At 51.1% G+C, this 122,644-nt stretch overlaps 2 protein-coding genes and 1 non-coding gene across 4 annotated transcripts; all 3 read left to right on the top strand.

Moving 5' to 3' along the window:
- Nucleotides 1-13,149: 13,149 nt before the first annotated feature.
- Acsf3 (acyl-CoA synthetase family member 3) lies at nucleotides 13,150-59,410 on the top strand. Of its 2 annotated transcripts, XM_008840529.3 has the most exons (10): nucleotides 13,151-13,240; nucleotides 18,651-19,340; nucleotides 20,518-20,673; nucleotides 22,689-22,843; nucleotides 23,565-23,710; nucleotides 28,893-29,002; nucleotides 44,616-44,742; nucleotides 54,182-54,316; nucleotides 54,741-54,852; nucleotides 58,106-59,410. In XM_008840529.3, exons 2-10 carry the CDS (start codon nucleotides 18,675-18,677, stop codon nucleotides 58,221-58,223), a joined length of 1,725 nt encoding a protein of 574 aa, XP_008838751.1. In that variant the 5' UTR covers nucleotides 13,151-13,240; nucleotides 18,651-18,674; the 3' UTR covers nucleotides 58,224-59,410. The 2 variants fall into 2 exon arrangements, with proteins under 2 accessions (XP_029422981.1, XP_008838751.1); XM_029567121.1 differs by lacking the exons at nucleotides 23,565-23,710; nucleotides 44,616-44,742 and having other exon boundaries at nucleotides 13,150-13,240.
- Nucleotides 37,072-37,196, top strand: LOC115071621. The gene has a single exon (XR_003850732.1). It is a non-coding gene; the product is annotated as a small nucleolar RNA SNORA40 (small nucleolar RNA).
- A 31,728-nt stretch (nucleotides 59,411-91,138) lies between the features above and the next one.
- Nucleotides 91,139-111,416, top strand: Cdh15 (cadherin 15). The gene is made up of 14 exons (XM_008840528.1): nucleotides 91,139-91,283; nucleotides 99,062-99,217; nucleotides 99,700-99,855; nucleotides 101,266-101,410; nucleotides 104,776-104,936; nucleotides 105,365-105,493; nucleotides 105,904-106,089; nucleotides 106,939-107,192; nucleotides 108,180-108,322; nucleotides 108,476-108,715; nucleotides 108,918-109,157; nucleotides 109,625-109,761; nucleotides 109,902-110,066; nucleotides 110,871-111,416. Exons 1-14 carry the CDS (start codon nucleotides 91,233-91,235, stop codon nucleotides 111,069-111,071), a joined length of 2,364 nt encoding a protein of 787 aa, XP_008838750.1. The 5' UTR covers nucleotides 91,139-91,232; the 3' UTR covers nucleotides 111,072-111,416.
- The last annotated feature ends 11,228 nt before the right edge of the window (nucleotides 111,417-122,644 follow it).

The raw sequence follows: 122,644 nt of genomic DNA, 5'->3' as shown, positions 1-122,644 counted from the left end.
AGCAGTTAAGAACACTGGTTGTTCTTGAAGAAGACCTGGGTTCAAATCCCAGCACCCTCATGTCAGCTAACAACTGTCTGTAACTCCAGTTCTAGGGGATCCGACAGCCTGTTCTGTCCTCCGTGGGCATTGCACGACACGGGTGCACTTACCTACATGCAGGCAATACACGCATACACATAAAATAGAAATTTTTAAAAACTATGAAAAAAGACAAATAAATAAATAATTTTTAAAATGTGGTTGCCCTGGGCTTGATCCTTAGCTACTTAAAGATAAATAGCTGCAGAGGGCACATTTACATATTTATAGACCTCAAAATACATCATCAAATATTACAGGTAAATGACAGTACAAGGTACTAGTCTATGAGCCAACCTATGTTTATAAAAGGTATCTGTGGGCTGGTGAGATAGCCCAGTGGGTAAAGGTACTTGCTGCCATGCCCAAGAACCTGAGTTCAATCCCCAGGACCCTCATGATGGAAGGAAAGAACTCACTCCCTTGGTTGTCCTCTGACCTCTACGTACATGCTATAGCATGTGTGAGTGCACACGTACATGTACACACTCATACAAATAAATAAATTCTTTAAAAGAGTATTTGTGTCTTTAGAAAACACAGCACAGACACATATCAAAATGTTAACACAGTCCACTCAAATTTGAGGATAGATGTAATTTTTTTGAGACAGAGTCTCATGTAGATCAGAGTGTCTTTGAACATGCTATGTAGCCAAGGATGACCCTGAACTTCTGATCCTCCTGCCTCCACCTATCCAGTGCTGGGATTGCAAGTCTGCATCAATATGCTGGATTTTGCAATGTTATGGATGGAACCCAGGGCTTTATGCATCCTAGGTAAGCACCCTACCAACTAAACTATACCCCCAGCCCAAAGATATTTTTTAAGTGCTTTTCTTCAGCAAACATAAATTAATTTGGTAACATGGAGGAATTTTGTTGGAAAAAGTGAAATCAGCTTCTAAGAGACATGGCTTCCACCACAGGGCCCTGAAAAGCATCCAGCCTGGTCAATCCTCTTTCCTTAAAGGGTCCAGGGGTCTGTAGCCAAAGTTTCCCTAGAGAAGCCCTCCCTTTTAATGTCATTCCCTGGAGAACTCGGGTAAGTAGCCCTCCCAGCATTATGCCCCCCGGAGCCTCAGCAGGTGACCTTGTCTGCAGAGATCAAGTTATGATGAGCCCATACTGGTGCAGGCTGACCCTGATCCCATGAGTGGTGTCCTCAGAAGAGGAGAGAGGTGGAGACATCTCACATCCTTTGAGGCTTACCACCATGAGCTAGCCTAGCCTCGTGTGACAGACGGGTCACCAAGGGAACCTCATTCCTGCTCTCACTGGTGTGTACAGCTGCGACATTCAGATATCAACTGTGTAAGCGTGCAGCAGGAAAGCCTGATGAACAAGGAGGCTCTGACCCAGCATGGCTGGCAAGAGGACAAGTGTGAGCATCTTGGTCCCTAGGGTCCTGCTCAGCCCCCTGTGGGTCACAGACATGCTGAGCCTGGAAGAGCAGAAGCAGGCACAGCTCTGACCGAGATGGCACGTCTGTGGCGGAGTAGCCTAACTGCAGCACAGCCTGGCCCCAGAGCTCCCACTGAGCTAACCTTTTGTGTTTCCAGCAGCCTGGAAGGTGAATGTGCCCGTTTGTAAATGTGCGTAAGGATGTGTGCACTGTGAACATGCATGCACATGGATGTGTATGAATGAGTGCATGTGTCCATGCAGGTGCATGCATGAGTGTGTGAGTCCACAGATTAGTTTACACGCCATTATCCATTGTAAGTGTTGTTTACATGTGTCAGTGTGTCTATATATGTGTAGGCCTGTACGCACCCATGTGGACATGTGTCTGCCCATGTGTCTGTGTATGAGTGTCAACATGCATGTGTTTATGAGCCATAGTACAAAAGATAAAGAGGACCGTCAGCTCTCAGCTCCCTTGAGACACCCATAGCTCTCAGCTCCTGAGATTCCTGTTGCTGTCTGCCAGCCGTCATCCCCTCCAAGCAGAGTCCGATCTGGCGCTGAGAACATGAGATCCAATGTGGCTTTTTCAGGACTTAGGGCACAGGACAGAAGGGCCAGGAAACCAGGAGGCCCCACAAGTATACCAGCCTCCTGTGGGAGAAGGCTCTGTAGGAGTGCCAGTCTATAGCCCCCCCAGGCCACTGTCACTGATAATAACGTCCTCAAAGTGGCAAATAAATAGCTTATAAAGCAGTAAGAGTCAAGACTGTCCTCATGTGATGTCACCCCCAACCTAGCTATCCTGGAAAATAAAGCAGCTGGCCTTGATGACAGCCAAGGCTGGTGCAAGCAGTTGGCCTGTGCATGTCCTACTGGGTACCAGCACTGCCATTCCAGCCTCTCACTCATGGAGTCAGGCCTAGACCTCAGGCAAGACTCTTAGACGTGGCCCTGAAAGTAGCTGGGCAGGGACAAGGAAGCCATGAGCCTAATCCCAGTGACTCTTCACTACTGTGTAATCTCACTTCTTGGGCTCCTCTAGAGATCAGGGTTAGGAACCCAGCAGGGTGCAGCCCCCGGCCAGCCCAGCCAGAGGTCCTGTGGGTGGCACCTAGCAAACACAAGTCTATCTTAGGCTGTATGCCACACCTTCCCTGTTAGTTACTGTTTTCATTGCTGTGACAACCTACCTTTCAAAAGCAACTTAAGGGAAGGTTTATTTTAGCTCACAGTTCCAGGGTTCAGGCCATCATGGTGGGGAAGGTGGTGGCTGGAGCTTGGGGCAGTTGGTCACATTGTACCTGCAGTCAGGAAGTGGAGAGAGATGAACGGTGGTGTTCGGCTGCCTTCTCCTTTCTTCCCCAGCCTGTGGAATGGTGCCCACTCACATTTAGGGTGGGTCATCCCATCTCAGTTAACCTAACCTTGATAGTCCCTCACAGACATGCCCAGAAATAGGTTTCCATGATGATTCTAAATCTTATCAAACTGACATCACAGGTTAATATTGGGGTCTTGACTCTCCAACATTTCCAGATGCCCCAGAACCTGCACTAAGGAAACATCAGGCCCTTAGGACCCCCGTCTTCCATCCCAGTCAGACCAAAGGCTTGGTCCCTCCTGAAGGCCCCATTCACTGACCTCCTGAAGCTCTTGGCCATCCACAGTGGTCATTGGTATGTCAGAGTGAAGGTCTGAAGGACTCAGGAGATGTGGGGTCTCCCCCTCCTGCATCTTTCTATTTTTTAAACACTTGCCCATTTCTTTTCAAGGCTTTGCTCCCCTCTGACCCCCCTGCCCATCCGCCCATCCTGTGCTGCTTTTTTCTATAGCCACGCAACTGCCTCATCTGGGCTTTGACCTCAGGGACCTGGATCTGCCAGGCCACTCTCAAGAGCTTGTCTCCTCCCAGTGTGGGCACCGGCCTCTCCTGACTCTTGGCCATGGGCACCCTGACAGTCTTCTCAGAGGAGGTTTCCAAGGCCCCACCCCTCCACAGGACCCCGTCTCCCTCCGACTCCATCTTAATCTCCCTTCTCCCTACCGGCTCTAGAATGTAAGAGTGAAGGAATAACCCCACCTCATCCCAACACGAAAACCCAGGTCAGGCCGGAGCCCAGACCCTGGATGATAAGATGCCAACTCTGGAAAGATCACATCCCTGGAGGTTTCTACAGAGACAGGTGAGTCTGGATGCTGGTAAGAACAATTTCAAATAGCAATGCACCTGGGAAATGTCATAATTGTAAAGTGCCAAGTTGGGATGTGTTCCAGCTTCTTCCTCAGGCTGAGGGGCCCATCTGGTTCACACACATGGCACGCTTGGCGGGAGCTTCCCTTCAGTCAGCAGCCTTGGGGGTTTCCCCATTTGTGTCCAAGTTTCCTTTGGTTCATAAGGAGCCTTGACACTTTGTCAGGCTCCCTTTCATGGACTCAGTGCAGCCCAAACTCCGGTCCCCACTTCTGGAATTCTCTGAGTTTTGAGGTCCCTCTATGGCTGATAGGAGCTCCACTCTCTGGGGGTCAGCTCAAGGACCCCAGAACCTCAGCTCATGGCACTGACAGTACCGCATGTGCACCAACTTGGCACAAGCGACAGGAAGACACTACTGCTCAGATGGTGCAGGTGGTGCCTCCCGCCTGGCTCCAGTGAAGAGAGGCACATGGATTGTGGTGGGAATGGTGGGGGCTGGGCTGCTGGTGAAGACAGAGGAAGGAGAGGGACCCAGGAGGAGCGTGGCGGGAGGAAGGACAGGTGGGAAGCGGATGCAGGATTTGGAAACAAATCAAATTTCCAGTTGTCGGGAAACGTATCCCCAGCCACAGGTAGTCGGTGGAAGAGAGGCGGCTGCCTCCCAACTGGCACTTTGAAGGGAGGGTGGGGGCGCCTCTTGCAGCTGCTTTGCAAAGCTGGCAGCTGCACCATGTGCAAGGAGCCAGGCCCCAGGAGCATCCGTGCCAAGCTGGCATCAGCTGCCAGAACCCACGTGCTTGGCACTTGGACAATTTTGCCCTGCAAGGCCTTGCGTTCATGGTGCTGTGGAGCAAGGCGTTCTGGCAAGGTTGGGGGTCACCGCGTGCCCATGCCAAAGACTGTACTCCTAGGCTGGCCCCGCACAGCACCCTGTCTGCCACATGGCCCTGTTGGTCATCTTTACTTACTTACACTTCTCAAAGGAGGCCAGCCGCGGGATCTAACCAGGAGCTGTGTGCTGTAGGTGCTGGAGCAAATGTAGGCTCAAGCTCTCTACGGGCCTGGAACTTTGAGGGCATGCCTAGAACCTTCTCCAAGCCCAGGCAGAACAAACACTTCCTGGCCAAATAACCAAATTTCTGTCCCCTGACAGTACAGGAAGAGGCTGGAGCAGGAAAAAAGTCACAAATACCTCTGCTACCTTCACAAAAGTGAGTTATGTGCACAAGTACAGGTGACCATGGAACGGGGTTGGGGGCGCTGGTGCTGCCCACGGCTCAAGGGAGTCACAGATAGTGTGTCATGTTTATCTGGGGCTTTCCATATGTCTTTTTTTCCCCCAGTGAATACATTATTTTATAATTCCTTTTTATTTTCCTTTTTTCTTCCCAGATAGGGTCTCCTTATATTGTCAAGGCTGACCTTGAGAAGCTGGACTCAAGCAAACCTCTTGATTCAGCCATAGTTTGGACTATATTTACATATCTCCAGTGCCCAGCTTACTCATCACAACCCAAAGCTATAAAAATGCAAAATGAGGAGAGAGCCAAGAGACTGATCTGCTTGTATGTGAAGACTGGGTCAGTATCTGGCCTCAAGAGTGAGGAAAAGTGGAGTTACGGCATTGACCTGGGCTCTGATAGATCAGCAGCTGTTGCTTAGACCCATGAGGCATGGATGTGGTCAGAGGGGCTGTGTGGGCAGGGCATGGACATGGACACAGGGGCCATGTAAAGGAGGTGTGGACATGAACAGAGGGACCATGTGGGCGAGGCATGGATACGGGCAGAGCAGCTGTGCAGGAGAGGTGTGGACAAGATGCAGACATGGTCAGAGAGAACATGCAGCTGGTTGTGGTCTATACTTCTGACTATTTAACTCTGGGGTACCCATAGTTGAGTTAGTTGGCTAGAGCATCTCATAGAACTTGGGGAACTAGCCACTGGTTTGCTAAGGAGTCAATAAAGACTACGATGCCCAGCCAGATAAGTGGCACACAGGGGGTGGACTAGCAGTACAGGAGCTTTTGATCTGGTATTGGAATATGCTTGCCTCTGGGGTGTTCAGCTGCCCACAGGCTCCCTCTACCTCCTCCTGAGCTTCTCCTCTTCAGAGGAGACCTCATGATCTGGATGTGATGGAAGCATGGACACATATAGAGGTGTGATTGAGAAGAGGGAGTGCTCTGACACCTGTGGCCAGGTGAGGAGACACAGCAAGCCCTGTCAGGTCCATGCTATGACCTGCTTGGGGAAGAGAAATTCTAATCTAACTTCTGTGGCCTGCCTTAGGGAGGTGGTCATGAGTCAGGAACCATGGACAAATAAAAAATATATGCATCATCCTATCTGAGCTCCTGTTTCTTAGGACACTGACAGAGTTGGGGAGCTCTACACCAAAGTCCTCAGCCTCATGATAGTGTGAATATGATCTGTGTTCAGTAGTAGCTGCTGTGAGTTTTGAATGCTGATCTTTCTGGAGCAGCAGCTCACACCACGATGTTCCCAGGATATGGGAGATGACAATAAGCCATAGCTCCTGTCAGCCCTGCAGTCACGAAGGACAATGGCTGGTACACCAGCGTCGTGATGCTAAGCAGTCCTAAGTGAGTTTTTTTTGTTAGTTTTTTCTGTTTTTGAGACAAGGGGTCGTAGCCTAGGATGGCCTGTGTGGTAGTTCTTGTTGTGTTTTTTATTTATTTTTATCTTATGCATATTAGTGTTTGCCTATATGTATGTAAGCACACCCATGTCATACAATACCTATGGAGGCCAGAAGAGGGCGTAAGATCCCCTGTAACTGGAGGTACAGACAGCTGTGAGCTTCCATGTGGGTGCAGGGAACTGAACCTGAATCCTCTGCAAGAGCAGCCATTGCTCTTAACTGCTAAGCCATCTCTGCACCCCTGTGTGGTGGTTTGAATGAGAATACTATAGGCTCAAGTATTTGAACATTTGGTTCCTATTTGCTGACTGGGGGAGGCCATGGAACCTTGAGAAGCTGTAACCTTGCTGGAGGAAGCCTGCTCCCTCTGCTTCCTGCTTGCAGTTGAAGATTGAGCTCTTAGTTTCTAGCTCCTGCTCCCACTTGCTGCCATGCCTCCCCGCCATGATGGACTCTTATCTCTCTGAAACCATGAGCCAAAATAAACTTTTCCTTCCATAAGTTGCTTTGGTCATGGTGTTTATCGCAGCAACAGAAAAGTAACTAATACAGCCTAGAGTTCATGGTCATTTTGCCTCAGTTTCTCAAATGCTGAGATTACAAGTGTGTACCACTATGCCCAATTTGTGTGTGTATGTGATTGTGTGTGTGTGTGTCCATACACATATGCAGAAGCCAGAGGAGGTAGTCAGGTGTTCTCCACTGATCTCCAGCATATTCCCTTCAGACGGGGTCTCTCATTGGACCTGGAGCACTCAGAATTTTTGGCTAGCATGGTAGCCATCTTACTAGGGTTTCAGAAGCACATGGCCAAGGCCAGGTTTTATGTGGGGGCTGGGGATCAGAACTCAAGTCTTCATGCAGTAAGCACGCTTATCCTCTAAGCATCTCCCCAGCCCCCTACCACCATGCCCAACTTAAATGCTTTTTGGACTTACAAGAGGTTCATCAAGACATAATCCTATCCTAAGACCCCCATTGGGAGCCCTGAGCAAGGACCAGGGACTCGGATCAAGGTATATGTTACAACTTATGGCACAATAGGAACAGGTGGACAGGTGACAGTTGCCTTTTGAGTCCTGTGATTTCTTTTTTTTTTTCTTTTTTGGTCTTTTTGAGACAGGGTCTCCCTGTAGCCCCAGCTGTCCTGGAACTCACTATGTAGACCAGGCTGGCCTCGAACTCACAGAGATCTGCCTGCCTCTGCCTCCCGAGTGCTGGGATTAAAGGCGTGTGCCACCACGCCCCGAAAGTCCTGTTATTTCTTATGTCCTCATCTCTTACCCCCATCTACCATTTCCCTCTTGAACCTGCTTCTCTGACAGAGCTACCAATGGCCTCTGGATGACCCCCACAGCACCAGTTCCTGAGACTGACATCCTCATGAGCCACGACATCATCCGAAGCTCTACTCCACAACTCACAGCCAAGTCCACTTGCTCCTCCATTTCCTCAGCGAACCCCACATGCCTTCCACATGGACTCAAGGTAGCCTCGCCATGACGGGCCATGGCCTCAGGGCTCCTGCTCCAGCCCCATGCAGTGATTCAGTGATCTCCAGAAGCCCTGATTCCCTCCATTTAGTCTCTAGTCCCTTTAGTGCTAGCACATCCTTCTAACTACAACCAACTTCACAGCTTCACCTCCTGTGCCCAATCTGGGCTCCCTCAGCTGAGGGTCCTGGCCGCCTGCCATCCTGCCTTTGCCATTCCCTTTGCCAAGCATGAGGCTCCTCCTGAGTCCCAGGTCCCATGGTGCTGACCCTTCGAAGACCAACCCTAACATCACTTTTTGCACTCAGTCTCTCCCTGAAGCCAGTTGCTCAAAGCAGACTTTATGAGTCCTTGCAGCTCTGTGAGCCACTTTGTGACCAAATGGCAGCTGTGTTCAGTATTTGCTGTGTTCCTGACACTGTGTTCTACATGGAATTTCTTACTTGATTTTTAAATTTTTTTGTGAATGAGTATTTGCCTGCATGTATGTATGTGTACCATGTATGTGACTGGTACCTGTGGAAGCCAGAAGGGGGCACTGGATCCCCTGGAACTGGAGTTATAGATGGTTGTGAGCCACCATGAAGATACTGGGAACTGAACCCCAGCCCTCTGCAACAATAGCAAGTGCTCTTACCTGCTGAGCCATCTCTCCAGCCCCCGACCCTTTTTTAAAACAGGGTCTCACTATGTAGCCCTGGGTGGCCTGGAACTTGTCATAAAGACCAAACTGGCCTTGAACTCACGGAGCTCGCTCTGCCCCTGCCCCTGCCCCTGCCTCTGGAATTAAAGGTTCAAGCCCTGGCACCACATAAACTGGATGCATTCTGGCAGCAGAGGCAGGAAGCTCAGGGTTCAAGGTCATCTTCACCCTCAGCTACACCGTAAATGTGAGACTACCTGGAATATTTGAGACCTTGTTATTCTGCAGTTCTGAACATCAGGAATTCAGAAGTGTTACAGCGGGGCCCTGACTGGCCTCCCACAAAGTTTCAGGTATCCTGGAGACTCCACTAGGGTTACAGGATTTGCTGGCCAGGAGGCTTCTCATGGGGTGGTATGCAGAAGCCTCAGTTCCTTACCAGACAGACCCTCCACAAACTTCTCCTGAGTCCTCACTCTATGGCAACTAGTCTTCCCTGAGCACACAATGGATCAAGGGACTGAGGAGGCTGTGGTGTCAGTAACCTCCCTGGAAATGTGTCCAGCTATGGATCCAGGTCAGCCCTGTTCAATGTGGGCACCAGTCTGGCTACAGAAAACCAGTAGCTGGTGGCATTGGCTGATAGGACTGTCATGACCTCTTCTCTGAGTTGCCAGCGAGGAGTAAAGCATTCTCAGTGTTCTGGGGCTAGGGCCAGGTGGGTTACCAGTGCACAACCTCCCAGCGGAACAGGCAAAAGACATTCCCAGAGCTGGCTGCAGAAGGTAATGTGTTCACAGCTTGTGGAAGTTCCCCTCATAAGCAAACTGCTGCCAGCCTGATCCGTGCTGTATTGCAATCAAGTGAGAAGGTATGGCCCAGGCGCCCCCAGCAGCTTGGGCTCATTAAGCTGGAAGTGCAAAGGACTGAGGGGGAGGAGCTGAGTCCCCTTCTATGATGCTCCATCTGGGAAAGTTTCCTCTGGGAAAGGCAGGTGTATGTGTGGGGTGGCAAGTGTCTAGTATGTAATATGGGGGAATGCTGGGAGATGTCTCATGTCTGGTCTCTGGTTTGTGAGGTGTGATAGTGAGTGTGCGGAGTGATCTTAAACACCTGAGCCCAAGGTAAAGACAGAGGCTGCTCCCTAATTTGAAATAAAATTGTCAGGTGGGCAGCTCAGCTGCCTCCTAGAGGGCAGGTGGGAGCTTCCCTCCTGCCCAAGGCTACAGGTACTGCTGTTTGGATACCTCATCTGTTTATGGGCCCCCAGGTTGTGGAAGGTAATAACAGTGAGTTCATACCGCTCACAGCAGTGAGTGACCCGGCTCCTCAGCTTCACAGCTTCCTTCTGAGAAGGCAATTGCTACATCCCCCACTCTCAACGTTTGCTAAGTTAACATAGGCACTTAGCGCACCCTGTCTGGCCCTGTCTTGGTTCTGCTGACTCAGGAATTTCTTTTGTGATTTTCCATGCTTTGTTGTCTCCCTTGACGCCACGTTGGGCTTCTCACAGGCCCACTGAATTTCTCTTTCCTGTTTTCCATCTTGGCATTTTTGTTCTGTTTTGAAGATTCTCTCAACTGTTCTCCAGCTCTTCAACTGAGGATTGCACTTGGCCACTGGTAGTCCCCACCCCAGCCCCCCTGAGGCCTTCTTTCCCACTTAGTCTGCTGAGTTTCAGAAGAAAACAGGGAATTCTGATACTAGGCTAAGTCTGTGCCATGGCAGAGTTCTGGACACCAGTGTTCTGGACATCAGACTTTTCTGGATAACGCCTAACCAGGGTAGTTTGGGTAGGGGCATGCTCAATGTTATAACATCCTCCAGACCAAATTTCTCCTCCCAGAAGGATCATCCCAGGGCTCATGAGATGTAGTCTCATGTGGTACTACATGAGACTGAACTGGCCCTCAGCAGTCACCACTGAGGGAGGAAGACAAAAAGCATGATGATGGCAGAATGCGTGTACAAGGTTCCAGGGGAATTTGTGCTTACAGTGTGCCAGCATGTGTTTGTGCATAGCTGTTTTTATTTTAGAAAAAAAGCACATACTTCAGCTAATTGAGCACAAGGCAGGATAAAAAGACAGGGAGAATTAAGAGGAGGTAGGGAAGGGAAGGGATCGATTCACTCGAGTCTTGTTGAAGATTCTTACTACTTAGTAGTCAAGAATCCCAGCAGTGGTGCTGGAGAGATGGATCAGCAGTTAGGAGCCTTGCTGCTCTTGCAATGGGCTAGAGTTTGGTTCACAACGCTCACTTTGGAAGGCTCATAACCACCTGTAACTCTAGCTCCAGGGGTTCAGATGCCTTCTTCTGGCCTCCGAAACACACCCCCCCCAACTCATATACCCATAAGTAAAAATAAAATAAATATTCTTTAAAGAATTTAGCACAATTTTAGAATTTTCTGTTAAGTTTGCCTGCATGGAGATAATGTTCCTTTTATGTAGAAATATTTCAAATAAAAATATTAAAATAACAATGAACTGGGCTTGAGAGATGGCACGAACTGCATTTGCAGAGGACCTGGGTTTGATTCCCAGCACCTACATGGTGGCTAACAACCTTTGGTAACTCCAGTTCCAGGGGAATCCAGTGCTCTCTTCTGACTTCTCTGAGCACTGCATGACATGGGTGCACTTACATACATGCAGGCAATACACTCTTACACATAAAATTAAAAAACTAATAAAATATTTAAAAAATAACAGTGAATCATGCTCAAGGTCTCAGTTTGCATGACCTTTGAGTTTAACCTTATACCTCTCTTAGCTATAAACTTTTAACTTTTTGAGCGTCTCACAAACAAGATTATAAACTCTGATTGTGTGAAAAACTTATGTCGTGGTGCTGGAGAGATAGTTCAGTGGTTAAGAACCATGGCTACCCTTGCAGAGGACCAAGGTTCAATTCCCAGCACCTACATGGCATCTAACAACTTCTGTCTTCCTCAGGCATTGCACAACACTGGTGCACCTACCTACATGCAGGCAATACACTTATACACATAAAATAAAAATAATAAAATTTAAAAAATAAAAGGTCTTAACTCTCCTTGACCTAGTATAGTAAGGATCCCCTTGACCCTTGTGACCCCTGAAAACAGCCTATGATCTAATTTACCAAAAAAAAAAAAAAAAAAAGGTTGGATGATGCGATGGTTCATGCCTTTAATCCCACTTAGGAGGCAGAGGCAGGCCAATCTCTGAGAGTTCGAGGCCAACCCAGTCTACATAGTGAAGCCCTGTCTAGAAAAAAAGAAAAGAAAAAAAGAGAAATGGAAACAAAAAAGTTCCTTAGAAACTCCTTAACCAATATAACTTCAGAAACCACAAAAATTGTGTCTATGGCTATTGCAAATGCACTGAAATAACCCTTTCTTGAGAATCCCTCATCCACACTTAGGTTGAGTGCGTATCATGCTTCTCCTAATTTTTTTCCTATTTACAGTTTCTCTCTCTCTCTCTCTCTCTCTCTCTCTCTCTCTCTCTCTCTCTCTCTCTCTCTCTCTCCTGTGTCTATCTTTCTGTCCACGCTTAAAATACATTAAGGAGCTGGAGAGATCTGGGTTCAGCACTCACATGGCTGCTAACAACCATCCATAACTCCAGTTGCAGGGGATCCGACACCTTCTCTGACCTCCTCGGGCATTGCATGACACAGGTGCACTACACACATGCAGGGTATACACTCATACATATCAAATAAAAAAACAATAAATAAAATGTATTTTTAAAAGAACCCCAGCTTCACCTGAGTGGAGTCTGTGAAGCGCCTTGGCTGCTGCAGGTGGTGCAGCTGTGTCTCTTTCTCAACTGCCATTGATAAATGGACTTTGGTATTTAGCTTTCAGTGCTCTCCTTTACTGTACAGGAAGTGCTTAAGATCCTACCTTACAAGCCTGTAATCTCAACACTCAAGAAGCTGAGGCAGGAGGATCACCATCAGTTTGAGATAGGTCTGGACTACAGAGTAGAGCTCCTGCCTCAAAACAAATAAAACAAACCAAAAAGCAAGGAAAAATACGAAGGAAAAGGTCCTAACCTAGTTTCTGAGTCCCTCTGAGGAGAGATTTTCACACCTCATAGATTTAAAAATCGCCTGGGGAGCCTAACATGCATACCCCTCAGCTACAAGCCAGGGAATCCCTCCTCAGAGACCAGAGGAGCCCCAAATTTGCACTCTGCTTTGGAGAAGCTGTAGTCCACAGCTGCACAGTCCCTTCCAGTCAGGGTGTTCATGACACTAGAATGAACACTGGGGATGGAAGATGTAGCTCAGTTGGTAGAATGCTTGCATGAAGCTCTAGGTTTAATCAGCACTGCATAAACCAGATATGGTGACGCAGACTGTAATCTCAGCACCCAGGAGTTGGAGGCAGGAGGACTTGACATTCAAGGTCATTCCCGGCAACATGGCGAGTCCAAGGTCAATATGGGATATATGAAACCCTATCTCAACAACATAAGTTAGAGTGACACAGCACGAGTTCACAGCACCTCTTCTATCAAGACAAGGCACTGAGAGGTATGGTGGCAGCTGTCAAGCACCTAAAGGCGGCTGGGTGAAGACACCTTGGGGGAGACAAGTTCTGGTCCCAGAACAACAGCGCTGGAGTCCGGAACCACTGTGCACACTTCGCGCAAGGGGGACGTATTAGAGCGACGGACGCGTCGTGTCTGCGGACACTTTTCGGTATCGGACCCATTTCCGGTCTGACCCACCTACCCCGGCCCCCCAGTGACCCCGGCCAGGTGAGCGCGTGGCGGGGACCTGAGAGGGGCGCCTGGAGGGCTGGGCGGCGGCGGCTGCGGATTCGGGGGGTCGTGGGGGATGGAGGGGGGCGCCGCGGGCCAGGTCGGCCATCGCCGGGAAATTGTGCCGTTCGATGAACTCTGGCCGTCCTCCCGCTCTGCACCTCTGCTTCCGCAGCATCTGGTCCTCCCCTAGGTCTCAGAGATCTGCCCCAAACTAGTCCCCACTTGGGAGTCCCCTGCTGGGCTGTCCTAATGGCCCCGCCCCCTCGGTGTGCTTTCGGGCCCACCTGCCCCCCCTCCCCCGGAGACAGGTGCCTGGGAACCTGCACCCCACAGCGTGCGAGGAGCAAACCCTGGGGGAGGGCTCCGGTGGCTTCTGCAGAGCGGGAGGACGGCCGGCAAGAGTCACCGTGGGAACTGTGAATGCTCAGTGACTGTTGGGCTCCCTGCTGTCCTCCTGCTCAGGATACCCTTCAAGATGGCTTTTTTTTTCTTTTTAAAATATTTTATTTATTATTTTATGTCTGTGAGTGTATTGCCTACCTGTATGTAAGTGCATCTGTGTTGTACAATGCTCATGGAGGTCCAAAGAGGGCTTCCGATCTCTGGAGCTGGAGTTAGGGATGGTTGTTAGCCGCCATGTGGGTGCTGGGATTCAAACTCTCTGCAAGAGCTGTCAGTGCTCTCAATTGCTGGGCCATCTCTCCAGCCCCTCAGGTATCTTAAAAAACTTGAGGCAGTGTCTTATGTATCCCAGGCTGCCTTCAGACTTGCTGTGGAGCCAAGAATGACCTTGAACCTCTGATCCTCCTGCCTAGGACATGCCGGATTTAGGTGGTGCTGGGGCTCAAACCAGGACTTCCTTTGTGCTAGGTAGGCAGTCTAACAACTGAGTTACATCCCCAGCCCCAGATAGCTTTTATAAGCGGTAGTTTACTTTCTAAAACAGATAATAGATTTCGGCATGTCCCCCCACCTTTTTTTTTCTTGTTGGTTGGTTGATTGGCTTTGGTCTTTTTTGAGATAGGGTCTCCCTGTAGCCCCAGCTGACCTGGAACTTGTTTTGTAGACCAGGCTGGCCTTGAACTCCCAGAAATCCAACTGCCTCTGCCTCCTGAGTGCTGGGATTAAAGGTGTGTGCCACCATGCCCAACTACTAAAATGTATTTTGACAGTTCCTGAACCACAGATATCATGTGGGGTTCTCTGCAGTGTGCTGGTCTCCCTGGACCTGCAGAGGTCAGCAAACAGTGCTTAACCATCTGCCCTGAGTAGACAGACTTTGTTTTGCTCTGCAGAGCGGGCTGTGGTGGGATGAGCTGGGTCAGCACCTATAGGATGCATGAGTGCATGGACCAGACTCGTGCCTGAGGACCAGAACACTTTGGGAGGGGGTCAGAGGTGGGCTTATTTTCATACATGAGAGGGAAAATGAGGCAGTGCCTTAGGAGGGGCATGGTAGAACTTACCAGAATTGAAGGTGGCCCAGCAATGCCACCCTCCATGGGTACAGCTGTCCAAATGGGACTCAGCCTGCCCTTACCCTCTATAATCCTCCCTGATTTCTTATTTCAGCCCCCAGGGGGCTCTTGTTCCTCCTGGCATGGGTACCTTCTCACAAAATGTTGGCCCCTTGGGGACCAGGACTGTGTCTGTCCTACAAGGAATCTGTCTTGCCACCTCATGATGCTCCATGGCAGGGATGCTTAGGACTCTGCCCAACACGGCAGTGATGTCTCTCCTCCAGTGGTGTCCAGGCTGGCCCTGTGACAGCACCACCACCTCTGCCCACTCTGAATCTTGTGGCCACCCACAGTGTTGGTACTGCCTGGTTAGCTATGCTGACCCTAACCCCTACCACCTCTAAGGACGTGGAGGTGCCAAAAGGAGGATATTCTCTACAGATGGAGGTGGACCCCCTGTTCTGGGCGTGCGTGTGTGAGTGTGTGATCTCCTTAAGCTTCTGGGCCATTTGGTCCAGAATGAGCACCTTGCTGTACATCTTTTCACATCCCTAGGAACACACTGTTAACATACAACATGGAACATGGGTTTCTACTTGTGCTGCTATTGTGAGGGGGTCACATGGATAAGGCCTTTGGCCTCCCCAAGACTAAAGGCCTATGTCAGGGCTGCTTTCCTGTGGCCTGTGTGTGCTGTCCATGTGCCATGGTCTCAGGGTAGTTCCTTATCAGGGGCCAAGCATTCTGGGATTAGCACTGTCTGAGCTGAGCCCTTTATACAGCTGGGATCCAGGCTCTGTTCTTCCTTATTCTGGTGAGGTCCCACTCCTGGGTGAGGAGCAGGAGGCACTGCTATTCTAATATTCAGCCCTCTGGATACTCTGAAGGAGAGTTATGCCATTTTGGAGGCTGAAATTGTGGCATTGTGTTGGATGTTGGGGTCTTTCACACAGTGGGTCTCCAGTTGGAGTTCCTGCTTTCCGTTCCCATGTGCAGAGCAAAGAGTGGAGTGTTGGATGTCTTCTTCCCCTCATCCACTTTTCCCCAGAGCATTCTAGGTCATCTCACCCCTCACCAGCAGGAATCTGGCCACAGGTTATAGCCCAGAAGTACCACACAGCAGGTGTCCTCTGAGTTGCTCTGGTTTTAGACTCCCCCGCCCACCCACAAAGCAAATAGAGAAGAAATTATTGGAATGAGAATTAAGCCACCCTCCTTTACGCCAGAAGCCTGCATATGTCACTGTCAAGTTCTTGGCTTCTCTAGCCTAGCCCTGCTGTTTCCTTGCATTTTTCAACTTCTTTATAGAAGTAAAATTCCAGCTTGTGAGTAGACCAGAATCTGCGTGGAGCAGAGCTCGAAGCAGCCATGGGACCCTCACTGGCTCTTAGATCTAGAAGTTATGTGGCCTCCAGGGGCTAGTGTGTTTGAGAACTGACATGTGCAGTGCAGAGGCACTGTACACAGAACCTGCAAGCAGCCGGGAGCACAGGGGAGCACAGTGGGGTTTTCTGCTATCTGGACTTGTCTAGAGGAGAAAGCAGCCGTTCCCAGCAAGGAGGTGTGCACGCAGAGCCATGCCTATCATGAAGGAGCCTGTACACAGAACAAAATTTAGTTCTAGAAGTTATTGTTGTAGAACTTGCTTTGTTAGACAAATAAGTATTACAAATAATACTCCATTTCTTTTTTTTTTTTTTTGGTCTTTTTGAGACAGGGTCTCCCTGTAGCCCCAGCTGTCCTGGAACTCACTATGTAGACCAGGCTGGTCTTGAACTCACAGAGATCCACCTGCCTCTGCCTCCCGAGTCCTGGGATTAAAGGCGTGTGCCACCATGCCTGGCTAATACTCCATTTCTCAATGGAGTATTAATCCATTTTTAAGAGATCAAAGCTGTTTAGAACCTGCAGCAGAAGATGACGTATTACTGGCTTTCCCCTGGCAAGTTAGCGACAGAAAAGTTGACATGTGTCAGAGAGCATGCTAATGTGGAGAGACAGACCTCAAAGACGGAATGTTGCACATGCTGGAACCATAGGAGTATTGAGGGGAGATGAGGCAGGGTACTGCCTACTTGGTCATTCCTGCCCTTGTCCTTCTAGACCTTCTTGGACAATCAAGGCTCACTGGTTCCACCAGGGAATGCTAGTTGTTGTGTCTGTGTGAGAATGTTCAACACATGACTTGAGATGGTGCTCATCAACAGGTGTTTTATTGGCCCCAGGTACTGAGTGATGTCTGAGGTCCCAATGCTTGGGTCTCTCTTTGCAACAGGTAGCAATGCCTTGAGTGCACAGTGGCCTCAGCTTTGAGTCATCTCCTCCAGTTCAGTTGTGCCTGCCAAGGCAGGTGTGGCCTTTGGTTTGTAGTTGGTGACACTGCTCTGATAAGAACCACAAGTAATTGCTGGATGGGTATGGCAGAGACAGAAGCCAGCAGTGATCTGTTCTCACTACTGGAGGCCAGAGGGGCTGGAGTATGTGGGGGCTGTATTCTCACTTCCTGGAGGCCAAGGCATTGAGTGAAGGCTGTAAAAGTAGAGGAAGGGTTGTTGCTAACTAGCACTAGGAAACAGAGCCAGGATAGCAGCTTGGCCTCTGGGCCTATTAGGTACCCTGCACAGAACCGCTGTGGAAGTGTGCTGGCCCCTCTGTGTTGCTCTGGAATGGACTTGTGGGTCCCCAGAGGTGATGGCTGGTGAACATATTATTGGCTTTCCCCTGGCAAGTTAGTGACAGAAAAGTTGACGTAGAAATGGGGAGTGGCAGCTCTTCCCTTCCCCTGAGCACTCTTGCTCTGATTATCAGAGTTTTTATTTGGTAGTTGAATTTGGGAGGACAGGAAAGAGTTCCTGTTCAACTAGAGAAACAGACTCTGCAGCCATGATATTTGTGTTGTTTAAGCAATCAGTGCTTGGTTGCAGTTGTAAAAAACCAGTAGCCCTCAGCTGCTGGAGTCTCAGGCAAGGCCCGAGGTGCGCGGTCCTATGTTCTAATGCTTTTCCAGGCACAGAGTTCCAAAGTCTGTCATGAAGAATTTATCTTAAATAAATTTTATTTGCTTTTCCTTGGTTTTACTTAGCTGCTTTCCTTGTTTGGGTTTTTGCATGGTTTTGAAATCTTTAAAGAAACTAAATAAAAAGCTTGGATGCTGGATACTTACTTTCCAAAGATACTGAAGATACTGTGCTATCAGAGTGTTGGCCTCTCTGATTAGGGGATGCTATGTTGAGGTCGGAATTGCAACACAGCCTTCTGTGGGTATTTGGAGGGTGGTTTTGTGTGTGTGTGTATGTCTGTGTGTCTGTCTGTGTGTGTGTGTGTCTGTATGTCTGTATGTCTGTGTGTCTGTGTCTGAGTGTGTGTCTGTGTGTGTGAGTGTCTGTGTGTGTGGTGTGTGTCTGTCTGTGTCTGTGTCTGAGTGTGTGTCTGTGTGTGTGCATCTGTGTGTGTGTGCGTCTGTGTGTGTGTGCGTATGTGTGTGTGTGTCTGTGTGTCTGTCTGTGTCTGTGTCTGTGTGTGTGTCTGTGTGTCTGTCTGTGTCTGTGTGTGTGTGTGTCTGTGTGTGTGTGTGTCTGTCTGTGTCTGTGTCTGAGTGTGTGTCTGTGTGTGTGTCTGTGTGTGTGCATCTGTGTGTGTGTGTCTGTCTGTGTCTGTGTCTGTGTGTCTGTGTGTCTGTCTGTGTGTCTGTCTGTGTCTGTGTGTGTGTGTATCTGTGTGTGTGTGTGTCTGTGTGTCTGTGTGTGTGTGTTTTTTGTAGCCCTAGCTGGCCTGGAACTCTCTATGGAGACCAGGCTGGCCTGAAACTCACAGAGATCCGCCTGCCTCTGCCTCCCAAGTGCTAGGACTAAAGGCATGTGCCACCATGCCCAGCTTGGAGGGTGTTTTAAACCTTGCTTTGGATGGGCCAGGCAAATACTCATACACTGTACCCTCCTCCCCAGTGTGGCCTATGATTTGTTGGTGTGATGGCACTCCACATGACACTGCCAGTCCGGCACCTTATCTGGTCCTTGGCCTCTGGCCAGTTGACTCCCAGGAGACACAGAGGATGTGGCCTCCTGCATACAGGCCTTGAAGCCCTCACAGATGGGACTGTACCAGTGTTCATCCGAGCCCTGGCCTTTGGGGACAGGATCGCCCTCATTGACCGACATGGCCGTCACACCTACAGGGAGCTCTTCAACCGCAGCCTTCACCTGTCCCAGGAGATCTGCAAACTCCGGGGCTGTGAGAGTGGGGACCTCCAGGAAGAGAGAGTCTCCTTCCTGTGCTCCAATGATGTCTCCTATGTTGTGGCCCAGTGGGCCTCCTGGATGAGTGGTGGTGTCGCTGTCCCACTCTACTGGAAGCACCCCAAGGCCCAGCTGGAGTACTTCATCCAGGACTCCCGGAGCTCTGTGGTCATGGCTGGCCAGGAGTATGTGGAGCTACTGAGTCCAGTGGCCCAGAGGCTGGGGGTCCCACTTCTGCCTCTCACACCTGCTGTCTACCATGGAGCAGCAGAGCAGCCCACAGAGAAATCTGTTCCAGAGAGAGAATGGCGTGACCGGGGCGCCATGATCTTCTACACCAGCGGGACTACGGGGAGACCCAAGGGTGCACTGAGTACCCATCGGAACATTGCAGCTGTGGTGAGTGCCTGGAGTACTGAGTAGGGTCGTGAGATGCTTCCTTGGGACGGCCTGTTGTTCTACAGAGTCATTCACAGCTGTCACTGCCTTGCAAACTCTGAAGTGCTTGGTGACAAAGGGTAGTGGGATCATGTGACCTGAAAGCCTTGTGCATTATATGATGGTAGGGGTCCAGTGAGTGACCAGGAACATGGGCATGTGGAGGACAGACAGACAGCAGCTGCACAGTCAGGATAAGATTGGGATTTGAGAGCCCCTAGAAGCAGGAAACTGCTGCACTGACCCTGCCTTGTGCGTCAGCTTTGTGTTCAGTCGCTCCAGGGTCATCTTGGCAAAACCCGTCAATCACTCACTTTGTGTCTCACTTATACCCTTCTCACTTCCAGAAAGTATTTTTATGGGCAGTGAAATCCCTTGTACAGTAGGAGCAATAAATTTAAAATGAAAGCTGATGCCCAGCGGAAGGCAGGAAGTGAACCTCTTATCAGGTAGCACGGCTGTTAAGTCCACCAGGTACACAGGTATGATAGGTTGAGTTGCAGATTCACTCCTGGAGGAGACACTCACTGGGAGGCCATCTCCTTCCCCAGTGGAGATGCAAAGTCTGTGGCTACTACAGGAGTCTATATCCTCCATGATGGTCCAGGGAACACAAAGGGGCCTCGTCCTCACTGGGAGCTGAGGGTTTGCCTTGTGGCTCCTTATGCAGCTGAGTGGGCAACCATGGTGCAGGGACCACAAACAGCTCAGCACTCACAGGCAGCAGCGCTGGGCTGGGCCAGATTCACACCTGAACTCCGCTGCAGTCTGCACCCTCTGTGCTGTGGGCGCATTGCCAGAATCTCCCCTCTGCCTTCCATGGTGTTCCAGAGCCTGTTCCCATGCTCCCTGGGATCTTCAGAACCCCTGAGTGTGTGGCTGTGCTCTTTATCACCCAGTAAGTGGGAGCACCCGCAGTCCCTCGGTCGTATGTGGCTGTGCTCTCCATCGCCCAGTAAGTGGGAGCACCCGCAGTCCCTCGGTCGCTGTGTTCTTGTTCCTCCTTCAGGAGCCACTAGAGGAGAGGAGCCAGGAGCCCGCTTTCTCCTTCCTTCTCTTTCTCAGGACCCCTGGACTCCTTGTCCACCAGTGCCTGCGCCCTCTCACCTCTGATCTCAGGTCTTGCTGTTTCCCACAGGTAACTGGCCTCATCCGCACATGGGCATGGACGAAAAACGATGTGATTCTGCATGTCCTCCCACTGCACCACATGCACGGTGTGGTCAACAAGCTGCTCTGTCCACTCTGGGTAGGAGCCACCTGTGTGATGCTGCCTGAATTCAATGCTCAGCAGGTAAGCCAGGAGCGGGGATCTCTGCAGGCCCTCTGACTCCTGTCTCCCGTGACCCGTTACCTTAAATGTGGAGAGTTAAAGCAGCATGCATTTGTTCTCGTGCCCCCCTGGAGGACAGCTGAAATGAGTCTGATAGAGTCAAAATCAGCACGTGTGAGAGGGTTCCATCCGGAGGTCCCTCAGTCTCCTCCTTCCTACAGCTCTTACGGTGCCTGTGCTCCTGGACCTGCAGTTGTACCTCCCCTCACCTCAGCATTCCAGCGTCTTCCGTGCAGCCAGCTCTCACTGTTATCCCTCCCTCTGTCTCCTCTCCTAAAGCCCACGTTTTATTGAGGTCATCTCCCTATGTTTAGACCCACAACTTAATCCATCTGCAGCCTCAGGTAGGGGACTTGAGCAGCAGGCTCTCAGCTGCCACATCCACTCCAGTTCCTTTGCAGGAGCCCCAGCCAGAGGCTCCACTGAACTCACTGAATTCTCCCATCTTCAGCAGACAGGAAGCAGGGACATGGTATTGACTCGGAGAGAGGGTAGCCATGGGGCCAGCGTCACGGAGCTGTGTGGCATCACCTGTGTAGAGCATTGTCTCCAAGATGGCAGCTCAGGGATGCTGCATTGAAAAGAGCTGGGCTCACACTGAGCCCTGTTGGTGACTTCCACCTTAGCAGCCCTGGAAACCGGAAGCAGCAGGGCTTCCTGCGTTGTCCTTGCTGACTCTTCTGAGACCTTTGCTTGTCCATGTGAAATGTCAGATCCTGTCAAGTCTCACAGAGTTTGCTGGGAGTGTGAGGAAGATGATGTTGAAGCTCATTTTGACAGTCTCTGAACCCACACTCTCTGTGTGTTTAGCTCTGCCTTGCCTGTGTGACATAGACTGCTCCATGCCGCTGTGCATGCCTTCTGTTGTTCATTCGTGTCCTTCCTCTCCATCTGGAATTGTGCTCACATCTCGTGCTGCCCCCCCCCCCCCCCCCGCCGTTCCTCTTCTGTTGTCCTTTCTTCTGCCTGTGATCTGTTACTAAGTCTACCCAGTGTGTCCGTTTCAGGCCTTGTGTATTCTGACTTTCCAATGGCTCTTCATGTGATGCTGCAGTCCTTGTTCCCCATTTCCTGTTGTTATGTTATCTTCTGAGCTCCCCAGTCCAGTGCTGAGTGCCTTCGTGTCCTGCTCTGACAGCCCAGCGCCTGACTCACCTGAGCTCGGCCTCCATCGTCTCCTCTCACGCTCCTCTGTAGTTAGGAGGACCCCAGGCTCTGTTGTTCCCCCCAGAGCTATGCATTACCTCTGTTGGCAGCTGAGGTAGAGTTTGTTGCTGCAGCTCAGTGGCAGGTGAGCTGGCACAGGCTTGATCAGATTCATCTATTGCCTGGCAGGTGAGTTCTGCCATTTGTGTGGCCCCAGTGTGTGATGTGGCCCCAGGAACCCGGACCACTGCACTTGGAGCTCGTCTGTCTCGCATCCAGCCTTTGGGAGTCACGGGGTTACCAAATGAGTATCTGAATGTCTTTTTTGAAAGATGTTCATAGTGAAACAAAAACCTAAGTGATGGAAAACCTAAACGTCTTTAAACTGAGGCTTATTATAAGGTTATTATAGAATAAAATGCAAAGCTTATGAGCTTTTTGGATAGGACAGCAGACTTACCGTCTACCTGACCTGAGCACCGTGATAACTGCATGTGAGGTGCTGGGATGCTGTCCAGTGTCCCTGAGGCTGCCTACCCTTCCCTCTGTAGCTGCAGATGAGGCTGAGGTTGTTCCTCAGTCTGCCACAGTCGCTTCTAGATTGTTCCTCCTCACAAGCCAAACATAAATGTCCCCAGTACAGAGTGACCTCTGTGGGAATGTTTCAGACGCTTGGGAACCCTCTGTGCTGGAACCACTGATGGGCTCATTCACCTTGCCCAGGAAACAGCTTCTGTCAGGAGCAGAAACATGGAGCTGAAGCAGGAGCAGCATGTGGCTGGCAGTTGTGCTGTCTTCTAACCAAGTGCTGCATCCTTTCCTCCCTCTAGGTTTGGGAAAAGTTCTTAAGTTCTGAAGCTCCGAGGATTAACTTGTTTATGGCAGTGCCCACAATCTACAGCAAACTGCTAGATTACTACGACAGACATTATACCCAGCCTCATGTCCAGGACTTTGTGCGTGCGGTTTGTGAAGAAAAAATTAGGTGAGTGGAAAAAACCCACATCCATCCCATGAGGCTTAACCATCAGGAGGCGCAGCTCATTCCTAGTGAATCCTCTCAGCACTCTTTAAATGATGGCTCTGCACATCTGTTGACCTTTGTATACATCTGTGTCTTGTCCTGTACCTTAGTTCTCGTTCTCTCTCTCTCTCTCTCTCTCTCTCTCTCTCTCTCTCTCTCTCGTCTACACCACATATCCTCCCACTTTTGGTACTTCTGTCTCTCTACCTCCCTCTATCTTCTGAATGTCTGTCTGCCTCTGCCTGTGGTGAGGTAAGGATAGCTGGGCCTGCTGCCTTGCCCACTCTGTCTTGGCTCTCTGAGGCCTCCCTTCCCTCTGCACATTCTGCTGACTCTCCCAGCCTCCTCCCCCAGCACCTGGACAGGCACCTCTCACAGTGATGAGCTGAGGCCTTGTGGGCCCTTCATTCTCTTGTGAACATGTGGACATGGTTTCTTTCCTGACTTTGCCTTGAGATGTGATTCGATAAGTATAAGTGACCATAGCGTGGCTTGGTGGATCATCATACATGGGCCAGATCCACATTTCCAGCATATGTGGGTGGGCTGCTTCTCTTCTGCCAGAGGCACAGGGATGTGGCATATGGGAAGTGGGCCAAGGCTGCCTGACAGAACTGCAGGGACAACTTGGATTTAGAACTCCAAACGTGACATGTGGGTGCCCTTTGGTTGTGCCATCTAGGCTGATGGTGTCGGGCTCAGCTGCCCTGCCTGTGCCCCTGCTGGAGAAGTGGAAGGGTGCCACTGGCCACACACTACTGGAGCGCTACGGCATGACCGAGATTGGCATGGCTTTGTCCAACCCCCTGACAGCGGCTCGCCTGCCAGGTACCAGCAGCCCCACAGCTGTTTCTCCTCTGCTTTCCCAGCCCTTCAGGTGGCTCCTGGTCCACCTACATTTGGACGAGGGGGACGTGGAGGACACTGCCCCCTGCAGCAGACCACAAGCCTTCTCAGGGTGCCAGCCCCCTCGCCTGCCTGTCCCTTTTTTCCCAGGTAGTGGCAGGAGGACAGTAGGGTACTTTGTTGCCGCCCTGCTGGACTGCCTGGGGAAGACTAGGACCCCCACAAGCCCAAGTGAGTGGCAAGTGCCCCCTGATGGAGCCCATCCCCCAGGACACATTCCCCTTGCCTGTCAGTGCCACCTCCCACCTTAGACAGCAACCATAGTACTGGATGCCTGTCCTGGAGCTTTGCTTTTCAGCACTGTGCATTGAGGAGTCCAATCAATAGCTCATACCCTTCAGAGTGACCAAATTGTAGATGGACTGCTGCTGGGAGCCTGGGAGCCAGCATCCAATGGCTTTCTGGCTTGAGCTGGATAGTGGTATGAACACCATGTCCAAGTTTCTGTGTGAGAGTGGGCCTGTGTCCCACAGCACACACTTAGCCATGGACTCATTGGTTTGTTTGAAACCATTGCTGTGTTCCAGAGTGGGCACATAGCTCTACTTCCCCCAGTGACAGTAACAGAGTCGTGTTTGCCACCTCAGAAGTGCTGGTGTCCTCCTGGGGCTACGGCGGCCCCTTAGTTCACATCTGTCTGGTGACAAGGTGTTACTTGTGGTCTTATTTCCACCCTTGTGTGTCCTGAAGCTGTGAGATTCCAGTTTTGCCCTTCTCAAAGATGCCCTGCCAGCGCCCAGCCATTTGGCCTCTTGCCTTGTGCCTGTGGCCACCACCATATGCCTGAGCCACACCTGCCTCAGCTTTTTCTCCATGGCTGCAACCACCTCAGAAAATTAAATGAGAGATGGATCCCAGACTTGGATTGCCTCTCTCATGTCACCCTTATTGGTAACTGTAATGGCTGCGTCCAAGAAGCTGCTCTTCTGGGCTCCCAAGTCCCTAGAATGAGAAACTGATCAGGACTTGAACGCAATGGTTTTTCAGCCTGAGAATTCAGGCCCGGGTATAAACTACAGCTACAGCAAGACAGAAGCCCTGAGTAGGAACGAACAGGCAGCAGGAGGCTTGCTTCCTCTTTCCCTAGGACCTGGAGGGCAGGTTCTGTGATGGAGTAGAGTGTGTGGGAAAGCCATGCAGCTCATCACACAGTAGGGCTTTGTGTGTTTGTTTGCTCAGGTGGCCCCTGGTGCCAGCACTTCACCTTATCACACACCAGGGGACAGAGCTTGGGATGGCATTCGGTGTCCAAGGTCACTCAGCTTGGGAGCAGACTCACACCTTCTGACAAACTGTGCCATGCTGTAGAGAGCACAGTGGTCAGACAGCACAGATTTGGAGAAAAAGAAAAAGAGAGGGAGGGCATGGACAGCAGGTGCCAGAATGAAGACTGAGGCCAGGACAGGAAGGAGCAAGAAAATGCGGAACAGGGCAGGACGTGAAGCTGTGGGAGCCATGTATATGAGGCCACGGGGAGCTGTCCACACAAGGCCATGGTGACATTCTCATGCAGCCATCAGGATGGTGTGTATAAGGCCAGGGGTGCCATCCCTAATATATACAGGAATGGATCTACTCCACAGGTGTTAAAGTTCAGGGTGGAAGCTCAGGTGGAGGCTCACCCTTCCAACACTGGAGTCAGAATTCCCAGGTGACCTAAAGGAGACCGAAGTCCTTGACTGTCCCTGTACTCGTTGCCCTTCTGGTCCCTGTGGAACAGGATCCAGAGATGCTCAGGTCAGAGTTCATTGAACTGAAGTTCTTGAGCCCTCAGTGGCTGGCTGCAGCCTTCTAGACAGAGCACGGGATGCTGAGGCAGTTACTGCTCTCTAGAGTAGGATCAAATCCCATGGCTTTGGCCTGGAAGTGCAGCCTAGTGCAGCCGGCTCTCTAGCTTGAAAAAGCTAACAGTGGCCTCCGTGTAACCTTCAGAAGCATGTTGTGCAAGTCCTGTGGTAGAATCTTTAGAGCAGAGTTCCTGAATCCGTAAGGCAGAAGGAGGATCCTTATCACAGCCTTGGCCTGCTGCCTCCAGACCCTATGCAACCCTGGCCTCTGAGCCAGTGGTTTGTTTTATCCAGAAGACCTGGACTTGCCTCCTGGTTCTTCCTTCTTCTACGCAGTGGCCCACAGGAGTTCTCTGACTGCAGAGCCTTAAGGCTGCTTTATGGGTGGGTGGGGTCCAGAGTACCTACCAGGATCCATTGGAGGTCTAGAACCCGCCAGGCACAGAAGGAACAGCCCTGAGTATGCTAGTTGTCTGCGCCTCTGGTCTTCCTGGCTGTCAGGGAGTATGAATAATTCATGCCTGAGGTCTTGCTGAGCCTAATCACACTCTAATTGAGGCTGAGATCAGAGAGGCTAAGAACTCCTGCAGAGCTCAGCTCCAGCTTTGACAAGGGCTCTGGGACCTTGTCACAGGATTCACTTCTCAGGACCCAGGCAGGCAAAGATACTGTCCTCAGATCCTGAGTTGGAGGACAAAGGCCAGCTTATTATCTGTTCTGAAGAGGGGCCCGCTGCTTGGAAGAATGACTGCTACCTGCACTCTGGTCCAAGAAGGGCCATCCCTATGGGTGCTGGCTTCACATGTATCATGAAGCCTCTTCAGTGCTCACATAGCCAGGTGTGTGAGGGATGCCACACCTGCCTGCCCAAAGGTGGCCCTGGGCCAGGCTCAGTTCCACTCACAGAGGACTCCTCCTTGTGTCCCAGGACCTGAAAGCACCTCCCAGCCTGCCGGTACTCAGCTCAGGAAAAATGTGGAGCCCAAGGGGGTCATATAACCAGGAGGGTAGGAGCTCTGGAGGAATGAGAACTGAGCATGTGCTCCTGCTTCTTAGGAAGAGTGGAAGCCCTGGTCACACTAAGTTGGTGGAGGGCTCTGGTGGAGCATTTCCTACATGCTGAGGGCACACTGAATAGCTTTGTGGGTCTAGAGAAAACCTCGGGATGTCAGAGGATGACACGTCGGTCGATAGTATTCCTCAGGCCAGCCACCTTCCAGTGCTGCGGTAGTCTAGTTCCAGCAGCAGGCAGCTGCCCTGTAGTAAAGCACTCCTACCTGCTCTGCCATGTGCACTTGGCTCGTTTTCTTCCTTATACATTTGATATCTTTGGTTCTGTGACTTTTTGCTTGCACACACGCACGCATACGCACGCGCACACATGCACGCATACGCACATGCACACACGCACAATGGGAAGACACAAAGGAGCTAGATCCCATGACAGCCTCTGAATGAGGAACAGGCCGGCACTGTCAGTGGAAGTTGGTCTGCAACAGCCAGAGGTCTGGTAGGGAGTTAGCCCCTGTCCCATCTGCCAAACCTTAGCAGACATGGGGTCTGGGAGGAGCAGTGAGAGCTAGGTGTTCTGGAGGACAGAAACTACTTCAGTACTGAAAAGGGGCCTCATGGGGTGATGGAGAGTGACCCTGAGGTTTCCTGGAAGACTGTATGGAGGGATGAGTGCCCATCAGGGAGCGCACAAGCTCAGAGCCAGACTAGGTGAGATCCTGTCAGTATAACCAAGGTGGAAATAGCTCCACCCTGGCCATGTTGATGTCCTGGGTCTGCAGCTCTGGCCACTAGGAGACAAACCACCAAGAAGAAATGAGGCTACAGTTTGTGTGGGCCCATATATATATATACAGTGTCTAGAATAGAAAACTCAATTGGAGACAAAGTGGACCCCTCGGTACCAGTGAGGACGAGAGCCGTCCCTGTCAGTAGGTATTTTCCAGGTGATGAGGAGGCTTTGAAGCTGGAGAGGTAGGAGGCCATACATCTTGGATCCTCGCTGTGCAGAGCTGTGGCTATGAAATGGTTAATTAGGACACACATGGTTACCCTGATTTTCAGTCTCAGAGACCAAAAAGGCTGAGCAGGAAGGATACTGTTCCACAGTATCTCACTAGGGTGGTGACACGATTCCGACTGGAGGTGAAGGCACGACATCTACACACGTGGAGCCCCAAACTCCCAGGGGCAGCAGCTCTCTCCTGACCATCTGCAGTAGGGGCCACCAGGCAGATGGTGTGTTTGCACCATCCGTGTATGAGGCACATGTGGTTTGTTCTGTGTACTGGGTTGCTCCCATAAAGTCCCCGTGCTCCTGGGTAATGCCCTGCTAGCACAGGAGGTGGCAAAGCATTGCTTTGCTGCTGGCTTGGGCTGCTGCAGCAGGACCTTGGTCAAGGAGGCTATCTCACACCTCACTGCAAACCAAAGACGCAGACAGACCTTACCAGGAGCTTGAGCCCAGGATGTGGAATGGCTGTGGAGAGTCCACTGAGTTTCCATCTGGGAGACTTGTCCTATCACAGATTCCCATCAGCTGTGGTGATTAAAATAAAGGCCCTGAAACTATAAAGTGAATTCTCAGGAGAGGAATGTGTAGATGACAGCTTCACACCTGTATGTGGTGACCCTTCTGCCCTCCGTGTAAAAAGGTGCTAAGAACTTCAGGGCTCAGCTGCAGCTTTGACAAGAGCTCTGGGACCTTGCCACAGGATTCACTTCTCAGGACCCAGGCAGGAAAAGAGCACTATGTCCTCAGACCCTGAGTTGGAGGTTGTCTCCTGCTGCTCATCTGTTGTCACTAAGGCTTGTGACTTCTCTGGATCCCAAGCCAGCAGCAAAGCAATACATGGGTGGTGCAAGCACACTGCTGCCAGTGGCCCCTACCCACTTCTGTCTCAGTCCTTTCTGGAGCTCACCAGTGGCCTACTTTATTTAGACTATTGCTGCACACATCAGTTCCCTCATATGAGACATTCCATGGCTCATCTAGCCGAGGGGCCAGCTCTCCTTGGCCAGGCAGGGATAGTGAAGAATCCACATGGCAATTGTGAGGCACCTGAGATCACTTAGCCACATGGCCCACAGTGAATGTCTCTGACTGTACCAGCTGCTGCCACCCCAGCATCAGCAGGGCCTAGACTGGCTGCTCACTTACAGCGTTTTGCCGTTTCTTTTCTTGAAATCACAGAACACATTGCTACACACACACACACACTGACTTCCTGTGTTCTTGTACACATAAGCCAGTGCAGTTCTTCCCGGATTCTTCCAAATCCTACTTCCTTTCTGTGTTTCTGCAGGTTCTGTGGGGACCCCACTGCCGGGAGTAGAGGTGCGCATCGTCTCGGAAAGCCTGCAGAAGGACTCCCCCTACACTATCCACGCAGAGGGAAACGAGAGGGAGACAAAGGTAGTACCACGTTCAAGGTTGCCCCTTGGAGGTTTGCTCACCGCCATGCTAGGGACAACCATAGACCAGGGAGGTGCTGCTGGGTGTGATTGGGGATATGTGCAGTACATCCGGGCCTCATGCATGTGAGTCCCAGGACAGAATGAGGGCGCTCAGCCTGGGTGTGCCCTGCTCCTGATTGCTGATTCCAGCTCCTCCCAAAGCTTTGTTCCTGGGGGACTTTTCAGGGGGTCATATGGTTTTGCTAAGGAGAAGCTGAGGCTAGCACAGCAGCAGCCCTCACAGACTGGGCCTGTAGGAATGCTGAGCTGGCAGGTGCTGTCTGCAGTCCCACACGTTCAGGCAATGCCTCCGCTGCAGGCAGGTGGTTCTCAGCTGCTTATATGACTGCCTTGGACCAAGAGGTGGCTGTTGTCTTATTTCAGTGGAGGTTTAAGAGCTAAGAACTTGCTGACCATAGGGGACCTCAGTCATAGAGAAGTTTAGGATTCATGGAAGATGGAATTTTGACCAGAAAAGAAGTGGCCATACCTGAGACTGACTTTGGTGCTGGATGTCACATGCAACTGATGCTGTCACTCTGAGAGGGGTAATGGGCAGGGAGTCTTGTGTCCCACCTTGACCTGATTCCTTCACTGTACTGCTCAACTGCTAGCTGGTCTACCACCGTTCCCAGAATCCCACCTCTGCAAAGGTGGCTGTGCATGTCCTCGTGGGCCTGCCCCTGCCAACCTTTGCCTCTCCCAAGGAGAAAATGGTTGCTGGTGGTCTAGAGAGCAAGAGGGTGGGACACTGTGACTCTGAGCATAAATCTGTGGAAAGTCTCAGTGATGTCATGAAGTAGATGATCTCTTGTCCCAGGTAACCCTCTTGCCTCTTGTCTGCCATGGGGCCACCTCTGTGCCTCGCTGAGCTCTTGTTCTCTGGCCTCTACCTCTGGGACAGCCTGCCCTAAAGACTACTCTTGTCTTCTGCCCTTGACTGGACACTCTCATCTCCCCCACTCACAGGCTCCCCTCAAGCTGCCAAGACCCTATTGGTCATCTCCTTCTGAGCCCCTCACCTGGCCCTGCCTCTACCACCTACATGTGGAAGTATTGTCATCACCATCTTTCCTGGTCTTGGGTCTGCGCCCTGCCTGCCCGCCCCCCACCAGCTCAGGGACAACAGTGCATATGCAGTCTGCCTGCCTCCCCAGGCTTAGCCAGTCTCCAAGCCTCTGTGCAGTGAAGGGACTCCTGTCAGGGAAGAGAGAAGGGACATATGGAGGACTGATACCTTCACAGCAACTCTACCCAGTCAGGTGTCCTTAGCTGTTGGACTTGGCCTCAGGAACACCTGTTCTTCAGAAAATGGCAAAGCTGTTGCCTAGTATCGGTGGACTGGGGTGAGAACATTCGGTCAAGTTGAAATGGAAGTACACAGCTGCTTAGCACCTGCGCGGCAAGCTGCTGCTCACGTGATCATTGGCCCACGTTTCTTCAGCTGATTCTGTCTGTAGCGAGCTCTTTTCCAAGATACACTTAAAACAGCAAAGATTGTCAGCCAGCACAAGACACCTGGAAGTCAGAGGATGGTCTATACCCTGAGTTCCAGGGATAGGAGCAGGGTTGAGTTCAGACAGACCCTAAGTAGTGCCATGGACACATGCCAGCATAGTGTTAGCATGGGGCTGGGATCTACAACAGCTACTCTGGAACCTTCCTCAGATCAGGATTGGACCCCCACTTCCTAGAGAGGACCATCAGATCTGAGGATCTGAACTGCCCTGGGATCCCACCAGGTGGCAGGCAAAGTGGATGTTACTTGGACCAAGAAGATCTTGCTCCTCCCTCGCAGTCCCACACAAAGGGCTCAGTCTGACACTCAGTATTTTAGCCCAGTTGGACATGGCAGCCCTTCACCCATCTGCAATTCGAGCAGTCTTCTTGTACAGCCAGTCAGCTCAGACTCGGGACACTGAGGTCAGGGACCAACTTTAACCTGGTCTGCAGTCGTCTCTGGATGTGATGCCATGTGGAACTTGTCCTTTACTGCAGGGTCCAGTTTGGGTCAGGCTTGCTTTTAGTTGTCATAGGAAGATAGTTCTCAAACTCAGCCTCAAGATTTTGCAAGTAGTCACCAGACCCTTGTACCTGAAGCAGGAGGCAAGGTGTCGTACCTCTGGTGTTAATGAATGGAAAGTTACCTGCAGAAAAAAGTGTGCACATTCAGACAGGACACCCATGCTGAGATCCCACTTCTGGGCCTAGATTGTCTGTGTCCTTCCAGGGCTGCAGCCCATTTGCTATGGGGGCATCCTGTCCAGCTTCAGTGCTGGCAATTCTATGTCCCTCAGCATCTTGCTAATCCTGGTCTATCATCAGGCAAGCTGGCCTCCTAGCTAGTGATAGTGACTGGTGTGAGTATGTGTGTGTATCTGCCTATGTGTGTATGCAGTACACTTGTAAGCACTTCAAGCTGAGTTTGTAGACACTTATTTTCTCACACTTATAAGTTGTCTTATGAGTCTCCAAGAACACAGCTTTAAATGTTGGGTTTCCCCTGAAAAGCTCCACTTGTAGTTGGTGGTGGGGTGTCTGTCCACACAGCCCCCCCCCTGCTCATTTTCCCAGTGTGTATAGTCTCAGCCAGGCCCTGCCTTGGCAGAGTGCTAATGCCCAGCCCCTCTGGCCCTGTATGGCTCCTGACCCAGTCCTGAGCTCCCATCTCACCCAGCTAGCTGTGGCTGCTGTGGGAACAGGGTAAGCCCCTGTCACCCTATGCTGTTCTGATATGCTGGACCCAGAGCACAGTCCAAAGGTGGGGTGCTGTTTCCTTGGAGCAGGTGCCAACATTAGCGTTTTGACAAGAAGCTTACAACCTTGACAAAGTCTCAGAAGCTTACAGCTTTGGGCTGGGGTAGAGCTCAGTGGTAGCGCGCTTGCCTGACACGCACAAGGCCCTAGTTCTATGTCTAACTGTTCCACAGAAAACACTCACAAAAAACTAGAACTCACCAACGTGATCACCCCAAATCTTTTCACATTCCTGCCTGTATTAGGGAAGGTCACCTGATCTGATCATACAGAGAAAGTCAAAGACCCCTCCCTCTGCCCTAGTCTGTCTCAGGGACAGAAGGAAAACAAGTGTGTGTTTTCTGTGGTCATTGGTGCCCCGTTCCTTTGAAATGGCCGTCTTTGTTGGCCTGCTAAAGCCCCTGAGAGCTGCATCTATTCCTTCTGTAGGCCTTGGAGACTGACAGAAACACCAGGAATCCACCCATGAGCCCTTGCTGTAGACGTCCCTGCCTTTCTAAACTCAAGAATCCTTGGGGATGCAGGCCTCTCAATAACAGCTGACTCGGGTTCTCAGATCCTGTCTTGCCACCAGCCTGACAACCTTTTATGATCTCAAGAGCCCTCTGGGCAGGGTCAGTTTGTTCTGGATCAAGGAGGTGGGGTCAGAGGGGAACAGATCAGAGCTGTGGGTTGAGGCTTTGTTCTCTGGAAAACGCCCCTGTGCGTAATCCTATTTGAAGTGAAAGGAATGGACTCCTGGGTCCTTCAGAAGAGAACTAGTGTGAGAGCTGAGTAGGACGGTCACCACACTGCAGCCTGATCCTTGTATGTGAGACCATCTGTCTCTCCTCCTGCCCTGGAACCTTGTCACCCCTATGGCCCACTGAACTTGGCATCAAGTGTCTACCACCTTGTGACCAGGCTTCCTGAGTCTTGCAGCTTTGGCAGGGAGGTCAGGTGTTAGAAGAACTGGTGCCTGCCCCTTCCCTCCTGTGGACAGGGCTCCCTCTGACCACGCTCCACCTACACAGTTTCCTTGCACCTTCACATTGCCCTTCAGGTGGCGGCTCAGGGCTCCCCATCCTGCATCCTGACCCCTCCCCATGTTGAAGAGATGAGTTCTCCTCCTGCACTGTGTGCTTTGTTGGGGGTGATGCGTGTTTCCTGTGCCTTGGTTCCCAGCTGGCTCCTGATGCAAGCACTCTGAGCTCATCAGGCATTGTCTATTTTTTTTTTTTTTTCAAATTGCTTGTTTACATGAGAGCCAAACACCAACCAGTAACAATAGGGGTCTATCAACAGATAAATGGCTGCACAGCTGTGGTTAATGTCACCCTATACCCAGGGCCTTTACACAGCGTTGCTGCTGTGCTGAGGATGCAAGAGCCATAGGGTGGGCTGAGGCAAGTAGCCACGCTATAGCAAAGTTGCTTCTCTTTACATCCCTCCTAAAAAAGTTAATTACCTTGTCATTTCTCCTTACTCAAGCCGTCACCCTGGACAGCAGCCTGCTCCATGTGCCTTCCCTCCCTATGGCCAGCAGAACCCCCATCATCCCCCTGTGCTTCCTTTTCCCACCCTCTTACCACTCCATCTGTCACTGATGTGCTGCCAACTGCTGCATCCGCCCCACATAGGGGAAGGTCGAGGGTCAGACCACAATACCCTTACCTAATAGCTCTCACTTCAGACAAGAATGACTGTTACCAAGCTGTGTGCCTTCCTTGTGGGATGAAGAGACGCATAGCCTCTATACAGGGCCGGTGACAAGATGACATGACTCTAAACAGAACCTTCAAATGAAGAAGCAATCACTTGTACCCAGTTAGTTGTGAGCATCCTTTAGGTGGCTTGGCTACTCAGTGCCTCTTTCTTGTGTAAAGGATCTGCCTTCCCAGGTGCCCTTTAAAGGAATGCTCTTGTAATGTGGGGCATCTGGGGAGTACCCCACCCCCAGCATGACCCCATTGCCTCAGCCCTCTCCTCTGCCATCACAGGCCTGAGGCCTGCCTATTCCCTTGGAATGGTATTTCTCCCCCAAGAACTCAGAGTCTCCCTCTCCCCCAGGAAACCGAATTGTATAGTTTATTACTACCTGGGTCTGTTTGAAAATGCTTTACTGAGGTGTGGTTCGTATGTAGTACAGTTCACCCTCTGAGTGTACAGCCCAGTGATTCTTAGTGTTTTCAGAGTTGTGCATTGTCCCTAATGTCAGTAGAACATTTTTACCACCTAGAAACTGAACTTTTGGTCGTTACTCTCCTCCCCATCCCATTGTCCTCTCAACCATGGGTCCCAATCAACCACTTACTTACTGTTTTCTCTATATATTTGCCTATTATTAAATGATTTCATTGGATACAGGAAAATCATTTGATGACATTCAACCTCCCTCAGCAAATGATGTAGAAAGGTTCTCCAGTATAGAGGCCATGCATGACAAACTCCAGCTAGTATCATCCTAAACAGACAAGAGTTAAAAGCTCTTCCTTTAGGTTTAGAACAAGTCAAAGACGACCACATTCGCCATTGTTCAACATGATGCTAGGAGAGCTGGGCCAGGTACTCAGGTCAAAGAAGCAAACATCACAACTGGAAAGGAGAAAGTAAAATGACCCCTTACAGAGACCATGAACAAGCACACACACACACATACACACACACACACACACGCACACACACACATACATGCACACGCACGCAAACATACACACGCACGCACACACACACACACACACACACCCAAAGAATCTCCAAAAAGCTTCATTGGTGGTAGGAGTTTCTTGCCCACGTCCTCATGTCTATACTGGGATTTTTTTCTGGTTTGAACTTGCATGGGACTTGCATGTGCTGTCACTGTTGCTATGATTCCATAGGAGTAACCACCCAGCTATCTAGAAAACTGTTTCCTTGTGATCATTCACCACCTCTGGCTCTTACAATCTTTCTGCCCCCTCTTCCTCAATGATTCCTAAACCTTGGGAGGCAGAAGTTTGATTTAGGTGTCCTAATCAGGGATAAGCACTCTGCAGCCTCTTGTTCTCCACACATTGGCCAGTTGTGGGTCTCTAGGTTAATTACAATCTGTTGCATAAGGAAAACACTTCTCTGGTGAGAGTTGAGATATGCATTAATCTATAGGTATAACACTAAGTCATTAAGAGTCAGTTTGATGTGATAACTATTTAGTAGAAAACTAGTATAAGGAAATTGGCAACAGATGGTGCTGGGAGGGGCAGTCTCCTTCAAGCGTGGAACTCTTGGTAGGTTAACCAGGCTCCAGTGGATGGACCCATATGAAAAGACACTTGGAGACACAAATTGGACTCTCTAGGCCATATATAAAACCAGGAAGAACAGCTTTAAGACAAGTGACAGCAAATAGTATAAGATAGCACTCTCCTTAAGAGGTGGTTGGAGAACAGTGGGGAGAGGTGTAGATAGGGGAAGGGATCTAAATACCATCAAATTATATTACAGAAAATGGCAAAAATTCAATTAAAAAAGTTATTAAATAGAAACAGATGCATGCCTTTGCATTAGAACTATTATCTCTCATTTAACAACTTTATAACATTTAATATCGCATCAATATTTTAAGTTGTATTCTTTCTGATAGGTGTTTTAAAAAAGTTAAGTCTCTTGGCTGGGCGTAGTGGCACACACCTGTAATCCCAGTGCTTGGGAGGCAGAGGCAGGGGTATCTTTGTGAGTTCGAGGCCAGCCTGGTCTACATAGTGAGTTCCAGGATAGCTGGGGCTACAGGGAGACCCTGTCTCAAAAAGACCAAAAAAAAAAAAAAAAAAAAAAAAAAAAAAAAAGTTAAGTCTCATATAAAAAAAGCATCATTGAGTCTAAACAAAGTTAGAAAAGTTGCAGGACAGAAAAGAAAATCAGCAGCATTTCCGTACACACAATGAGCTATCAATCAATCAATCAATCAATCAAATAAGCTGGAAACAATCAATCAATCAATCAATCAAATAAGCTGGAAACAATAATAGTAAAAGGGGCTAGTGAGCTGGTCAGTGGGTGGGGGCACCTGTAAGCTTCACGAACTGGCTTTGATCCCCGAGACTGACATGGTTGAAGAGAGAACAGACTCCTGCAAGTGTCCCCGACTTCCACAGTACACTCCCTCCCTCTTCCTCTCTGTCCCCCCTTTCTCCTCTCTCCTCTCACTCTCCTCCCCTTCTACCCCCCTACCCCATGTATACTCAATAAATAATAAAATACTTAGGAATAAACTTAACCAAGGAAGGGGACTGGAGAGATGGCTCAGTGAGTAAGAGCACTGGCTGCTCTTGCAGAGGATGTGGGCTTGATTCCCAGCACCCACGTGGCAGCTAACAACCATCCGTAACTCCAGTTCCAGGGAATCTGATGCCTTCTTCTCACCTCCACAGGCATTGCACAAACAATGGTGCATTTACATACATGCTGGCATAGCACTCATACACATGAAATTTAAAAAAAAATAAACTTAACCAAGGAGAGATCTCTACCCTGAAAACTATAAAGCGTGATAAGAATTTGAAAAGCACGGGGCTAGAGAGGTGACTCAGTGGCTAAAAGCATTTACTGCTTTTGCAGAGGACCTGGGTTCACTTCCCAGCACCCACATGGCAACTCACAACTATCTGTAACTCCAATTCCAGGGAATCCAGTGACCTCTTCTGTCCTCCGTGGGCACTGGACACACACATAGTACACATATATAAATGCAGGCACTCACATATACATGTGAAATAAATATATATATATATATTGGTCTTTTTGAGACAGGATCTCCCTGTAGCCTCAGCTGTCCTAGAACTCCCTATGTAGACCAGGCTGGCCTTGAACTCACAGAGATCCACCTGCCTCTGCCTCCTGAGTGCTAGGATTAAAGGCGTGTGCCGCCACGTAAAAAACTTGAAAAAGGACTAAAGAGAGAACTCAGAGGTTAAGAGTGTTTGTGTTCTTCTAGATGACTCAGTTCAGTTCCCAGCACCCATGTTGGGCAGCTCACAACCACCTAGAACTCCATTTTCAGAGACTCTGATGCCTTCTGGCCTCTGTGGGCACCTATACACATGCACATATTTTATGTATGTGAGTGTATTGTCTGCATGTAAGTGCACCCATGTCATGCAGTGCTGCAGAGGTCAGAAGAAGGCATCAGATCTCCTGGAACTGGAGTTATAGGTGGTATAACTGCCATGTGGGTGCTGGGAATTGAACCCAGGTCCTCTGCAAGAGTAGTCAGTACTCCACCACTGAGCCATCTCTCCAGCCCCATCCCCTAATAGCACTTTGTGGATGTCTTCAATTGGTGGACAAAGGCATGAAAGACAAGTGCAAAAATAGATCCTCTTTTACAACCCAAAACTCACTGTTCAGTGAGTTTTGGTACAGCTAACTCCCAAGAGACTGAATACATGTGCTGGACCACGTGAGGAACCTGATCACAAAAGATGACTATTTACCCTATCACTTCTATATTGATCTCAAAATCCTGAACTCAGGATTTGGCAATTAAGAGGGAAATAACTGGGGGACAAAATGGTGGAGCCCTACTGGCCTGGCCGCCCCCACACTCCAGCAGAGCGGACCCAGCCTGGCTGCCCCCACACACCAGCAGAGTGGACCCAGCCTGGCTACCCCCTCACACCAGCAGAGCGACCCAGCCTGGCTACCCCCTCACACCAGCAGAGCGACCCAGCCTGGCTACCCCCACACACCAGCAGAGCCATGCTGGCCTGGCTACCCACATGCCCCAGTGACATCCATGGTCAGCCAGTGACTGTCAAGACCTGCCAGCAGTCCTTAACAGCATTAGGAATTAGAAGTCTACAGATTTCAGAAAATAAACTAGAAGATACTGGTGTAATGCTGTCCTGTGAAGCTGTGAAACTTCCCAGTCGCCACTCAGAGAATCTTGCATTTGAGGCCTGTGAGCTATTTGCTGCCTGCTGTGAGGACCTAGCTTTTGCTTTTACCCACAGTAAAACTCTGAGGGGAATCAGCCTGTTAGAGAATACCTTGAGCCAGGTGTGGTGGCGCAGGCCTTTGGTCCCAGCACTTGGGAGGCAGAGGCAGGCGGATCTTTGTGAGTTCGAGGCCAGCCTGGTCTACATAGTGAGTTCCAGCTGGGGCTACAAGGAGACCCTGTCTCAAAAACAAAAAAAAGAAAAAGAAAATTCCTCTTAAACTTAAAAAAAAATCTTTTTAAGAAAAGAAATTGAAAAAGACACAGATAAATGGAAAGATAGCCCATGTTCATGAAGTGGGGAAATAAATATTGAAAGTGATTTACACAGTTTAATACAGTCCTTATCAAAATACCAATGACATCTTCATAGAAATAACTCCAATATTTGTGTAGAGCTGCAAAAGATTCCAAATAGCCAGAACAGCCTTGAACAAAAAGAACAAAACTGGAGGCCTCACACTACCTGGCTCCAGACTGGTCCAAAAGAACGTGACAATGTGTAAGGAAGAAAGGACAGAGCAGAGGTCCCAGAAACCATGCGTCTGCGGCTTCCTTTTTTCTAAGTGCCACGAATGACGTTGGGACGAAAACAGTCTTATCAATAAATGGAAAAACTGGATGTCCACATGCAGAAAAGTAAAAGCAGAGCTAGGGTGGTGGCAAACACCTGCCATCTCAGTACATGGGAACTTAGGCCAGAGGGTCAGAGTTCAGGACCAGCCTGGGCCTACATAATGAGTTCAAGGCTAGTCTGGATTATGTATCAAGACAAAAAGAACAAACTGGCCAGGTGTGGTGACACACGCCTTTAATCCCAGCACTGGGGAGGCAGAGGCAGCGGATCTCTGAGTTCAAGGCCAGCCTGGTCTGCATAGTGAATTCCAGGTCAGCTGGGGCTACAGGGAGACCCTGTCTCAAAAAAAGAAAAAAATCAACTCAAAGTTTCAAGTAAAGACTGTTAAAATGCAATACCAGAAAGTCTGAAATTACGACAAGACAGGGTACTCTGAGATACTGGTCAAGGCAGACATGTTTTGGATAAAATTTCAGAACATAGCCAAAAAAATCAGAAATTAATTACTCAGATTATATTAACTTCAGAAACTGCCAGTGAAGGAACAGTCAACAATGAAGAGACCGTCTACAGAATGGGAGGGATATGTGCAAACCATGCATCTGTTAAGGAATTAGTACCTAAAATATAGAGGAAACTTAGCTCACTAGCAAGGAAACAAGCAACCAATTTTAAAACAGGCAAAAGACCTGAATAGACACTTCTCAAAAGAAGGCACGCACATCACTAATCGTTGAGGAGATACAAATGAAACCTGGGATGAACGACTGGCATCAAAAAGCCAAACACAAAGCTGGGGGGGATGTGGAGAGAAGGGAGCCCCGCTCACTGCTGCAGTAGCCATCATGGAGAACAGTAAGGATAGAAGTAAATCCAGCATTCTCTATGTGGAAAGGAAACACCGCAGCAGAGACCTGTGTGCCCCTGTTCATGGCAGCCAGTGAATGGCCTCAGCCAAAGCGAGTAGCTCAATAAAGAGAATATGGTGCGGGTCCACAGTGAATACAGTTCCAGCCTTTTAAAAGGTGCATGCCTCTACGTTCTGCTTTCGGAGGGCTGAGGTAGTAAGGTCATGAGTTCCAGGTCAATCTGGGCTACATTAACATGACTCAGTCTAAATGCTGACATCTGTGGCAACATGAGACTGGAAGGCATCATGCAGCGGTGTAAGCCAGCACAGAAGGCAAATACCCACAACTTCTCTGTGGAATCACAAAGCAGATCTAGGTGAACAGAGGCTGAGGAGGACAGAGATAGTGGCCAAAGGTGTGTAATTACAGCCACACAGGAGGGAAAGTTCTAGAACTGAATACTCACCAGAGGCTGTCATCCCACAAGGTCACACTAGGAGTGGGTTCCTGTGGAGGGATCTGTGGGGACTTCAGGAATAGGGCACCCCATATGGGCCCCCACCTGCTTGCCTAAGCAGTCCTTGCTTCCTGTTGGCATTTGCCCTACCCACTAGGATTCTAGCATCTTCCAACATGGCTCTGCCCCAGAAGAGCCAGAACAGTCCTCAGTGTGCATGTGTTTCAGGAATCCTGTCTAGACTGTCAGCAACATCTGCAGCTGACAGAAAGAAAGGGTCAGTTCTGGTGGTGCAGGGCCTTCGGCCAGCAGGACACAGTCTGGAAGTGGACTCTGCCTGTTTTCCTGTTAGTGAAGTGTCTGCTTCCTGTAGTAGCTGCTAAACATGGCTTCATTGTGACCCAGTAGCTGGGGTGTATGCCAAGGCCAGACAGCAGCCTGCATCCTCACCAGCAGTTAGACCTGGTAGGCATCCACTTCTGTGCCCTTGAATGTGGTGAACCTATTTTGATGCCTGAGACAAGGTTTGAGCTGAGTTTTGAGCAGGGCTGAACCGAATGAAGGTCTTGAGCTGGTGTCAGGTCCTGAGGACCCTGACTGCTTTGTGTCTGGGTGTAGATGTGACTGTAGTACCTCAGGGCTGGCAACTGCTGTGTCACAGGTGGGATGATGACACACATCCTCAGGAGCCCAGAGCATACATGTCCTGCATGTCTTTCAAAATCCAAGTTGCCATAGCTGATGAGACACAGTCAGATTTCCAGAAATGTAACGTGGAGTGGAGGTGAGGAGCGTGTATCTCGATATTGATAAGCCGCTATGCTTCTAGTTCATGTAAATTGTGTGGGAATACGTATCTGTTATTTCTTATTGTACAAAATCAGATGATGCCCTGACCAAAGGTTTCTGTTGCCGCAGACTGCCCACCACATGGGCCAGGCACACATCTGTTAGTCAGGGCAAAGGGTCTGCATGGTGTCCACATGTTTCTGGCTATGGAAGGAACATGGCATCACTGTGTCTGGGTTCTCAATTCCTAGACCCTGAAGTCCACCATACAAAGTATAGGGTTATACTGACCCTGGTTCCATGACCACAGGAGCACAGTGACCCCTACACAAAGTTGTATTTATTCTTAAGTTAACAGAGTGAGTATTGTTCTGTTCGAATAAGACAGAAACCTTGTGGTAATTTAAACAGGTGGTATCTAATATCAAGAAGGCTAAGCCATGGTCAGTGGAAGAGCCCCTGTAAGATTCAACTCAGCAGGGTCCGCAGGGCCAGAAGAGGATCTGGGAGGAAAGCAGTGGACGGCTGCCCACTGAGAGGCTTGACAGGCCGGGGCAGTTCTTGGTGTTGAGACACAGCTGGTGACGATAACATGATGTCATTTCTGGGATGTGTGGGCCTGCAGATGGGGTGGGGACACCCACATGGTCAAGTGACCTGGAGTGACCGTGCTGTAAGGACCTCAAGAAGGTGGCTACCAGGCCATATTGAGACTGCAGGGGTCACAGAGGGACTACTTTGTGGTCTGTGGTAGTGGCAGGATACCTATGCCCCTGCCCAGCACTGAAGAGCCCTCCTGGGCCACCTACAGAGAGCTGCCATCCTAAGAAGTGATAAAATAAAGTTGAAGTTTTGGCATACAGTTATGAATCTTAATATATTTAGAGTCACTCTACAATGTCAGTCACCACCCAGAGCCTCTGTCCTGCTCTGGTTCTCTCTAGTGCCCAGCCCAGTACAGCCTCACTCTCCTCTCCAAGTTGGGTCTCATCAGGAACATCATGTGTTAGGATCCTGTGGAGTCACATTGTGTAAACCCACATTTGTCCCTTTTTGCTGCCAAGTAATGTCCCATGTGCTGGGTGTTCATTAGTCACTGTCTAGGAGACATTTGGGTCATGTGATGATTTGAGTCTGAGGTGTTTCCAGAAGGGGCTTTGCAAAGTAAGTAGATCCTGGGGGCTCTTACCTGACCAGTGGCTTAGAATGGCATTATTGGGAGGTGGAGCCAGCTTGGGGGAAATGGGTCAATGGGGTGTGCTCTGGAAAGATGTACCTTTGTCCCTAGCTCCTTTCTTACTCTGCTTCCTGGCCACCATGGGGTGAGCAGCTCTGCTCTACCCCAGCCTTCCACCATGATGCTCTGTTTCCTCAGAGGCTCAGAAACAAGGAGCCTGAGGACCAAGACTCTGAAACTATGAAGCCAAATAAGCCCTTCCTCCTTTTAGGCAATTCTCAGAAATTTGTCATGGCAGCAAACACCTACCAGGCCGTTTTTTAATTTGGACTGTGATGAATATAATTCTGATGAGCATTAATTTTGAGTTTTTTCTTGTACACCTGTTTCTTTTTCTCTAAGATAAATCCCTGGGAGTGGGGTGCTGGTTCACATGGCCCTTGTATGTTTGGAAGCTGCCCAAGTTACTGCTGCAGAGGGGCTGAGCTGTTCCACAGCCCCACCAGCAACACATGAGAGTTCTGTCTACTCTGTACCCTCCCAGCCCTGGTGCTGTCTGGAATTAGCCCCCTGGCCTTTGTACTAGATGCTGGCAGCACCTAGTTGTAGTTCCAACACATGTCTGTCTCCAGGGCTAAGGTGCCAACCTCTCACAGGTGCCCGTGTCATCTGCAGTGTTCTCTGAAGTGTCAGTCCCACACTTCAACCACTGTAGAGGGTTGTTTGTTTTCTAATGTTGGGTTTTAAAGATTCTGTTTTGGTTACATGATTTGCCATATTTTTCTTCCAATCTGTTGTCTTTCTATTTTTTATTGATCCAAGTTTTTTTAATATTTTATTTATTATTTTTATTTTATGTGTATGAGTGTTATGGCTGCATGTAGGTAAGTGCACCCGTTGTCGTGCAATGCCTGCAGTGGACAGAGAGGCTGTCAGATCCCCTGGAACTGGAGTTATGGACAGTTGTTAGCTGCCATGTGGGTGCTGGATTTCGAACTTTGGTCTTCTGCAAGAACGGTCAGTGTTCTTAACCGCTGACCCATCTCTCCAGCCCCTGATCCAAGTTTTTAACTCTGGTCACACCTGCTTTGTCTTTTTTCCGCTATGGCTTCTGGTGTCATGTCTGCAAACTAAACAAGGTTTTCTTCTGAAGGCTTGAGCTTTTCCACGTTTACAAATCTGTGATACATTTGATTTTTTTCTAGTGTGTGAGGAGGAAATTCTTTTTGGTATATAGTTAACTAACTGGTCAACTGTAGTCTGTGGAAAAGGCCACTTCATTAAGTTGCCTTTGCAACTTTGGTGAAAGTCAGCTGGACATATTTAAGAGGGTATGTGAACTCTAATGCTATCTTCACTCCTGTGGATTTTATAGTAAATCTTAAAACTGTATTGTGGTTCTAGGGGCTGGAGAGATGGCTCAGTGGTTAAGAGCACTGGCTGCTCTTGCAGAGGACCCAGGTTTGATTCCCAGCACCCAAATGACACCTGACAGCTGTCCATAACTTCAGTTCCAGGGGAATCCAATGCTGTCTTCTGATCTTCTTGGGCATTGCATGACACAGGTGCACATACATACATATAGGCAATACATTCATACACATAAAAATAAAAACAATTTAAAAATTGTAGTGTGATTGTAGAAACTTAACTCTTCATTTAAAGTTGTTTTAACTGCCCTGGTGGCTCATGCCTTTAATCCCAGCACTCAGGAGGCAAGGGCAGGCAGATCTCTGAGAGTGTAAGGCCAGCCTGGTCTACATATCTCTGTGAGTGTGAATGCATGCATGCTGCAGCATGTGGAGATCAGAAGTGTCAATCCTGACTTTCCGTGTTGTTTTGAAGCAGGGTCTCTTAGCGCTCACCACCATGTACGCCAGGCTGGCTAGTCCTCGAGCTCACAGGGGTTCTCCCGTCTCCACCCCCATCTCACCATAAATGTGCTGGGATCACAGATGCATGCTAACCACATCTGGCTTTTTGTTTTATTCTGTTTTGTTTTTTGAGACTCACTATGTAGCCCTGGCTAGCCTGGAACTCACTATGTAAACTAGGCAGGCCTCAGACTCCCAGAGACCCATCTGCCTTTGCCTCCCAAGTGCTGGGAGTCAGGCGTGCACCACACCTGCTCCACAGTTGGCTTTTATGTGGGTTCTGGGGGTTGAGCTCTAGTCCTCACCCTTGTGTGGCAGGTGCTTTACCCACCAAGTTGTCTTCCTGGCCCCTCAGCTTTGGAAGTAGCTTGTCTATATCTGCAAAAAAATCACATGGGGTCCTTAATTGGAATTGTAGTAAATCTATAGATTAGGGGGAATTGAACAATGCCCAAGCTCCAATCCATAAGCATGGTGTATGTTCCATTTATTTAGAGGTCTAATTAACTTTTAGATCCTCCTGCCTCTGCCTCCTGAGTGCTGAGGTGATCTGTCTTTTTTATTTTTTAAATATTTTATTGTTTTTATTCTATGTGTATGAATGTATTGCCTGCATGTGTGTAAGTGCACCCATGCAGTGCAGTGCCCTCAGAGGTCAGAAGAGCGTGTCAGAATCCCCTGGAACTGGGGTTACAGATAGTTGTTAACTGCCATTTAGTGTTCCTGAGAAGTTTACACAGGTGAGAATCAGGTATAGCTTTTAGAAGGAGACGGGCGTGGTGGCGCATGCCTTTAGTCCCAGCACTCCGGAGGCATAGGCAGGTGGATCTCTATGAGTTCAAGGCCAGCCTGGTCTGCATAGTGAGTTCCAGGTCATCTGGAGCTACAGAAAAAGACCAAAAAAAAAAAAAAAAAAAAAAAAAAGAAGTGGACAGACACTAGCCTCCGCCCAGGCCAGAGTAGAAACCCTTGGCTTAGGCATAATTGAGCTCCACCTACTGAAGCCTGTGATTTTCAAAGATTTCTGTGTAATTTCAGAAGGTGTTGGCCAGAAGGTAGGGCCGGGGGTGTGGGACAGTGAAGACCCCAGTGCTGCCTTGCTCTGTCTGACGTTCATGTATTTCCTGCCTTCTCCAGGTAACCCCAGGGCTGGAGGAAAAGGAGGGGGAGCTGCTAGTTAGGGGGCCCTCTGTGTTTCGAGAATACTGGGAGAAGCCGGAAGAGACGAAAAGTGCTTTTACTTCGGATGGCTGGTTCAAAACAGGTAGGACCAGAGGGGACAGTTGAGAAGGGTCCAGTCTATGTTGGTGTGTCTTAGCCTATGGATTCTAGAACCTTCCACTGAAGGCAGAGGCTAGTTGGAGGCTACCGTTTTGCCAAACTTTGAGTGCCCTAGCCTCTCATCAGCTCCTAGAAAGAGCATCTGTAGGCCCACGTGACCCCTCTGTCAGCTGGCCAGTGAGTCTGTAGACAACGTGACCCCTCTGTCAGCTGGCCAGTGAGGCTGTAGACCACGTGACCTTTGTCAGCTGGCCACGCTGGCTCAGCCTTGTTGGTACCACATCTTCTGTTCCTGCTGCCTCCTTTCCCTCCTGAGTGTTCCACACACTTGACCCACAAAGACCTCCACCACTCTCCTGCTCATTCACATAGCCACACTCTTGCTCTGTAATCTCCCTACCATGGGCTCAGAAGCAGTTGTGGCTTACAGTGATCTGTCCTGGTTTGGTCATTAGTTTGTGTTATTCTGGTTTAGTCTGCTGTGTATGGCCTGTGGGGCTTCTGGGGGAGTACAGACCTGGCAACAAATCCAGGTGGGCTGATCAGCAGGTACTGTGAATACCCAGCCTGGGCGTCCTTTCTCCAGAGACCCCCCCCTTTCCATCCTACGGGAACCCCACATTCTGTAGGTAGTACAGCAGGTTATGGAGGTAGGTTTACAGCTGCATCTCTCTCCTGGAATGATTTTAACCAGAGGGATATCACTACAACATGAATTCCTGACCTCAGGATGTCAGGATTCTGGGTAGTTTTCCCTTTTTCTTCCATATTTGAACACTTTTGTGTGAATGTGCTTTCTTTTCTAGTTCTAAAAGTAATACTTTTCCAAAAAGCAATGTCTATTCCCATGTGGTGTGCTGGCCCATGATGATGAAGCTGGTCTCTTCCATGCTTGTGTGGGGAGTAAATCCTTGCGGGAAGCCACACGTCCTGGGTGCCATGCGTGGGTACCGTGGTGATTCTTGGCTCATCTGAAAGAGAAAAGTCTGTAGATAAGGGCAGTCTGTAAATCACCAAATGTGACCCTCAGCCTGGTGGCCCCAAGACGCCCTGGAAGTATGTGTTGGCCCAGCCAGCTTGGACCAGTATACTCTAGGTGGATGGGAGCATCATGCCCAACCCCATGTTCAACCCCAACAGGGAGTGCCCAAGGGAGGCATTCAAACTCAGGATTCTGAGGGACACAGTCACCCAGGAGCTTGTGTGCCCTAGGTACTCAGAGTTGAATGAGTGAGCAGAAGGTCCTCTGTGTGACCTGTAGGAGGGTGGGGGAGAGGCAACTACATTCTGTCTCCACCTTGTGGCACTTGGGATTAGTTAGCTACACTGGTCCTGGCTGACCACACATCTTCCTGTAACCCCAGACCTCTGCCTTCTCTCTCTGCTACTGGCAGCTGTGGCCAGAAGTACCCAGACCTCAGAGTAGAGCCAAAAGAAGCAGTGGTAGGCAAGGGCAGTAACTGCACTCAGCAGAGGGCTGGGCAGCAGGTGCCTGGAGCCTTAGCGTTTGAGAGTGCATGCTCTGAGAACCCCAGAACAGAGGCAGTGCCCCTGAATATGCCCTGCAGGCTCTACGGGCACCACCATTCCGGGACATCACCAGTGATGGGTTGGGGACACAAGTGCCAGGATGACATGTTTTACCTCTGCATCTATGGTGGAGAGTGTGAGCGTATTGGCACATGGCTTCCCAGTGCTGCCTGTATAAACACCCCAGCCAGTGCTAGCTATCCGGAGGAGACAGACTCCCACGGTCCTCCCTCCAGTGCAGGGTTTAGGAAACCCTCCTTTTGAGTGCATCTTGCTTTTAGCAGGCTTCCTCCACCGCCAACCCCAGCAGCCTTCTGCACAGGAATCTCAACTTGCCTTGTGTTCACCTTTTATGTTTAGGTTTGGGTAAAAAGCTGTGTTTGGGGGGCTGGAGAGATGGCTCCGTGCTTAAGAGCGCTGGCTGCTCTTGCACAGGACCCGGGTTCAGTTTCCAGCACCCACTTGGCAGCTAACAACCCTCTATAACTCCAGTTCCAAGGAATCTGACACCCTCTTCTGGCTTCCATGTGCATTGCACACATAGTGCACTTACATGCCTGCAAGCAGAACACTCATAAACATAAAATTAAAAAAAAAAAAAAAAATAGCCGGGCGTGGTGGTGCACACCATTAATCCCAGTACTTGGGAGGCAGAGGCAGGCTTTGAGCAGCAAGACTAAAGCAACTTGGCAACTCCAATATAAAAATCAAAAGAAAGCCGGGCATGGCATGCCTTTAATCCCAGCACTCGGGAGGCAGAGGCAGGCTGATCTCTGTGAGTTGGAGACCAGCCTGGTCTACATAGTGAGTTCCAGGCCAGCAGGGGCTACAGGAAGACCCTGTCTCAAAAAGACCAATAAATAAATAAATGATAATTTAAAGCTGTGTTCTTTATTTTAAAAACAATGAGCCCCGTTGGTGTCACTGGTGTGGGGACTCCTGGAGCCCCGGGTGCAGCAGGAGCCACGTGGGTAGTGAGCGCTCCGGGTGGGCCTTTCTGCTGAAAAGGAGTAGCACGCATTAATTATTGTAAAGAGATGTCTTCAGGAGAAAACGATTTTGAAATTCAGTTTAATTTCATTGTAACGTGCTGCAAACAGGAAGGGAGTGTGTGTGTTTAATTGGCTCTCGGGGGTATGGCCGGGAGCCGGCAAGCCTTTGTCACAGGCCATTAGCGATACAGACTGCATAATGAGAGCATGCAATCAGCTCGCAGCTGCCGCTCCTACGGGGAGAGCATGATATTAAGTAGAAATCAGGATAAATTAAACTTAACCCTTTCCCTGGCTGGCCCTCCTGCCACGATTGTGGCATAAGCTGAAGAGAGGCCGTCCCAGGCACTTGGGAAGGGCCCAGTCCACAGTCTCTCCCAGGTGATACTCTGGGTCAAGGTGAGAAGAGGGCTCAGCCATCTGATGCCCACTGCTCCTACCTCCTCCACCCTGCCTTCCCCAGCTCTTCCTGCCCAGGGGAACTCAAAGGGTCAGTGGCTCCACAGGGAGGAGCAGAGGCCTGCCTCGCTGCCGACATGAGCCATCCCAACTCTGTCACTTCAAACAACTATTACCTGAGGTGATCCTAGGGGCCCCAGGCAGCAGCAGGTGAACCTGGAGTCTGGAGTTAGTTGCTACCCAGTGGGTAATAGGAGTAAAGGAAACAGAAACTCCTCTGGGGCTGACTGAAGACTGCCAGGACTAAGGAATCGAGGAATTGGCCAGGTTCCTACAGGAGGGTGAATGGGGTCCTAGGTGCTGTGAATCCCTTTAACATATGCAGTTAACATGTATTATTACTAATAATGCAACTAGCAGCAGTGGAGATCCTTAGAGAACAGTCCCCTGATCTAAGGAAAATCACCAGGAGCTCCAGTGCCACAGGGGAAGGAGGGATTGATGCCTGTGCTCTCCCCAACAGAACCATTGGTCCCCTGATTTGTATGGCAGGTTATGATGTTCCTACACGCAGCCATCCCAGCTTCAGATTTTGTGCCATTTCAATGTGTGTGGCTGGTTGTTGGGGCTTTGCTATTCTTGGTGCCTTTGAGGGACTTTGCCCTTCCTTATTGATCTGCACCTATCAATACCTTTGGATGGTTTAGACTGCAAAATGTCTTACACACATGGTAGCAGATGGTTTTCAGATGTGACCTGTCTACCTTTGCCCTCCATAGGAATGGTGGCACTATGAGTCAGGATGTTTCCCTGTGCAGTGTTCAGAGGCCAGTTCTCAGCCTACAGGATTGGAATCAGCCAAGATCTCGGCTGGAAGCCAACCTTGCCCTCGTGCACTGCAGTAATTGTGCATAGGTGAAGGGTCTGTACCAGTGTGCCCATCAGGGAAGGCATGAATTAACAGAATTAATCTATTCACTCTTGGAGGAGCTGGACATCTTAGGGACAAAATCCTCAGGATAGGTTGTACTGCCTCTAACACTGGTCTCTATGGGGACTTAGGACATGCAGAGGCCAAAGTTCACCCTGGAAGGGGCCATCTCCGGTGAAGACACTGTCTTAACACCCCACACCCTGTGTGATCAGGATGCTAGGCAGGGGGTGAGCACTCCCAGCCGCACCGCTGCCTAGACAAGGCCCCCTTTCTCCACCGCTCTCCTTGGTTGTGGACACCAAGTTCCCCGTGAGGTTTCACACCTGTTTGGTTAGGGTCAGAGCCAAGTGCCGCTGTCAGCTCTGCCGAGTGGCTTTTCTTTGGTGTGTTCTCTAAAGGTCATCATTGCTGTGTTGGAGGGCTTTAATATTTGAATCAATTGTTGATTAAGTTCTAATAGTCTTCCCATAGACTTGCTAAAACTGTACAGTGTTATCCCAGGCAATAAAAGGAAGTGTGAATCTTTATTTCTGACCCTTGACCTTGCTGTGTGACTGTCACCTGGGAGGATGAGAGACACAGACCTTCCTAACTCCTAGAAACAAGAAAAAGGAGGGCACCCCGTACTCCATGAGCTTCATTCCCACCGTGAGTCTGTGTTCTCAGACTGTAGGTGTTACATGTAGTCCAAATAGGCTGGGGACCAGCATCATGGGAGGGTGGCCTTGTCTACCTAGTACCAGAATGTATACTTGCCAACTGTGGTTACCCCTGGCTTTTCTTTTCTTTATGGACTGTGTCTGAGCTGTGTCTCTTAGAAAACATGGGGACTCTGGGTAGGAGTTTGCAAGCTTTTTCGTGTGCCTGTCCATGGCTTAAACTCCCCTGGCCTGGCCAGCCCCACCATATCCACAAAGACTCAGGACTCCAGGACACCACCAGTGTGGAAACAGAAACTATGGCCTCTCCCCAGCAGTTCTCCCCAGCCTTGGTAGGGGATTCTGAGATGCTGACCCCCATTCTCAGATGCTGTCACTTGGGATCTCAAGCTCTGCCATCCTCTGCTGGGTCCTGCTCTCAAAGACAGTGCCCACAGCCTGGTCAGTCCACATGCAGCATCTGCCCTGGTGTGCTGGTGGATGCTGTCTGACTGTGCGGGAGGGGCCAGGGCTAGGCCCCAGACACCTACAATCCCTTCTCAGGCGGCTCTCAAAGTCCGACCTTTTGCCCGGGAGCCTGTGGTGTTACTACTCCTTATTCTCCCTCTTGGGCTCCCGCTAGGCTCGGGCAGTTCTTGACATCTTGCCTGTCTACTTTCTGGCATTCAATTTTTAAATATAACCTGCTCCCCTTTCTCCTATTTTAGGCTTTAAAACAACAACAAAGCTACAGTTGGTTTTGTCTCCGATGCCTGGATGTGTCTCGTCTGCCACTGCTCTGGGCAGGTTTTGGTGAGGTTTGGGCTCTTGAGAAGTGATTGCGTCTCTGTTTTACATTTATTTCCTGTTCTTCTAGTATCTTCCTGGGCTTTTAGTCCCCGAGGCTTAGATCTCAGAGACCTCCTGTGGTGGCACCCCCTCTCCTCTTGCCAGAGCCTATGAGGCAAGTTGCTGGTAGGTGACCTTCACCCAGACCTGACCTCCTGTGCCGTGAAGGAGAGGCCCAGGTGGGGTTGAGCTGTTGGGGGACAGTGCTATGGCAGCTGTTGCAAAGCAACCTCGGAGCAGGGAGTCCTGTTTCCCTGAGCTTTGAGGGCCAGAAACCCAAGTGTAAGATGCACTCTGCAGCTGCCTGCAGATGCCTGGCATTATGCCAGACCAGCAAACCTGGTCCTCAGCAGAATGGATGCTATGCTGTTGTTTGCAGGGTCAGGAGAGTCACCAGCCAGTAGTGCATCCTGACCGTAGGCAACAGCTTATATCTTCCCTGGCAAGGCCCCTCAGGGAAGGTACCTATTCCACCCATACATCCAGAAAATCGGAATCTGTATATCGTAGAGATTTATTTTCAATTACAGTTTAAGGCAGAGACATGAACTAGCACTGGATTTGAAAGCAGTGTATAAATCTATGTAATAGGATTGTATTGATTGCTATGTCATTTCTGTCAGAACAAAATTCCCTCAATGCACACATCAGGCCAGACTGAGAAGGCACGTTGGCAGGAGGCTGAATCCAGATCAATGCATTCTGACAAATACGTTGTTATAAAAAGTAAAGGTTACTTAACTTGTTTGATGTGCATTTCAAATGGAGACTCCGCTTTAACTCCCCACCAGACCGACTGGTCCCCCGATGCACGGAGCCTCTTCACCCTCTCACCCTGGCCTCTCTGCCTTTGATTACTTTGGCCCTTGGTAATGGGGTGAACTGAACAGGCCAGGACAGGCGGGAGGGGCAGAAGTGGCCCCACACTGAGAAGCCTGAAGTCACAAATTAGGTGAAATGAGGCTGCCTGACACTGGTGTCCAGGGGACTCCTGAGAATGCACCAGCCCGGGGGAGGGCAAGCGGGTGGGACACAGGGCAGGGGCGGCACATAAGTGCTGGGAAGAGAAAGGTGGCATCCAGGGGCAGCTGGAGGGGACTGCACAGGAGAATCCTGGCTGCTGGCCTCCAGCCAGGACCTCAGGGCCCTGAAGGTACTAGGCTTTCTTCTGGAGCAACAGGAAGCCTCTCCCAAGGCCGCCAACAGGATGAGGATTCTGCTGTAAGACACGGGGCCCATCATTGGTCAGAATGAGTCAGGCTCACAGCCTCATGATACCCAGGGATTAGGGACAGCCCCTCCACTGAGGCAGCCTGACAGCTGGATGCAGTTATGGAAGATGGCCCTCACCCTGCCAGTCTGCCTAGCCTTCCTCTGTCATGACAGCACCAAGTACAGCCTAATTCTGACGGCTGATGGGCAGCAGCCCCCCCCGAAACCTAGTGATCTGAAAAGGGTGTGAGCACCTGTGTCGGCACCAGACTGGAGCACTGCAAAAGCCCAGCACTATTTCATGCTGCCTATTACCTGGGCATAGACACCAGCTGTGGAGATTTAGATTGCATCTCCAAGGCCAAGTGCACCCCAGTGATTTGGACATCTTGATCAGCACTGTCAGAGCCCCGAGAGCATGCTGGTGCACCAGATCTTTCAGACTATAGGAAGTTGTGAACCGTACAGCATGGCCTCAGGCAGAGGGAAGGCCTTGGGTGTGCTCCACAAAGTAGCTTTCATGGGCAGATCCTGAAATAACATCTCACAAGCTTAGAAGTGATAGCCAAGTCAAGGAGGTTTGCAAGTAAGTTCTAACCTAATTCCTAACTCCTTACTACCAGTGATGCTGTCAACACAGGCACCTTCTGGCCAGAGGCGACACTGACAAGGGCTGACACTGGTACCCATCATCCTGCATTGTTTATGAGCATGGCCCAGACCGGCAGGCTGTTGACAGCAGCCCTGTTCACCATGCACAGGAACTGGCCACACAAAGCTGGGGCCTCGAGTGTACACTTGGGGTTTCCATGACAGCAGTTCTGTGGGGCAGCTACAGTGTTCTGTGACACCTTCCTGCTGTTCCTTCTGCTTCTGTTCAAAGTCCTTCCCTTCACCCTAGCATTTTTCACAGAGAACCAGCCCCATGCCCTGGCCTCTGACCCACAGTATCTCCTACCTGGGAAGCATTTGCTCTGACTGCCCCAAACATGGTCCTGCATATCACAAGCCAGAGCCAGTCATGCTGAGGCAGTGTGGGGAGGGCCCCGAGCAGTGTGTGCCCAGCATTGCCCAGGTCTCTGTTCTTACAGCACCCTGGGGTAAACCCCAAGGCAGGAGCCCACATGTGCAGAATTCTTTATCCCAAGGGCTCATCCTAGGTCAGATTGTAGCAAACACAGGGCACTATGCTTCGGAACTACACAGAGAGAATGTGGAGCATTGTAAGTAGGCAGTAAGACACCTCTTAATGCAGGACCAAGCCAGGGAGGCCATGTCCAAGGCAAGGGAGTGGCTCTGCTATGTTTCATCTTGGGGTGAGCAATGGCCAATGGGGAACAGCATCAGAGAGCTTCCTGCAAAGACCCTCAGTGCCAGGTTGCCACCTCACTGTGGGCGATAAGCAGCTTTGATGGCCTAGGGTAGGAGAAGCCAATGGAAGACCGAGGCTGTCCAGTCTGAGTGGACACAGCTGGATCCATAGCTACAGCAAGAATGGCAAAGACTTGCAGAGGGTCCCTCGGAATTCAGGAGAGGCTGTGGTCACCCCATAGCCCATTCCGTGTCCTTTCCCTCCAACCAGTACCTGTCCAAGGTGTTTCCTGGTCTAGGCAGAGGCCACCCACTCAGCTCTTCTACCACCCATCACACTCAGAACTGCCACACTGGGGAGAGAATTACCCAACACCAGCCCTTGCTCCAGGGGCTGGCCTTCCCTTTCTAACATAAATAAGCTCAGGGCCCATCCAGACCAACCATCCGTCTTGTTTAATAGACTGGAGTGCGCCCTGAACTGCAGGTCCCGGGGAATGGTGAGGTGATGGATGGTGCCTTCCCATGTTGGACAGCGTGATATATAATGAAATACTTATGATTTATTTCAGCTAATAACCTGCAGGGAGCTTGTGAACAGACAGTGAGGCCACAATGCTGCTGTCAGGCTGCTGCCAACATCTGAGTGCCTACACACAGTCATAATCATGCAAATGTGTGTGCCGGACATGTGCACCCACACATGCACCCTCACTGCTGTGAGGAATCCTGTTCTTGCCTAGTCCCCTACTCCTGATACTGCTGGTTTTTGTGAAGCATAATAAGCTCATAGGGTCCCAGGCTCCCACATGAAGGAACAAGTGAGATGGTTATTTTGCTTAGGGAGAAAAATCACCATAGCTGTTTGGGGATGCAGGGGTGAAAGGCAGAACAGAGGGGACATTCAGCAGGGGCAGCTGGGGACATCCCCATGCTGGTAAAGGGGACAGCAGTGACCACCCTCCAACTCCCAAGGCCCCTCCCATGGTGGGGTGTCAGAAGGTGTGTAGACAACTTGTTTTTACTCACTTGGCTGGAAGTGGGACACTGCAGGATGGCTCTCTGTGGTGGTGAGGCTGGTCCCTAACAGGTGTCTGTGAGGCTAGGGCAAGGATTATGTCAGGGCTACCCCTGGGTCTTCTGATAGAACTCATCTGGAGTCAGGGTCAAAGCCACAAAACGGTACTTGCTGCTCTTCTGAAAATGCCACATGCTGCTGTTGATTGCCCTGACAAAACATGGCCCACACTGGCCATGTTCAAGGTGTTTACAGACCTCAAGGGTCCAGCTGGCTCCTAGCATGTTGTGGGTTCTGGTGGGCTCCAGTTCCACGGCTGGCTGGAGTGAATGACAGCATCACAGAGATGAAGTATAGACACAGGCCATTGGAGCCAACCCCACAGCAGTGGGCCTGGATGCCAGGAAGGGGTGAGAGCCACACATGCACACACAGCCTCTTGGGAGTCTCATGGCAACTACCAGGAGCCTCATGGTCACCTTCTGGTAACCAGATGCTCTAAGACTTCCCAGGGCTATCACAGAGCCCCTTTCTTCCAGGAGACACTGCCGTGTTCAAAGATGGCAGGTACTGGATTCGAGGCCGTACGTCGGTGGACATCATTAAGACCGGGGGCTATAAAGTCAGTGCCCTGGAGATTGAGCGGCACCTGCTGGCCCACCCCAGCATCATGGGTGAGTTGATGGGGACTTTGGGTTTAAAAGAGCGTTGTCTTCAGGACACAATTCCCCCTTTTCTACTCAACTAAGCTTTAGACTGTCAAGGACCCTCTTCTGCCTGCCAGTAGGGATCCTCTGAAATGTGTCTATGCTCCCACCCTGACCAGAAGTACACAGGGCCCAGAGATGATCCTTGCTGCACTAAAGTGGTCTCTAGGCCTAGTCAGGATGCACATCCACCTTGCAGACACTGATCAAGCTAAGCCGAGCAGGCTGAGCTCCCAAAGACTCTGTGTAGAGCTCATCCCTACTCCCATGAGGGTCTTGCTCCTGGGAATTGAGGACCACAGTTAGTCCCCTGTATTGCCTACACATTCACAACTGTTCAGCCTTTGTGGTCATCAGGACCTTTCCACGCAGCCTGTTCTTCTGTCCTCAGATGTGGCTGTGATTGGAGTTCCAGATATGACATGGGGCCAGCGGGTCGCAGCTGTGGTGGCCCTTCAAGAAGGACAATCACTGTCCCACAGGGATCTCAAGGAGTGGGCCAGGTAGGGCTAAGGGGACAGGCTAAAGTATGGGAAATGGAAGGGGACTGTCCTGGGTTTGGGGGTGGGAAGGGCCTATCCTGGAGTCTGGGAAGCTGGGGTGGACCATTATGGATCTTGGTATCAGTGGGAAGGGAAGATCAACATTGTGGTCTTTGGATGATGCTGTCCATCCTGTCCCCCAATCCATGCCCACTCCCATGAAGTGCAGACCTGGGACAAGAAGGGCCTCTACCTACAGACTTGGTTGGGCAAAAGCCTAAGAGGCAAAATCTTGTGTTCCTGGGACAAAAATAAATATTTTGGGCTCAGCTTCACGATAAATTCCAAAGCATGGTCAGACTGGACACCACCAGGAAAGCACCTGGCTAATCCAGATCTGGCTCAGGCACTGGGCTGAGCAGTGACCCCTTCCTTTCCTGCCAGACTCATACAACCTCCCACAGAACAACCTGGGCCCAAGAGCCTCTTCCATTCCTGTCCTAAGGGTGGCCTGGGCACCTCACCCCCTCCTGTGGGCTCCTCAGAGCCTGGGGCATCCCTGGCCCTCAGCGCCTGGGGCCTGCGGCCACCAGTTGTTCCTCAGACCCAGGCTGGGGATTCTTTTTCCATCCTGTCACTGGTAGCTGCCTGTCTGCCTTTCTGCCCTGCATTCTTTGTGTCAGCCTTCGTTACCCCCATCTCAGCCCTTGGTGGTTTCTGATACTCTCCCAGGATCCACAGAACAGAAGGGGACCCACTGGGACCTTCAGAGAAGAGCCACTTTGAGCTTCCACTGTGGCCCATAAGTATACCTCCAGGTTCCTTCTCTTGAATTGGAGCTCTGTCCTCTGCTGCACCAACTCTAACCCTTCTTCCTCCCACCCCAACTTGCCTTCTCAGAGTAAGAATATTTTTGGCTCGTCCAACACAACTTCACAAACAGTAGGAATCCTTGTTCATCAGGGCAACACAGCTGGGCAATTACTGATTCCCCTGGATTTGCAAAATCACAGTTGGAGCTCTATAGCTTAGCAAAAGCAGCAGTCTGGTTGGCCAGTTGCTGCTTTGATTAAACAATTACTTTGTTGAGAAGAAAAGCATCCGGGTATCCTGTGCTGAGCATCACAGTATTGCTGGATGGAGCTCCCACATTGGCCTGGATTCCTCAGGTGGCTGTGTCCACAGCGTGGGCTCATGGCTGGTGCACACTGTTAGTGCTTCCCCCGGAGGCCTGTCCAAGGTTTAAGTCAGACTCCTTGCTGACACCTAGCAGGGCTTTTGCTGAGTGTTCAGGCTCATAGTGGGTATATGAAGACCCTGAGATGGGGAGCTGAGTACTAAGGTTTGGGGCTTCCTGGGAGTCATGGCTGTGTGGAACCCAGATGGGCAAGGAGGATGGCCACAGCTGTTCTCCTGGGGTTGGGAGACCCATGACCACAGCCAAGAAACAACCAGCCCTGTGGGAACTACTGGCCTTTCAAATAGTGTCCCTTCAGTGAATAGCCACTGACCACAGGTTGTCCTGGGGTTGGGAGACCTGAGGAGACAATTCTCACTTGTAACTCCCAGACCTACCCATGCCTTAGCATGGGTTCTCCCCAGGGGACAGGTCCTGGGCTTCCTGGTGCCTCCTGTACAGGACACTTGCAAGGGAAAGCTGGCCTGCTGCTTCCAGGAGCCTTGAGGCCCAGTGTCCCCACCCATGCCTCATGGGTGTTGCTTGCGGCTGGTGACTTTCTTCCCTAGAGCTCTGCTGACCATGCTGTCCACCTGCCATTAAAGGGGAGGCAGGAAAGAAAAGAAAAGAATTAGAGCATTCATTCTAATGTTACAGCTGGCTGATAGGAGTTCCAGAAAGATGGTATCTGGGGAGGAGCTAACAAACAGCCAAATTTTCTCCAGTCCATTGAAAGGGAAAGCTGGGGATGACAGTGCATGTCTGTAAGTTCAGAATTCAGGTGGCAGAGGCAAGAGGGTCACGAATTCAGTGCCAACATTGACTGCATGGCAGATTCGAGGGCAGCCTCAGCTACATGAGACCTGGAAGGGAGATTCAGAAAAGAACAGAGAATCCAAGCATGACTGTTATCAGCAGAGGTGCAGCTCACAGCAGCCCAGTCTTCCTTAATCGATGCCATGCAGTCTCATGTGTCTATTTTGTAGTTGCGAGTGCCAATGACATGGATAAATTACCAAAACTGACCCAAAAGCCAGAGGCTGAAGAGGTCCATGTCTCTTAAGCAGAGTTCCCAGTTTTACCATAAAGCAAATGCCAGGCACAGAAGGCTTTAATGGCAAATGGTGCCTAGTACATGAAGGACACTCCGCAAAGCACAGGTGGGCATAGTGAGATGAGGAACACTTCCCACCTGACTTCATGGGACCTGTGGAACCCTGCTGCCAAACCAGACAAGAAACCGAGACCAGTTCCCTAACAGGCAGACAGAATTTTAACCAAATGCTAGAAATTAAGCCCTATTCACAAAAGAGCTGACACATCATGGTTACGTGGCATTTATACCAGGAATATGAGGTTAAACATTAAGAAATCAACCAGTGTGGCGCGCAGTGCTTACAGAGTAAAAGCCATGCAGTCACTTCAGTTGACATGGAAACTATTCGCAAATCCTGGTGCCGCTCACAGAAATTCTCAGCAGTCCAGGAGAGATGTTCCCGAGATGAGGGAGGGGCTCTGACCAAGGTTGTTACCTACAGGGCCACTCTACTGTGCCAGAGTCACCTTTGGAGGGAAGGGTGGAAGGCAAGCCTGTGGTCAGCCCCACATGGTGACCCTCACCCCAGGACAGTGAGAGGTCAGGGCAGATGAGAGAGTTTTGTGGGGAAGGCAGAGGCCCTCCCCGCCACCCTCTCCCTCTCTCTGGTTCCCTCTCACTGTACATATTCGTGTTACCCTGTGGACTCTGACCTGACTTTGAAGGTCTTGGGGCCAAGAGGAGGATGGGCCTCCCTCTAAGGGCAGGATGACTTCCTGTCACCCTCTGGCAAGGCTTCCAGCCCTGGTTTGGAGCCCCTTTTTAGGTTATTTTTCAAAGAACTTTCCCAAAAGCCCTTTACTGATACTTTGGAAGTGTGGGGACTGTTGTCTCACTCCTGGCACCGCACTCCCTGAGGGCGACTCTTCCTGCAGTGGGCAGGCACTCTGAGCATCTGGTGGGATCAGGATGTGGTTGCACAATGGCTGCTGGGTGTCTCAGGTGCCCACGTTCCCCAGGGGTGGGGCTAGGAGTATCTCAGACTGTGCTTTTCTCTACAGAGGCATCCTGGCACCATACGCTGTGCCCTCCGAGCTCCTGCTGGTAGAGGAGATCCCACGGAACCAGATGGGCAAAGTGAATAAGAAGGACCTGGTCAGACAGTTCTATCCTTCATGACCAAAGGAGCCAGCCAAGCTGAGATCCAAGGACCACAGACATCCTGATGATCATGTGCTGTGGGCCTTGTAGTAGGCAGTGAGACCCTTAGATGGAACCCCTAAATCAGGTTGACAAGAATCAAGAACACTGGGATGAAATCACTGAGTGAGGCTTCCTCCACCCAAGGCTGGTAGTCCAAGCCCGAGACCCTGGCCACTGGCCATGTCCTGGCCATCACTGGTATATGCCAGCTTTACAAGCACAGTAAGGATGTGGCTATGTCCAGGGCATGGCCAGCTCCCTGTGCCCTAGTTCCTGGCTCTCCTCAGGGCAGGTCCCAGAGAGTCAGAAATAATAGCGGAGAGAAGAGCTGAGATATAAAGACAGAAGACAAGCGTCTGCATGACCTGCAAGTCACACGTCTGCACGCACACACAGATATCACAGCTAGCCCACATAGTGTGCCAAGCAGCTGCCCAGACCCAGGCTCCTGCTGTGGCAACTGCTTTTACCCTGTGAGCTGTCTGCTATGTGCATGAAAGAATGTTTAAGGTCCTTCAGGCCACCCAAGGCCGTCCCCAAATAGCCCTGCAGCTTCTCTCTTGACTGCGTCACCCTCAGCTCAGGGCCTTTTTGTCCCTTCTCTGTACTGTGTCCCTTTGTCACCTTCCCAGAACCCTTCCTGTTCTGCTTCCATAATTACATTTCAGAGTTTCCCTAACCTCCATCCTCCAGGCCCACAGAAACCTTAGATGTCCGCCAGCTCAGATGTGTGGACATCACCCACCGTGTGCACTCAGGCCATGTGGAGAAGCAGAGCTCTCAGTGGCTCCAGGAAGGCCCCACTCTTCTGGCTATGGCCTATGAAAAGGACAGTTATAGCCCAGGCTCACCTGAAACATCTGCAAGGCAGCAGTGAGGGCGAACTCAGGGCACCTCACTTACCAGGGTGCAACCCCAGAGCAGTCAGTCCTTCCTTCCAGGGGGACAGTGTGCGAAGAGGAGGATGCCAGGCCACACCTCACCCTGCAAAGCTGCCAGTGGAGATGCAGTCACCAGCTCTCTGTGGCCTGGCTTTGCAGCCTGTGCTGTCCCTGTGACTTGGACACTAGGTATCATTTGTGGCTACTCTCCAGAGGAAGTCCCTCAGAGGGCAGTGTGAGTGACAGGAAACCTCCCAGGAAAAAATAAAATATTGAAGAGTAGATTCAGTCTATTGATTTTACTATTATATCTTTTGAATCCTGAAGTTTCTGGTTCCTAAAGGTGTCTGCCTAACTATTGCTTTATGCCCTGGTACTCATCAAATGTTGTGGAGATAACAGTGATGCCCTTTCAAGCACACTGCGTGCTTCGTACACTCTGACACTGCAATCTTGGATGCTCGTCCTCCCAGCACAGTGTCACAACCTGCGGTTCTCCTGTCTGTTACCAAGACCTAGACAGCCCAGACTTTCACCCACAGTACCTGCACAGGGCAGTCCTGAGGGGAGCACTTCCCTCCTGACATATACATGTCAGGGAACTTTTCCATATCTGGTCTCTGGAGACACAGGTCTATTTGCTAAGTTAACTAGCTAACATTCTGTGGCTTCCAGAAACTTCCCACTTGTCTGGAAATTCTAGTACTGCCCTGCCTGCTCTCTTGCCTTTCCAGGGCTGCTGATGGCTGTGTCACTGTACCCACATGTGGCCCTCAGCAGTCTGCAGGAGGAATAATGGGGCCTCCATTTCACGGGGAGCCTGTCAGGCCTGGTAGAGCTCCTGGAACAGACTGGACTGAAATTTGTTGAAAGAAAGCAGCTCTGGTCCCAGCCAGACACCAGGGTAATTGAGGAACTGTTGGAGGTCAGGACTTAGCAGGGACCATGCTGTTGTGGTGGCTGCTTCAGTAACAGGGTTTGAGTGCCCAGCCCCAAGACCCTGTGGTCAGAGACCGGTGCAAAACAGCCTCAGAAATGGAGGAGGGGTGACTATCGGCCATGCCCACTATCCCCTACAGTAGCTTCCCACCCCCTTTCTGGTGTCAGGTCCAATGCTCAAGAGGCCTGAGCGGCATGCCTGCCCAGCATGAGCTTCTGTGTGGTCAGAGGTCAGTCTCGCTCGGGCCGTGCCGACAGGTTGCTATCAAGCTTAGGTTCTCATCCCCCAGCAGCTTTCTGGCTTTGCTGGCTACCCTCAGTGTTACCCCTGCAGGGGCAGCTTCACCCAGAACCTCCTTTTCAGAGCAGAAATGTTACACCAGGCCAGCCCAGACCTCCTCAGTCCTCACATTTATGTGCACCAGCCCTCTAGCCGCTCTGTGTGGTGCCCTCTAGGCCACTGCAGCTTGGCTGTCTTCTAAACATAGCATCTCTGGCCAGGGTGGGAAGCTGTGGGTACTGTTCTGGTGGCTCTTGGCAGTCCTTGAATTTACCAGAGCCAGAGAAGGCTCACTTCCCTGCTACCTGAGACACAGGCCCTCAGTGCTGGCACCTGAGGTCATTTCCCATTTCCCCTTGTGGCCATCAGTGGGAGGTCAGAGCCACTGCTGCCTTCCTGGAAGGAGCTGAGTATCCTTGCTATAGCATCCACCACACGCTCAATTTTAGCTCAGTGACTAGATCGATATCAAATTATCCCAAATCGCCTTCATAACAATAGTGAGACAATAGGGAGACAGGACCTCTGGGAGATAAATAGCCACGAGAGCCCTTTGTGGTCTATCACTTAAGACAGTGGCAGCATCCCGAGCCAGATGCCGACACAGTCATTAATAAAGCCCAGGAAGGCACTGTCAGCCACAGTGAGGGATGGCCGCAGCTCAGACACGGGGCCCTGCCTCACACCGACCATGGAGCTGCACTAGCTGTGGCCCAGGCCCTTCACGGAGGGGCAGTGGATGCTTCCAAAGAGATGTGTTGGATGCCCATGTCTGCGGATGCTTATGCCCACTAAACGGAGCACCCCTGGCCCATACTGCAGATAAAGCAACGGAGGGTTGAAGAGCTGACACAGAGCCTGAGAGGAAGAACTGGGGTATAGACTGCACTGCTTGGGTCCAGAGCCCCTAGGCCCTCTGCTTTTGTCTAGCCTGACCATCCCGGCCACCTCCCTTCCCTCCTACCTTTTCCCTGCCTGCCTTAGGGCGTGTGTGTGTGACCCCAAGGTCAGCAGATGAGCAGCTGAAAGACTTGGGTTTGCTTGTGTGGTACATATGGACACCTGTTCCTGTGAGAGAAGTGAGCATGTGTAGGCAGGGCTGGTGCCTCTGCATACCAGGCACAAGTGACCATGTTTCTGTGCAGGGTTCCAACAGGAGTCTACCTGTGGGCTCGGCATCACATGGGTGCTTAGCTGGAAGCTGAGTGAGGCTCTGCTGGGTCAGGTACATTTGCATGTCCCCTTTGGTGGCTCTTGCCCCATTCCTTAGGTCCTCTCTGAAGCGAGTTCTTGTCATTGACAGTCTGATCATCTGTTCACAACTATTCGGTTTCTCTATAAGGGTAACAAACAGGCCACCAGTGTCCATCCCAGCCTGTGAGGGGCTCCTCCCATAACCCCCACCACCAGTAAAACCTGTGAAACACCAGTGACAACCAGCAGCCACACATCCATGTTCCCACAGTGCCCACTTAATGGGGAAGAGACGTGTCTTAGTTAGAAAAGGACAGTACCCTTCCTGGGTGGATGGACTGCACACACACCCATACAGACACAAGCTGACATGCACATATACGCCAACATATACATGCATTGAACATACATAAAAATACATGTACACACAAGTATCCATAGACAACACCATCCTGATCTCAAAAATGGCTCCCCAGTGTCAGCTGCTCCCCTGTAGTCGGTGTGGCTAGAGAACAGTTAGGGAGTGCTCAGGAGGAAGTTGCATGAGACTCCACAGTTCCTAACAGGGCATGGAGTCCACAGAGTACCACCAGGTTTGTGTGGACCCGGCATACAGATACCAGCTCTGTTGTAGACCAGCAAGCTTGGCCAACACAGAAGAAAAACACTTTCAAAAAACATTTTAAGGCATGTGCCTTTAATCCCAGCACTTGGGAGACAGAGGCAGGCAGACCTCTATGAGTTCAAGGTCAGCCTGGTCTACATAGTGAGTTCCAGACCAGCTGGGGCTACAGGGAGACCCTGTCTCTAAAAGACCAAAAAAAAAAAAAAAAAAAAAAAAAAAAAAAAAAAAAAAAAAAAAAAAAAAAGACATTTTAAACAGGAGGACAGAAGAAAAGAATGGCCAACCCGCAGGTCCTTACTCGTTTAGTGAGTGGGAGGCTCACGCTACATCTGCTGCATCCAGTGTATAATGGAAATAGAAGAGCCTATCAAATAGAGGCTAAAAGCTCTTGGAATGTGATGGTAATTAAGACTTTGGAACAGCTCTGAGACAAGAGATAGGTATGGGGGAGGCAACGGGAGTCTTTTCCCCTGCCCCCTGCCCTGACCCAGGATAGAAGTCTTTGTTTTCCAAAGCTGTCACATTAGTGTAACCTTTACCCAGTATAGAAATCTTTGTTTCCCAAGGCTTTCACATCTCTGTTACCTTTGCAGCCCTATGTTATCTTACTTAATTACCATGTACATGCTTTGTACCTTGTTGGATAGGTGTGTCCTCTGAAAGGAGCAACTGACTGAACCTCTGACCCTAAGAGACTCAGTAGAAAGGGAGGAAGACAGTCACCCCTCCCACCCAACTGGTCAGTTTCAGTTGCTTGAGAGAGAGGGTCTAAGGACAGACACAGGAAGCTGGGGAGGCGGCAGGAAGTTCGCCATCTTGGCCAGGGCACCAGCGGCCACGGATCTAGGAAGCTCGGCCGAGATGTGGGAGAAAAAAACCCACGGGGCATGCCTTTCTTTGTAAGTAACCCTCTTCTGGACATCATAAACTCTGTAGGAAAACCCAAACACATTGTGTCGGTTTTGTCTGTTGGTAGCAAGGACAGCGTGGTGGTTGCAGGGAGAAGGTCGCATCGCGCCTCACAGAGGACCTGGGAGCCAAGAGTACACGCACGCAGCACAGAAGAGAATTTGGCTTTACACACCTCTGCTCGCATTCCTCACATGAATATAAAAACCCTCCAAAACTTGAACAAGGGGTGTGACTCCTTTATGGAAGCACTCCATGGGTCAGTCCTGCTAGTGTCAAATTAAACTTCCTCTCCTCTCCTGACTTTGGCTGTTGGTCTTTGATTTTTCCATAACAAGTGAACCCCAGACTATTGGTGACACAGAGACTCAGCTGGCTCTGTGGGTGGAACATCCCTGAGGTCTGCTGCACCTCTGGGGAAGGATTAATGCTTCTTGAAAGGAGGGCTCACAGAATGTGATCCTGGCACAGAGCGTGCTGTACTGTCCAGTCCTCTTCTGAGCTCCATAGGCATTGCACCATATGTGTTCACTTATATACATACATATATATATGCACTTCTATACATAAGTTAAAAATAGTAAAAAAATTTTAAGTATTTAAAAAACAAGCAGTTGTCTGTAGTTTGACTTTTATTATCCTTTATGTAATATATATCCTATAAAGGATATATGTTTTTCTATCTTTTTAGTATCAATTTAATACATTAAGAATTTAATGGAGGGGCTGGAGAGATGATGGCTCAGTGGTTAAGAGCACTGACTGCTACTGCTCTTGCAGAGGACCCTGGTTTGATTCCTAGCACCACATGGCTGCTAAGAACCGTCCTTAACTCCAGTTCCAGAGGAATCCGAAGCCCCCTTCTGACCTCCACGGCATTGCACAACACGGGTGTACTCACATACATGTAGGCAATATACTCATGCACATAAAATAAAAATAACGAAATTCTTTTTTTAAAAAAAGGGAATTTAATGGAAATGTAGGCAAAATGACTTAACAGGTAAATATGTTTCCACTAAGCCTGATGACCTGAGTTCAATCCCCAAAACCTTCATGGTGGAAGAGGAGAATTGACTCACAAGTTGTCCCCTGACCTCCACATGCACACTGTGGCATACCCAAACACAAATCATACACTTACATAATAAATAATTTTTTGTTTATTTTTATTTTATATGTATGAGTGTTATGCCTGCATGTATGTAAATGCACCAGGACGACAGATGAGGGGGTTGGATCCCCTGGAGCTGGAGTTGTGGATGGTTGTTAGCCGCCATGTGGGTGCTGGGATTCAAGCCTGAGTCTTCTGCAAGAGCTGCTAGTGCCCTTAACTGCTGAGCCATCTCTCCAGGCCCCTTAATAAATAAGTTTTAAAACTGTTATATAATGAATTATGCCTTTAAATTATCATTGTAACATAGATACTTATTTTCCTTGTTCCTATTAATAATTTTGGATTTTTGTAATATGGATGTAGCTAGTTTTGTTTCAGTTAGAAACATTACAGATTTACCCTTTAAATAAATATGCTACTGGGTGTGGTGGCACATGCTTTTTTTTTTGGTACATGCTTTTAATCCCAGCACTTGGGAGGCAGAGGCAGATGGGTCTCTGTGAGATCAAGGCCAGTCTGGTCTACATAACAAGACCAGCTGGGGCTACAGGGAGACCTTGTCTCAAAAAAACAAAAATAATAAATATGCCAGTGAAAATGACTTTATGTAACCCTATATAATAATAAAAATAACCTTTAGGAAACCCATTACTTTGTAAACAATTTAAAAATATAATTTTTGAGCCGGGTGTGGTGGTGCACGCCTTTAATCCCAGCACTCAGGAGGCAGAGGCAGGCAGATCTCTGTGAGTTCAAGGCCAGCCTGGTCTACATAGTGAGTTCCAGGACAGCTGGGGCTACAGGGAGATCCTGTCTCAAAAAGACGGCCCCCCCAAAATTTTTTTTTTGTAAAAGAGTTTGAACATAGGGTCTCTGCATGAGTGGACAGTGCTTCTCCCAGCAGACATGGGTTATTAAATGAAAACCTCAGTGTCAGGTATGGGATACCTCTTTATGAGTTATTGGTCAGAGCACCCCAAAGGCTCCCAAAACAGCACAGCCTCCTGCCTTGGCTCAGGCAGTCATAGGCCCTAGGGGGGAACCTACTACTATTGTTCTGCTAAGTGGGCATGTTGTCAAACTGCCTTCTTAGTATTCATGGTTATCCCCATAGATTAGGGTTGCTCTCAACTCTGGCCAAAGAAGCTTTTTTTCTGCAAGAAGCAGCAGTTAATGCAGAGACTCACAACTACTTAGTGCTGAGCATGAGTGAGTGACAGTTCAGTGCTCAGCCCTAAAGTACTAAAGGGACATTTATACCAACCCCCCCACCCCAAGGCTCAAGGAACATCCCAGAAGAGAGAGGGGAAAGAATGTAAGAGCTGGAGGATGGGGAGGAGTGCTCTAGGGGACGTGACGTGGCCATCGCACTTGAACTCCCTGCAGCTGTTGTTACCTGCACAAGATCAAGCCAACAAGATCGGTCAACATTCCAACAGCACTAATTGGACTCAGTAGGCTATGCCCCCCAAAGAGAGCGAGGACATGAGGGTGGGTAGAGGACATGTTGGAGGGTGTCCAGGAGAGGGTCGAGGGTAGATATCATCAAGATTCTTTGTATACACATAGGAAATTGTCAAAGAATAAATAAAAGATATTCCCAAAAGTATTTTTAATTATGTTTGGGAGAAAGGTGCCACAGAGAAGTGAAACCCCAAAGCCAGGAGCAGCGACACATACACATGCCTGCAGTCCCCAGTACTCAAGGGTCAGAAGCAAGAAGATGGCTGCAAATTAAAGGTCAGCCTGGGCTACATATTCAGACATCTTCTGAAAACAAACAAACAAACAAAAAGCAAACAAACAAAGAAAACAGGACCTGGGGATGTGGCCGGGTTGGTAGATGCCTGCTTAGCATTCACAAAGCTCTGGCAGCACATAAACGAGGCAAGGTGCATTCCTGTAATCCTAGCAGCCAGGGAGGTAGAGGCGGGCAGACCACGAGTTCAAGGCCAGGCTCAGCTACCTAGCAAGTTTAAGACCAGCTGGGCCACATGAGACCCTGTCTCAAAACAACAACAACAATAAGGGAAACACAGGAGACTGGGGACCCAGCTCCTCTTGGTGCCCCAACCGGACTCAGAGGCTTCCTGTGCAGACAATAATGTTGGTTTGGATTTTCAAAGCTGATGTAAGCTTTCACAGGTCGTATTGTCTTGGGGCTCAGGAGATGCCCTTCTATTTTACCACACACACTGGTTGCCTCCTCATTTGCCACGTGGAAGTCCCCTATTCCCTTGCCTTGGAGAGAGCTGCAATCTGTGCATGCAGTGTCTTGTTGTGCCCAGATAACGGACCCCCAAGAATAACCATGGAATCCAGAGGGCATGCAAGAAAAAAGAGTCTTTATTCGGGCTTAAGCTCAGGCTCTCAGACCTCACCAACGCAATGGATCTGTGCTGAGAGCCCTGATTGCAGGGGGAGGAAGCCTTTTATAGGTTTTAGACCAAGGAGGAGGGGAATAACAGGGTTACATCTTGATTGGTCCGAGGAGCCCGCGTGCGCCAACACACTTTTGAATTGATTGGTTACAAGGGATACAGTCCTGGGGGTTTCTCATTGGTGGGTGCTACCCTCAGAGCTATGGAATGTACTGTTATCTGTGAGGCCAGAAGTATCTGTTCTTACCTTATAAGGCTGCTATATGCCTGGGCCTGCTTGATCTATAGCCTCCTGGGGTGGGGGTAGTAGATGGAGATTATGACATGCCTGGACAGGTCCAGGCTTGCCTGAAACAGCTAGTCAAAATGGGGTCAGTGCATTTTGTCCTCTCAGCCTAGCAATCAAGTGGTTTACAGAAGAGAGAAAGAGCCGTTATTCCTAAAGAGGGGCAGGGGTCTCAGGAGTCCGGGCAGGGGGCCACGGAGGAGGGTTTCACATTTCCCCCTCTCCTTGTAACTTAGAGAAGACCCAATCATGGTTCTAGGTTGGGGTCCCTAATAGGGGTTCCAAGGGCTGATCCTGGGACCTCAGGACCATGAGTCATACTGTACTCACTCGTTCTTTAATGAAGGCAGCCAGCCGATTGATGATACACAGCCCAATAGTTATTATTAACAGAAGGAGGATTATAGGTCCAGCTAAGGCGGAGACTAAGGTGGTGAGCCAGGGAGACCAATTAAATAGTTGCTCATACCATCCAGGGTCCTTTTGTTCTCTATCCTTGATACGTTTCCTGAGCAGAGCCATAGAATCTCTCATCACCCCAGAGTGGTTAGCAGAAAAGCAGCATTCTTCTTTTAGGGCTGCACACAAGCCCCCTTGTTGCATAAGAAGGCGGTCAAGACCTCTTCTATTCTGTAAGGCGACCTCTGCTGGGGAGTTTAGGGATTGTTCTAATTTAGTTACAGACTGTTCCAGACTCCTGAGGTCTGCATCAGTCCTACCTGGAGGGCTCTGTAGTTTTGGTCCTGTAAAATTAAGGCTGAGGTGCCCACTCCGGTCGCTCCAGCTATACCTAGACCAATTAAGGAGGATAACGAAATGGCTGCAGTCCCTATGGCTCTCTTAGTTTTGAGGGCAGAAAGGGGTGCGTAGGCTAGCTCCATCTGGGTCTCCCCATAGTAAGTCATCTTGGGGAATAACTGTACCATGACACAGTAACCTTTTATGTTATTCAGGACAGTCCCGTGAATGCAGGGGGTCAAACCAGTAGAGCAAGCCCGCCATCCAGAAGTGGCAGAGTAATAAGTACCATTTGAAACAGAGACTATGTGGTTACATAGCCCTGAGGGTACCTGGGCACCAGGGGGGAGGGCACAGGTCCCTGCCCCAGTTACTTGCTGGAGAGAAAGTATTCCCTGCTGTCCCCAGGTGCATTGGTTACTACTAACTCGGGAGTAATTACCTACTACAGCTTTGCCCACATAGAAGGGTGGCTGAGCACTCAGACAAAGCCAGCACTCCACAGCTAGGTCCAGCTTGGAGGCACTGAGCACCTCAAAAGTGGAGGTGATCAGCGGCCAAATAGGGTGGTCTGAGGGTGAAGCTGTAGGTGTCCCCGCAACTACGGCTGTCCTCCCAAAGACTGTTGTATTTTCCCTCAGAGGCAGGGGCTTAGGGCTGGGGTTGGATTCTAGGGGTACTAAAACCAGGTGGGGGCCAACACCTTGGGGTACCAGTGAGGTGGGAGTTTTCTTTCTGAGGATGATAGTGAAGAACCCCCCTGGGCTTGGGTTGAGAGTTCTCAGTCCCCAGGTTTTTCCTACCTCCCAGGTGGTGTCTCTTTTTCCTGCATCAGTAAACACCACCTTAACAGGGTTGCAGCCTGTTTTCATAGGACATGTTCTAACTTTCCGCCCACGATAAATGGCGTCAGGGGTGTTGTTACGGACAATCTTGATAAGATCATCTTCAACAGGGGCTGTCCAGTAGATGTCCCCCACATCGTTTTCCCCAGTCTCTAACTGCTCCCAGGACAGACATAGTAATAAGCATGGCGTAGCCCTCCATGGCTCTGTCCAGGGAGTAAGCGTTGGAGATCGAAGCCTAGCTCTGGGTGCCAGGTGTTTAGTGGGGTGATCTTGGATGTCTGGACCAGGATGTCTCCAGTAGAGGTGTCCAGGAGCTGCCAGGTGAGACTGTAAGGTTGATGAGGGTTAGCAGTTATACATACGTTCATTCCAAACAGCAGAGTAAACATCAAGAGCGGCACAGCCTTAGCTTGAGGGGATTGTCTGCATTCTTGTGGACTTTCCATATTGTTGGATCCAGTGTAGAGGTCAACAGAAGGCAATGGTGTCTGGGACTGGGTAGGAACTTGCTAGTCGGACATGAGTGTGATGGATACAGGTGGCAACTCCGTCTACCTTCACCACCGTTGGGGTTGTCAGGAGCACTACGTATGGTCCTTTCCAGCGAGGTTCCAAGGTCTCTCGGCGGTGTCTGCAGACATAGACCCAATCGCAGGCTGGTAGTTGTGCAGGGGGAGCAGTCTCATAGATAGCTTTCAGCCAGGGCCATACGTCCCTATGTGCCTGAGCCATCGCTTCTAGAGAATCAAGCAACTGTTGGTTATCAAATTCAGCAGTTAGTTCAGTTCTTAGACTGGGGAGGATGGGGGGGGTCTTCCAAACATGATTTCATAGGGGGTCAATCCTAGCAGATAGGGTGAGTTCCTCACCCTATACAGGGCAAAGGGAAGGAGAGCCACCCAGTCCCTGCCAGTCTCCATGGTTAATTTGGTAAGGGTCTCTTTTAGAGTCCTATTCATCCTCTCTACCTGTCCTGAGCTCTGGGGCCTGTACGCACAATGTAATTTCCATCATGCCCCCAATATCCTAGCTAATTCCTGGGTTACCTGTGATGCAAAGGCTGGCCCGTTGTCAGAGCTCAGAAGGGCTTGGATGCCATACTTGGGTAAAATGTCCTCCAGCAATTTCTTGGCCACCACCTGAGCCATCTCATGCTTGGTGGGGAAGGCTTCAGTCCATCCTGAAAAAATGCCTGCCAGAACTAGTAGATATTTGTAACCATACTTGCCTGGCTTAACTTCTGTAAAGTCCATCTCCCAGTAGGCCCCTGGTCTAGAGCCCCTCATTCAAGCCCCTTTTTCTTTAGGATGGTTTTCAGCATTGGTCAGCTTGCAACTAAGGCATGCACAGGCAACTGCATTAACCAGTGGGCAGAGATTCAAGACTTTTATGTGAGCATTTCTTAAGAGTTCAGCTGTTTTCCTTGTACCCAGGTGAGTGGTTCGGTGGATGTGTGTGAGGAGGTCTTTGGCCAAGTCGTTCGGTAGAATAATTCTACAGTCTCCTGTATGCCACCAAACCTCGATCTTTTGGGTCATGGGAAGTTTGTGTATCAATTTCATATCCTCTTGGGAATAGTGAGGCTGATCAGGTAGGACAGCGGGGCCAGGATCTGGCAGTTGGATTGGCAAAATCTGGAAGGCCTCCAAAGCTACTTCTTTGGCAACCCAGTCTGCTCTCTGATTTCCCTGAGCTATGGGCATGTTGGCTTTCTGGTGCCCGGGGCAGTGGATAATAGCCAACTTCTTAGGCAGCCATAGAGCTGCCAACAAGTCAAGAATTTCTTGTTTATTTTTAATAGCTTTTCCCTCCACTGTGAGCAGCCCCCTTTCCTGCTAAATGGCTCCATGCACATGTGCCATAGCAAAGGCATATCAGCTGTCTGTGTACACAGTCAATCGTCTGTTCTTTCCGAGCCTAAGGGCCTCAGCCAGAGCTATCAGTTCAGCCCTCTGAGCCGAAGTTCCTGCCTGCAAAGCCGCCGCCCAAACAGTCTGTCTGTTACCACCGCCGCCCCTGCATACCTCCGCCCATCCTTCATGAAACTGCTACCATCAGTGAACCAAGTAGCTTCTGCATCAGAGAGTGGCCGATCAGTCAGGTCATTTCTGAGCCCATGTACCTGGCTCAGGATCCCCGTGCAATCATGCAGGGGCACGTCCAAGTCGGGGTTGAGCAGCAGGGTGGCTGGGTCAAGGGTGGTGCTTGGGAGGAACTGAATTCTCGGAGGGTTAAGAAGTAAGCTCTGATAATGGGTTATTCGGGCGTTGCTCAACCAGCGGTCTGGTGGCTGCTTAAGAACTCCTTCAATAGCATGAGGAGTGGTGATGTGCAGTTCTTGCCCTAATGTCAATTTATCTGCATCCCTGACTAGAAGGGCAGTAGCAGCTATAATCCACAGACACGGTGGCCATCCTGCAGCTACTGGATCAAGTTTCTTAGACAAGTATGCCACTGGTCTATTCCAGGGTCCTAATGTTTGAGTCAGGACTCCTTTGGCTATTCCTTTCTTTTCATCTATGTAGAGGTGGAAAGGCTTGGTGACATCGGGAAGCCCCAAAGTTGGGGCCGTCAGGAGGGCTTGCTTAATTTCATTAAAGGCCCTTTCTCTTTTCCCCATCCAAATGAAAGTCTCATTCTCTTTTGTAGCCTCATAGAGAGGCTTAGCCAATTTGGCAAACCCTGGGATCCAGAGGCGACAAAACCCTGCTGATCCCAAAAACTCTCTCACTGCTCTCCTGGAGTTGGGGACCGGAATCTTCAGCACCATTTCTTTCCTGGCATCTGTGAGTCATCTTTGTCCTTCCTTTAGAATGTACCCTAGATAAATCACTTCTCAATGACACATTTGTGCCTTCTTAGCAGGTGCCCAATATCCTAACCTGCCCAGAGTCATCAGCAACTCCCTAGTTCCTTGCTGACATAGTAGAGTGTCATCAGCAGCTATCAGGATGTCATCTACATACTGCAATAGGGTGAGCTGGGGGTGTTCCAGCCTGTACTCACCCAGATCTTCATGAAGTGCCTCATCAAAGAGAGTGGGCGAGTTCTTGAATCCCTGAGGCAGGTGAGTTCATGTCAGTTGTCTGTTGAAACTGACCTCCAGATCTTGCCATTCGAAGGCAAAGAATGGCTGGCTGTCCTTGGCTAAGGGCAGGCTAAAGAAGGCGTCTTTTAAATCTAGTACAGTATACCAGCTCCTAGAGGACGGCAAGGAGCTCAGGAGGGTATAGGGATTAGGCACCGTGGGATGGATATCCATGACCCGCTTATTTACTTCTCTTAGATCCTGTACTGGCTGGTAATCTTCTGAGTTTGGCTTCTTTACCGGGAGGAGAGTTGTATTCCATGCAGACTTGCAGGGTACTAGGATTCCCTGGTCTCTTAGCCTCCAGATGTGTGGGATAACCCCTTATCTGGCTTCATGGGACATGGGATACTGCCAGAAGGGTTCCCGGTTTCAACTCCACCCAGATGGGTGGCCGGTGAACCCCTGATCTGGCTTCATGGGACATGGGATACTGCTTCACCTGAGCCAGAAAGGCTCGTGGTTTCAGCTCCACCCAGATGGGTGGCCGGTGGGCTGCCAGCCTCATCCCTCTAGTCTCAGCCCAGGCCAGAGGAAATTCCTGCAGCCAAACAGAAATCTCCATTGGCTGTGGGTCCAGTTTTTGGTGCAGTTGATACTCGTCTTCCAGTTGCAAGGTCAGTACCTGAATGGGGTGGCATCCTTTATCTATTAAATGAACCCCGTTAGGTGAAAAATGGATGTGGGCTCCAATTTTGGTAAGCAAGTCTCTACCTAAGAGTGGGTAGGGGCAATCTGGCATGATTAGGAAGGAATGGGACACCCAGCCCATGCCTAAGTCCACTTTCCTTCGGGTGGTCCATGAATATTGGTTCATGCCAGTTGCTTCCTGTACCCAAGACCTTTTGTTTGACAATTTCCCTAGCATCTCTGTTAACACTGAATGTTGAGCACCTGTGTCTACATGGAAGCTCACAGGTGTCCCCTCCACTCTGAGAGTTACTCTGGGCTCAGGGAGGGGATCCAAACCCCGTCCTACCTATTCACTCCATTCCCCAAGCTCCAGGACTCGTGTTCCTTCATGGACCTTCTCCTGCCCGGCCAGTCTTCTGGACATTCCTTCTTCCAATGGCCCATTTTCTTACAATAGGCGCATTGGTTTTTCAACAATTTTGGTTGCCCTTCTGGGCAGATAGGCATTGCAACTGGTGTTCAGCAGATAGGCATTGCAACTGGCATTCTCTTTCACCTGGGGACCTGGTCGATGTGGCCAGGAGGATCTTGGCAAAGTCACGGGTCTGCTTGGCACTGGAGGTGGTGGTGACCTGGGCCTACTTTTCCTCAGGACTCTCTCAATGATTGTAGACTTTCTCAGCCACCGCCAGATGCTCTGGCAGGGTTTTATCTGCCAGTCTGTCCAATTTCTGCAATTTGCACCTAATATCAGGTGCTGATTCACGAACGCCAGGATCACTGCATTCTTATTCTCAGGTGCTTCCGGGTCCATTGGGGTATAGGTACGGAATGCCTCAAGGATCCTTTCTAGGAATGCTGTGGGTGATTCTGCCCTCCCTTGCTGCACACCACTGATCTTGGCCAGATTGGTGGGATGCCTTGCAGCCACCCAGAGACCCCCCATTAGAGTCTGGCAGTAGACCCGGAGCCTCTCCTTACCTTCAGCCACATTGAAGTCCCAATTTGGCCTAACCAGGGAAAAGGCTTCATCTATCAGGGCCTGATTGATGGTGGGATTCCCATCCACCCCAGGGACCAGCTTGCGGGCTTCAACCAGGATCCGGTCTCTTTCTTCAGTGGTGAACAGGACCTGCAAAAGCTGCTGAATATCACCGCATGTGGGCTTGTGGGTAAACAAAACAGATTCTACCAAATCAATTAGACCTTGGGGCTTTTCAAAGAATTTAGCTGTCTGCAGCTTCCAATTGTAGAAGTCGCTAGTTGCAAATGGCCAATACTGCATCTGTTGGGCCCCCGCTTCAGTGAGGGGCCCCACAGCCCAGAGGGGAAATAAAGTAGAGTATGCCAACAGCCGTGGCTGCCCCCTTTGGACCCTCCTCCGTGTCTGCGGAGGGTGTTCTTCTGCCTCCTGTGGTGGGGCTGCCTCCGCCTCCCCTGGGGTGTCCTGAGGCTCTGCTTGTGGGACAGGCTGATAGGGGGGTGGCTCAAGCAGACGTTCTTCCCCTGTGCCTCCTTGTAAGACAGGGTAGAGAGGGGCAAAGGGTTTAGTTTCATTTCTCTGCCGCTCATCCTCACGCAGGGTGAGGGCAGTCAGCTTTGGGCCAATGGGGGGAGGAGGAAGGAACTGCTTTAACCATTTCAGAGGCTCCTCCACCATAACCTGCCAAGTTGTGATGTAAGGGACCTGATCAGGGTGGCCTGGAAGGCCATAAATTATATCCTTTACTCTGTAGATGGTGGGCAGGTCGAACATTCCCTCTCCAAGCCAACCAGCCCCAAAGGTCGGCCATTCATTCCTGCAAAACATAAAGAGCTTCCCTTTCTTTACTCCTAACCCCAGGCTATCAGCCTAGGCTTTGAACTCCGAGAAGTCATCCTGGAAAGGGCTAAGAGGAGTTACTTGGTTCTGTCCCATCTCTTCTAATGCAGTAAGAGTCACAAACACAACAAAAAGCACAAACACACAGAAAAACAACACACAGTTGGCGCCTTAAATTGAAAATAGGACAATGGCCTCTCGCCTCCTGGCGGGCGTGACCCGCTCCGTCCTTCCAAATTTACCAAGGGGATCCAATCCCCACCAGGTGGGTCCGGGATGTCTCCTGAGTCCCACGGCCTGGGGCCTTACAGCACGTCCGCCTAGACGTCCAACAGGCAATCTCAAACTGGGCCCAAAAGCCAGACACGCACAAATACAAAAGACACAAAGACAAGAGACACTCACGGATCGGATCAGGCAGACTCAGCACCCTGGGGTCCCTTGGGGGGGGGGTCTTGGGGATCCCGGACGAGCCCCCAAATGTTGTGCCCAGAGAATGGACCCCCAAGAATAACCACGGAATCCAGAGGGTGTGCAAGAACAAAGAGTCTTTATTTGAGCTTAAGCTCAGCTCTCAGACCTCACCAACGCAATGGATCTGTGCTGAGAGCCCCGATTGCAGGGGGAGGAAGCCTTTTATAGGTTTTAGACCAAGGGAGGAGGGGAATAACAGAGTTACACCTTGATTGGACCAAGGAGCCCGCGCGCACCAACACACTTTTGAATTGATTGGTTACAAGGGATACAGTCCTGGGGGTTTCTCATTGGTGGGTGCTACCCTCAGAGCTATGGAATGTACTGTTATCTGTGAGGCCAGAAGTATCTGTTCTTACCTTATAAGGCTGCTATATGCCTGGGCCTGCTTGATCTATAGCCTCCTGGGTTGGGGGTAGTAGGTGGAGATTACGACATGCCTGGACAGGTCCAGGCTTGCCTGAAACAACTAGTCAAAAGGGTCAGTGCAGTTTGTCCTCTCAGCCTAGCAATCGAGCAGTTTACAGAAGCGAGAAAGAGCCGTTATTCCTAAAGAGGGGCAGGGGTCTCAGGAGTCCAGGGTAGGGGACCACAGAGGAGGGTTTCACAGTCTCAGATGTTCCTGGAAGTGGAACTGCTGGGCCAGAGGCTCAGGGCCTCTCCACTACCTGACTCTTCCCAGGCTGTGCCAAGTAAGACACCACCTTCACCCTCAAGCCCAGACTCTCAAGATCAGGATTTTGGCCTTCCGTCACTGTGGTGCTGTGTGCGAAATGGAACCTTGGGTTTTTGTTGTCTTATTTACAAGTTGGGTGGAGGATTTTGAACGTGTTTGTCAGTTGTTGGTTTTATTCTGCAAGTTGCAGGTTTCTGTTCTTGTTCATTTTCTACAGGGTTGTTTTTCTTGAGTGCTGAATTGTGTTCTGCTTCACTCATACGATCTGCGTGTACCACTTTTAAATTTAATGTATTTAGGTGCATTTTAAAATTCATTTCTTTGGACATACTAGGGATTGAACCTAGAGCCTTGCACGTGCTATGGAAGCGTTCTACCACTGAGCTATATCTCTGGCACTCTTTTTACTTTTTTATTTTGAGTCAGCGTCTCACAAAGTTGCCCAGGCTGACCTTTAACTCAGATTGTAGCCCAAACAGGTCTTGAAGTTGTGATTCTCCTGCCTCAGCCTCCCAATTTCTGGGATAATAGATCTCTACTCCTGGACCAAGTTTTCTTTTTCACGATCTGAGTTCGGGGCATCTTACAGGTGTGGATCTTAGTTCAGAGAGACCTGATTCCAAAGGATTGCACCAGGGACACGTGGTTAGAAATGGAAAGGAAGATGGTTGCCGAAGAAGGGGAAAGCACTCTTGAGAGCAGATGTGAGCTACGTGAGAAGCAGGAAAAAGCACACACTCCAAAAGCCGAGGGCTGGAGCCTCGTGACCCTTTATAGGGCTGTATTTGCCCAGCATCTGCTCTGCTGTCTTCTCACGCATGTCCTGTCCCTTACATGAAGCCCAAGTGAGGAAGGGCTTTCATTAAAACTGCTGTCTTTACAGTCCCTACTGTCCTAGTTAACATTAACTGTCAACTTGACACAGCCTCAACTCACCTGAATCAAAAAATGTCTTTAAAAAAATTTTTTTAACTTATTTATTCTTATTTTACATGTAATGCGTGTTTTGCCTGAATGTAAGTGCACCTTACATTCAGTGTTGTGCAATGCCCGCAGAGGCCAGAGGAGGGCATTGTATCCCTTGAACTGGAGTTACAAATGGTTGTTAGCAGCCTTGTGGGTGCTGGGAATCCAACCCAGGTCCTCTGGGAGAGCAGCCAGTGGTCTTAACCTCTGAGCCATCTCTCCAGCCACTGAAAAACATCTTAATTGAGCAGTTGTCTTTGTGAAGTCTGTCTGTGGAGAAGTCTGTGAAGGATTGTCTAGATGGTCTTAACTGATGCAGGAGGGTCCAGTCTACTGTGGGCAGTACCATCCTGAGGTGGGTGGTCTTAGCTGTGTAAGAAAGGTAACTAAGCATCCAGCATTCCTCTGTGGTTCCTGCCCTCAGATTCCTGCTTTGAGTTCCTGCCGACTTCCATCTGACGGACCATGAGCTGGCAGTGTAAGATTAAGTAAACCCCTTCCTCCCCAAGTCGGTTTTGGTCCGAGTGTTTATCAGAGCAGCAGAGGGAAACCAGAACACTTACTCTCCTGTCACAGTCTCTAAAAAAAGAAAACCTTTTCTTATTCCAGCCTCTTAAACATATTTTCACATTATGTCCTAAAGTTACAAAGCTTCGCTTTTCTCCGTGAAGTTTATTTCTGTGTGTGGTGTGAAGGAGGCCCCATATGGAGCAACTAACTCCACAGTACTGTTGACACCCTCCCACATCCCCACCAAGCTGCATGTCCCATCTTCCACGTCTGCCCCAAGTCTGCCTCCACACTCCAGTCCTGGCCCCACCTCTGTCCTTCATCCCCCACTTCTCTTGCCTGGAGATGTGGTGGGAAGGCACCTGCTTCCTGGGAACATTGCTGCTCTTGGCCCAAGCCTACAATCCTACCACTTGGAAGGCTAAGGTAAGAGGATTGCTGTGAATTCACGGCCAGTCTGTTAATAGTAGGCTGATGAGGTCTACATAGCAAAACCCTGTCTCAAAAAGCCAAAAACAAAACAAAATGAACAAGGAAACAAAAACCTGCCTGGGATTTTTATTGGAATTGCAGGATTTATAGATTAATCTGGTTAAATCTAATCTTGTAAACTCACACCCTCCAGCCCACTGGCAACACTTCAGACTCCCACACCTTTCACATTCTTCTCTGGGATAATTGCCTGCGTCTTTTGAGGGGAGATTTAGTCGCAGGTACTACAGCAGTTGGTGGATCCTGAAAGAGATGGTTCTGTTTTTCATTTTTTAATTGGTTACTGACATGCTCTGGGATAGTGTGAATGATCCTCCCTCCTATAGCCTGACTTCTAAACTGTCAACGAGTCCATCTCTCCCTCTCTAATTGTTTTGTTTTTCCTTTCTCCTCTTACAGCATCGTTGAAACTTCCAATTAAATAAAAACTTGAGGCTCCTCCCTCCCACACATCCCCCTCCAGGGCCCATGCCGGACCCTGGTTCCAGTGGGCTAATCCATGGCTGCTCTAAGGGCCACAGGTGCTCCACAGGCAAGCACTGTGTTCTGTTGACGTTTTCACCGTTAAACTGATTGTTTTCTGTCTCTCATAGGGACTGCTGACAGACATACTTCAACTTGCAGACCCTCCTGCTCCTGGGAAGCCACACAGGGTCCCTGGTATGGTGTGGGTATGTGCAGGCAGAATTACAGTGTTGGGTCTGATGGTGGCTCTGCAGGATCTTATTTCCAATTCCAAAACCCAGAAGGCACTGAAAAGCAAAGTTGTTTGGGTTTTGTTTTTGTGTTTTTGTTTCCGGCAAACTCATTTGCAAAGAAAGCTGAGCTGAACGCCTGAGGCACCATCTGGTCCTCTGGACCCCACTCGGTGAGAATCTTTGCAAGTCACACTGGGAGTTACAGCATGTTGGCCCTGGAAGCCGCCCCAGACCCTGCTGGGTGTCACACGCCATGTGGCACGTGTGCAAAATTCAGAATCTGCCACACTGCTTGCTGTAGGGTTTTGGGAGCAGGACGCAGAGCTGTGTTGTATCTGAGGTTTTGCAGAGTAGTAAACTGGCCTCTGAGACCTCATGGTTTGGCAGGAGGGGTGGGGTGTCTGGATCCAGATTCCATTTCCTAAAGGTTAATGACTTATTCAAAATTCTCTCTGGAGCCTGTGTGGGTCTCCTGCAGGGTCATGAGCGTACGGTGGCTCAGGTCTGTCTTTCTGTGCCGTGTGACTCTTTCCAGTCTTTCAGGAGCACTGGCTGCTGATCTCTCAACTCCACTGGCTCTAAATAACCCTCCTGGAGTTTCCCATTGCTCTTTCTAAGGTCTTAAACTGAGGTTTGCACCTGCCGTGTTTCCTGAGAACTCTCCAGGCCTCAGGTACTACCTGACTGTCACTTGGGTGTCACATACACTGCCCTGTGATGGCTCCAACTTTGGATTGTGTGTGTGTGTATGTGTGTGTGTGTGTGTGTGTGTGTGTGTGTGTGTGTGTGTGTGATGAGCATGTGGGTATCCTTAGAGGCCAGAAGAGGGTGTCAGATCGCTTGGAACTGAAGTTACAGACAGTTGTTAGCCACCATGTGGGTTCTGGGAATCGAGCCCGGAGCCTCTGCAAGAGCAGCCAGTGCTCTTAGCTGCTGAGCCGTCTCCAGCCCCATAACCCACTTTGACTTGGTCTCTTCACAGGTGAGCCATTTGGGAGCAAACTTCTACTGTTAGCAGTGTCCACAGGATTCCAGACCTTTGAGACAAGCTCCTCTGTCCCCTGGGAGGACATGTTGTGTCAGGCTGGAGATGGACCCAAAGGACTAGCAGTGCTCATGCTGAAACGTCCCCAGCTTGACGCTGCAGTTGTCGGTGCCATCCAGTCTCTGCTGGCCTGAGCTGTTTGGCAGCTCTGAGTCCCTGGCCCTCATTACTGTCAATTGTGGCGTGTTTGGGTGGATATTACTGACTCTATCCTCACACATGCTTTTTCCTTAAATTAAACTGAGCTTGTCACTGCGGGCCCTGGGTCTGGTTGGCATTTAAATGGTCCGTCTTTGCATTTTCCAGTCTCCCACCTCCCGCGTGGCTTCATTTAACATGTAGCAACGTCTATTTATTTTTTTGTTTGTTTGTTTGTTTTTGTCTTTTTGAGACAGGGTCTCCCTGTAGCCCCAGCTGTCCTGGAACTCACTATGTAGACCAGGCTGGCCTTGAACTCACAGAGATCCACCCACCCCTGCCTCTTGAGTGCTGGGATTAAAGGTGTGAGCCACCACGCCCAGTTTGTTTTTTGAGACAAGGTCTCACTATGTAGCCCAGGCTGCCTCTAACTCTCAGTCCTCAGCCTCCAAAGTATCAGTTTGCTTTGTGTGACACAAAAGTAAATGCTCTGTTTTCAAGCTGAGTTAAACTTGTTAATGTTTCATCCACCCTGCTCCCGGAGTCAGGGTCACACTTTCACAGACAAGCACCTCAGTTCTCGACTAAGCATCTAAATGATGTGCACCTTTCACCAGAGCTACATCTTTATTTCCCTCACTCTAAGTGGCACATTGTCGAGGAACCACGTGTCAGCCCCTGGCAGCAGTGGCGTCACGACCTTCAGCCCTTCTGACTCTGAAGCCTGTTGGTCTTTTTCCTCTGATGCATTTGGGACATTGCTTGTTCTTGGCACTAGGGTGGCCCAGACACAGGTGGAGACTATCCCCCAGTGTCTAAGCCTCCCAGGTGCCAAAATAGTCCTGTGGCTGTTCCTGCTAAATTATGGAGTGTGGCCACTCAGGTCCAAATCTTTGCTCAAGCTGGAGGGTAAGGCTCAGGCCTTCTATGATTGAAACCTGAGAGACAATCCTTCCCAGCAGAGGCTTCGTGGAATCAGCCCGACTTCCCCATCCTGTCTGATCATTTGAACCTCAGTGGAAACCTCCATTTTGCCCATTCAGATTGACTTATTAGGACAGGATAGTGTGATAAACTCTGGCGAGAATCTAGACTTGTGAGCCTGGGCCACCTTCTGTGACTTTAATCCAAATATTAAGGGCACACTAGCCAGGCCCCACCAGCCTCCTCCAATAAGCAGCAGCCAGCAAGGCCATTCCAACCAAGTGGTCATCCTGTCCCAGGGGCCTCAGGGATCATAGAAGATGGCAGGTGCTTGACTGAAATGCTAACTGGTGTGTCTCTGGGCATACCCTGTGTAAAACCACCCCAAGCAGGAATCTTTACAGGACCAACCCTTGGAACCTCCCTATGGGACCTATACCTGTGGGCTCCAGCCTTCCCTCTGTGAGATTTCCCCCTCTAAGAACGCCTCGTGCAATATCTCCTCCCTTTGTGGGCGATCCACCCACCCACCCAAATCCATGACCATCAGATCCAGGGACTCCAGACAGCTGTTGCCATGCACCTTTTGCAAGGTTTCAGCCCTGTGTGGGGTAAGAGCATGGGAACTGCAGTGAGGGTTGGGGAGGTAGCAGAGCCTCAGCACACAGCACACAGCACACAGCACACAGCACACAGCACACAGCACACATGGTGGCTTGGAGGCAGCTGCAGGGCACGTTCAGGAGGTGCTGAAGCAAGGACCTAGGGAAGAGTCCAGAATATTTCACCTGAGTGGAGGATCTGGATAGAGGCCATTGAAGGTAAAGTGGAGTGGCATTGGGGGTGGCCAGTAGAGAAGGCAGTGCCAGTCAGATGTGATGCTGATGGTCTCCTCACTAGACACCAGCACTTGGCTGTCCACTGGCCTGTCTCTGTGAACACATGGCCTTACCCAGCTTAGTCAAGAACCCTGGACCTGGCAGGATGCTCCCACATTGCCCTGAGTGTGCTCCCTGCCTGGCCTTTTCTGGCCCAAGTCCAGCTGTGTGGAAGACAGTGAGGGCAGGGAGGAGGGCCAGGGCCCCTGACACCCAATCAACCCCCATCTCCCCTCAAGTCCAGCCCTTCTCCTGGGTTCTGGGGCTGAGAAGGACACACAGGTGGGTCCTATCATCCCAGCTGTGAGGCATCCCAAGAGCAGTTGGAGGAGTCCGGCTGGAAAGGGGCCTCAATGTCTCGTCAGCTAAGTGGATTCTGTTCCAGCCAGTGATTCAATCTGAAGGTCATTAATGTGATTTATATGGCTGTTTTGGATTCTTTGCTCCCAAATTTGTCACCAATCCACCTGGTATTGACTGAAAAACAACACTGCCAGTTCAGAGTGGAGAAGACTGGGACGGGACCACCCAGGCCAACCCAGGACATGTGACTCTCCTGCCGCTTGCTCTCTGTTCCCAGGGCAGGTGGACTGTGAGGGGCAGAGAGGCAGAGGAAGAGCACAGAGACACCCCTTGGCCTCTGGCCTCCCCAGGTTACTCCTTCTTTGGCATACAAACCCCTCTTCTCTGTACCCCAGCCACACTCTGATCTCCCAGAGGAGGCCTGGATGAGATGATGAGGACCACATTGAAGCTCCCTGACAACAGAAAATGGAATCACTGTGGCCACTGGTGGAGCAGAATGCATCCCAACATCCTGGATCTGAGACTCAGAACACCAACGGCCAGCATTTACAGGACCCCTAGCCAGTGCCTTCCTGGCTGCCTCTAGTCCTTGAACACGCAGCCCCCTCACCACACAGCTCTAATAGCCATGACACACCCCAGTCCTCTGCACCCCAGTCCTCTGCACCCCAGTCCTCTGCACCCCAGTCCTCTGCACCCCAGTCCTCTGCACCCCAGTCCTCTGCACCCCAGTCCTCTGCACCCCAGTCCTCTGCACCCCAGTCCTCTGCACCCCAGTCCTCTGCACCCCAGTCCTCTGCACCCCAGTCCTCTGCACCCCAGTCCTCTGCACCCCAGTCCTCTGCACCCCAGTCCTCTGCACCCCAGTCCTCTGCACCCCAGTCCTCTGCACCCCAGTCCTCTGCACCCCAGTCCTCTGCACCCCAGTCCTCTGCACCCCAGTCCTCTGCACCCCAGTCCTCTGCACCCCAGTCCTCTGCACCCCAGTCCTCTGCACCCCAGTCCTCTGCACCCCAGTCCTCTGCACCCCAGTCCTCTGCACCCCAGTCCTCTGCACCCCAGTCCTCTGCACCCCAGTCCTCTGCACCCCAGTCCTCTGCACCCCAGTCCTCTGCACCCCAGTCCTCTGCACCCCAGTCCTCTGCACCCCAGTCCTCTGCACCCCAGTCCTCTGCACCCCAGTCCTCTGCACCCCAGTCCTCTGCACCCCAGTCCTCTGCACTCTGTCCTCTGCACTCTGTCCTCTGCACCCCTGTCCTCTGCACCCCTGTCCTCTGCACCTCTGCTGTATGCACCCCAGTCCTCTGCACTCTGTCCTCTGCACCCCAGTCCTCTGCACTCTGTCCTCTGCACCCCTGTCCTCTGCACCCCAGTCCTCTGCACCCCAGTCCTCTGCACCCCTGTCCTCTGCACCCCTGTCCTCTGCACTCTGTCCTCTGCACCCCAGTCCTCTGCACCCCATCCTCTGCACCCCATCCTCTGCACCCCCGTCCTCTGCACCCCCGTCCTCTGCACCTCTGCTGTCTGCACCCCAGTCCTCTGCACCCCATCCTCTGCACCCCATCCTCTGCACCCCCGTCCTCTGCACCCCCGTCCTCTGCACCTCTGCTGTCTGCACCCCAGTCCTCTGCACCCCATCCTCTGCACCCCATCCTCTGCACCCCCGTCCTCTGCACCCCCGTCCTCTGCACCTCTGCTGTCTGCACCCCAGTCCTCTGCACCCCATCCTCTGCACCCCATCCTCTGCACCCCCGTCCTCTGCACCCCCGTCCTCTGCACCTCTGCTGTCTGCACCCCAGTCCTCTGCACCCCATCCTCTGCACCCCATCCTCTGCACCCCCGTCCTCTGCACCCCCGTCCTCTGCACCTCTGCTGTCTGCACCCCAGTCCTCTGCACCCCATCCTCTGCACCCCATCCTCTGCACCCCCGTCCTCTGCACCCCCGTCCTCTGCACCTCTGCTGTCTGCACCCCAGTCCTCTGCACCCCATCCTCTGCACCCCATCCTCTGCACCCCAGGCCTCTGCACCCCAGTCCTCTGCACCCCTGTCCTCTGCACCCCATCCTCTGCACTCTGTCCTCTGCACCCCATCCTCTGCACCCCTGTCCTCTGCACTCTGTCCTCTGCACTCTGTCCTCTGCACCCCAGTCCTCTGCACCTCAGTCCTCTGCACCCCTGTCCTCTGCACCCCTGTCCTCTGCACTCTGTCCTCTGCACCCCATCCTCTGCACCCCAGTCCTCTGCACCCCTGTCCTCTGCACCCCTGTCCTCTGCACCTCTGCTGTATGCACCCCAGTCCTCTGCACCCCTGTCCTCTGCACCTCTGCTGTATGCACCCCAGTCCTCTGCACCCCTGTCCTCTGCACCTCTGCTGTCTGCATCTCTCCCTTTTCCTCTCTTCCTTGATACCACCATGGACTGAGAGGATGAAGGACAGAAATGGTGGCATAGGGGAGGGGAAGACTTTGAGGTAGAGGACAGAGTGAGTAGGCACTCCAAACTGGGTAGAATGGCCCCGCCACTAGGCGTAGCTGTACACACTCCAGACCTGTGGTTGGATGGCGGGGGTGGGGGGGTGTTCCTGGGGAGAGGGGCAGTTCCTTTCTGATTCTGCCTCTGGTGCTGCCGGTTGGGAAGGGGCCACCCAAGCCCCTACATGCTTTCTGAGATTTGAGCAAACATGACTCACTTGTCCCCAGGGAGGGCAGCTTGGTTTTCACACAAGCCCAGCTCCAGTGGGTTACAGCTGCAAGGGGTCTTGGGGAATGAAAGTGGCTGTGGCCTCTTTTGGTGACCATTTTTTACTGAAGTGGATTTTCCTATCAAGCCCAGTCTGGAGGCAGTGGTACCGTATGGAAATTGCTTTAAAACTGTGTCTCTTTGGAGGGGAGCCTGTGACCTCCTCTCTAACTCACCCTTTACCAAGTCCCTGTTCTCTGTGGCTGCCATCCCCCCCACTGGACCTCTCAGACCTGAAGCACTGCTTGCCTGCTTAGTTGGGCTGGCCTCCAGAGCCCCACACATACCCTGTTGTCAAAGCACATTTAATGAGACAGGTGAGCTGTCCTACATGGCCAGGACACCCATGGAGAAAGGGACACTGAGCCAGCGCTGTTGGGTGGGTCCATGTGCAGGGCCATGGGAAGATGTGGGGCCTCCATGCCTGTGAGTAGGGGGACAGGCATGTCCCAAGTGGGAACACCAGCGTGAAAGAGCCCATCCCCCAACTCCTGGTCTAAAGACAAGGCAAGCCACAAGACCAGACAGGTCCCTCCCTGCCTGCCTCTGTCCCGTCTCTGGAGCCACACTGCCCCCTGCTGTTGCCAGTAGACATGGCAGGAACCTCTGGACAGATGCCCAGAGCCACCGTGACTGATTCCCCAGGTATCACAGCAGAACCTGAGTGGGGAGCCAGTTATCATTTGGGGCACTTTCTGGTCCAACCAGGGCACACAGAAAGCAAGGCAGGCTCAGGGATGAGCCTCTTCCAGGGTGGCTAGTCTGCCAGGTGGCAGGGTGGGTACAGCCAATATTGGAGCTGCTGGGCAGGAGGTGCCTACCTGCAAAGCCAGAGGTTTGGAGCTCTGGCAAAGCCCTGGAAGGAGCTGCCACCCCAGCAACCCTGTCTGTAGTACCAGGGATGACTGCCAGGCTCCAGATCTATGGGCCACAGGCCCTTAGGACCCAGGGGGCCTACAGCACCTCTTACCTGTTCATCCATCTCTCTGTTCACATATCTGAAATATTCCATTTTCTTCTGCTGTTGCTGTGAAGGATTGAACTCGGTCTCATGTGTGCTAAGCAAGCACTGAGCTATAGCCCTAGCCTAGACTCTGAGACTTACTAAGTTTCATGGGCTAACCTTGAACTTGCCATCCTCCTGTCTCTGGCTCCTGAGTAGCTGACATGTGCCACCACTCCAGGCCCAATGCCTTTTTCAAAATTAATTAATCATGTTGAGTGATGAGACAAGGTCTCACCCTCTTCCCAGGCTGGCTTCTTCCAGGATGGCCCTCTCATGGCAGCCCCTCCCTTCTATCCCTTTCTTCCTTCCCTCCCTTCTTCCCACACTGCTCTAGTGTCTTTAAAATAGACTTGGGGCGGGGGGGGGGGCTGGAGAGATGACTCAGTGGGAGGACCTAAAGGCCCCACCTTGCATAGGTCTGAAAGGAAGTTACTGGGGCGCGGCCTGGCTTGCTTTGAGAGTCTGAAGAATACTTCTGCACTGCTGAGGAGTGCATGATCAGCACGTGACCATCCTTAAGATACACCCTCAGGGTGGAGGGGTGAGTTTCAGGTGCCTTTATAAGCTCTGTAATACCTGCAATAAATGAGTCCCTGCTTGACTAGACTCCCCGTTGAGTCTGAGTGTCCTCGGTACTGGAGGCAGTGTGGGCTGGCGAATGGCATGCTTACTCATCCCCAATCATCACTCCCTGGGGGTTGCTGGTTCAAAACCCCGGCAACTCAGAAGTTAAGAGCACTGATTGCTCTTGCAGAGGACCTGGGTTTAATTTCCAGCACCCACGTGGAGGCTAACAACTGTCTGTAACTCCAGTTCCAAGGGATCTGATGCCTTCTTCTGACCTCTGTGGGCATTGCAGGACATGGGTGCACTTACATACATGTAGGCAATACACTCATACACATAAAATAAAACAATAAGCAAGATATTTTAAATAAATAAATAGACTTTGCAAGTGCTTTAGTGTGTTTGTGAGAGTTCACAGGCTTCTGGGTGACAGCCCCCGAGGCCTGATGGGTCCTGGCAGCTCAGGGACCTCCCATACTGCTCCCTTGTTACCACCAGAAGGCAGCCAGCGGCCGGACACTGGACAGGGCCTCTGCCAGCAGTCCAGCTCTGCCATGCTTCCTCTGTCCACAGACGTGTTTAAGGGGCAGGAAGCCCCTCTGCAGGACCCATTCTCTATCCAGGCCACCGCACCAGGCCAGGGCTCATTGACCTCCTGGTCTGTCCCCTGACCTCCTTTCCACCCTGGTCCGCCCCGTCACCCATGGCCTACCTTCCCATCCACCCTCCACCTGTGACGGAACTCAGGGGTAGCAGTGTCTGGGAAGCCAGAGTCCTGGGCCTCTGAGGGACCACTGTCAGCTGGCCTTGTGATAGGATTGGTTGACAACTTCCAGCCCTCAGCCAGTACTGGTATGTGCTTGTTTGTGTCATTTTCTGTAAACCCCTTTGGCATAATATTACTGTATCACGCTAACACAGGTGGTGTTGCTTAGTTGAAAGTCTCATTCAGCCTCTGTCTTTATAAAAATTTTTACTTTATGTTTGTGAGTGTTTTGCCTGCATGTAAGTACACTTATGTTGTGCAGTGCCTGTGGAGGCCAGAAGAGGATGTTGGAACCCCTGGAACTGGAGTTTCAGACAACGGTTAGCTGCCATGTGGGTGCTGGGAACTGAGCCCAGGTCCTCTGTGCTCTTAACCACTGAGCCATCTGTCTAACCCCCCCCCCCCGCCATTTTTGTCTTTTTGAGACAGGGTCTCCCTGTAGCCCCAGCTGACCTACAACTCACTATGTAGACCAGGCTGGCCTCAATCTCAGAAAGATCTGCCTGTCTCTGCCTCCCCAGTGCTGGGATTAAAGGCCTGTGCCACCACACCTGACTTTCATTTGGTCTTGAGAAAGATGAGGAGCCCCAACCCTAGACCACCTGCCCAGGGACAAGCTGGGCTGCCCACGTCCCTTCCCCTTCACAAGTGTACCTCTTAACCAGTGAGCACAGGCCTTACTGGACTCACACGGCCTTAGAGTAGACAGAGGGAGGAGAAAAGGGGTCACCATTGGGGGTCCAGAAAGGCGGAAACTCTCACCAGGGCTTGGGGCACACGGGGCCTAGGGCATGCTGGTGATGCACTCACCTGAAAAGAGATCTGAGGAGGGTTGGAGCTCAGCCTGGTGGGTGAGGACCCAGGCCTGGAGGCTGCCCCTGCCCACGTTTCTGGCCCCACTACCCTGGCATCTTTCCTCCCTCCTGTGCTTGAGGCACTGAGGGAGATGTAGGGTGGAGCCGATTCTGGGACTGTCTGGACTGTGTAATGTGGAGACCACAGCTGAGGAACTGTGGTGTGAAAGGGGAGTTGGTAGTGTCCTAAGTCTGCCAGTGAAGAGAACTCTTCCTGGAGTGACTGTCCCCCAGCCTGAGGAGGATCCTACCAACAGGACCTCTGCCCACAGAACCCAGTGCTCTCTCCCCATTCATGTGGAAGAAAAGGAACCTGGGCCTGGGGAAGAACCTGCTACCCGCGACCCTCACTGACCTAGAGATTGGCCCCTGGTCCTGAGCCTTAGCGACCTCTCCAAAGAAGGGCTTGGTCTACGTCTGGGTATGACGCAGTGGGTGAGAACAAGGCTGGGAAGCAGGAAGGGGTCTCCCCAAGTGTCTTCTGGGGGCACTCTTTACCCTCCACCCCAACCCACAGCATCCAGACAGCGTCACTCGGAGCCCCCGAGGGACTGCTCCTTCCAGAGGGCCTCTCTCTCCCTTTCCTGTGTGTACTAGGACCACTGGGCCCACCTCCCCCAGGCAGCCTGGCTGGCCTCCATGGTGCCCACCTGCTGTTCGTTACTGTTCTTGATGTGACAAAACACGTGACAAGAGCAACATAAGGAGGGTTTCTTTCCAGTTTGAGGATCCAGTCCATCATGGTAAGGAAGTCACAGTGGCAGGAGGGCAAGGCCGTTGGTCACACTGCTTGTACAATCACGAAGCAGAGACGAAAGCTAATGTTCCACTCACACAGGAAGCAGAGATGGATGCTGGTGCTTGGTTTTTTTTCTCCTTTTTGTTTTTAAATTTTTTTTTATTTTATGTGTGTGCATGTATTGCCTGCATGTAGGTCAGTGCACCTGTGTTGTGAATGCCCACGGAGGTCAGAAGAGGCTGTCAGATCCCCTGGGACTGGAGTTACAAACAGTTGTTAGCTGCCATGTGGGTGCTGGGATTCGAACCCGGGTCCTCTGCAAGAACAACCAGTGCTCTTAACCGCTGAGCCATCTCTCCAGCCCTGTTTTCTCCTTTTTATTCTTTCCAGAACCCCCAGCCCATGGGATACTGCCACCCACATTCAGAATGGGTCTTCTCAGGACTGGAGACATGCCTCAGCAGTTAAAAGCACTGACTGCTCTACAGAGGACCTGGGTTCAATTCCCAGGACCCACATAGCAGCTGACACCTGTCTGTTACTCCAGTTTCAGGGGATCCGGCGTCCTCTTCTGTCCTCCAAGGGCAAGGCACAACACGGGTGGACTTACGCACATGCAGGCATGACATTCACACACATAAAATAAAAATAAATAAATCAGGATGGGGCTTCTTTGTTCCATCTATGATTTCTGGAAGACATACCCAAAGGTGGGTGTGCACACATGCATGCATGTGTGCGTGCGTGCGTGCATGTAGTTTTTAATATATTTTTTGGTCTTTTTGAGACAGGGTCTCCCTGCAGCCCCAGCTGTCCTGGAACTCACTATGTAGACCAGGCTGGCCTTGAACTCACAGAGATCCACCGGCCTCTGCCTCTGTCTCCTGAGTGCTGGGATCAAAGGTGTGGCACCACCATGCCCAGCCAGAGGTGTGTTTTAAGGCTGATTCTAAACCCCATCACACTGACAGTGAGAAGAACCATCACACCTGCCCAGCAACACAACAGGAACACCACTGCAGACAGAGAAACAGGGTCAGGCAGAGAGAAACAGGGGGCCAAAGACAGAGAAATGGGGCCAGAAACAGAGAGGATTGGGGACCCAAGTAGAGAAGAACAAAGCTCCAGATGTGGTCTGAGAGGGTTAGCTCAGGATAACAGTCTGTCTCTGTCTCTGTCTCTTGCTCTCCTCTCTCTCTCTCTCTCTCTCTCTCTCTCTCATCTCTGTCTCTCTGGTCCAGAGGATAGCATATAGGGGTACCCATATACCCGCTGCACCCACCAGGAGGCCAAGGGGAAAGGAGCATCTTCTGGCTGAGTTGGAAAGGGTGCTCCCTGGAAGGCAGCCCTGGAGCTGGGTGTTGAGGGACAAGTAGGAGTTCTGCATGTAGCAATAGCAGGAAGGTGTGCTCCAGGCAGTGTACCACAAGGAACAAAGGGACACTGGAGGAAGTGCATGGACCCAGAGTACTTGGGGTCCCATGGAGAGTGACTGGATAGGATGGTGGGGTGGGTGTTGCAAGTGGACCAAGAGCCTGGAGTACAAACACTGGCACAGCACCTGCTGGAGCTGGTGGCTGCAGGGCCCAAGTGCTGGCCTGAGAGTCCCCAGCTTTCAGATGGTGTTTAAGGCTATGGGGTCAGTAGGAACTCTGAGGGAGGGAGGACACAGCCCTATGCAGTTTCTTTGCAGTCTCTGACCACTGGGGAATAGGGCCCAGGACCCCTGGCTGAGCAGGTAGGTTCCAAGCAGCACATGGATCTACTGTACACAAACCTGGGGTCCCTCTGGCCTGGTACAGCCTTCATTCCCTTTGTCCAGGGTCTGGGACTTCAATAATGCATCTATAAAGCAGCCAAGTCTCTCCCAGTCCAACCATGTCTGCCCAGCCCAAGGCAGCGGAGAAGTAAGGGCTGGCAGAGCCAAGGTGCGCTCTCCATTCTTTTTTATTTTATTTATTTATTTATTTATTATTTATTTATGTATTTATTCGTTTTTGACACAGGGTCTCCTTGTAGCCCAGCTGTCCTAGAACTCACTATGTAGACCAGGCTGGCCTTGAACTCACAAAGATCTGCCTGCCTCTGCCTCCCGAGTGCTGGGATTAAAGGTGTGCGCCACCACGCCCGGCTATTTTATTTATTTTATTGTATGTGTATGAGTGTATGGCATGCATGTATGTAAGTGCACTCATGTCATGCAATGCCTCGGAAGTCAGAAGTGGGTTTAGGATTACCCTGGAACTGGAGTTAAGGACGGTTCGTAGCTGCCATGTGGGTGCTGGGAATCGAACCCAGGTCCTCTGCAAGAGCAGTCAGTGCTCTTAACCACTGAGCCATCTCTCCAGCCCCTGCCCTCCCCATTCTTAAGCCTTGAATCCAGTAACATCTCCTGCCCTTCAGTGTAAGTCACCTCGGTCTGCCCAGCAGCCCTTCCCCTCAGGGACTGGGGTGCAGAGCAGGGCTATTAGAGATGCCACACAGTCACCAGGACTGCAGTCAGTGTCAGCAGAGGTCAGGAAGGACCATCCCAAGAGCCCTCACCATCCACAAAGCCCCAGAGTCAAGGTGCCTGCCACCACATACCCATGGTGTAGCAGAGGCAGGGGGGCAGACAGAGGAGAGCTGAGCAGAGCCCATGGTAGTGGCAAGGGAGGTGACACCTGGGCCTGAACCCCTCAAACGGACCCTGCTCCAGCTCTTCTTCCCCTTCCACCCAAGCTTTTCATAGGCCAGTTCTTCTGCCTGGAATGAACTCCAAGTTACTCCACAGCCCTCCTGCCACTCTATTCAGGTGATAACACAAAGATCACCTTCCAAGGGACCCCCAACTGGTCAGTGGTGAGGTGGTATTATCGGTCCAAACCCTAAGGACAGGAAGGGAGCAAGCCTTGGGTATCGCCCCAGGAAGAGCTGTCCAGTGCATTGAGGCAGGATCCCCAAATCCATGAGTTCCTGGAAGGGCGAATCAATGATCCAAACTGGTCCCTAACCCAGCCAGCTCCCTCCTCTCCACACAGCCTTCCTTCACCCCCACTGCTCACTTCTATAAGCCTGGTCCTCCCTCGACAGCTGCCAGAGCCCCAGCTGCAGAAGCCTACTGCATGCCGAGTCCTCGCCCCTACGTCCACTCCCAGTCCTGACACATGCATGCGCTCAGCCCAGGCCCGCCCCACTACCCAGCTCAGCCCCTACCACCCGGCCCGGGCTCTGCCCACACGTGCTGTCACTCTACCCAGGCCCTACCCTGCCAGCTCCCTATCGTCTTCTTGCTACCCCCAGCCCCACCCCGATCCTGCCCACACGTGCTGTCATTCAGCCCCGGGCCCGCCCCGCCGAACACGTGTTGTCCCTCCGCCCGCGCCCCGCGCACTTGCGCTGTCACTCAGCCCTCGGAGTGCAGCGAGGCGCCGTCCAGCCGGCCGCCCATTCGGTCACTTGCCCTCGGCGCTCCGCGGCCGTCCCAATGGGCCCCGCTCTGCTCCTCGCCCTCGGGCTGCTCGCCCAGGCTGGCCAGGTAAGCTTCTGCACGCGGTGGGGTCCCTGCCTCCCGGCGCCCGACAGTTTCTGTTCCGGACCACTGGCTTCGGGCGTCTTTGGGGGACCCGAGAGCTGAGGCCTGGGTGTCCAGGGTGGACCACACTCTCCAGTGCACTGTGGGAAGGGGTGTTCGGTGCCCAGGCGTTTCCACAAGGAGGGTGGCCCACCTCCCCTGCACGGAGAGCAGAATGGTCCAGGACCTGCAAGCCCACTGGGGCACAAGCAGAGACCAGCCAGCAGGCTGTCCCTCAGTCTGGAGCTGCCTGCCATGCCTCCAGGGGTCTCTCAGAGTCTGGGGGTCAATCTTGTGAGACTGAATGTGGGGCAGAGAGTGCGGGGGGAAGGAAGCCTACAGAGCCTGTAAGACTGCCCGCTGGCATGAGTGGGGTACATGCCCCTGGTTGGCCTTGGTGGTGTCTGAGCCCCTGCCCATGGTCCTGCCTGGTCAGCAGGAGTAGCTGCTCCTCAGACCTCTGGGACACAGGCTTCTGGAGACCACTGCTTCCATGAGCGCTCCAAGCCAAAGCCAACTGACAGAGTATATTGGCTGTGGCCTGGCCCAGGAAAGTTGTTGTGTCCACCTGAAGACAGTAGTGGCCTGCTGTCCCTAGATCTTTCAGCCCTCAGCACCCTGCCTTCCCAACATGGCACAAGACAGGGTGGAAGGACCCCAGGTCCTGGATGTCCCCACTATGGGAACTCCGAAGGCAGGCCACGTCCCTCTTGCCTCAGGCTGCTGGGTGGCACAGGGCAGGGATGTGGTTTCTCTGCCTGGGTCTAGGGTCACAGATGTAGCAGTGTGGTTGTGGACCATCTCTGCCTCTCAGAGGTAACAGGTGGCAAGCACAGAGGGTCAGTATGCCTTACCACCACTCATTGCTGTGGTTCAAGGGGAGTCAGCCAGCCCTGGACATGGGAGGGGGAGTCGGTCCAGTCCCAGCATCCTCCTCAGGATTTTCATGGTCCCCTCAAATTCCCACAAGCCTAGCAGCTCTGCTCTGGTTTCACTCCCTGGCAGCTGACTGGGCACCTGGCCAGCAGGACCCTCCAGCAGCTGGCTCCAGGGCATCAGCCCTACAGCTCTAGCCACAACCACCCCTGGTCTTGGGGCACTTACCCCCCCCCCCACTTGCAGACAGCAGCTAGACTCCCCAAGACCTGGCACTCTGCCAGATCCTGCCTAGAATCCCAGCTTTGTGCATGATATCCTGACCCCTCAGAGGCAGTTTCCTCTCCCCACTCACTGTAGGAACAGCATTCCTTACTGGCACCCCAAGGCCTGGAGCTTGCTCAGATGATCCTGGAGGCCCCTCCTGTCTGCCTTGCACACACACCTGCTGCAGGGCAGGTAGCACTGGATAGCATTTCTCTTCCCCTCCCCTAGGCCTCCCCTCTCCCCCAACCCCCACAGGATACTGTAGAATACCATCCCCCAGGCATCTAGAGGCCATAGGAGTCCAGTGGGGATGGGTATACATCCCTGAGGCCTGGCCTCCTGAGCTTGCTGCACAAAAGCACAGCTCAAATTAGCTCGGGTTCAAGGAAACTGTCTCCTGGACCTGCCAAATGTGTGTGCCCACCTCCCCCACGCTGCTCAGCTTTCACGATTTTGCCTGCTCTTGTCCAGTTACATGGGTCCTGAGACCACCTTCTGGTCACTCCTTCCTCTCCCACTGAGCCCCTGGACTGTCACCCTGGCCCAGCTTTGCTGTCTCTGGTGTCTCAGGTTGGGGCTGGAGGTAGGCTCTGCATGGGTTGACAGATTATTCTAATGCCTCCCACCTCTAAAATCTGAGCTTCTTGAACCTCAAGGCAGCATCAGGGCCTTGGACTATGTTCAGAACCAGCCTGTTGGCTCAAGCTTGTGATCCCCAGCTGCTCAGGAGGCTGAAGCAGGAAGATTACAAATTCAAGGCCAACCTGGACAGAACTTATTGATACTCTGTCTCAAAAATAAAAACAGAATGAGGCTTTAGTTCAGTGGTTGCCTAGTATGTGTGAGGCCCAGGGTCTAATCTTGGTATCACACACACAATAATAACTGCTCCTGTCAACCCCTGCCCCCACTGAACCTCTGGTTGCTGACCCTGAGCCACAGTAGGGAAGTACATGGATGGTCCAGAGCCCTTTGTCCACTGAGTGGAGCCCCCCACCCATGTCCGGGAACCAGAGGAGCCATGTGGTCTCTGAAGAAAGGTGGGCCTCAGGAGTCCCTCTGAGGACTATTCTGTGATGCTCGGAAGAGGGCTTCATCTCTGGCAGACCCAGCCTGCAATCTGCAGTGACCAAGGCAGAAAGCAGGCTCATGGTCCTGGGCACTGTCAGGGCTAGGCTGATAGGAGGAAACAGCTGCCATCTACCCCCTCCTCATTATCCTCTGATGGCTGCAGCAGCTGGATAGGGTGGTCCCACAAGGGGAATGTGGGTCACCCTGGGCCACACCGACAGCTGGGCCCATTCCTGGCATGCTGGCTCTCCAGGAACGAAATGCCTGTGGATTCTACCTCGGGGGAGGGGTGCAGGACTGAGACACATGTGGAGAGTCAGTTCAGGGGCTTCCTGTCCCCTCCCAGATAGACCCTACCCCTGCTCCCCTGTCCTAGAACCTAGGAAGGTCCTTCTCCTGCAAATTAGTTAGGACACCACCACCCCCCATACCCCACACCCACACCCACGCCTATGCCACAATGGTGTTTTAACTGGACAAATGGTGGTAACACTGTTCCTGTCTCTGTCGAGACAGAGCATACTTTGTAGCAAGCATCCAGGCCCAGCCTTGCCCTCCTAACCTCCTCTACCAGTAGACCCCAGACTGAGGCCACTAGCTCTGCCAAGAAGGAGCAAGCACCTGGCTTTCATGTGAGACCTGTCAGTCCTATGTCTCTGTAACCAGAACCTCTCCTCCCAGGCTCAGTGCAGGGGAGAGAGGGGTCTGGACTCTCCTTGATCACTGGCAATGGCTGATGCTGTTCCCATCAGTAGTGTTGGTAAGCCCCTTGCCTGGCCAGAGCACATACTCAATGCATGGCAGGGGCCTGGTCCCTTGGGGTTCAGGGTAGATCCCTGGGGCAGTTGACACAGGAGTGTTGATTAGAGGCCAGGGCATCCTAAGGACTTCCAGACTATTGTCTGAGTTCTTGGTCAGAAGGAGAACTAGAACTAGCTGGGGTACACTGGGCACCTACTCTGTGAAGGACATCTGTAATTATTTCCTGTCTGGCTTGGTATGGGGGGACAGTGTGTGGACAGGAGTTGGGCGTCTAGGAATACCTCCTCACAAAATCACCTTCCAGGTGCCTTTGTCCCTATCCTCTACCCCTGGCATGGGGGCCTTGAGCTGGCTCTGTCCATGTGGCTTTGTCCGAGGCACCATATGCCCTGAGCTTCCTAAGGTGGCTCCCAGTCTTGCCTCCAGCCTGCCACGTCTTCTGGGAAAGGGATAGGTGGGAGAACAAAGGATGGTCTGCACAAACTCCTCCCAAGTGCCAGAAGCTGGCTATGGGCTGCGCATTGGGCACCCACCCATACCCCTGCAGCCTCTTATCTGGGCAAGGGGCCCTGCCAAGACACTGTGGCTCCGCTGACCTCATGAACTCAGGATGTGGACAAGCTAAGGACCCAGGATTCCCAGGCTCTGCCTTGACCACACCCGGCCAGTGCCAAGTCCGTGGGTGGCCGACTGAGACAGCTGGTTGAGGAGGCTGGAAGAGACAAGGGCGGAAGGTCTGCCCAGCAGGGCTGACTGGGGTGTCCCTCGGGACACAGCCTGGGAACCCCCATCCTCAACAGGCCTGCCTCTGAGGTTCAGCATCTCTTGTGTGTCTTGGAGCTGTGAGATGAGGTGCTTACCCTCCTCCCCACTGTCCTCAGTAGCTGTGAGGAGCCCTAGATTCCAGCCCACCTGCCATCCTGGGGGGTGAAGTTGAGTTAGGGTTCATCCCACAGGCACATTCCAAGGCCTGGCACCAAGCTATGGCAAAAGCCCCTGTGTCTACAGAGACCGTGGCCTGGGCTCCCCATGCCAGGCAGGCAGGTGTGTGCTTGGCAGGAACACCAAGCTGATCTGGAAGTGGCTATGTGTGGCTGGCATTGGCAGGTTCCAAGGCGAAGCTGCCATCTGTCAGGACAGAGCTGCCTAAGTGGGACGCTGGCCCCTCCCAACTCATCCTCCCATCTTGAACAGGGTCCTCTGCTCTCTGGACTCCAGGGCCAAGTGAGTGGAGTGACTTTGACATAGACAGCCTTGGGCATTGTGAGGTGGCTATGGAGTCGGTGGCTGGGGTCCCACTGGCAGGACAGGAGCAAAGGCTCCTAGCATGGATATGTCAGACTTCAGTTTGCCAACTGTGAAACAGAACAGAGCAGCAGAGAGTGAGCCAAAGGCCCTGATCTCAAGGCAGGTTGCGTGCAGGAGCTCATGGGGCTGATTCTTACCCTGGGCCTTAGATGGCCACCCAGGCTGCAGGAAGAGATGTGGAGAAGCCTAAAGGGCCTCCTGGATGGCTGGGTCTCCTTCCCAGCTGACCTCAGGGCACTGCTCTCTCCTCCTGAGGCCATTGGCCTCACCCACCTTGAGTCTCAGACCCTCTATTGACTATAGTTCCAGCTGAAGGGGAGGCTAGAGCTTAGTGGAGGCCAGGGAACTGGGCGGCCAGCTTGCCACTCCAGATGGAGAGAAGCTGCCCACTCGGCACAGAGAGGCCAGTCAGGGGCCCAAAGACCCCCTGACTAGAAGGGAGCAATGAGAGTCGAGGGACCTAGAGGGAAGAGGGGCCTGATTCTGCCACCCTCCTAAGCATGAGTGCTGTTCACAAGACTTCTTAAAAATCTATTTTATGTGTATGTGTGCTGTGATTATACCAGAGTGCATATGTATGTGCACCATGTGCGTGCAGGTGCCTGAGGAGGCCAGAAAAAGGTGTTGGAGCCCCTAGAACTGGAGTTATAGGTGGTGGTTGTGAGCTGCCAGATGTAGGTGCTGGGGAGCAATCTTGGGTCCTCTGTAAGAGCAGCAAATGCTCTTAACCACTGAGCCAACACTCCAGCCTCCACAAATTCTTACAGAGATAAGCCAGCTGCCAGCTGCCTGATTCCTGGCCCTTGCCATGGCCTCTGTACTCCCTTCCCTCATGTACTGGGAGCTTCTCCAAGTATGGACTCAAGGGGTTGTAGGATGAGATGTGGGCAGAAGATCCCTAGCACCCCCATCCCAGCTCACCTGCTGTCCTACAGGAGGACGTTGGGGGCAGGCGTCCCTTGCACAAAGATGTTGACATTAGTGGGAAAGGGTGGAGTTCTGTCTTCATGGAGTCCATGCTGGAGACAGGGCTGCACACACAGTATCGTATTTGGTGCATTCATGTTCAAAGGCGGCCCTACCTGCCACAGTCTCAGCACTGTTTTGTCCTCAGATCCCCTAGCACCTTCTGTTCCACATGGGCAGCCCAAGGTTCTTTCCAGGTTGGGATGGGCTGACCCCAGAGAGGGAGGCCTCCCTTGGCATCTGCATGCCCGTGTTACACATACACTCAGGCACGCACACGGGAAGTGGAAGCCGGAGGATCAGGAGTGCAAGGTCATCCCCTGCTACTTAGTGAACGTGAGGCCAGCCTGGGCTGTACAAAACAAAACAAACAAAAACAGAGGGAGGCCTGGGCTTATGCAGAGGAGAGTCTGGGCCCCTCCCAACCAGGGGAGCTGCTGCTTCCACTCAACAGTCCCCACTGGCTGTGAATCCCCATGCAGGGCATCCCTTGGGGCTCACCCCTGCCAGAGTTGGAGGGAGCAGGTACAGATCCCCCATCTCAGCCACCCTTGCTAAGGCTAGATGTGGTGGTGAGTGTGGGCATCAGCATGGTGCTGCATCCTGCAAGACAGATGCTGGTCATGGGCAGTAATGTACATTCACTAAAATGAGGCTCCGCTGTCACTCCATGAAGTTGCACTTGTGGACAAATGCAGAATGTGACAATGTTCAGAGGTGCTAGGGCCTGCGCACAGGAGTGTCCCCCAAATCCTCAGATGACTGGTTCTCAGCTTACTTCCCAATCAAGGAGTGGGATGAGAGGCAGCCAGAAGGCCAGTTACTCAGGGTGAGGTCCATCCAGGAGTTGGAGATGGAAACCACCCCAGGAACCAGGCAGTCCCAAAAAGTTAGGGACATCTTTGGGCTGTTACACATTCTGCCATCAGTTTGGTAGACAAGTCTCTTCTCCAGGCCTCAGTTTCCCCTTTTGAGGGGTGAGGTTATCTTTGTGCACAAAAGGGTTCCAACAGTGGACTTAGGCTCAGCAGTGCTTTCTCTGCCCTGTGTCCCCCACCCCTGGCCCAAGGGGCTCACCCTGGAGTGGAAGGACTTGGCTTCATCTCCAGTCTTTAGCCACATAGCCTGTAGACACTGGATTCTTTGTTTTCATTTTTATTACATTTATTTATTTATTGGGGGCACACATGTCATGGCATTCATGTGGGGATCAGAAGACAACTTGTGGGAGTCAGTTCTCTCCTACCATGTGGATCCCAGGGATCAAACTCAGGTTAATAGGCTTGGTAACAAGCATCTTTACCCACTGTGCCATCTCATTCGCCCAGCACTGGGATTCTTGGGGGTCACTACCAGTCTCCTGGGTGTGGTAAGGAAGAGAGAAGGGTGCCCCAAGAGATCTGAGTTCTCAGAACCGAAATCTAGCTGTGAAAATCCCAAGGTGCATCAAGTGGACTGTCCCTTGTCACTAGTCTCCCTCTCAGCTAAGCCTCACCCTGTGCCTTGGAGTAGCCCTGGCTCTGGCCCATTCTATCCCATCCCAGCCTATGGCGGCTATAGGATATGTCCTCCCTGTCCCTGTGCCATATCCTTAGCCCTTGTCATAGACCAGGCCAGTCAGCAGATGAGGCCCACAAGGTGCTGCTATACAAAGCAGCTTAGATAAGTTTCCTGTTGTCCTTGACTGCCTGGGAATCTGGTGGCTTGGACTTTCCTTTCCACAAAGCAACACCCTGGGCATAGCCCTTCTGCCCGCTACAGACCCTTAGCAGAAGGGCCATCTTCTCCCAGGCACCCTATTCCTGAAGGGTGTTTGAAATTTAGCCCCCTGGCCTGCCTGGCAGAGGAAGGTCTGGGTACTGGGCTTGCTGTGTGCATGGCTGTCCTAGGCAGGGCTGGGGTTAGGCTGGAGGCTGAGGGCTGGATACAGTGGCCTTTCCACTTACTTGGTCTCTTCTGACAAAAGCAGGCAATGCTCTGGACAGCCTGGAGTCACCCACAAACATTAAAGCTATGAGGCCACATGCCAACTCCTATCCCCAATTCAGAGCCTCCACTTCTGACTGAGTCCCTGGTCCTACCAGCTGTAGCCCACACCATAGGCCCTCACCCTTAGGAGGCAAGAACTGCTCCCTGGGCCTCTCCTGCCCTGTGGGAACCTGAGCCTCTGGCATACATAGGGACATCTGACCTCTCAGGTGACCTCAGGAATGGTGCAGACCCTTGGCATTGCCTCCTACCAGCCAGTGAGCCTCCACCGCTAAGAGTCTGGTGACCCTATGGATGCAGTCTGTATTCTGGGCTCTAGGCAAGGAAAGGAGACAATCATGGATCATCCATAGGAGCTTTGAGAGTTCAACACTCAGGGTGTGGCCATCCAGGGTGACCCACCAGGTTGTATAGAGCCCAACCTCAGCCTGAGAGAATGAGGTCACCCTGGTGCTCCTGGTACAAACCTGTGCCCTAAGTAACTGTGGCCATTGGTGTTGCAGAGTCTTGGCCTGTCCTCTGGGGTTCCTGAGCTACAACCCAGCACCCTGTATCCCTGGCGCCAGGCACCAGCTCCAAGCCGTGTGCGGAGAGCCTGGGTGATCCCACCCATCAGTGTGTCTGAGAATCATAAGCGCCTCCCCTACCCACTGGTGCAGGTGAGGAGTGTGGAGGGGGTGGAGGGACTGGGGTGTCCCTGTAGGTTCCCCCATTCCCTAAGGATCCACTGGGGGTTGGGGGAGCCCTGACTGCTGATAGGAGGCTAGGTGTGCAGGCTTGGAAGGGCTCCCCACCCTCCTGCTCTGAGTTTCTCATCCAGAACAAAAGTGGGGCTCCAACACCCCTGGACCACATGCATTCTGAGTTGCTCCAATAAACACACCTTCAGGGTGAGTACCCCTGAAGCAAATCTGCTCTGTTTAGTCACCAGCCCAAGTAGACCTATGACATGAACAGCCAGCTTTCCACACACTCAGAATGCGACTGGTCACTGGGATCTCAGAATGCCCTGGAGCTGGGCCTGAGCTTAGGGTGACATGTTGGGCTCAGAGCTTTGGACCTTTGCTTATCTAGCTGAGGAGAGACTGGAAGGTGTAGGGGTATCCTCTGGCCCTCACTCAGCCCTGTTCCTATCCCACAGATCAGATCTGATAAGCAGCAGCTGGGCAGCGTCATCTACAGCATACAGGGGCCCGGTGTGGACGAGGAGCCCCGCAATGTCTTCTCCATTGACAAGTTCACTGGGAGGGTGTTCCTCAACGCTACGCTGGACCGGGAGAAGACTGATCGCTTCAGGGTGGGACCTGATGGGAGGCCGGGGTCCTTACTGCTGCTCTGGCCTTTGCTCCCCTGACAGATCCCAGGCCAGATGTTTCTCCAACAAGATGTGGCACCATTAGGGACCAGGAGCTAAGGATAAAGTGTTTGGGATCTTGTTCCCACTTAACACAGAAGCACCCCGAGGCCATGTGGCTGGGAGTGGGTGGTTCTCAGGAAGGCAGAGCATGGCTACAACTGCTGAACTACAGCTGGTTCCCTCTGGATTGTTTGATGGGTGTGCATGTCATGAAGAATTCCAAAATAGTGTGCTGTCAGCAGTGGGATGGTCTTAGAGGTGCGATTGGCAAGGGAGGGGCCCTCACCATCTTCACAGTGCTGGGATTCAGGGAAGGGTGGCAAGAGCTGAATTGAGGTGGGCACAAAGTCAAGAAGTGAGACCTGCCTTTGGGTTCTCAGCACACAGCCGTTTGCCAGTCTGGAATGACGCTCAGAGGTAAAGTGCTTGCTTAACATGCAGAGGCCCTGGGTTCCAACCCTAGCATGGCAAAATATTAAAAAGAAAAATTAGAGATTTTCATGGTATCACATGCCTGTAATCCCAGCACTCAGGAGGCTGAGGTGGGAAGATCATGTGTTTGAGGCTGGCCTGGGTTGCATAGCAAAACCCTATTACAAAAATAAAATTAAATGAAACCTCCAGCAACCTGCCCTTTCTCACCTGAGGCAAGACAGCTTTCTGCCTCCACTTTTCCAAGGACAAAAATTTCTTGTATACTCTCTAAATCTTCTTTCAAACCTTAAGAAATTCCTGTGGCGTCTTACAGAGAAACCCACTAGAGGGTTTCATTTTATTTTGTTGAGACAGGGTCTTGCTGTGTCCCTGGCTGAACTCGAAATCCCGCTAAGCCATTCCCTAATAGAAAATAAACAGATCAAAATGTAAACTCGACAGGCGTGGTGGCGCATGTCTTTGATCCCAGCACTCGGGAGGCAGAGGCAGGTGGATCTCTGTGACATAGCGAGTCCCAGGCCAGCTGGGGCTACAGGGAGACCCTGCCTCAAAAAGACAAAAAAAAAAAATTGTAAATTCATGTGAGACCCAGTCTCGAAAAAATTAAAGTGAATTAAATTTTGACAGGAGCCAAAAACCACATAGAGAAAGGGAGATAGACTCGGAGCTGGAGTGAAAGCTTCATTTCACGCCTCTGAATGATGCTCTAAGGTTCCTGGCAGCAGAGGCAAGAGAGGAAGCAAAGTAGCCACCCTTGTGCTAAGAGAAAGCAGATTCCCTTCAGGGCAAGGGGCATTCCTGCGGCACATGGCCCACCTCACCTGTCCAGCTGGAGTCTATCTGCACTTGTTCTCCCTTCTGCACAGCTTCAGGGGCCATACAACCAGCTCTTGCCCTTGCCCTCTGTTTGGACAGCTAAGGGCTTTTGCCCTTGACTTGGGTGGCTCTACCCTGGAGGATCCCACAGACCTGGAGATCGTAGTTGTGGATCAAAACGATAACCGGCCAACCTTCCTGCAGGACGTATTCACAGGCCATGTGCTGGAGGGCGCCGTCCCAGGTAAGGCGGGAACACAGTCCCTACCCAGGGGGAGGGCTTCAGGGGGTTCAAGTCCAGGAGTACCCTTAAGGATTTCAGGACTGAGTCCCCCAGCTGTAGAGCGCTTTTCTGGCATGCAGTGTTTCATCTCCAGCATTGCAGAATCAAAGCAATTATGAGGTCATCTGAAGAGTCTGATATAGTAAGTCTCTATTTACTTCTCATATGTAAATATGAATTTCACCCCCAGAACTTCCAGAATACGCAGGACTCTGGGTGGCCAAGTTCCAGTTGCTTTTCCCCCCTTTAATGGTGGTGAAATTTGCATGATATGAAGTTTATCTTTGAGCCCTGTTTAGTGAATTCACAGAGCCATGCACCAACTCCTTTGTTCAAGGTGGTTTTTATCACCCCAAAAGAAGCCCCACGGCTTGGGGCGGTGCCTCCTCCAGCTGCTGCTTCAGTGGCAATTTGGTCTCAAACAACCCAGCCATTTGTGGTGGCACATGCCTGTAATCTGAGCACTCAGGAAGAGGCAGGAATAAGCCAGAGTTTACGGTTCTCCTCAGCTACCTAGCCAGTTTGAGGCCTGCCTTGGTTACATGAGACTCTGTCCACCCCTCCCTCTACATCCCCAACCACCAAAACCACCAGCCACTTGTTTATTCTATTTCATCCCATTTATTGTAGTTTGCAAGACTTGCAGTTGTTTTTTTTTTATAATATCCTTCTTCTGATATAATTTCAGACTTATAGAAAAGTCCCCAAGAATTCCCCTGTGCCTCTTGCAGAGACATGTTTAATCCATTTGACCTTTTTCCTCTCTTCTGGCTCCCCTGTCTGAGGCTGCTTGGTTACAAACTGGATGGGCATTCTTTTTTTTTTCAATTTTTAAATTTATTACTTTTATTTTATGTGTATGTGTGTATTGCCTGCATGTAGGTAAGTGCACCCGTGTCATGCAATGCCCGTGGAGGACAGAAGAGGCTGTCGGATCCCCTGGAACTGGAGTTTACAGACAGTTGTTAGCTGCCATGTGGGTGCTGGGATTCGAACCTGGGTCTTCTGCAAGAACAACCAGTGTTCTTAATCACTGAGCCATCTCTCCAGCCCCATGGGCATTCTTAAAAATGTCAGTGTGTTGCCGGGCATGGTGGTGCACACCTTTAATCCCAGCACTCAGGAGGCAGAGGCAGGTGGACCTCTGTGAGTTCAAGGCCAGCCTGGTCTACATAGTAAGTTTCAGGCCAGCTGGGGCTACAGGGAAACCCTGTCTCAAAAAAACAAAAATAATAAATATGCCAGTGAAAATGACTTTATGTAACCCTATATAATAATAAAAATTACCTTTAGGAAACCCATTACTTTGTAAACAATTTTAAAATATAATTTTTGAGCCGGGTGTGATGGCGCACGCCTTTAATCCCAGCACTCGGGAGGCAGAGGCAGGCGGAGCTCTGTGAGTTCAAGGCCAGCTTGGTCTACATAGTGAGTTCCAGGTCCAGTACAGCTGGGGCTCCAGGGAGACCCTATCTCAAAAAAAAACCAAAAAAAAAAAAAAAAGTCAGTGTGCACTAACAACTTAGTGTAATTATCAGTCATGAAATTAACATCCCTACCATACAGTATGGAGTCTACTGACCTTATTCATTTGCAATTTCCATAATAATGAGTTTTGTAACAACAGAGAACACAGGGCCAGGTGTCCAGTCCTGCATTCTCTCCTCTTCTCCTGAGTTCCCTTCCCTTCAGGCACATTTCCCACCTTCTCCACCAGGCACATCCAGTACTTGGTTATTACAATCCTCTACAACTGTGTGCCTGCTCTGGGTCAGGTCACCTGTAGCAGGGAGGACTTGGTGATGGGTGGACATGTATGTATGATGGGGCTGGATTCACCTCAGCACCATCCCAGCCATGGTTGGTTGCAAATGGCTTCCCAGGATGATTCCATTTCTGCCTGGGCAGTATGTAGTGCCTGAGGTTTTTCTGTCCCCCTTTCCCAGCAGGGGGTGCACTTGTGAGCCCTGGCAGCCTTAGCTCTGCTCCAGCCCTTTACAGTGGACAGGAGAGGCCTGACACAAGGGTAGAGATACTCCCAGGATTATGACTTGGTCACAATCCCAGCCTGGACTGGAAATCTCCCATTGTGCCTTAAGCTTCCCCGACCAGCTTCAGCACCTCTCAGACTCCCACTGACCCCACCCCCTCACCAGGCAGCTGTTCCCTGGGCCCTTCTCCTCAGGTGTATGTAGAATGCTCATTTACTTCTGGGTAGACTTGTGGAGCTGTGATTGTTGCTGGGCATCAACCTAGCCACTGTCCAGGCCTTTGGAGCACACAAACCTGGGGAATGTGCTCATGTTTGGACACATATATGCAGAAACATACATGTGTGTAAACACACATATGAACTCATTCACACCAATGTTAGTCATAGCACACCAGTTCCCAGTGGCACCTCTGCTTCCAGAGGTAGCTCGAGGGTACCCTCATGACTTTGGAGCCCCTTCTGACATGGGGGAACCGGCTCCCCCGTGCCTATTTACCTGTTCTCCAGAGAGCACATGCTCACAGGATTGGTAATCTGAGCTCCATGACAGAAAAGTCTGCTAGAAGCACAGTCTTTGGCTTCAGCCTGGGGGCGGGGGCCAGTACTGGTCAGTAGCTCATGTCTGAGCATGCAGGCCTGGGCCAGTGGCTGATATTTGCCACAGTGTATCCAGCAAATGACATCAGAGGTGAGCGAGCCAAGAGCTTAAGACACATCAGTAAGGACTACTTGGCCAGAGCAACTCCCCAGAATGGACTGGAAGCTAGTCTTTCCCACCCACCCCATTGGCTCAGCGTTCCTACACCTGAGCTGGGAGAGTCAAGCCAAACCTCCTCCAAGGGATGGGCGAGGTGAAGTAGGATCCATCCTACTTGTGCTGGGCCTCAACCAGCAGCACCTTCCTGATTCCACAGCTACCCTACAGGAAAGTGCGGTGCCAGCTCTGCTCAGTACCCACATATGTGTATCCTCTATCTGGGCTGGCATCGCCTTGTGGCAGGGCTCGAGGTCATCAGAGAGTTCCAGTGGGTTTACCACTCTGACTTGGTGCCTTAACTCCATTTGCTCCATCAAAAGTTCACCACTATGCTCCTGCAGCAGTCAACCTTGTATGGGCAGAATCGGCTGCAGGACAGAGAGAGTGCCCTGGACTTGAGGCCAGTGTGCACTGTCAGCCCCACTGACACAATGGCAAGAGCAGATTGCTCACTCTGTGGTCGCAGAGTGTCAGGCCTGGGGAGCCTGCACACACTAGGAGCCCTCTACTGCACCCCAGTGTCCCACCACACCTGCCCCCATGGTTGTCGGACCCACTTCTCCCTGTCTTCCCCAGGTACCTTTGTGACCAGGGCTGAGGCTACAGATGCCGACGACCCTGAGACAGACAATGCCGCACTCCGGTTCTCCATCCTAGAGCAGGGCAGCCCCGAACTCTTCAGCATTGATGAGCACACTGGAGAGATCCGTACTGTGCAAGTGGGGCTGGACCGTGAGGTGAGGCAGGTGGACAGCCAGGGATCTGGGGGCCAGTTCTCCACAACAGGCCACCTCAAACCTCAGGGTTTGTCAGGGCAGGGCCTTGCCATCCTCTCCCCCCATCCCTGCTTGTCACTCTCATCCTGGTCCTTCCTCACTGATGACCCTGCCCTCTGGCCCAGGCTCTTGTGCTTCCAGATGTCTCTGAAGCCCTCCTGTGCAGCTCCACCTGGGTGTTCGCTGCCACTGATGTGGCTCCCTCAGGCAGAAACCTCACTGTGTCAGTACACCACAACTGACCTCTCACCCACTCACAGTCTGGGGCAGGGGCGGTCCCTGCAAGGTCTTAGACTACAAGAGGCCCTGTATGCTGGTCTGCTACATTCCCAAGGTGGTCTGCCCTAGATACCACATCCTCTAACGTTATCATGTTATGGTACCCCCAGGTGGTTGCCGTGTACAACCTGACCCTGCAGGTGGCAGACATGTCTGGAGACGGCCTCACAGCCACAGCCTTGGCCATCATCTCTGTAGATGACATCAATGACAATGCACCTGAGTTCACCAAAGATGAGGTGCAGCCTCTGCCCATCCCACTGGCTTAGGGCTGCCACGCCTCCTCAGGCTCCAGCCCGGGACTTGTGAGGGTGGACAGTTGCATGGTTTGGAAAAGGGCCCTGTGTGAAGAGCATGGATTCTGAGATAAAGGGTCCCCAGGCACAAAGATTGCATGCATCAGGGTGTGGTTCTTCGGGGAGGATCTTCAGCCCAGGGTAAGTCTCCCAGCCCTTGCCGTGAGAGGAGAGTAGACATTCCCGATACCCAGGAGCAGCTAGAGCAAGTGGGATCATTGACTCAGGAAACAAACCTGGGGATGCCTGTGGTAGGCAGCAGAGTTAGGCCAGGAGCAAGGGGAGTCATGGGGCCAGATGTTCTGAGGAGTCTCCCACATTGCCAACCTGGTGAGTAACTGGTACTCCCCCAGTTCTTCATGGAGGCTGCAGAGGCTGTCAGCGGAGTGGATGTAGGACGGCTTGAAGTGGAGGACAGGGACCTGCCTGGATCCCCTAACTGGGTGGCCAGGTTCACCATCCTGGAAGGTGATCCTGATAGGCAGTTCGCCATCCGCACAGACCCCAAGACCAATGAGGGTGTTCTGTCTGTGGTGAAGGTGAGTCATGCCTCTATCATATTCACTCCCCTCAGCTGGAGTCTGTCCCTGGCATCCTCCTCAGGGCAGCCACAGCCTGAACGTCCCTGGATTCCTTTCTGTTAGAGCTGTACCTGCTGACTGACCTCCTGGGGTGAGGGTATCAGGAGTGGGTGCTGACTACAGGTCTTTGGCCACACTGGGCAGTAGGGAAGTCCCAGTTCTGCCAAGAAACAGGTGGCATGCATACAAATACATGCACACATATGTAGACTTAAATATATTTGAACATTGGTGCATTAAAAGATTTATTGCAACAGCCAGGTGTGGTAGCGCACGCCTTTAATCCCAGCACTTGGGAGGCAGAGGCAGGCAGATCTCTGTGAGTTCAAGGCCAGCCTGATCTACATAGTGAGTTCCAGGATAGCTAGGGCTACAGGGAGACCCTGTCTCAAAAAGACCAAAAGGAAAAAAAAAAGATTTATTGCAAGAAACTAACTTGGATTTGAGGCGTTAGAATTCTGGAGGAGTATATCTTGCATGCTATTCTCAAAGCCCTCACCTACCCAAAGGAGGACGACCATGAGCCAAAGATGGTCCCTCTACTTAGCATCAGGTGGCCACATCCACCCACCTGCACCTAGAGACTGTGACTGACACATGAAACTGCCCACACCACACCCAACAAATTCATTTGGAGCGATGGGAATTCATGTTGTTATCTATTATTACTCGGGCCTTGCATAATTTTTATTGTGTCAAGGTTAAAGAGGAGAAGGAGAGATGGGCTCTCTGGACAGACCCAAGGAGAGACTTCCCCAAGGATACCCCAAGGGGTTTCAGCTGGCTGGCTCTGCTGTCTTCCCACAGCCCCTGGACTACGAGAGTCATGAACGATATGAGCTCAGAGTGTCTGTGCAGAATGAGGCCCCAATTCAGGCCACTACCCCCCGGGCCCAGCGGGGCCAGACCAGGGTCAGCGTGTGGGTGCAGGACACCAATGAGGCTCCCGTGTTCCCAGAGAACCCATTGCGGACCAGCCTGGCTGAAGGAGCCCCCCCAGGCACCTCTGTGGTCACCTTCTCTGCCAGAGACCCTGATACACAACAGCCACAGAGAATCAGGTGAGATGCCCTAGAGTTCTGGAGGTCAGGCTGGGAAATCAATGGTCCCATTCCTGCTGAGGGTACCTGGATACTGAGGATGAAAGAGAAGAGTCATGTAAGTGTATCCTTGATGGTCTATGGGGTCTTGAATCCCTCTGATGCCTGTGTGTATATGTTGGAGTCCCACACCCCACAGGATAGGGCTGGACTGCAGCAAGGGCACATAGCCTGAGTCTGTTCTCAGCTGGCCTCTGTCCACATGTCCATTCTCACAGGCCCTCTCTTCCACAGATGGCCGCTAATGCCTTAATTTCACCACTGGCTCCAAGCCTGGCATAGTGTCCTCATCTATCTCCATTCTGCCCCTGCATGTGCCAGCTCTGAGGAGGTTGAATCCAGACAGATAGTTGCTGAGGAGCACCAGGCAGCAGCACAAATCATATGCAGTTAGGTCAGAAAACCAGCTTGAGGGGCTGGCAAGATGGCTTAGTGGGTAAAGACACTTGTCATCAAACCAGAGTTCAGTTCTTAGAACCCAAAGGGTAGGAAGAGAAAACTAACTCCCCTAAATTGTCCTCTGACCTCACATGCACTGTGATATTTGTGTGTGTGTGCATGCACACAAATAAAATAAATAAATAGATTTTTTTTAATTGTAGGGACAGGAGAGATAGTTCAGTGGTTAAGAGCACTGGCTGCCCTTATAGAAGACTTAGGTTTGGTTCCCAGCACCCACATGGCAGCTAACAACTGTCCTTAACTTCAGTTCCAGGGGATCTGACACCCTCTTCTGGCCCCACGGGCATTGCATGATATAGGTGCACTTACATGCAGGCAAAACTCATGCATAAAATAAAAATTAACAAAATAGATGTAAAAAAATAAAATAAAGAAGAAAACCAACCTGGAGCTGGGAGGCCTCAAAGGCTGAGTGCTGGGTGACTGTAGCTTGGGTACTGGGTATGCTCAGAGATCCCATCCTACCCCTCCTCTCCCCACTAACAGCTATTCCAAAGACTATGACCCAGAAGACTGGCTGCAAGTGGATGGGGCCACAGGCAGGATCCAGACCCAGCGAGTGCTCAGCCCTGCCTCGCCCTTCTTGAAGGATGGCTGGTACAGGGCTATCATCCTGGCCCTGGACAATGGTGAGGGGAAACTCCTGTCTGCTCTGGGGCTCTCTGACCTGGACCTGCTCTGGGTGGTGTCCCTATCCCACACACAGTCCAGCACTTCCTTAGGTGGACTGACAGGGTGGTCTGAGAGTGGGGCCTGAGCTCACAAGACCTCCCTTCCTGCAGCCATGCCACCCAGCACAGCCACAGGCACCCTGTCCATTGAGATCTTGGAAGTCAACGACCACGCCCCTGCACTGGCCCCTCCTCCACTTGGTAGCCTGTGCAGCCAGCCAGACCAGGGCCCTGGCCTCATCTTGGGTGCCACGGATGAGGATCTGCCCCCCCACGGGGCCCCTTTCCACTTCCAGTTGAGCCCCAGGGTCCCAGATCTCAGCAGGAACTGGAGCCTCAACCAGATTAACGGTGCGCTGTCCCCGCAACCCTGGGACCTAGGGGGTGGGCAGACAGCACGTGACACCACGGTCACCTTGGGTAGGTCCGGGGTTACTTTTTGTAGTACCCAATGGGTGGACGGGGAAACTGAGGTCCGGGAACTCGAGGTGCCGTCTGGACGCTGGTAGTTGGGCTGTTCCTGAGCTTCTGCTGACCGTTGCACCTTTCGCAGTGAGCCATGCGCGCCTGAGACTCCAACACCAGGTCCCCGAGGGCCTGCACCGCCTCAGCCTGCTGCTCCGGGATTCCGGGCAGCCGCCCCAGCAGCGAGAGCAGACCCTGAACGTGACTGTGTGCAGCTGTGGACCCGACGGCTCCTGCCTGCCCGGGGCCGCCGCCCTGCAAGCTGGGGGCGCCGGCATCAGCCTGGGCGCGCTGGTCATCGTGCTGGCCAGCACGGTGGTCCTGCTGCGTGAGTTCTCAGCCCCGGCCCCCCATCCCGCGCCAAGCCTCCCCATCCCCGACCCGGCGCCCCCATCCCTCGCCGGGCCCCCTCCACCCCGCTCCTGTCCCTCCCTTTTCGCCCTCGGACCACACCCCTCCACCCCTACTGACCACGCCCATATCAGATCCTGACCGCACCCCTCCGTCCCGCCTGCTACGCCCCAGGGCTCCGCCCCTCTTACCACGCCCTCTAGCCCCGCCCTTCGCTGACTACCCTCTAACCACGCCCGCCCGTGTCTGCCTCCTCAGCCCCGCCCCATCAGGCCCGTCTCCTCGGACCCCGCCTCCTCAGCCCCGCCCTCCAAGCCCCGCCCCCTCGGGCCGGTCTCCTCGGACCCCGCCCCAGGCCCCGCCCTCCAGGCCGGGCCCCCCCAGGGCCCCTCCCCCACCGCCTCCTGGGGTGCACACTCCTCCCAGTGCCTGGTTCCTCTGCAGTGCTGGTCCTGCTCGCCGCTCTCCGAATGCGACTAGGACGGCGGTCGAGGGACGAAAGTCTGCTGCACGGGCTAAAAGATGACCTTCGGGACAACATTCTCAACTACGACGAGCAAGGAGGCGGGGAGGAAGACCAGGCAAGACTGGAGGGAACTGGAGTGGCGACTTAGACTCGTCCTGGGGAAGGGGTCCCCATACAGCCGGGACTGCCTGCCTCCTAGCAGCTCCTCCCGCGCTCAGGTCCAGCTCCGAGCTTAACTTCTTACTTTGCACACAGGACGCCTATGACATAAACCAGCTGCGCCACCCAGTGGAACCGAGGACCACGAGCCGCCCTCTGGGCCGGCCGCCGCTGCGCCGCGATGCTCCCTTCAGCCACGTGCGGCAGCCACACCGAGCGCTGCCCAGCAGCCCCGCTGACATTGCCAACTTCATCAGTGATGTAGGTGCTCCTGGGGTTGACCACAGAATGGGGCCCACGCATGCTTGTGTGCACACATACACGTGTGCACAAACACACCTGTGTTCCGGCCTTCATACCGCAGGATGTCAGGGATGAGCTCACCAGCAGGGCCCCCGGCTGAGCCTCAGGAAAGAGCCAGAGAGTGGGTGAGCCGGCCCATCCACTGGGCCACCAGGCTAAGGGAGGCACTTTTTAAAGTTAACTGTGTGGACAGGTGTGGGACTTGTGCAAGTCATGTGGCCAGGAAAGGCCAGCCAGAACAGGTCCTGTGCTTCCTGACCCTCTGTGAGGCGCATCCTTGCCTGGTTTGCGCCCTTTCTCTGTTCACTGTAGTGGTGGGGTAGGGAGCAGTGCTATTTGTGGTCAGCTGGACAAAGCATCTGTTTAGTTACTTCACTGACTCTCAGCTGTACACAGGTGTCCAAAAAGGAGTGGATGGCTGGGTGAGGGCATACAGAGGAGACCCCAGCAAACCGGGGTCTCCTTGGGAGTGCTGAGCCTAGTGCAGGATCTGGTTACAAGATGGCAGAGTGGCAGTGGAGACACTGCCTCTACAAGGGCCAGTTGGGAGGCCGGGGGGTTGTGGTAGAGAAGGGGCCACAAGGAGAAAGGTCTTCCACACCCTGCCGGGACAGGCCAAGGGAAACAGCGCTTTCTCTGCTGCCCTCTGTGCACTAGGAGATGCTCTGCCTGAGGCAGACCTTGGCCCTGCTGTGACTGAACACTAGAGGGCGCCTGGCTGGTCTCTGGGTGGTCCTGAGGTCTGCAGGGCTTTTTCCACAGGGCTTGGAGGCTGCAGACAGCGACCCCAGTGTGCCTCCCTATGACACAGCTCTCATCTATGACTACGAGGGAGATGGCTCTGTGGCAGGGACGCTGAGTTCCATCCTTTCCAGCCTGGGGGACGAGGACCAGGACTATGACTACCTCCAGGACTGGGGCCCCCGCTTTGCCCGACTGGCAGACTTGTACGGGCATCCATGAGGGTCACAAGGACAGTTGTGCTGTCTGGATATGGCCACCTGGCCCAACAAGGGAGTTTCTCCTGGGGACACTTGTACCCCAAACCACTGAAGGCCAACAGGACACCCCATTCTTGGTCCCATGGCAGATAATCTCGCCCTGGGCCACCTCCATGGCTTCAGGGGAGGACTAAGTCTGGGTGGCAGAGCCCTGAGCATGAGGGTGGCCAGAGACCGGGCTGGGGAGTCACATTCAGTTGCCCCACTGGGGTTTGCACACCCCACCTTTGTCACCCAGTGTGGCTCTTGCCACTATATGAAAACAGGAGCCTCAAGGGTGAATCAGAATTAAAAACACACTATCCAATGGACTGTGGGTGCCCCATGCCACTCTTGCTGTAAAGGGTGTCATGTCCCTTACCCCCAGGCCTAACCAGTAGGGAGCTCTGGGCCTCTTTCAGCACAGTTGGCAGGACTAAGTTGTGGTGGTGAGTGCAGGATGAGTGTGTGCATATACATGGGTGGGGGTTGTGAGTTAAGGTCCCCCCCCAGTCCCCCAATCAGTGTAAGGAAACACCAGGGAGAACTAAGTTCCACAACTGTCCTTATCCTCCATACCTCATGGGTCTGGCCAGGGAGAGACTAAGCACCCCTTGGTTCCCCTGCTCACACTGACCCCTGGCTTTCTGGGAGGCGGTGTGTCTGCTTTGCTGCTGGTCACTCTTGGCCAGGCATCAGAGGTGCTCAGCTGTGTCCCTTGTCCTAGTTTGCAGGGGCCACCAGGTAGAAATGGTGCTACTGGGACTGTGCCAATAGCGGTGCGGAGAGTATCCTCCAGTTACTGTGGTTGGATCCAAGCTGTGACTCTCTAACAGCAGTAGAAACCAGAGCAGGAGGACAGTCAGGAAGGCAAATGTCCTCTGTGTCTGTTGGTGAGGGGAAGCCCAGTCTCCCCTCAGGGGAAAGGGCAGTAGGGTGCAGCTGGTGGGCAGGTGACAAATTATCATCTGAGTGTCACCATGTAATCCCAGGGGCAGGTCCTCAACAGAGCCCACAGTGGGGCTCAAGGAAAATCGGTGAACAATTGTGGTTCATAACTCCTGCCCTGGAAAGCTTTCTGCTCTTTACATTAGAAAACTGGAAGGTGGTTTCCCCTGAAGTTCGGTCATTCCAGGAAACTCCCCATGCCAAGCCTTCATCTCCTTTGCCACCCTCCCCATTCCTGTGTCTTCTACTCAGATCCTGCTGAGGGCTATCCCTGTTCACTCATGAGGGCAGAGCCGATGGCCAGTTGAGAATGAATGCAATTGTCACAGGCATGTGGGTTAGGGTGGGGAAAAAGCCTTCCTTTTGCTCTAGGCTGCTGAGCGGCCCAAGGCTCACCTTCAGCTGCTGAGGCCACTGAACATAGGTACAGCTTGAGCTTTGGGACAGTGTGGGCCAACCCAGCAGCCCTGGTGACAAAGGACCCAGACTCCCAGACTCTCTGACAGCTTTTTCCCCCTGGCTATGCAGAGCCCTCCCACACTGGGGTAGCCACCCTTTCTGGGCACACTCATCCCCAGCCTCCACCCCTTTCATGAGAGAAGCTCGCCAGACACTCTGCAGCCTGGTCCTAACCAGGTGCACGTTGTAGAGGAGTCAGCTCTTCCTGACTCAAGCCATGACCACATCTACCTCTTAGTGTGTGATCTACTGCCTCAAGTCTTCCAAGTTTGAGAACTATCCCAGATCCTAAATAGTTTTTTTTTTTTTTTTTTTTTTGGTCTTTTTGAGACAGGGTCCCCTGCAGCCTCAGCTGGCCTGGAACTCACTATGTAGACCAGGTAGGCTTTGAACTCACAGAGATCCACCTGCCTCTGCCTCCCAAGTGCTGGGACTATAGGCATGTGCCACCACGCCCAGATAATCCTAAATATTTCTTACCAAGAGCCCACTGGCCATTCCACAGCAGTTCCCACCATCATGAAGCACTGTAGGACCTGCCCACCGTAGCCTCTGCTGACCTCTGACACTTCACCCCTGCACTTCACCTTGTGTCTGGGGGCAGGTACACTAGTCCTTATACTTAACCTTGCCACAGAGGACCCTCTTGATCCTTAACTCTCTGCCTCTGCAAGTGCATATGGGTTTTTTAAAGAAATCTTTGTGCATATGATATCATGATAGCCAAGACCCTGCTTATTTCAAGAGCAACTCTGGAAACCAGATAAGGTTGGACCCCTTGACCTGGGCCTCCTGCCTCCTTTTTCTGGGCTCCTGCCTCTTCAAAGTCTTGGTAGGCTAGAGTTTATTCCAGTGCCTAGTCATGTGAGAAAGCATACAGGATGAATGATCCTTGTACTGTAACCAGCTGGGGTGGGTTTCAGGTGACAAATTATCATTAGAATGTCAACCAGTAATCCCAGGGGCAAGTTCTCAACAGTGCCCACAGTAGATGTGCCACAGAGATGTGCCACCTTCAAGTTTCAACCCAGGCCAGAGGAGGAGGCAGAGCTGTGGGATAAAGGCTACTAAAGGGGGACAGGCAGTCAGGTGGGTCTTAGGTCAGGAGGGAGAAAGGGGAGCCTGGGAGGCCCAGCTGCCCCTTCACCATCCTCTTACCCTGACCACTGAGCCCATCTCCGGCACCCTGACTGCAGCCTGGTGCCTTGTGCACCTCATGGACAACCCACCTGGCCTGCCCCTTGGTGGAAATCACCCAGACCACTCCTTCAGTTAAAGTCCTGTCTTGGGATCCCAGCTTTGGAAGCACAGATCAAATAATATAAGCTGCTCAAAATAGACTTAAAATGGGGTGGAAGCCCTGCTCCCTAACCCTGTCTACTTCCCTGTTGCCAACCCATGGCCCAGATCCTCCTTTTCAGAACTTCCACCTGCCAGCCCTAGCCCTGATCCAAAAATCAGCCTCCGAAGACCTAGCATTGGGTGCCTGGGGAAGCCATTGTCTGGGCAAAGCAGGAGGGTCCTCGTGAAAGCCCTAGCTTGACACCTCAGCAGACCCATGGTTAGAGGCCTGGGAGGCCTGAGAAGCCATGGGGAAGATGGTATGCCATCCATTGTCTCCAGGTGGTTCCTTTCTGTCCACTGCCTTAGGGAAAGTGCCCTTGGATGACCAAGCTGTACAACAGACCAGGCGGCAGTGTAGAGGACAACAGTGACTCAGAGCTCCACTCTAACCCCAGAGGGGTGGCCACCAAGTGCCTGACAGCCACCTAGCCCAGCAGAGCCTAGCTGAATGAAAGCCCAACCCCTGGGGACAAGGCCTGAGCTTGGGGTGGGGTCCTCAAGGAAGAAACCTTTTGGGGACAGGGGCTATGCCCTTGGAGTGTCCGAGTTAGGGAAGGGGTGCTGCCCATCCAGAAGAAGTTACCTGGGTAAACTAAGCTCCACTGGCATGCAGACGTGACTCTGCCAGGTATGGTCACTCCACCAAGGCATCCCTGAAGCATGTGCAGTCCAGGGTGGAAGGTGCTGTCTCAAGGTCTCCAGGTGCAGTCAGCTGTGGCTGGGTGATGCCAGGTTTTCCTCTCCACAAGGTACAGGCTGGTGGCCAGGGTCTCAACTCTAGCTCCTCGGGAACATTCTGTGGGTTATTCAATTTTCTTCATTGCTTTGTTTTCCTTTGTGAATGGACTTTGCGTTTTTATAAAACTTTATAATTGACTTCTTTAAAATGAAGAACGTATTTAGCTTTAATTTGTAAAAATTGAGGTGAGAAGCCGGGCATGGTGGCGCACGCCTTTAATCCCAGCACTTGGGAGGCAGAGGCAGGCAGATCTCTGTGAGTTCGAGTTCGAGGCCAGCCTGGTCTCCATAGTGAATCCAGGACAGCTGGGGCTACAGGGAGACCCTGTCTCAAAAAGACCAAAAAAAAAAAAATTGAGGTGAGAGTCACAATTCTAGGTTGAGACTGTAATTCCATGACAGAAGGTTTGCACAACATATATCAGGCCCTGGGTATAACCGTAGCCCTAGGTCCCCAGCATTTTGGCTAAGAAAAAAAATGGGGGCATACATTTAGAATGGCTAAAGACCCTTATGAAAGCTCAAAATAAACCTGGTCCCTATGAGCTTTGCCACCCACCTCCTGGCCCCAGGCAACCACAAACCAGCTGCCTTTGGTTAGATGCCTCACACAAGAAAAATCATAAAATTACCCCTTCCGGTCCATTCACACAGTGGCACTACATCCTCTTCATGACTGAAGAGTGTTTCACATTGTTTATCTACCCACCCTCCTTGGACATTTCGGTTGTTCCACGTTGCACGTTCTGACCAGCTGTGATGGTTAGTGTTAATTGTCGACTTGACAAAACCTAGAATCCCCTGGGAGATTGACTTCTGAACTTGCCTATGGGAGATGATCGTGAGTAGGCTGAGGTGGGAAGATACCCACTGTGGGTGGCTCCATTCCCTAGGCAGGAGATTCTGGACTGTGAGTAGAGAAAATGAGCTGAGCACCAGCATACATGCAACATCTGTTGCTCTCGTCTGACAGTGGGCATGTGACCTGCCCCTTCAAGCTCCGGCTGCTGTGACATCCCTGTCATGATGCATCTGGACCTGTGAGCCAAACAAACCCTTTTTACCTTAAGCTGCTCTAGTTAGGGTATTTTATCACATCGAAAGAAAAAAACAAAAGCCTAAGAAACCAGCTTTGCTGTGGCCGAGTCCTGCTTCCAGTTCTTCTGGGTGTCACTATGAGTATGGCTACTGCAATGTGGGGATTCTGTCCCCAGGTCTTTATAAAAATCCCTTCTTGAGCTGGGTGTGGTGGTGCACACTTGTAGTCCTGGCACTTGGGAAGCAGAGGCAGGCGGATCTCTGTGAGTTCAAGGCCAGCCTGGTCTACATAGTGAGTTCCAGGACAGCTGGGGCTATAAGGAGACCCTGCTTCAAAAAGACCAAAAAAAAAAAATAATCCCTTCTTTTGGGGGGCAGGGTTTCACATAGCCCAGGTTGGCCTAGGAAACCAAAAATGACTTTGAACTGATCTTCCTGCCTCCACCTCCCAAGTGTTGAAATTACAGGCACATGCCACCATGCCTAGCTTCCCACTTTGAGCAATACATATTGAAATTTTTTGTCTTCAAGATAGGGTCTCACTATAGACCTTACTATGTAGCCCAGGCTGGACTTAAACTTATGCTGCTCCTCCAGCCTCTGCCTCCTGAGTGCTGGAACTGCAGCCATGGGTCACCATACCTGGCTTGTTTTGTTGAAACTGGGTCTCATGTAGCCCAGGCTGGCCTCAAACTCACTATGACCTTGACCTTCTGATCTTACTGCCTTCATTTACCAAGTGTTAAGATTACTACAAGTATGTATTGGTCTGGAGAGCTGGCTCAGTGGTTAAGAGCATTGCCTGCTCTTGCAGAGGACCCAGGTTCGGTTCACAGCACCTACATGGCCACTAACACAACCACCTGTAACTCCAGTTTCAGAGGATCCAGTACTTTCTTCTGAACTCTGTGGGCACTGCACACATGTGGTGCACTTATGTGCATGCAGGCAAAACACTCATACACATAAAATGCAAATAAAAATTAGGGCTGGAGAGGTGGCTCTGTGGTTAAGAGCACTGGCTGCTCTTGCAGAAGACATGGGTTCAGTTTCCAGCGCCTACATGGTGGCTAACAACCATCCATAACTCCAGTTCCAAGGGAATCCAATTTCCTCTTCTGACATCCTTGGACATTGCACAGTATGGATGCGCCTATCCATATGCAGGCAATACACATAAAATAGAAATAAATTTAAAGCCGGGTATGGCGGCGCACACCTATAATCCCAGCACTCGGGAGGCAGAGGCAGGTGGATCTCTGTGAGTTCAAGGCCAGCCTGGTCTACATAGTGAGTTCCAGGACAGCTGGAGCTACAGGGAGACCCTGTCTCAAAAAGACCATTTTTTTTTTTTTATTTTATGTGTATGAGTGTTATGCCTGCATGTAGGTAAGTGCACCTGTGTCGTGCAATGCCCGAGGAGGACAGAAGAGGCTGTTGGGTCCCCTGGAACTGGAGTTACGGACAGTTGTTAGCTGCCATGTGGGTTCTGGGATTTGAACACAGGTCTTCTGCAAGAACAGTGTTATTAACTGCTGAGCCATCTCTCCAGCCCAAAAGTTTTTTTGATGAGTGGTAAGAGGTATACTTGTCTGTAAATATAAGAACACATATTTAGAATAAAGTTAAGAAATTAAGTTGGTTTAGGGATATGACAAAATAAGTTTTTCTCTAGGATCTATGACCTCTCCAGTCGTGTATTTGGCTATGTTTACAGTACCACACGAGTGTCCTCTCATTGAACAGGCCCTAAGTCCAATTAGATAGCTATTGATTACGCCCAAGATAGAAGGACTACACCACTACTGCATCAATAGAGATAATTTGCTAGACCAGTCATTACTGTTTATTATTATTATTAATTATTATTATTATTATTTTGGTCTTTTTGAGACAGGGTCTCCCTGTAGCCCCAGCTGGCCTGGGACTCACTATGTAGACCAGGTTGGCCTTGAACTCACAGAGATCTGCCTGCCTCTGCCTCCCGAGTGCTGGATTAAAGGCGTGCGCCACCATGCCCGGCATGTTTATTAGTCTTTACAGCTGGGTAGGACCGTTGATTGGTTTTCTCCCTTGGCAGCTTGCACAGTGCTCTCTGATACCATGAGAGCTGGTCTTCAGGGAGGAACTTCCAGGTAGTTACAGCTCAACTTTTTGAAGATCTGTGTCCAAAGTGTATCCTGTCTTCAGCAAGAGGGTCTCACCTTCAAGCCTTGGGAGGCAATCAAGGGCTGTGGCAATAGCCTGTGTGATTTTGGGAATCTGTTGAATTACTTTGACCAAAAATTCAAAGGGAGGTTTCTCCTCCTTGGCACTGTGTTTTTTCTTACACAGCCTTCAGCTATACACATACACTTGTGTGTGTGTGTGTGTGTGTGTGTGTGTGTGTGTACATATATAGTGTATTTCCCAGTAGACTTTTGAACTAATACAGTTCTCTCCAGTTCTTCACACCATCTAAGCATTATTTATCTCTCTTCTCTCTCCCCCTATATAACTCTCCCTCCTCCCTCCCCAGTAAAAGTACCCCCATTTTCCCCTTGATAACACCTGTCTCCTACTATCTGCCTTTCTAGAGCTCCTTCTTCCCCTTTACTCACATGGTTCCTTTCCATTTTCCTGGCTCCTGTGGTTACACCACGATATATACTCACATCAAAGGATCACATCAACAAATGAAAGAGAATATACATTGTTTGTCTGAGTCTGTGTTACTTCATTTAGTGTAACAACTTCTAGTTCCATCCATTTACTTACAAATTTTTTTCTTTTTTTATATTTTATTATTTTATGTGTATGTGTGTATTGCCTGCATGTATGGAAGTGCACCTGTGTCGTGGAATGCCAGAGGAGGTCAGAAGAGGGCGTCGGATCCCCTAGAACTGGAGTTAAGGAGAGTTGCTAGCTTCCATGTGGATGCCGCGATCTGAACCCGAGTCCTCTGAAAGAACATTCAGTGTCCTTAACCACTGAGCCATCTCTCCAACCCCCATTTTGTTTTTCTTTACAGCTAAGTAGAACTCCATTGTGTAAAAGTACCACATTTTCATTATCCATTCATCAGTTGAAGGACATTCTGTTAGGGTTCCAAAAAGCCACAGTTTCCCCCCTCCCCAACAGGGACCTCACCTTGACCTTTGGAGTCAAGGGAAACAAAGTCATGCTTACCTGCCCTTCTCCACCCTCCTCCTCCATCAGATTCTAGAGATCATCAGAAGTCGTTCTATCACACACATCTTAGGAGTCATGGCCACAGCTTATAGAGAATACCAAGTTTGAAATTTTAGCCCTGGATGGGCATGAGCTGTTGCTGGCTTTCTCTTAGTATTTTGATGTAAAGTTAGTATCTGGGCCTCTGTTGCTGCCTCTGCTACCTCCTCCCTCGCCTCCCCTCCCCTCCCCTCCCCTTCCCTTCCCTTCCCCTTTCCCTCCGCTGACATCTTTCCCTTCCCCGAGGGAAAGGTGCCCTGTGCTCTCCATCCACCCGCTCGCTCCCGCCCGATCTCTACCTATCACATTCAAGTTGTTTCCATTTCCTAGCTAGTGTGAAAAGAAAAGCAACAAACATGGCTGTGCAAGTGTCTCTGGAGTAGGATGAGTCCTTTGAGTATATGCCAAGGAGTGGTATGACCAGAGTACATGGTAGATTTATTAATTTTTTTTGAGTTTCCGCTGGGCGTGGTGGCGCATACCTTTAACCCCAGCACTCAGGAGGCAGAGGCAGGCAGATCTGTGTGAGTTCAAGGCTAGCCTGGTCTACATAGTGAGTTCCAGGCCAGTTGGGGCTGCAGGGAGACCCTGTCTCAAAAATACCAACAACAAAAAAAAGTCCTCCATATGATGCCCTCTTTTGACTGCTACGGGCAATGCATGACACAGGTGTACTTACATACATACAGGCAATACACCCATACACATAAAATAGAAATAATAAATATTTAAAAAGTTCTCCATACTGATTTTCCTAGTGGTTGCACCAGTTTGCAATCCTATCAGTGGTGAATGAGGATTCCCCTTTCCCCACATCCTCACCAGCATTTGGTGTCATTTGGTCTCTTGATCTTAGCTATTCTGATTGGAATAAGCTGAAAATTTAAAGTAGTTTTGAATTGTATTTCCATAATTATTAAGAATGTTGAACACTTTTTAAGGTGTTTCTTGGCCATTTTTATGTCTTCTTTTGAGAGCTCTCTGTTCAGGTACATGACCCATTTTTTTTTTTAATTGGGTCATTTGTTTTCTTGATTTTTGAGTTCTTTGTATATTTGGGGTATTAACCCTCTGTCAGACATATAGCTGGTAAAAATCTTCTCCCACTCTGTGGGCTTCCTTTTCACTTGGTTGTTTCCTTTGCTGTACAGAAGCTTCTTAGTTTAATGAGGTCCCATTTGTCAATTGTTGACCTTAATTCCAGAACAACTGATGTCCAATTTAGAAAACCCTTTCCTGCACCTACATTTTGTAGGATACTGCCTATGTTTTCTTCTAACAGTTTCAGCATTTCAAGTTTCACATTGAGGTCTTTGATCCATTTGGAGTTGACTTTTGTTCAGGGTGATAGATATGGGTCTAATTTCTTCTACATACGGAAATCTAGTTTTGCCAGTACCATTTGTTGAAGATGCTGTCTTTCCTCCAGTGTCTGTTCTTGGCATCTTTGTCAAATATCAGGTGGCTGAAATTGTGTGCACTCTTGTTTGGGTCTCTATTTTATCCCATCGATCTACATGTTTTTGTGCCAGTATGATGCAGTTCTGGCTATGCCTCGGTAATATAGTTCAACATTTGGTATGGTAATCCCCCAGCATTGCTCTTTGTGCTCAGGATTGCTTTGGCTATTGGTCATTGCTTTGGTCTTTTGTCATTCAATATGAATTTTAGGATTTTTTTCTATTTTTTTTGAAGAATGTCATTTTGATTGGGATTTCATTGAAGTTCCTAATTGCTTTGGTAGGTTGGGTTATTTTCACAATATTAATTCTACCAACCCAGGAGCACAGGTCTTTCTAGCTCCTTGTGTTCTCCTCAATCTCTTTCTTCAAAAGTTTAAAGTTTTCATTGTAGTGGTCTGGAACGTCTTTGGTTAGGTTTACAGATAATTTTTAGGTTCCTAGATTTTTTTTTTTTTTGAGGCTATTGTGAATGGGAATGTTTCGGGGTTTTTTTGTTTGTTTGTTTGTTTTTTTGGTCTTTTCCCATGAACTCTTTGATTGCTTCTTATTGGTATGTATAAAGGCAACTGATTTTTGTAAATTGATTTTGTATCCTGCAACTTTTCTCAAAATGTTATTTTCTAGAAGTTTTCTGGTGCAATTTTGGGGATATCTTATGTCTAATCTCATATCATCTGCAAATAGGGATTTTACCTTTTCTTTTCCAATTAGTGCTCCTTTAATATTTTTTTCTCTTATTGTTCTAGCTAGAGTTTCAAGCACTGTATTGAAAAGGAGTGGAAATAGTGGACAGCCTTGGCTCATTCCTGGTTTTCATGGGAATGCTTCAAGTTTTTAACCATTTAGAATGATGTTGGTTGTGGGTTTTTTCATATAGCCTTAATTATGTTGAGATATGTTCCCCCCGTCCAGTTCCCTCTAGGGCTTTGTATTAGTCACTCTTCTGTTGCTGATAGAAACACTGACCAAAGCAATTTATAGAAGAGTTTATTTGAGCTTACGGTTTAACTGTCATGGCAGGGAGGCATGGTGGCTGGAGGTGGCTGGAGCAGGAGCTAAGCTCTCACATCATCACACAGGCACAGGAAGCAAGAGAGCGACTGGAGATCCAGCAAGGCTTAAGAACTCTCTAAGCCCACCCCCAGTGACGTGCTTCCTCCAGGACAGCCACACCTTCTAAGACCTCCCAAAACAGTGCCATCATGTGGGGACAAAATGTCCAAATACTTGGGAGTCTATGGGGGACTCCCATTTTCATTCAAACCACCACAGGCGACATTTTTTTTTTAAATGTGTATGAATGTTTTGTCTGTATGTATGTAAGTGTACCTATGTTGTGCAATGCCCGCAGAGGCCAGAAGAGGGAATCAGTTCCCCTGGAACTGGAGTTTTGGATGGTTGTTAGCTACCATATGGGTGCTGGGAAACAAATTCAGGTCCTCTGAAAGATCAGTGCTCTTAACTGGTAGGCCATCTCTCCAGCCCCCTCACCCCCAGGACTTTTATCATGAATGCATGTTGGATTTTGTCAAAAGTTTCTTCTGCATCTATTGAGATGATCATATAATTTTGGTCTTTAAGTCCATTTATATGATTTATTGTTTATTGACTTACATGTATTGAACAATCCCTGTATGACTGGAATAAAGCCAACTTGATCATGATGATCTTTTCTTAAAATTACTTTTTATTTTTATTTTATGTGTATGAGTGTATTGCCCACTTGTGTGTAAGTGCACCAATGTCACGCAATGCCCGAGGAGGTCAGAAGGTGTCAGATTCCCCTGGAACTGGAGTCACGAGTGGTTGTTAGCCACCATGTGGGTCCTGGGAATTGAACCTGTGTCCTCTGCAAGAGCAATCAGTGCTCTTAAACGTTGAGCCATCTCTCCAGCCCCTGATGGATGATCTTTTTGAATATGTAATTTGTTAGTATTTTGTTGAAAGACTTTGCATCTATGTTCATTAAAGACATGGGCCTTTTTGGTGTGTATAGCATTACCTGGTTTTGGCATTACAGTAATAATACTGACTTCATAGAAGGAGTTTGGAAGTTCTCCAACTCTGTTTCTATCTTTTTTTAAATTTTTTTTTACAATTAAAGTTACAGTTTTAACAATATGTAAAATATTACAGTAATTCAGATTTTTTGGCATAATGATTACAGATTTGATAAATACATTTTATATCTCATAATAGCGATGAGGATTATACAAAAGCTATTAAAACAATTATGAGAATAAATTCTATTGTCACTTAAGTATCTAAAGCTATTTTCCTTTGCGTTCTTCCAGAATGATTTGTTCTTATTCTTTACCTTAATTTATGGGACTTCAAGAAGATACTTTTTTTTTTT

Source organism: Nannospalax galili, unplaced genomic scaffold, assembly GCF_000622305.1.
Source record: "Nannospalax galili isolate Female #2095 unplaced genomic scaffold, S.galili_v1.0 scaffold459, whole genome shotgun sequence".
Classification (NCBI taxonomy): Eukaryota; Metazoa; Chordata; class Mammalia; order Rodentia; family Spalacidae; genus Nannospalax; species Nannospalax galili.
The sequence above is the reverse complement of the archived record's forward strand: the minus strand, read 5'-3'. Positions and strand labels throughout refer to the sequence as shown.

What these genes read in the sequence shown, in the direction of transcription:
- Acsf3 (XM_008840529.3), top strand. Translation starts at nt 18,675, where the DNA reads ATGGCACTCCACATGACACTGCCAGTCCGGCACCTTATCTGGTCCTTG. An exon ending in CTGAATTCAATGCTCAGCAG is followed by an intron (nt 20,674 to 22,688) that starts GTAAGCCAGGAG and finishes TCCTCCCTCTAG; the next exon opens with GTTTGGGAAAAGTTCTTAAG. An exon ending in GTTTGTGAAGAAAAAATTAG is followed by an intron (nt 22,844 to 23,564) that starts GTGAGTGGAAAA and finishes TGTGCCATCTAG; the next exon opens with GCTGATGGTGTCGGGCTCAG.
- Cdh15 (XM_008840528.1), top strand. Translation starts at nt 91,233, where the DNA reads ATGGGCCCCGCTCTGCTCCTCGCCCTCGGGCTGCTCGCCCAGGCTGGC. An exon ending in AGAAGACTGATCGCTTCAGG is followed by an intron (nt 99,856 to 101,265) that starts GTGGGACCTGAT and finishes CTGTTTGGACAG; the next exon opens with CTAAGGGCTTTTGCCCTTGA. An exon ending in GAGCCTCAACCAGATTAACG is followed by an intron (nt 108,716 to 108,917) that starts GTGCGCTGTCCC and finishes CACCTTTCGCAG; the next exon opens with TGAGCCATGCGCGCCTGAGA.